The 144,179-nt window shown below is 36.8% G+C and overlaps 6 protein-coding genes and 1 long non-coding RNA gene across 8 annotated transcripts in view; 4 read left to right on the top strand and 3 right to left on the bottom strand.

Annotated features, from left to right (window-relative positions):
- LOC137806778 (peroxisomal fatty acid beta-oxidation multifunctional protein MFP2-like) overlaps positions 1-1,694 on the top strand; it is an 8,358-nt gene extending 6,664 nt beyond the window's left edge. The window contains exon 18 of the mRNA XM_068607052.1: positions 1,502-1,694. Within this exon, the coding sequence (XP_068463153.1) occupies positions 1,502-1,537 (36 nt within the window). The 3' untranslated portion in view covers positions 1,538-1,694. The remainder of the gene's footprint in view (positions 1-1,501) is intronic.
- A 19,498-nt stretch (positions 1,695-21,192) lies between these two features.
- On the top strand, positions 21,193-24,119 carry LOC137839199 (uncharacterized). Its single transcript, XM_068648324.1, has 5 exons — positions 21,193-21,353; positions 21,438-21,771; positions 21,924-22,521; positions 23,213-23,928; positions 24,054-24,119. Exons 1-5 carry the CDS (start codon positions 21,193-21,195, stop codon positions 24,117-24,119), a joined length of 1,875 nt encoding a protein of 624 aa, XP_068504425.1.
- A 19,483-nt stretch (positions 24,120-43,602) lies between these two features.
- LOC137806776 (peroxisomal fatty acid beta-oxidation multifunctional protein MFP2-like) lies at positions 43,603-51,232 on the top strand. The gene is made up of 18 exons (XM_068607051.1): positions 43,603-43,933; positions 44,036-44,107; positions 44,708-44,770; positions 44,849-44,902; positions 44,989-45,056; positions 45,138-45,219; positions 45,623-45,678; positions 45,980-46,282; positions 46,368-46,454; positions 48,901-49,075; positions 49,193-49,314; positions 49,430-49,593; positions 49,661-49,915; positions 49,995-50,116; positions 50,254-50,375; positions 50,494-50,642; positions 50,717-50,855; positions 50,988-51,232. The coding sequence occupies exons 1-18, from the start codon at positions 43,837-43,839 to the stop codon at positions 51,021-51,023; spliced, it is 2,166 nt and encodes a 721-aa protein (XP_068463152.1). The 5' UTR covers positions 43,603-43,836; the 3' UTR covers positions 51,024-51,232.
- Positions 51,233-65,370: 14,138 nt separating this feature from the next.
- On the top strand, positions 65,371-67,267 carry LOC137806775 (uncharacterized). Of its 2 annotated transcripts, none has more exons than XM_068607049.1 (2): positions 65,371-66,806; positions 66,995-67,267. In XM_068607049.1, the coding sequence occupies exon 1, from the start codon at positions 65,503-65,505 to the stop codon at positions 66,784-66,786; it is 1,284 nt and encodes a 427-aa protein (XP_068463150.1). In that variant the 5' UTR covers positions 65,371-65,502; the 3' UTR covers positions 66,787-66,806; positions 66,995-67,267. The 2 variants fall into 2 exon arrangements, with proteins under 2 accessions (XP_068463150.1, XP_068463149.1); XM_068607048.1 differs by having other exon boundaries at positions 66,985-67,267.
- Positions 67,268-86,074: 18,807 nt separating this feature from the next.
- Positions 86,075-87,073, bottom strand: LOC137839198 (uncharacterized). Its single transcript, XM_068648322.1, has one exon. It carries the CDS (start codon positions 87,071-87,073, stop codon positions 86,075-86,077), a length of 999 nt encoding a protein of 332 aa, XP_068504423.1.
- Positions 87,074-95,223: 8,150 nt separating this feature from the next.
- LOC137806777 (uncharacterized) lies at positions 95,224-95,952 on the bottom strand. The gene is made up of 2 exons (XR_011080410.1): positions 95,605-95,952; positions 95,224-95,452 (listed from the first exon to the last, which is right to left on the bottom strand). It is a non-coding gene; the product is annotated as an uncharacterized lncRNA (long non-coding RNA).
- A 3,653-nt stretch (positions 95,953-99,605) lies between these two features.
- Positions 99,606-102,099, bottom strand: LOC137806774 (UDP-glucuronic acid decarboxylase 2-like). The gene is made up of 7 exons (XM_068607047.1): positions 101,387-102,099; positions 101,121-101,268; positions 100,915-100,994; positions 100,737-100,820; positions 100,562-100,636; positions 100,185-100,277; positions 99,606-100,089 (listed from the first exon to the last, which is right to left on the bottom strand). Exons 1-7 carry the CDS (start codon positions 101,966-101,968, stop codon positions 99,871-99,873), a joined length of 1,281 nt encoding a protein of 426 aa, XP_068463148.1. The 5' UTR covers positions 101,969-102,099; the 3' UTR covers positions 99,606-99,870.
- Between the last annotated feature and the right edge of the window lie 42,080 nt (positions 102,100-144,179).

The following is a 144,179-nucleotide window of genomic DNA, read 5'->3' as shown; positions in this document are numbered from 1 at the left end:
TAGCTCATTCATTTCCATTTCATTCCATACAAAACTATTTATGTTATTCTAGGAGGGTTTAGCCAATGTCTATTTGGTCATTGGCAATAGATTGGGATTGTTTGCAAATTGTTCTTTCTCACGGTAGATTTGCAGGCATATTAGATCTGTTTTTAACTCAAGAAAAGATAGAAACTTAAGGTAACTTCACTAGCATATTGCATCAGTAGCCAGAAAATCAAGATCGTCTATTTTATACTATAGTATATCACATTTATTAGACATAGAATAAAGGAAAAAGTAGTTAACTCCTTTGCTTTATTAACTGCTTTAAACTCTTAGCGAAGCAAACAAGCCTCGAGTTGTCGCCTTCTTCGTAGTATTAGATAATGATTAAACCTTTAAATCAGTTTATGCACTTCAGGAAATAACCAACACCTTATACTATTCATTCAGTCCTTTTGCTTTGGTTTACAAATTCCAGAATTCGTTCTGGCCCTTCCTCTTCGTCGGACTGCGTACACTTAATATAGTTCCTTAAAAAAATTGTGTAGAATCACCTGCAAAATTTATTTATTGATCTGGTTAAACATATAATTTAGTCTCTAAACGTATGGCAGATTCTCTATTTGGTCCCTATGGGTAAGAACTTGTTAAATCGAGTCCTATAAGTGTAGACCGATAACCGTTTATGCATTTTTAGTTTGATTCTTGTACATCTAACACATTCTTAATTTGGTTTTTTTTAAGTACAGTGCATCCTTAGTTAGACCAAATTAATGATGTGTTGTACAGAGACCAAATTAAACATGTTTTAAGAGAGTTAACCTTCGATGTACGATGACAGGCTGAAACTTTAATATTTGTATATATGATGATCAATTTAATAAAATTTTACGAATAAAGTCCAAAATAAGAATTTGTAACATGAATAGATACTGAATTATATGTTTATCTTTTTTTTATATATATTTTCTTCTACATATAACGAAGCCTCGTTTTAGCTTGAAATAAATAATTGTTTAGTTTATCCACTCACAAAAAGTTGCACTTTTGACAAACTACAAAAATAAAGATATGCAAAATAGGGGTTGACAGCAAATACTGCCTGCTTATTGAACTCAAAATACCGTCAGTCGTTTTACCCCCAATTACAAGTATATTTGGAGAACATAAGCATTTTTAAGAGACAACGGTAACAGAAAAATAAATGTAGTTTTTCCATAAGCTAAATAGTTTATCCATAATTTAAAAATCAGATTTTGAAAAAATATTACAAAATATGTTTTTATAAATTAATTTATGTATGGGTTAATTTTAATTTATGAAAAATTTGATTTGATTTTGTTATTTAATTTATATATAAGTTACTTTTGATTTAGGAAAGAACTGATTTCATTTTTTTCTAATTTTTCTTTCAGAAAAATGTTTATTGAGAAGTTATCACTTCCCCGATGATAACTCTGACAGTGTTTTGTCATTATTTTTGCTGTCTAATGGATTTTGTACTATTGTATTGCAGAGTGCCCCTGTGGAGCAGGCAAAGTCACGGATGTAAGAAATAAACAGCTCCAAGTGTTTACTCTATTGAATTTTCCTTTTCTCCTTTCAAATGGTGGGAATATTGTGGTGACTTCAGAAATAGCTAAATAATATATGATGAGAAAATATTTGAACAGCATAATTCTTTGGTCAAAATAAAAGTATTTAGTCTAGATAGTTCTGTTTCTTTTGTATCCCTTTACGATGTTTATTTATCACTAAGAATAGACGACGAAGACGAAGAGTTCACTTAAATGGATGGTAAGATAATTCTATAGGTTGCCATGTGATGGATTTGTCTCTTCTTCTTTGCGATTTTTTGAGTGAAATACACCTAATACAATGTCTTTGGACATTTCTTTTCATGTGTGGCCAATAGAATTTTCTTTTTAAAAGATCAAGAGTTTTGTCAACTCTAAAATGGCCCATGAGACCCCTTTCATGTGATTCTTTTACAAGAAGTTTTCTATGTGTACTTGGGGAATACAAAGTTTGCCTTCTTTAAAAAGATACCCCTCGGACACATAGTAACCTTCTTGTGCTCTACGTTCACATTTAGCAAAGATGAATGCAAAGTCTTGGTCTTCTTGATAAAGTTCTTTTATGTTGTCAAATCCAAGAATTTGAGCACTAAGTTTTGAAAAGAGCACATGTCTCCTTGAGAGAGCATATGCCACTATATTTGTGCTTCCCTTCTTGTATTTGATGACATAATTTAAGAAATTCCATCCATTTTGCATGTCGTTTATTGAGCTTGTGTTGGCCTTTTAGATATTTTAAAGACTCATGGTCATTATGTATGACAAATTCTTTAGAAACAAGATAGTGTTCCCAAGTCTTTAAGACCATCACAAGTGCATAGAGTTCTTTGTCATGGGTGGGGTAGTTAAGGGTGACTCTTTGAAGTTTTTCACTAAAATAAGCAATTGGATGCCCCCTTTCTAACAAAACAGCACATATGCCAACCCTCGATGCATCACACTCTAGCTCAAAAAGTTTTAGCAAAATTTGGTAAAGCTAGAATGGGTGCATTAGTAAGTTGAGCTTTTAGCCTCTTGAAGGCTTGTTCATGCTTTTCACCCCAACAAAATGTAGTGTCTTTCTTCACTAACTCATTGAGTGGTGAAGCTAGACTTCAGAAGTTAGGCACAAAGCGTCTATAGAAGTTAGCCAAACCATGATAACTCCTAACATCTCCTACATTTTGTGGAGTTGGCCATTCTTGGATGACTTTGATTTTTTCGGGGTCAACATGTACCCCCTTTTTGTTTACTACAAATCCTAGAAAAACTATGCTATCAACACAAAAAGTACACTTATCACTATTTGAAAACAAACTATTATTTCTAAGCACTAGGAAAACTTCCCTAAGGTGTCTTAGGTGGTCATCTAGGCTTTGACTATAAACTAAGATATCATCAAAATAAACTACTACATATTTACCTATGCAATCTCTCAAGACATGATTCATGAGCCTCATGAAAGTACTAGGTGCGTTAGTGAGACCAAAGGGCATCACCAACCATTCATATAGTCCAAATTTGGTTTTAAAAGCGGTTTTCCACTCATCACCCTCCTTGATTCTAATTTGGTGATATCCACTTTTAAGATCAATTTTGGAAAATATGATTGACCGGCTCTTTTGCACCCAACCCTTCTCCAACAAATCTTGTACTTGAGATTCTATCTCCTTTGTTTCCTCAGGATTAGTTCTATAGGCTGGTCTATTTGGTAGACTAGCCCCTAGAACCAAATCAATTTGATGTTCTATACCTCTAAAAGGAGGAAGTCCTATGGGTCCCTCTTTAGAGAATATATCATCAAATTCGTTTAAAAGATCTTTGACTTAAGGAGGTAGAGTCATAGTCTTAAGATTTGTGGCAGTGCATGTAAGTGTTCCTTTACAAAAGATAAGGCTAGGTTGTTCAACAAGAAGCATATTTTCAAAGGTATTTTCAATTGTTTTGTCTAGTTGAATGACCTTGTGAGAAGGAACACTCTTCTCTCACGCCTTTTGTTCCCTAAGGATTTGCTCTTTTTCTAATTTTGTGTTTTTTTCTCCTCATCCCTCTTTTGTTTCATTTGTATTTGATCTCTTACCACTTGGGAATGTGGTAAAGGATTAAGTACAAACTTCTTTTTCTTGTGGGTGAAGGTAATCTCGTTGGTTAGACCATTTTGCAAGGTTTTCTTGTCAAATTGCCATGGTCTACTCAATAAGATGTGGCAAGCTTCCATAGGAACTACATCACATAAAACATTGTCTTGGTAGTTACCTATACAAAACTCGACTTTCACTTGTTTATCTACAGTTAGTTCCCCATCTTCATTTATCCATTGAAGCTTGTAAGGTTTAGGATGATGAACTACTTATAGATTTAACTTTTCAACCATCCTAGTGCTACAACAATTGCAGCATGAGCCACTATCCACAATGAGAGAACATATGTTTTCTAAAACTTTGCATCTTGTGTGAAAGATGTTCTCTCTTTGTGTTTCCATGGTTGCACTAGTTTGGTTGTTGAGGGTTCTTCTAATCATCAATAATTCCCCATCTAAAGGATACACTCTTTCATCATCTCCCCCTTCTTCTTTCTCACTAGGTTCGTCATCACCACTAGTATACTCATCTATTCCTTTCAAAAACAAAGTTCTTTGGTTTGGACATTGAGCTTGCACATGTCCTCTTCCAAAGCATTTAAACATTTAACATCCCTAGTGCGAATGGGTGGAGTGAGCATATCTTTGCCTATGGGTTTGGGAGTCTCTTTTGGTTTTTCTTTGGATGTACTACCCTCCCTTTTAAAATCTCTTTTATGATAGGAGTTAGAGTATGAACCTTCCTTTCGACTTGAAGTTTTCCTTAAATTTTGTTGTTCAACTGTGATACATAGTTGAACCAAATCATTCAAGTCTTGATAAGGTAGAAGTTCAACTCTATCTCTTATCTCAAGATTTAACCCACTTAAGAATCTAGCTATGGTGGTGGACTCATTCTCCCTAATGGAGGCTCTCATCATATAGAGTTCCATCTTTTGCCTATACTCCTCTACACTCATTGTTCTTTGTTGGAGTCTTTGGAGCTTGTCCATCAACTCCCTATTATAATAGGAGGGAATATGGCGGCGTCTTAAGGCTCCCCTAAGATCATTCCAATACTCTATGGGAGGTTCCTTATGAAGACGCCTATCTCTTTCTAAAGTCGTCCACCAATACATAGCATTCCCTCGGAAACTAAGAGTGGTTAGGGGTACTTTTCTCTCTTCACTTACTCTATGGCAAGCAAATAATTATTCTACCTTCATTTCCCAATCTAAATAGACTTCTACGTTTTCTTTTCCATGGAAATGGGGTAGGTCTACCCTAATCTCTCTTGGGCTCTCTTGTTCTCTTCTATCTCTTCTAGTTCTCCTAGGGAGTGGTTGATAATACTCATTTATCCTAAGACTTTCCTCCCCAAAAGAATCATGATTTTGAGAACTAGATGCACGTGAACATATTTTTTTTTTTTTTTTGAGAACTTTCACCCTTTTCTTTAGTCATTCTCAACTCTTTGATTTGTGCTTCATGCTCTAATTGTCTATATGAGAGTGATTGAAAGTCCTTGGCTAATTGTTTTATAAGAGATTTGATGGACTTTATATCACTTTCATTAGATTTAGAAGAGTGAGTTGACATGACTAAAGCTTTGTGTTTTAAAAGTATTTTACCTCAAGAAAGAAAAGGAAAGTAGTGAAGGTAGCTTTCCAGGAAAGAGAGGTGAGTCACTAGGACTTCTTTAAGTACCAAGTCTTTCCTTGCCAAAACCTATCCCTCAAAAACTTCACACAATTCTTTTTCTAAGTAAATTACTTAGATCACAATGAGGAATGAAAAGTCAATTTTATGCAAATGAAAGCAATGCAAAGCAATTAAACAAACAAAGCAAATAAGCAATGCTAATCAAGTAATTAACGTAAAGCAATTAGCTAAGCACAATTAAAGATTGCTAACTACAAAGCTTTAAGCTAGACGATTCCTAAGGTGAGGCTTCTAGACACTTGGAGCCTTTGAAGACACACTCACCGTCTACATGTGATTAATCCACTAATTAATCAAAGGTTTAATGTAATTACAACTCAAAGAAATACAAAGAAATTGAATTACACCAATTAAAATTCAGATTTCCTAAACTATGCACTCCTTGGCTTGTAATTGCTCTTCTTTGTTGTGTTCTCCAAAGTGTATGTGTTTGTATTTGTATTTGTATTTTGTTGCAGCTCCTTGCCTTAACCTCTTATGATTAGACAATTAAAATCTCCAAAACAGTACCTACTAAGTAGAGATAGACTCACCACAAAGTCAATTCCACTTAACAAGCACCAATTGTATTTTATCCACCAACAATTTAGAGGTCAAGAAATGAAAGCAAGAAACAATTTAAATTTTAAAACAGGACTACAGCAAATGGATTTGAATTATATGACACAACTCAAAGAAATACAAAGAAATTGAATTACACCAATTAAAATTCAGATTTCCTAAACTATGCACTCCTTGGCTTGTAATTGCTCTTCTTTGTTGTGTTCTCCAAAGTGTATGTGTTTGTATTTGTATTTGTATTTTGTTGCAGCTCCTTGCCTTAACCTCTTATGATTAGACAATTAAAATCTCCAAAACAGTACCTACTAAGTAGAGATAGACTCACCACAAAGTCAATTCCACTTAACAAGCACCAATTGTATTTTATCCACCAACAATTTAGAGGTCAAGAAATGAAAGCAAGAAACAATTTAAATTTTAAAACAGGACTACAGCAAATGGATTTGAATTATATGACACAACTTAGAAAGAGTTTTGAATGATATTGGACAAGCAAATATAAGTAGGCACTCAACAAAGGAACGTAAAGAAAGGCACTAGAATTGATTAGAAAAACCAAAACAGCACTACTGGAAAATTCAGGTTCACAAAGCGTAACTTAAAATATTTATGCTGAGCTGGCTATTTTGAAATTTTAACCACAAACGATTCAATGTCTTAGCAAATTTTTGGCGTTGAATCACACCAAAACTATGCACCAAATAATTGTGATAAATTTTTCAAAATTATTGTCCAACTACCGTATATTTTGGCGCCAAGATGCACTCTTTTTTGTTTTATTTATCATTTTTCTCTATTTTGTCTTTTCATCTGATTCTTTTTTTTCTTGATTTTATAACACATCAAACGGTAAAAATCCAGATTTTCATAATTTTTCTCCAACGTATTTAAAATTCATAACAAAAAAAAAGCCATCACAGAATTTGAAAAACAGAATAATCCTAATTCTGGAATTTAAAAACAGAATAAGAAACTTCAAAAACACAATGAAGTAGATGTATATGAATTTGTATGGATCTAGCACACAAATATGAACTCAAACAAAAAGAAAAATGCACCAAAGGATCAACAAACACATAATTATAAATTTGGACTCAAATCAAATCAAGAAACCAAAATTATCAACAAATTCAACACTACATGGAATTGATGACAAATTAGGAGAAACATGACTTAGACAAAACATAATAGGATTCAAAAATTAAAATGACTCAAGACACATATAATGAACCGAATAGAATTGCAAACAAGACTCAAACAACCTAAAAACAAAACAGCAACACAATTCTATATAGATTCCTACACAAGTGAAAATTATAAGCTCAAGAACAATTTGAACACAATGCACCGATTGAATTTCTTCAAATAGCACCTAAATCAAATTAAAAAGCAAAAAACAGCAAGACAACATGAAGAAGTGAAGAACAACATGGAAATAAGAACACAAACATAAAAATGGAAGAAGACACTTAGCTCTTGTAGAACCATAGCTCATGATACCAAATGATGGATTTGTATCTTCTTCTTTGCGGTTTTTGAGTGAATTTGCGGAAGCTCCATGGATTGATGGTGGAACAAGGATCTCACATAGAGAGCTGGACTCCTTGAAGGTGCATGCTAAGTATGAAGAGTGAGTGGTGAGGCCATCTCACTTGGAAGGTGACGGTAGGAAGATTAAGAGCCTAATCCTAGAGGTTTTAGGCAAAGAGTGAGAATGACACAAAATTGGCAGCATTTCACTAATGAATTAATCTTGTCAAAACATGAGGTAGGCTCCTCCGTTTATAGCCAAGGAGGACCGAAAATGGCTAAGAAAAATTGGTGGGAAATTCAAATCCTAATGAGTTGAAAGTTGGCGCTCTCATGGCAAGTGTGACAAGGTGTGCCTCATGTGATGCCATTAGGTCTAAATGACCGGCCTTAGTTAGGTTAGGTGTTTCTAGAAACCCTAATCTAACTTAGGTTGGTTTTTAGAAACCAATATTCAACCTAATTACAAATTAAACAATTTTACAAAAGAATATTCCTATGCTACGTTGACAAGAATTTAAAGACTATGCTACGCTTGATTTTGGACCTCTTGGAACATGTAGAGGTAAGTTTCTCTGCCATCAGTAGCAGTGTTCCAATCCTCATCAAGCCTCTTAGCCATGGCCCTTGTAGTTTGCCCAATATGTCTTGATGTTTGGCTCTCCTTTGGGTTGGTGCTTGGCCCTCTTCCATCACCATGAAATTCACTTTTAGGTTTTTTCTTTCTGATGTGTAGAAACTTTCTGCTTTGTAGAATCCATTTCCCATTCTATGCAAGTAATATTTGATCTTTGCTGATATTAACATAAATATTATGTTCATAATTTTTTATGTTCATGATCTTTTTCAAAAAACAAAATATTATGTTCATAATTTATTATCTTAACATAAATTTTAATTGAAACAACTATTCCTTTATTTTCTCATAGAAAGGAATATAGAAGGTAGGATTTTCTAGTTTGTATGGCAGAATAAAATAAGAACAAAGTTTCAAAAGTATTTAAAAATATTTAAATAAGAGAAAAACTTATAGGAATAAATTTAATAATTCTTTTGGAGGATTAGTTTATCTTGATGTAAAAAATTATTAATTATTACATGCTTTTGATGTAAGAATTTATCAATTCTTTCGGAGTTCGAACATACTTGGTGTTTGATAATGTCAAATATTGTGTAATAAAATCCAATTTGGCAACGGTTGATTTCAAAGGCAAGCGGTGGCTTCTCCTATTTTTGGTGGATTTTGTGCTTCCCTTGGATGTTGGAAGGCAGCTCCGTAGAAACAGAGGGGGTCCTACCTGTTGATTGCACTCTGACGATCAAGTCAGTTCAGGGCTTATAGAAACAATAAGTAAGTAAACACTTTCAGTCTTAGAAACAGTGTACCTTTATCAGGGATCTCAACTCCCTTTTATAGACTGTTTTTAGGTTACCTCATTGTAACAACCCCCTCTCACTAGAGCCTTATCTCTAGTGAAATTAGGTTTACTGGGAGGACATTTTTTTACGTTGTTACACAATCTAAGCACAACAATCGCACTGAATCTTCCTCTTTGGAGTACATAATCTTAACAACATGGCCGTCAGGGTACCAACTCATGTACCAGCGCTACGGGGCCAATATGTTCTGTAGGTGCCCTAGTTCTTCATGTATCATGCATGCAACTTTCCCTGAAAACCCTAGTGCTATTGGGCCTTGGCGTCTTCAGGGAATATGTACTTGTGCTAGACCTGAATGTACTATACACACCACATGCATGCACTTTCTTGCTGACTAGGCCTTTCGTATATACGGGCTTCAACACACGCATCTCTTGGGGCCCACTAATGCGACCCGACCTACTCCACAGGTGCCGATGTCCGATGCCGTTGTCGATGTCCGATGTTGATCAAGAGTGATCAAGTGCTTTGAAGAATCCAAATCCAAGGTGTTTGATGAAAGGCTAGTGTTGCTGCTGTGTTTGGGTGGGATCTGGGTAAAATAAAGTGTAATCCACTCCTTTGTTGAATCTAAAACTTATGTGATTAAAAACCTTTTTGAAATCAAGTATTTTTCCAACTAAGTGAAAAACAACTTGTTGTTTTGTCGAATCAACCGGTTGTTTTATTCTTGGGAGTTTTCAAAAAGGTTGAAAACTGTTTTAGTTTGGTTGACTTAACTGTCAAGACAAACAATCGGTTGTTTCGTGGTTCAACCGATTGTTTCTTTGAAAATCCTAACAGAATTCAGTTTTGAATGGTGAATCTGCTTTAAATGTTTTTCAACTGAATACGCTCCTTCATTAATTGCTTAGACCAATCTTTGGAAAATATAAATGGTTTGTTTATGTTTTCAAACAATACAGAAATAGTTTTGAGAAATTCAGTTTGAGAGAATTGATTCTAAAATTTCAAGATTCACATCAAGCTTTGGGTTTTCAAGAGAGAGTGGAATAGGATTGCAATTGTATTAAATTCAGTTTGTACTGTGATAAGGTGTAATCCTTTCTAAACCTATTATTTTTCTGGTGTTGTGTTGCCAAGGAGTATTGTGTGCTCTTGAGGTGTTCAAGATCAATACTTTTGGTGTGGTTTGCCAAAGATAGTGTGTTTCTTGAAGGGTTCAAGGTCACTACTTTGATGGTTTGTGTTTTGTAATCTGGTTTGATTGCTTAGTGGATTACCCAGTGGTATACTAAGGACTAGATGTTGCACTTGACTTAAGAGTGAACCAGTATAAACTGTTGGTGTATTTCTCTCTTACCCTGAACTCATTTAATTTATGTTTTAAGCTTTGCTAATATAAACAACCGATTGTTTCAAAGAAACAACCGATTGTTTTTCTGTTGCTTTGCTGTATAATTGCTTAAATTCTTGGCTAACTTAATTCCTGTTCTGGATTTACACAAAGATGTTTGTTAAACCTGAAAAAGTTTTCAAAAACCCCTCTTAAACAATTCACCCCCCCCCCCTCTCGTTTAAGGCCATATATTCTAACAATTGGCATCAAGAGCTTGGTACTTGAAAAATATTCAAGTTTGATCCTAAAATCTTTTTTCTATGGCTGAAAAACTACCTTTTGGAAAGTTAGAATGAAAATCTTTGTTGAATCTCTTTGTTTTATGGTTTGAATTATCAATTAACATGCAACCTTTGTTTTATGGTTTGAATTATCAGTTTTGGAAAGTTAGAATGAAAATCTTTGTTGAATCTCTTGATAAAGGAATTTGGGATGCAATTGAAAATAGCCCTTTTATTCCTAAATTTGAAAAAGATGGATCTTCTATTGAAAAACTGTGGTCCCAATGGACTGATGCTGAAAATAAAAAGGTCAAGTTTGATTGCATTGCCAAGAATATCGTAACCTCTGCTTTGAACTAGGATGAATTTTTCAGGATCTCACAATGTGCATCTGCTAAGGAAATGTGAGATACTTTAGAGGTCACCCATGAAGGAACAAATGATGTGAAAAGAGAAAGGAAACATACTATAATACAAGAGTATGAAATGTTAAGAATGCTCAAGGGAGAATCAATTGTTGAAGTACAAAAAAGACTCACTCACATTATCAACCATGTAATGAGTCTTGGAAAAACCTTTGACAAAGAGGAGTTGAACATCAAGATTCTCAAGTGTCTTGATAGATCTTGGCAACCTAAATTCACGGCTATCTCAGAATCAAAGGACTTGACATCTTTGACTACAGCCTCCTTGTTTGGAAAGCTTAGAGAACATGAGTTGGAGATTAAATGTTCAAGAAAGTGAAGACAAGCATGTAAGTAACATTTCTTTGAAAGTTTCCAAGCACAAGAATAAGCAAGACTCAAGTGATGAAAGTGAGGAAGAAAATCTTATCTTGCTGTCTAAAAAGTTCAGGAAATTCTTAAAGAGAAACCGCAACAAGGAATCCAACAAAGAAAGGTATGGAAACAAGACAATTGGTGATTTCAATTCTAACAATTACACTTGCTTTGGTTGTGGAGAACAAGGGCATATAAAAGTTGATTGCTCAAATAAAGAAGGCAAGGGAAAGAAGTCAAGCAATAAGGAAAAGAAAGTGATGTGAATGTAACTACAAGAACACATGATTCTTGACATTCTTAGGAACAACTTGAGCTGGATTTGAAAGGCACTTTACTTTAGAATTGGATCAATGTTCTAAATTCAAGAACTCACCAAACTAAGCACCAACCAAGACTCATATGGAAGTCCATGTATTGTCAAATTGAATCAAAACAAAAGGAAAGAAGAACAAGAATTAAAACTGGACAAAATTTAAAAGATAGCTACTGAACCAAACAAAATTAAAGGAAACAATGCTGGAAACACAAAATTAAACGGTAGAAAAAGAAGTAAAACTCTAGGAATCAAAACTACCGAATGGAAAATTGAAGAAAAGGAAGAAGAACACTTATAGGAAGATGTTTGCTGGATTTTGAGAATTGGAAGAAGCCATTCACGCCACTTGGAACCTTGAACCAAGATAAGTGATGGAGTGCCACCACTTGAAGCTCACCATAGCTCACAAGATAAGGCAAAGAAGAGGAAGACTCAAAACTCACAAATTCTCTCCAAAATTGAGTATAGTCTCTCTACTATAAAATTCCAATCTGAATTGTGAAGGACCTAAGCCCTCCTTTTATAGGAGTAAGGGCTGGTCATTTACATAGCTTATTCCCTAAGCTACCCAAAAAATTCCTAAGATCACACCCCCCTTACTAAGCTCACTCCCCAAGCTTCTAGAATTTGCTAAACTAAAGCCTAAAGATGCTTTTACAAAAGAGGTGTCTCATGTTTCCCTCTAAGCACCTTTCTAAACATTATTCTATATTATTTACAATTTAAAAGAAACTATAAAGAGAGATATTTAATATGAAGCCTATTATTTGAGAGTTTGTAGACTTCTTTATCTGTAGGCTTGATCTTCTCTTTGACTTCTTTTAATTTGTGAGAAGACTAGAAGGAAGAACTTCAAATGTGTAGGTGAAAATCCTCTTCCTTCATTAATAAAATCCTCTCCTAGTGGATATCCATCAGAAAGGGAAGTCAAAAAGAGCCTATATTGCTTGGGATGAAAATGAAGTTTCTTCATCAAACTCCTCATCAAGTGAAGATGAAAAATCCAATCTGTGTTTTTCAACTGAATACACTCCTTCATTAATTGCTTTGACCAATCTTTGGAAAATATAAATGGTTTGTTTATGTTTTCAAACAAGACATAAACAGTTTTGAGAAATTCAATTTGAGAGAATTGATTCTAAGATTTCAAGATTCACATCAAGCTTTGGGTTTTCAATAGAGAGTGGAATAGGATTGCAATTGTATTCAATACAGTTTGTATTGTGATAAGGTGTAATCCTTTCTAAACCTACTATTTTTCTGGTGTTGTGTTGCCAAGGAGTATTGTGTGCTCTTGAGGTGTTCAAGATCAATACTTTTGGTGTGGTTTGCCAAAGATAGTGTGTTTCTTGAAGGGTTCAAGGTCACTACTTTGGTGGTTTGTGTTTTGTAATCTGATTTGATTGCTTAGTGGATTACCCAGTGGTATTCTGGGGACTGAATGTAGCTCTTGGCTTAAGAGTGAACCAGTATAAACTATTGGTGTATTTCTCTCTTACCCTGAACTCATTTAATTTTTGTTTTAAGCTTTGCTGATATAAACAACTGATTGTTTTTCTGTTGCTTTGCTGTATAATTGCTTAAATTCTTGGTTAACTTGATTCCTGTTCTGGATTTACACAAAAAATTTTGTTAAACCTGAAAATTTTTTCAAAAACCCCTCTTAAACAATTCACCCTCCATCTCGTTTAAGGCCATATATTCTAACAGATACTTTGGAGATGGAAGAACTAGAGTATGCAAGAGTCTTAATTAAATTGCATGTAGCAAGGGAGGTTCGTTGGACAATTTGTATGAAGGTTAATGAGACTCTGTGTCAAATAGCTATTGAAGAAGAACCTGTCAATAAAGTTAAAAGATGTCATTTTGGTGAATGGGAAAGCAATTCTGATGACGGTGAACTCGGAAGTTTCGTAGGGAGGGAGTGTGGTGCATCGGAAGAGTTAGAGTTTGGAAGTAATTTAAATTTTCAAGGAGGTGTTGGGGAGGACATGACGGTGGAGGAGGCGGAAGGGCTTCTCCGCAAGGAGGCATGGAAGCCATATGCAGTTACAGAAGACAGGAGTGATGTTGTGGAAGGTCAGCAAATTAGTGGGATACAAAACGTTAGGCGTCTTGATGATTTAGTTGGCCAAGACGGGTGCATTAATGAGGCAGTTGACGAATTAGAGGGGCTGACTAGAAAGTATAGCGTTGCACTTAATGAGGTCGGTGGTCAGTGGCAAACCCTAAAAGAGATAAAAAAAACTTATTTGTTGATATTGGGTCTCTTGAGTGTGATTGGGCCAAATTCCAAATGTTAAGGGGGGGAGGGGTGTTTAGCTGGTACAGACCCAATTCTCAGTGAAATTGAATTCTCTGGAGTTGGAAGTAGGGCTGACGTGGCCCTAGGTCATTCTAACAGCGGCCACCATACACCGCCATTAGCGGTCGCCGGTGACGAGGGGGCTTTTGCGGCAATTGTGGCTGCGCGGAGAGGCACAATTGCACGATCAAAGGTCTCCTACGCCTGCCGGAGATGGCGACTTGGTGGTGGCAGAAACCTCATCGGAATCTGGAAGCAACCTTGTGTATTCTCTGGTGGTCCGTAGGCCGTTGTGCATTGCTGCAACAAATTCTGGGGGCCTATCCGTGAGCCTTGTGGGGAACGTGCGTATTCACTGTCAAGTTGCAGCGATACCCGGTGTTGGACAAAGGTTGATGGAAGTTGGGGAGTGTAGCAAAAGCAAATCACAAGAGGTGGGGTTTACACGTCTTGACGGACTCAAAGAACTATTTCACAAAATGGATGTAAGATTAGTATCTAGTTCTACTGCTTTTACTAATAACGGTACTAAAAACTATTTTGTCTGGTTAAACAATGAGAATTTGGAAGCATATAGAATATGGAATTCAGGAAAGTGATATGATTTCATTTGAACCTTTGATTATTTTGGGATGAGTTGACATTGGTTTCATAGTATTCAAGATACTTTCAAGAATAGGATCAAGTTCTAAAAGGCAATTGAAAGAGTTTTTAAAACAACAAAACAAAGGTTCGTACTCAAAATGCAAGATTTATGACTTGTAGTGCAAGAAATGATTATAGAATGAATGGATAACTCTAAAACAGCAAGTAAACCCCAAGAACTACTCAAGAACAATTCAGGAATCACAAGAACAGTGCCAAGAACAGCAAGTTAACGCAGCATACAAAGGATCTACCGAATGAAATGAGCTAAACAACAAAACCCATGGAAAGGAATTTGAAAACAACAAGATTATCACATGTAATTGGATATCAAAATGGAACGAACCAAGAACAGCAAAGAAGCAACCAAACTGCACTAATTAAAGGAGAAATAAAGTGCAGGAAATGAAAGGGAAAATAGCAAAGAACAGATTGCACCGAATGGAATAGAAAACACAAACAAGAAACACAAAAATGGAAGAAAATGGAAGATGGAAAAAGTGACTTATGTGGTTGTAGACCAAGGGAAGATCTTCACGCCACTTGGAGGGTGGTTGCTCCAAGATGAGTGGTGGTGCCGCCACTTGAGAGTCCCAAGAGCTCACAAGATGAGACTAAAGAGAGAAGAAGAGTCAAGACTCACAACTTTCTCTAAAATTCACTAGCATTTCATTACTCTCAATTTTCAACTTGTTTTACAATGAGGCAAGGCTCTCCTTTTATAAGGTGGGAGATGACCGGCCCTCTAGGTAAGGAAGGAAGGAAAGACTCCTTCTAGTTCCTTCTATGAACAAAAGGCGCCTAACTAGGCCAAAAGGTGACCTTCCTAGCCATTTCTAAGTAACTAGTGACTAAAAGTTCCTTTACATGCATAGTTTCTTTTGTTTCCTTTTTTGGGCACTTACCTAGGGCTATCCTATCCTATTTACAATTTAATACAAGAGATATTACAAAGAGAGATTTCATTTGGCAATATCTTCCCAATGATCTAGCCATGCTCCTAGTGATTCTTTGATTGGAGTGGGCTTGGGCTTGGGCTTTTCCATGATTTTGGTCTTCTCCATGAGTTTGGTCTTCTTGTTCTTGAATGTTGGCCTCCTTTTCATCTTGATTTGCATCATACTCTCCGGGTTGGAGAGAATTCGTCCACGAATTTTGAAAGCTCATAGGCATTATCAGTGATCTTATTTAATTTTTGAGAAGACTAGAAGGAAGAACTTTAAATGTTTGGGTGGACGGCCTCTTCCTCCATTAGTAAAATCCTCTCTAACTTGATATCTATCATGCTCCCCGAGTTGGAGAGAATTCGTGCACGAATTCTGAATCCCTGCATATAACAAAGTCAGTTTACTATCAAGATTAACAGTGGAAAAGAGAAAGGCAAACATGACTTAGGATGTGTAAGCAGTGGGAGTTCAGAAAAGGAGGTCCTATAGACAGACCAAGTTGGAAAAAATTGTTTGGGAATGATGATATTTTTTGGAAAAAGTCCTCTTAAATGGTGAAAACCATTAGGAGGTATGAAAAAATCATCCCTAACATTTTTTAACCAAGTTGGTGTTGAAATAGGAACCTTGGGTAATGAAAAAGATAAAGAAGAAGAATACCTTTGAGGTTCAACTTGAGGCATAGCACGAGTCAACATAATTGATTTAGTGGATAAAGTGGTGTGACTCGGTTTAGTACTTACTTCTTTTGCTTTCTCATTTTCTCTTTTAGTTTTCATTTTTATTTGGTCCTCATGAACCTCTTTGGGAGGGAGGGGTTTTAAGATAACCTTGCGCCCTTTGAAGGAAAAAGACATTGTATTGGATAGGCCATCATGTAAAACATGTCTATCATATTGCCAAGGCCTTCCTAAAAGAAGATGAGTTGCTTCCATGGGTACAACATCACATAAAACCTCATCTTTATACTTTCCTATTGCAAAGTTAATGAGGACTTGTTTGTTAACCATGATTTCACCTTCGGTACTTAACCATTGCAATTTATAAGACTTGGTATGAGAGATAGTGGGTAAGGCTAACTTCTCCACAACTATTGTACTAGCCACATTAGTGCAACTACCCCCATCAATAATCAAGGAACATAACTTGTTAGTGATAAGACAGCGGGTGTGAAAAATATTTTTTCTTTGGGTATCATCCAAAGATTTTGGAATTGTGCCCAACATTCGCCTTATCATCAATAAGTCACCTTCACAAGGACTTTCGCTCTCGATCTCACTTGGAGACCTGGGAGGTGTGGATGATCTAGAGTTTGCGGATTCATGTTCACTCACCACTTCCCCATTAACACTTATCATCATATTTCTTTTAGAAGGACAATTAGCCGCAATGTGACCATATCCTAAACATTTAAAACACTTTTTACTTGAGGATTTGGTTGGTGATTTATGATTAGAAGTGGAAGGCTTAGAATCCTTAGCTTTAGAAGATGAATCTTTAGAAGGAAACTTTGAAAAAGATTTGTTTTTATTTTTCCAAGAGTTGTTGTAGTAACCATCATGAGTAGAATTTTTGAAAGTCATTTTCCTTGCAATTTGATTTTCAACCTTGATGGCAAGGTGAACTAAGGTTTGTAAAGATGAATACTCTTGAAGTTCTACAACATCTTGTATATCCCTTCTAAGACCACTTATAAATCTAGCAATCTTTGCTTCCTCACTTTCATCCAAATTTATTTTAAGCATAAGTGTCTCTAATTCCTTGAAATAACTATCCACACTTAGCGTGCCTTGGTGAAGCCGTTGGAGCTTCAACATTAGGTCTTTCCTAAAGAGTGATGGTACGAACCTATCACGCATACATTTTTTTAAAGCATCCCAGGAGTCCACGTGAGGCCTTCTTCTAAGTCCAATGTCCATGAGTGTCTTATGCCACCATTGTAAAGCATAGTCTAAAAATTCTATAGTGGCTAGATGTACCCTTTGGTCTTCTTTGACCTTATACACATCAAAAATTTGCTCACATTTTTTTTCCCACCCCAAGTACACATTAGGATCTCCTTCACCATTAAAGGTAGGTAATTTTACATAGGGTAAGTGAAGTTTTTCTTCATGGTGCCTTCTTTCTCTATGATGATGACGGTGGTGTTGGTGGGTTTGGTGGTACTGTCCTCCATCTGATTCTTCTTCACGACCGAGATGATTAGAAGCACTTCTTGAAGGACTTCTATGTGAATGGCGCCTTCCATGTGCAGAATTGTTGGATGTTGCATGATTTTCTTCAAGCCTTTGCAACCTTGCTTCTAAATTGTCTTATGGCTTCATCTTTTTGTGCAATGGTCTTTTTGGCATCCTTCAATTCACCTTTAATGTATGCTTTTGGTGGAGAGTTAGACTCTGATGAACCACTACTTGAATAATGCTCCATTTTAATAACAAAACAGTACACAAATGAACAAACAATTAAGAGAAAACAAAGTTAGTAAAACAAGTGAAAAATGGCAAAGATGCTTTCAGTTTTGTGACAAAATTTGCACTCAATTCACTCCAAAAAGAATTCAATTCTCTTCAAAGCTAATCTTGTGGTTTGGTGATTCTCAAGTGAAATATGTCAAAGCACTCACCCACTTTATCCAAGAGCATCCACCACAAAACTTAAAGAACAATAAAAGACAAGCAAGAAAAAGGTGTAAACAAGAAAGGCTATAGCAAAAGGAATACAAGATATATGACAAACTCAAAGGATAGTGAAGAAAAGACAAGCGAGAAAAATAAGGTACTCAATTAAAGGATGACACACAAAAGAAACCTACAGAAAAGCACTAAAGTAGATGAAGAAAACAAAAACAATGCTACTGGAATTTTTTTGTTAAAACTGTGCGTGACTTAAAATATTTAACTGTAACTGTAGAAAAACGAACTGGAATGTGAAATTTTAACCACTGGAAATTCAAGATGTTATCTAAAAATTGGCACTCGAATCACTCAAAAACAGAAATTAATTGTGATAAATTTCCGAAAATTACTGCCTAATCACCGTTTTCCAGCGCAGAATTTTACACACTGTACGTATTTCATTTATCATTTCTTTTGTACTTGGAATTTTGATGTACTTCTTTTTTTCATTATTTTGTAACACTTCAAACTACTTAAATCCAGAATTTCAGAATTTTCCAGTAAGCACAGAAATTTTAATAAACCAAACAGTCAACACGTTTTCAAGAAAACAGAGGAAACCTAACTGGAATGTAAAACAGAATTAAGAACTTCCAAAGACATAATAGAAGTGATGTTTAAGAACTTGTATAGGTCTATTACACAAGTATGAACTCAAAACTAAAAATAAAAAGCACCAAAGGATCAAGAAAACAAACACATCAATCTGTACTCAACACAAAATCAAGAAACCAAAATTATCAACAAAAGGACTCATAGAATTGATAACATTTTTGGAGAAACATGACTTTGACAAAACTAATAAGGATTCAAAAATCAAAATGACACAAACACAATGTAATAAGAACAAGAAAACAGCAAGAAATACTCAAACTAAACCTAAAACAGAAAGGTAAAGACAAGAATGTAAAACAGATTACACGAATTACAGGTGCTGTAGAAAAAAAAATTGACCTTACAAAAGTATCTATTCAACTCACAATCAACAATTTCATGCCCATGGCTCTAGATACCACATGATATGATTTAATTTGAACCTTTGATTATTTTGGGATGAGTTGACATTGGTTTCTAATACAAAATAGAACAGAGATGAACAAAAGATAACAGAGATGAACAAAAGAGTAAACTGAAGACAAAGGATATGAGAATGAATATCTCTTCTTTCTTGTTATTCAAATCAAAACAAATGGTCTGAATATATACAAGTAGTACACTCATTCTAGGTTTAACTAAAGAGGAAAAGAATCAATAATTAAATACTAGAATCATAACACACAAGACAAAATAAAGGTTATTCACCTCTATAAAGAGAAACAACTGATAATTAGAAAAGACACCCAATTAATATTAGGATCCTTCTATAACTCTGGTATCCGTATCCTTTAATAGTTTCATAGTATTCAAGATACTTTCAAGAATAGGATCAAGTTCTAAAAGGCAATTGAAAGAGTTTTTAAAACAACAAAACAAAGGTTCATACTCAAAATGCAAGATTTATGACTTGTAGTGCAAGAAATGATTATAGAATGAATGGATAACTCTAAAACAGCAAGTAAACCCCAAGAACAATTTAGGAATCACAATAACAGTGCCAAGAACAGCAAGTTAACGCAGCATACAAAGGATCTACCGAATGAAATGAGCTAAACAACATGGAAAGGAATTTGAAAACAACAATATTATCACATGTAATTGGATACCAAAATGGAACGAACCAAGAACAGCAAGGAAGCAACCAAACTGCACTAATTAAAGGAGAAATAAAGTGCAGGAAATGAAAGGGAAAACAGCAAAGAACAGATTGCACCGAATGGAATAGAAAACACAAACAAGAAACACAAAAATGGAAGAAAATGGAAGATGGAAAAAGTGACTTATGTGGTTGTAGACCAAGGGAAGATCTTCACGCCACTTGGAGGGTGGTTGCTCCAAGATGAGTGGTGGTGCCGCCACTTGAGAGTCCCAAGAGCTCACAAGATGAGACTAAAGAGAGAAGAAGAGTCAAGACTCACAACTTTCTCTAAAATTCACTAGCATTTCATTACTCTCAATTTTCAACTTGTTTTACTATGAGGTCAGGCTCTCCTTTTATAAGGTGGGAGATGACCGACCCTCTAGGTAAGGAAGGAAGGAAAGACTCCTTCTAGTTCCTTCTAGGAACAAAAGGCGCCTAACTAGGCCAAAAGGTGACCTTCCCAGCCATTTCTAAGTAACTAGTGACTAAAAGTTCCTTTACATGCATAGTTTCTTTTATTTCCTTCTTTAGGCACTTCCCTAAGGCTATCCTATCCTATTTACAATTTAATACAAGAGATATTACAAAGAGAGATTTCATTTGGCAATCTCTTCCCAATGATCTAGCCATGCTCCTAGTAATTCTTTGATTGTAGTGGGTTTGGGCTTGGGCTTTTCCATGATTTTGGTCTTCTCCATGAGTTTGGTCTTCTTGTTCTTGAATGTTGGCTTCTTTTTCATCTTGATTTGCATCAGAAAGGAAGTAGGATACTCTCGTTTTGGAAACGAGGATGATATATTAAACAAGTTAAAAAGTCTGGAAGAAAGGGACAATGGGAAGGAGGGATTAAGTAGGGGTGGGCAAAATGTCGTTAATGATGAAACTAATTAGTATGAATATTAGGGGTTTGGGAGGAAGGATAAAAAGGAAGTATATTAGTGATCTCATTAAAAAACAACAAGTTGGATTTATCTGTCTGCAGGAAACAAAATGTGGACATAATAGTAAGGAGAGGTGTTATCAAATTTGGGGTGAAATGAAATCGTCTGGATTGAGATTGGAGCAGTTAATAATGGTGGAGGGATAATCACAATGTGGAAGAAAGATTGTTTTGAAATGAAAAGGTATAAAAATGGGAACAACTTTTCAATTATTGAAGGAGTATGGAAGGTAGGAATGCCAATAGAAATAACAATAGCTAATGTTTACTGTGGCGGTACTTTAAGAGAAAAGAGAATTATTTAGGACGAAATAAGTGAGATAAGGAAAAGTCACCCAATAAAATTGTGGTGTGTAGCTGGAGATTTTAATTCTATTATAAGGGTTGGGGAGAGAAGAGGTCAAAATTATAATGTCAATTATAGTAGTGAAATGCGAAGTTTTAATAAGTTTATTGAAGATTCTAGTCTGGTTGATATTCCATTGGTGGGTAGAAAGTTTACTTGGTATAAACCTAATAGGACAGTGAAGAGCATAATAGATAGAATTTTAGTCTCCCTCGAATGGTTAGAGAAGTGGTCGGGAAGCAAACTGTATGCGGAAGGGAGATCGGTTTGGGACCACTGTGCTTTAATTTTAAAGGAGATGAACATCGACTGAGGTCCAAAACCGTTTAGATGTCTCGATGTATGGCAAAAAGATGTCCGGTTTAAGGAGCTCGTAAGGAATAAGTGGGAAAGGTATGATATTAGGGGAAACAGTTTGTACGTTTTAAAGGAGAAATTGAAAAGGTTAAAGTTCGACATAAGGAATTGGAACAAATCTGCCTTTGGAGATGTTAATAAACAAAGAGTGGATCTGGAAAAGAGAGTCCAAGATCTTAATGGAAAAGATGATGAGAGGGTGTTGAGTGTGGAAGACAGAGAGGAAATAAGACAACTGTTAGCTGATTTGGGGCAAGTCAGAGCTAAACAAGAGGCGATCTTACAGCAAAAAGCAAGGTTGAGTTGGGTAAGTTAGGGTGATTTGAATACAAAGTTTTATCATTCAAGTATTAAGTGGAGGAGGATGCAAAACAGGATTAATGGTCTTAAGGTCGGAGATCAGTGGTGTGAAGATCCAGTTGAAGTAAAAGCTAGAGTGGAGGAATTTTTTTAGGGCAGATTCAGTGGGGGGGGAGTCAACTGGTTAGATTGGATAATGTTCGGTTTAAGGGCATATCTAGGGAGGATAATGAAATGTTGGTTGGAATTATATTTAAAGACGAAGTTAAGGAGGCAATTTGGAATTGTGACAGCTCCAAAAGTCCCGTACCGGATGGATTTAATTTTGGCTTTATAAAGTTTTGTTTGGACATTTTAAAAGGAGATGTTGTGAGTGCGATACAAAGGTTTGCAGAGGGTGGAAGTTGGCTGAAACGTATTAATGCTTCCTTTATTACCCTTGTCCCAAAGGTTGCAAATCCACAACAACTAAATGATTTTACACCGATTTCTTTGGTGGGCTGTGTGTATAAAATTATTTCTAAAATCCTATCTTCAAGGTTGAAAAGGGTGCTAAACAAAGTTATTGACCCCAGGCAGTCTGCTTTCTTGGAAGGAAGGGGTTTGTTGGATAGCGTGTTAGTGGCTAATGAGACCCTTGAGGAGGTAAAAAGGAAAAAGAAAGAATGTGTGGTGTTTAAGGTGGATTATGAAAAGACATATGATTCAGTAAGTTGGGAGTTTATTTACTACATGCTAGGAAGATTGGGTTTTTGTGGTAAGTGGATTGAATGGATAAAAAATCTACTTAGAATCATCCTCAATATCTGTGCTGGTAAATGGAAGTCCAACAACTGAGTTTAAACCTTTGAAGGGCCTAAGAAAAGGGGATCCTTTAGCACCTTTCCTTTTCCTAATTGCGGTTGAAGGACTTGCAGGGGTAGTAAGACAGGCGAAAGAAAATATGTTAGTAGAAAGTATTGAGGTCGAGGAAAAGCGAGTAAAGGTGAGTATGCTGCAATATGCAGACGACACTCTATTTTTCTGTAAAGCCTTAATCCAAAGTGTTCTAACTTTAAAGGTTATCCTAAAGTGCTTTGAACTTGCCTTTGTTCTTAAGGTTAATTATTCCAAGAGTAAGGTTTGTGGAATGGGTGTGAATATGAATTAGACGATGATTTTCGCCTCTATTCTTAATTGTGATATTATAAAAGCACCTTTCAGTTACTTGGGGGTGATGGTAGGCGGGAATCATAAGAGATGTGTCTTTTGTGAAGGTATGCTCATTAAGTTACAAAGTAGGTTGAGCGCGTGGAAAGAGAAATCCCTCTCTTTGGCAGGCAGATTATGTGTTGTCAAATCGGTGCTTACGTCCGTACCGCTCTTCTATGTTTCCCTATTTTGTATGCCGGCAACTATGGTGAGGGAAGTGAAAAGGATATAAAAAAAATTGTGGGATTGAGGGTCAGAGAATAGGGAAATTGCTTGGGTGGCGTGGGATAAGATTTGTCAATCGAAAGATAAAGGCGGATTAGAGGTCATTGACATAGGAAAGTTTAACTTGGTTCTTCTAGGGAAATGGATTTGGAGACTTATGTCTGAAGAGAGAAGTTTATGGAAAGATATCCTAGATTATAAGTATGGTGGGTGGAGGGGATTAAGATCTCAAGGTCAGATGTGTAAGGAGTCGCTGTGGTGGAGGGACCTTAGGAAGGTGTGGAATTTAGAGGAGTGGGGTAATGATTTTGAAGATAGAGGTCGGTGGGAAGTAGGAGACGGGAAAGAAATCAGGTTATGGGAGGATAAATGGTTGGACAACGATTCTCTATTGCATAAGTTCCCTAGGCTTTTTTCGATTTCCTTAGATACTAGTCGTACTCTCTCACAGGTTGGGGTTTGGAATAATAATAATTGGTCGTGGAAGTTGGGGTGGAGAGGGAATCTTTTTGTGTGGGAATCCAGTCTGGCTGATCTTTTGATGCAAATGTTGGATAACAAGAGGTTAACAAAAGAGGATGGATTTAAGCCCGATAAATGGCTCTGGAGGGATGTTGATTCTACGGACTTCTTTGTGAAGGCAGCCTATAATATTCTCATGGGGGAGGAGTCTGTAGTGGTTGAAGAACTATTCGCAAAATTTTGGACTTTAAAGACTTTACCTTCGGCACAATTTACGGCTTGGAGGGTGCTATGTAATGTCATTCCCACTAAGGACAATCTTTCGAGACGTGGTATACCTTTGATGAGTGATCGGTGCCCCCTGTGTAGTGTGGAAGAAGATTCGATAAGACATTTATTTTTTGAATGTAGGGTCTCTTGGAGAATTTAGGGTATGTGTCTCGAGTGGCTGGGGTACTCTTCGGTTCTACATCTTGATGCACAAATGCATTTAGGATGTTTAAACCTATTGGCTTGAAACATGCTATTATCAGGTGTAGGGGGGCACTTGGGTAGGTATTGTAAGTGAAATTTGGAATCACAGGAATAGGGTTGTGTTTGAGAATGGGCGGGTATATCTAGTGGAGGTTTTTACTGTGATACAAAGGAAGACTTGGTTTTGGGTCACAGTAAAAGAAAAATTGGTTGTTATCTCCTACTCAGACTAGTGTTTGGAACCTCATTGTTGTATGAGGTATTTGAAAGACTGATTTTTTGGGTTATTTAACTAACGCTTTTGCCCAGACTTGGTAGTAGTGGTGTGTTTTGTGCAGGTTTCATCGGATCCTCTTACCTGGCAAGGTTGGATTGAGGTTTGGAAGGTATAGTGTGTTGGTGCAGGTTGTTTTTGGTCTTTTCTAATTGGCAGAGTCGAGTTGATGATTTTGATCTTGGACTGCGGTAAAGGAAGTGTTTTTTATGTATGCTTATTGGTCTGATGTTGGAATCTTATGGTGTTTGAGCCTTGGGAGATTGATATGTGGTGCTTTTGGTTACTGATTTGTCTAGTTTGGGAAGTTGTTGTGTGCTTTTTGCAAGATATCTCTGGTTTATGTATGGGTTTGTTGGTGTTGACACTTGGGTATTTGGCGTACTTCAGCCTGCTGCAAATATATTGTTTAGTTGTTGGATGTTGTGTCCTGTACTAAGGGTGTGATTTCTTTGGTGGACTATTTTTGGTTTACATTTCCTTCTTGTAGGATCGGTTTGTCGAGTTTGGCACTTGGCTATGGCACCTCTGCCTGCTGGCAAAGATGTTGTTTAGTTGTTGGATGTATGTTTCTATATTGAGAGTGTGATCTCTTGGTGGGTTGATGTAACTGTATTTGTTGGGTTTCAATATCTTGAACTGGTTTATTATTTTTGGTTTGTAGTGTAATGTTTATTGGATCCTTAGTTGGTAGGGTGCTAGGAATCCTGTTTTGGGTGTTTTGTATAAGGGTTGGGACACGCCTGAAGTGTCTCATTTTATTTTATTTATTCTTTGTTGATAAAAAAATAAAAAAATAAGATTTTGAAGTTTTATAAGTTTTATGTGGTAAAAAGACATTGCTTTTTTTTTTCATTTTGATTTCTAACTATATGTTATTATTATCACTTGAATCCTCGTATTATGGATTGATATAAAAATAAATAAATATAAGAACTTAAATTAAGTATTAAAATATTTCAGAAATTTATTTTGATTTTTTCTTAGTTTTAAAGACTAATAAAACAATGAAAATTAAATTAATGGTTTTCAACTAAATAGTAATTAGTTTCATCAATAATATCATATGTTAATGTTAAAATAGGGTGTAACACGTGATTATATTATCTAAAAGTTATATATATATATATATATAATTAAAACAAAACATCAAAAGTAAAAGGAAAAAATTCTATCTATTTAATGTAAACTCTTGCCATCTGAATATTTTATGTTTGTGTTTAACACATTATTATCATAAATTTTAAAAATAAATACAAATACGAAAGTATAGTAAGAAAAAAAAATTAAAACTTTCAATATAATTTTATATTTAAATAATACAATCAAAAATATATGAATTGTCACATTTAATGTATTAATTAATCAAGTGTTTACAACTAACTCATTCAATATCACTCATGTCGAAAATTCGTTGAGATAATTCATTATCACTCGTGTCAGAATCTACTAGCATCATATACAGACAATTGACTATATTTCTAAAAAACTCGTGCATTAAATTTAAACTGAGATTAACACATGTCATATTACCTTCCTTGTGCTATCTCCCCACAGAATTACATGAACATATGAATTTAGTCAACTCGTATGATGAAGTAAATCAATATGACCTTCCGTACCAATTACATTTCAAATCGCGAATTTGGTCATGTGAACCTCCTTCAACTCTCACCAGTTGATAATTTTTTATCTATATGATTCCAATATACCAGTATAGTTAGAATATCTCCTTCTAGACGAATCCCTAATTCAATCCACATCTTATCAATCTAACACTGTATTTTCTTTTTCAAAAATATTATGTCTCAATCACATATCTACGTGATTCATAGTTCATAGTTCATATCACCCATCAATATATCATTCAAAACAATTTTAGATTTTTAAAACAATACAAAAATATTAAAAAAAAATCACACAAACACATAAAATCAATGTTTCAAATACATATATAACTAAAATTTACATATAACTTAATTAAAGCAATAAAAAAACCATCAAGCAACCTTTTAAAACTAATTTTAATTTTTAATTTATTTTTTTTTAGCTTTGATTTGATAGTTGTCGTTTTGTTGTCAAATTAAGATGATTCCAACGTAGACTTGTATAATGCTGGAGAGATGATAGTATAATTGTGGTCAGATGAGTCCATGTTGTCTCTTAACGAATTCAATAGTGAAATCAGTACATCATTATTTAGAATCTATTTACAAGCAATAAAAGTTAACAATAATGATAAAAGGGGTTGACATAGTTGTGCAGAAAATATAAAAGAGATTAAAATAGCAAATAAAAAGCAGTTGATCCCAAGTTCTTCCGGCATTGAATTCTTTACAGGTTCTCTAAAGATTATTCTTTTCCCAATCCTCAAACAGAGCTAAACCATATTGAACACGCGTCAATTTGATGCAACTTACCCGTAAAGCATGTGTCTACTAGTTTAATCAGTATCCACTTTGTTCCCATGCTTATAATCCATGAGAATGTTTATCTTCTCTCTCTTGAATCATGCGCCAAAAAAATTAATTAGAACAATGTGAACTAACTAAGAAACCGAAGTTTAAGATAAGGAAGAATCTCAATTTTGTGTTCAAGTGTAGATTAGAATATTAAAACAAAATAATTAAAAAACGAAAAAAAAAAATTATTCTTTAAGACCAGAAAAGGAATCAACCCAAAAGGTTTAACCTTCCATGAAGAGACAAAACAAAAGAATTACAAAGAAGAAAAGAAATTAAGAAAACCCTAAGAAGTTTTTCCTCCTTCTCCTTGAAGCTTGTATCTTTTTATAGGTTTTTCTACTCCAAGGATTTTGGGAAAATATTTTGGATTATATTTATTTAATAGTTTCTTAGTTTCCAACTTTCTATAATTCTTGTATTTCGCAAAAGACTTGCTTCCAATTTTGTTTGAGATATTGTAGATTTTAGTTTCTCCTTCTTATCCTCAAATTTTGTTTTATCTTTTAATTCAAAGAAGCAACTTGAACTTTTGCATATATGGCCCATTCATAGAGGTAGACTGATGGAGGAGGGCCAAGCACATCCCACCATGAAAGCCAAGACCCAAAGCTAGACCATGATGAGCGTCTAGACTCAAGGAAGGAGCGTCTAGGACGTGAAGAGGGGAGGCTACACATGGAGCGTCTAGGGGGAGGCCTAGACCGTCTAGGCCCAATTACAAGATCAATGGCTAAGCACATTCACACCCAATTGAATGAAGCCACGGATGGAAGAGAGAAAGCCTTGTACATGTTACATGGAGGCCCATTAGGGGTGCTTAGTAATTAAAGTAGTGTAGAAAGCATATTTGAGTGAACATTCTAGAATATCTTTTGTTTTGGCCGGTCATGAGCACATGGCACATGTGCTTGGTGATTTTCATTTCATTTGACTTTCATTTCATTAGATATTAGCTTAGTTTACAAGGCCATTTAGCTTATAAATAGGAAGGCCTACACCTTGTATTTCCAAGTTTATTGTGAGTAAAGTTATGCTGCCATTTTGTGCCAAGCTTTGCTTCTCCCTAGAACTCTAGGCTCTAAACTTCACATCCTTCACCTTTCCTTGGGCTGGCCGAACCTCCCTATGTTCATACCTATCATGCACCTTCAAGATCAACATCACTCTTAGGAGGATCTTGCACACACACCTTCATAGCTTCCGCACCATTTTCTTACATGATTCAAGAAGACCTTCATGAAAATGCCATCATTTGGTATCATGAGCTTGGGTTCTTCGAGATGAGTTGCTTTTGGTCTTTTCATTTCTAGTTCTTCTTTATTTCATTTTGTTCATCTTATTTCCATAATTGTCTTGCTGTTTTTTGCATTTTAATTTGTTTTGGTGTTCTATTTTGGAAGATCCAACCGAAGCACTTTTGTCCAATTGATCTTGAACAATTTCTTGTGCAATTTGTGATAGGATTCCATACACCTTTGAGTTGCTGTTTTCTTTTAGGCTTTTGAGTCTTTATTGCACTTTTAATTTGGTTCATATTATGCTTTTGAGTCTTTAATTTCTGAATCCATATATGTTTTGTCAAGTCATGTTCATCCACATTGTCAACAATTCTTAGTAGTCCTTTATTTGGCTTGATTGTTTCTTGATTTTGGGTATCTTTAATTGCTTTGAATCTGCTGTTCTTTGATCTTTTGGTGCCTTTTTAATTTTAGTTTGAGTTCCTATTTGTGTTTAGATCCTACACAAATTCTATTTCACAAATTCCATTGTGTTTAAATTTTGGTATCTTGCTGTTTTTGTTTCCAGTTTCCAGAATCCCCTGTTTCAATTTTTCTGTGCTGGCTGTTCTGTTCCAGAAAAATATTTTCACTCATAGGAAAATTTTGATTCTCTGGAATTTGCAAGTTTGAAGTGTTATAGAAAGGACAGAAAAAGAATTAGTCCAAAAGAATCAACAGAAAAAAAATGATAAATCTTTTAAAATCAGTGTGCAAATCTGAGGCCCTACAGCTGGCATAACTGAACACCAAAATTGCAAAATTTATTAAAAAAAATTGGTGCATGCGTTTTGAGTGATTCCAAAGCCATATTTTATCTAAGATCTTGAATATCTTTCATATCAAATTTCAGAATCATATCTTTGAAAAAACATCTCAGCATAAATTGGGGAAAAACACGTTTCTGGCCCACAACATTTTCCAGTGGTGCTGTTTTTTTATTTGGTCATCTAATTCTAGTGCCATTCTTAGGATTCTTTTGTGTGCCTACCTTTATTTTGGTACCTTTTATTTGCTTGCTTAATATTTCTTGGACCTCTTTCTAGTTGTCATAATCTAAATCCTTTTGGTGGTACTGTTTTATTCAATTAAATTGTTTCTTGCTTTTGTTCTTTGACCTCTAATTGGTGCTGGAATTTATTTCTCCTTTGGTGCTTAATTGAATGGAAACTTGACTTGGGTAAGGTCTAGTCTTTTGATAGGTGCTGGAATTGGAGAATTAAAACCTTCATTCTAAGGGGAAACAAAGCCAAGGCCGAAACAAGCTTTCTTGAAAAACACTACAAACACTTGGAGGGCCAACAAGCAAAGACAACAAGGAAGTGCATTTAGCAAAAAGAGGATCAACAAAGGGAGTTTTTCTTAATTTCCTTGCAACTTGATTTGTGTTAATTACCTCTTAATTACGCATTAGACGGTGGGTGTGTCTTCAAGGGCTCCAAGTGTCCAAGAAGCCTCACCTAGGGCCGACTAGTATAGAACTCTTTAATTAGCAATTGTTAATTGTCTTTAGTTGTTTCTATATTGCTTAATTAGTAACGCTTTGTATGTGTGGTTGTTTTAAGCTTTGTTAAAACCGTCTAGCTTTGTTAATTAGTTACCATACATTGTTTTCTTGCATTTGTTTTCTCAACTTACTTGTGTTCTAAGTGCTTTACTAAGAGAAAGTTTTGTGTAAAGACATTGGGGGATAGTTTTTGGCAAGGAAAAGGCTTGGTACTTAAGTAGTCCTTTGTGACTCACCTCCCTTACCTGGAAAACTACCTTCTTTAACTTTCCTAAACTTTCTCAAGGTAAAACACCTATATACACAAAGTTTTAGCCATGTCTTCTTCTCCTCACTCTCCAAAGTCTATTGAAAGTGAAGTAAAATCTTTGAAAACTCTTTTGAAAGAAGTATCACAAGCGGTGCAATTAATTTCTTTTAGACAATTGGAGAATGAGAACAAAATCAATGAGTTGGCTAAAGCACAAGAAGAGAAATCACAAAAATCACAAAAAAAAAAAAACTCATACTCATGCATCTAGGAGTGATGAGTCTCTAGGGGAGGGGAGCCTTAGAATTAATGACTATTACCAACCACCCCCTAGAAGAAATAGGCAAAGGGAGCAAGAGGTGCTAAGGGAAACTAGAGTAGACTTACCTCACTTTCATGGTAAGGAAAACGTAGAAATCTACCTAGATTGGGAGATGAAGGTAGAACAACTCTTTGCTTGCCATAGGGTGAGTGAAGAACGTAAGGTACCCCTAGCCACCCTTAGCTTCCAAGGGAACGCCATGTATTGGTGGACCTCTCTCGAAAGAGAAAGGCGTCTTCATAGGGAACCTCCCATTACATATTGGAATGACCTTAGGGGAGCCCTAAGACGCCGACACATACCTTCCTACTACCATAGGGAGTTGATGGACAAGCTCCAAAGACTCCAACAAAAAAACATGAGTGTGGAAGAGTATAGACAAAAAATGGAGCTCTACATGATGAGAGCATCCATTAGAGAAGAGGAGGAAACCACAATAGCTAGGTTCCTTAGTAGCCTATCACTTGAGATAAGAGATAGAGTGGAACTCTTACCTTACCAAGACTTGAATGACTTGGTCCAACTTTGCATTAAAATTGAGCAACAAATCTTACGCAAAACGTCAAGTCAAAAGGTGAGCCCTTACTCTAACTTTTATCCCAAGAAAGAGTTTAGAAGGGAGGGTAGTACATCCAAAGAAAAACCAAAAGAACCTACCAAACCTTTCACCAAAGAAACCTCCACCCCACCCATCCGAGCTAGAGATGTTAAGTGTTTCAAGTGCTATGGTAGAGGGCATGTGCAAGCACAATGTCCAAACCAAAGGACTTTGTTTCTTAAGGGTGTAGATGAATACACTAGTGGCGAGGATGAGCCTAGTGAAAGAGAGGAAGGGGGAGAGGATGAGAGGGTAGCTCCATTAGAGGGAGAATTGCTTATGATTAGGAGAACCCTCAACAATCACCCTAGCACTTCCATTGAAACACAAAGAGAGAACATATTTCATACAAGATGCAATGTTTTAGAAAACATATGCTCTCTCATTGTGGATAGTGGATCTAGTTGCAATTGTTGTAGTGCTAGGATGGTGGAGAAGCTTAAGTTACAAGTAGTTCCTCACCCAAAACCTTATAAACTTCAATGGCTTAATGAAAATGGGGAACTACATGTAGACAAGCAAGTGGAAATCAAGTTTTCCATAGGGAACTACAAAGACAAAGTTTTATGTGATGTAGTACCTATGGAAGCTTGTCATATCTTATTAGGGAGACCATGGCAATTTGATAAGAAAACCTTGCATGATGGTCTCACTAACGAGATTTCCTTCACCCACAAGTATAAAAAGTTTGTACTTAGTCCTTTACCACATTCTCAAGTGGTGAAAGACAAATACAAATGAAGCAAAAGAGGGATGAGGAAAACAAACAAAAAAAGAGCGCTAGAAAAAGAGAAAATCCTTAGGGATAAAAAGGCGTGGGAGAAGAGTGTTCCTTCCCACAAAGTTGATCAACAAGAAAAGCCTCTTGAAAACGTTTTTGAAAATTTGCTTCTTGTTGAACAACCAAGCCTTATCTTTTGTAAAGGAGCACTTACATGCACTGCCACAAGTAGTGAACTTATGAATTTACCTCCTCAAATAGAAAACCTTTTAAGTGAATTTGAAGATCTATTCTCTAATGAGGGTCCCATTGGACTTCCTCCCCTTAGAGGTATAGAACATCAAATTGACTTCATTCCGGGGGCAAGCCTACCAAATAGGCCTGCTTATAGAACCAACCCCGAGGAAACAAAGGAGATAGAATCACAAGTTCAAGACTTGTTGGAGAAGGGTTGGGTTCAAAAGAGCCTAAGCCCTTGTGTTGTACCTGTCTTGTTGGTGCCCAAAAAGGATGGAAAATGGCGCATGTGTTGTGATTGTCGAGCAATCAACAACATCACCATCAAGTATAGGCATCCAATCCCAAGGCTTGACGATATGCTTGATGAACTGCATGGGTCAACTCTATTCTCCAAAATTGACCTTAAAAGTGGATATCACCAAATTCGAATCAAGGATGGTGATGAGTGGAAAACCGCTTTTAAGACCAAATTTGGATTATATGAGTGGTTGGTGATGCCCTTTGGGCTTACTAATGCCCCAAGTACATTCATGAGGCTTATGAATCACACCTTGAGAGATTGTATAGGTAAATACGTAGTAGTTTATTTTGATGATATCTTAGTGTATAGTAAAACCCTAGAAGACCATCTAAGTCACCTTAGGGAAGTTCTTCTAGTGCTTAGGAAAAATAGCCTTTTTGCAAATAGGGATAAGTGTACCTTTTGTGTAGATAGTGTAGTTTTCTTAGGCTTCATAGTAAACAAAAAGGGGGTGCATGTAGATCCCGAGAAAATCAAAGCCATCCGCGAGTGGCCCACTCCACAAAATGTAAGTGATGTAAGAAGTTTTCATGGGTTAGCTAGCTTCTATAGAAGGTTTGTGCCTAATTTTTCTAGTCTAGCTTCTCCTTTGAATGAGCTTGTTAAAAAAGATGTTGCATTTTGTTGGAATGACAAGCATGAGCAAGCCTTCCAAAGGCTAAAAGCTCAACTCACCAATGCACCAATTCTATCTCTCCCAAATTTTTCCAAAACTTTTGAGATAGAGTGTGATACATCGGGGGTAGGCATAGGTGCGGTTTTGTTGCAAGGTGGACACCCCATTGCTTATTTTAGTGAAAAACTCCATGGTGCCACCCTCAACTACCCCACCTATGACAAAGAGCTCTATGCTCTTGTGCGAGCCCTAAAGACTTGGGAACACTACCTTGTGTCCAAAGAATTTGTCATCCATAGTGATCACGAGTCTTTAAAATATTTGAAGGGCCAACACAAGCTCAACAAGAGACATGCTAAATGGATGGAATTTCTTGAACAATTTCCTTATGTAATCAAATACAAGAAATGAAGCACCAATATAGTGGCCGATTTTGGAGTTGATAAGACTCTAGACCTTTTAAAAGCAAAATTTTGTTGGCCACACATGAGGAAAGATGTCCAAAGACATTGTTCTAGATGCATCTCATGTTTAAAAGCAAAGTCTAGAACAATGCCTCATGGACTCTACACCCCTTTGCCGATTGCAAATGCTCCTTGGGAAGACATTAGCATGGATTTCATTTTAGGACTGCAAGAGGCCATGACTCTATCTTTGTGGTAGTGGACCGTTTTAGCAAAATGTCCCATTTTATTCCATGCCACAAGGTAGATGATGCTCAAAATATTTCTAGACTCTTCTTTAGAGAAGTGGTGAGACTTCATGGTCTCCCTAGGAGTATAGTATCCGATAGAGATCCCAAGTTTATCAGCCACTTTTGGAAAACTCTTTGGGGCAAACTTGGAACAAGACTACAATTTTCAACTTCTTGTCATCCTCAAACGGATGGTCAAACCGAAGTAGTCAATAGATCTCTTGGGACTATGCTTAGGACTATCATGAAGGGCAACCATAAATCTTGGGATGAGTATCTTCCCCACATTGAATTTGCTTACAATCGAGTAGTTCACAAGACTACTAATGCTTCTCCTTTTGAAGTAGTATATGGTTTTAATCCTCTCACACCCATGGATTTGATACCTCTTCCTAATCCACAAGATTTTGTGCATAAGGAAGGAGTGATCAAAGCTGACTTTGTAAAGAAAATGCATGAGAAGATTAAACTCCAAATACAACAACAAAATGAGAAGTACACAAAATACAACAATAAAGGGAAGAAAGAAATAATTTTTGAGGAAGGAGACTTAGTTTGGCTTCACCTTCGCAAAGATAGATTTCCAACTCAAAGGAAGTCCAAACTAAGTCCCCGAGGTGATGGACCCTTTCACGTCCTCAAGCGAGTCAATAACAATGCATATAAATTGGACCTACCTCTTGAATATGGAGTTCATGACACTTTTAATGTAATTGATCTTTCTCCATTTGTAGGTACCAATGACGATGACGAGCTGGATTTGAGGACAAATCCTTTCCAAGGGGGAGGGGATGATGGAGGAGGGCCAAGCACATCCCACCATGAAAGCCAAGACCCAAAGCTAGACCATGATGAGCGTCTAGACTCAAGGAAGGAGCGTCTAGGATGTGAAGAGGGGAGGCTACACATGGAGCGTCTAGGGGGAGGCCTAGACCGTCTAGGCCCAATTACAAGATCAATGGCTAAGCACATTCCCGCCCAATTGAATGAAGCCACGGATGGAAGAGAGAAAGCCTTGTACATGTTACATGGAGGCCCATTAGGGGTGCTTAGTAATTAGAGTAGTGTAGAAAGCATATTTGAGTGAACATTCTAGAATATCTTTTGTTTTGGCCGGTCATGAGCACATGGCACATGTGCTTGGTGATTTTCATTTCATTTGGCTTTCATTTCATTAGATATTAGCTTAGTTTACACGGCCATTTAGCTTATAAATAGGAAGGCCTACACCTTGTATTTCCAAGTTTATTGTGAGTAAAGTTATGCTGCCATTTTGTGCCAAGCTTTGCTTCTCCCTAGAACTCTAGGCTCTAAACTTCACATCCTTCACCTTTCCTTGGGCTGGCCAAACCTCCCTATGTTCATACCTATCATGCACCTTCAAGATCAACATCACTCTTAGGAGGATCTTGCACACACCTTCGTAGCTTCCGCACCATTTTCTTACATGATTCAAGAAGACCTTCATGAAAATGTCGTCATAGACACTTCCTTCATACCATTTACTCTAAAAACAAAAAATTAGCAAAAATAATAGTTAAGGTCCAAATAAACTCAATTATATGCATACTAATTAAAATAATAAATTTATTTATTATTATAGTCCAATAATCTATGAGTAAAACTATTAAGTGTGAATAAAATTATGTCCATCAAGCTTGAGTGGAAATAATTTTGCTTGAGTGAAAATGACTTGTGCTTGAGCAAACACAAGGTCGATATTAGGTTCAATTGTAGTAAAAAAAATTCTTAAGCAAAAATTGGGTTGAGATTAGGCTTAGTTGTAATGTTATTTTCACTTGAGCATAAACTTCTCCATTTAAGTGAAAATAGGATCGAGACTAGGCTTCTGATTTTTGTTCTATGTTCGCTTGAGTGAAAATCTTCTACTTGAACGAAAATATCATAATTTTGTCTTTTTAGCATACCCAACATAATCCTAAAACCAATTTCAAGGTATTTACTAAATATCAATACAAAATTTTGTAACTTTTATATAATCAAAAGAATTCTATAATTTTAAAGAGCTCAAATATATAATTTGTATTCTCATAGGAATCAGGATTCAACATATAATTCTATGACTTTAAAACTTTAACATTCAAACTCAAACAATCAAATTTATCAATTACTTTCGAAATTGATAAACTTCAAAAAGTTTTCATCAATTAACATCACACAAAAAACAACCATGCAAAGGAAATTTAGAACTTGTGACCATGTCACATTCACATACAGATCCTCTAACCTAGAGTTTTATTGAAAAATAAAACTAGTTCTCCTTACTTGATTGAATGAATGAGTACCCCAAAAGAAGCTTTAACTCCCAAAAGATGTAGAGATAACCTAATTTGCATAAAAAGTCTTAATTAATGATGTGAATGTAACTACAAGAACACATGATTCTTGACATTCTTAGGAACAACTTGAGCTGGATTTGAAAGGCACTTTACTTTAGAATTGGATCAATGTTCTAAATTCAAGAACTCACCAAATCTTAGCACCAACCAAGACTCATATGGAAGTCCATGTATTGTCAAATTGAATCAAAACACAAGGAAAGAAGAACAAGAATTAAAACTGGACAGAATTTAAAAGCTAGCTACTGAACCAAACAGAATTAAGAACACAATGCTGGAAACACAAAATTAAACGGTAGAAAAAGAAGTAAACTCTAGGAATCAAAACTACCGAATGGAAAATTGAAGAAAAGGGAAGAAGAACACTTATAGGAAGATGCTTGCTGGATTTTGAGGATTGGAAGAAGCCATTCACGCCACTTGGAACCTTGAACCAATATAAGTGATGGAGTGCCACCACTTGAAGCTCACCATAGCTCACAAGATAAGGCAAAGAAGAGGAAGACTCAAAACTCACAAATTCTCTCCAAAATTGAGTATAGTCTCTCTACTATATAATTCCAATCTGAATTGTGAAGGACCTAAGCCCTCCTTTTATAGGAGTAAGGGCTGGTCATTTACATAGCTTATTCCCTAAGCTACCCAAAAAGCTCCTAAGATCACACCCCCCTTATTAAGCTCACTCCCCAAGCTTCTAGAATTTGCTAAACTAAAGCCTAAAGATGCTTTTACAAAAGAGGTGTCTAATGTTTCCCTCTAAGCACCTTTCTAAACATTATTCTATATTATTTACAATTTAAAAGAAACTATAAAGAGAGATATTTAATATGAAGCCTATTATTTGAGAGTTTGTAAACTTCTTTATCTTTAGGCTTGATCTTCTCTTTGACTTCTTTTAATTTGTGAGAAGACTAGAAGGAAGAACTTCAAATGTGTAGGTGAAAATCCTCTTCCTTCATTAATAAAATCCTCTCCTAGTGGATATCCATCATACTCCCCGAGTTGGAGAGAATTCGTGCACGAATTCAATACTCCTGCATAAAACAAAGTCAGTTTGCTATTATATAAGAGAATACAAGAAGAAATGGGCAAACATGACTTATAACTTTGAAATGTTGGGAGTTCAGAAAAAGATGGTCTATACATAGACCATGTTGGAAAAGATTGTTTAGGAATGATATTATTTGGTAAAATAGGAGATATGAAAAAATCATCCTTAACATTCTTTATCCAATATGGTGTGGAAGTAGGAACCTTAGGTAATGAAAATGACAAAGAAGAAGAATACCTAGTAGGCGTAGCACGAGTCAACAAAAGTGATTTAGTTGAGAAGGTATTAAGACTCGGTTTATCATGTACTTCAATTTCTTTTGCATTTTCTTTTTTAGTTTCTTTGGGATTATATGCTGGATGATTTGGTAAAGAAACCCCGGACATGAAGTCTATTTGGTGTTCAATCCCTTTTAGAGGTGGTAAGCCTTTAGGAGGATCTTGAAACACATCTTCATATTCCTTTACCAAATTGTCCAAACATGTGGGACTATCCTTAGCCGACTCACATTCAATAGTCCTAGGAATAGCTAAAAAAATAGGCTTTGGAGTAACTATTTCCCTTTTAACTTGTTGTGTGGACATGAGAAGGCTTCTCTTGGAACTTTTTATATCATTTTCTTTCTCTCTCTTTTCTCTCATTTTAACTTGGTCCTCATGTACTTCCTTTGGAGAGAGAGACTTAAGAGTGACTTTGTGTCCATGGAAGTGAAAAGAAATTTTGTTGGTAAAGCCATCATGAAAAACTTTTCTATCAAATTGCCATGGCCTACCTAAAAGAATATGTGTGGCTTCCATTGGGACAACATCACACAAGACCTCATCTTTATATTTACCAATAGAAAATGTAATGAGGACTTGCTTGTTAACAACAATCTCACCTACCTCACTTAACCATTGTAATTTGTAGGGCTTGGCATGAGAGATGGTAGGTAATCCAAGTTTGTTTACCACTCTTGTGCTTGCCACATTAGCACAACTCCCCCCATCCACATTCAAAGAGCAAACTCTATCATTAATAAGACACCTTGAATGAAAAATATTTTCTCTTTGAGTTTCATCAAAAGGTTTTAACACTTGTCCAAGCATGCGTCTTATTACTAATAGGTCACCCTCATGTGGGTTTTCACTTTCACTCTCACTTGGGGATCTAGAAGGTGAGGAATGTCTAGAAGATTCGGACCCATGCTCACTACTATCTACCCCATCATGCATATACATAGTTCGTTTAGTAGGGCAATTAGAAGCAATATGTCCATAGCTTAAACATTTAAAACACTTCTTACTAGACGATTTTTGTGGTGATTTAGGCCTAGCATTAGAAGTGGAAGGCTTAGACTCTCTAGGTTTGAAAGTAGAGTCCTTAGAAGGGATGTTTGAAAAAGAGTTTTTATTTTTCCAAGAAGAGTGGTAGTAGTTATCTTTAGAAGAATTTTTGAAAGCATTTTTCCTTGCAAGTTGATTTTCAATTTTGCTAGCAAGGTGCACCACATTTTCCAAAGAAGAATATTCTTGTAACTCTACCACGTCTTGAATATCCCTTCGAAGTCCACTCACAAACCTAGCTATCTTAGCTTCATCACTTTCATCCATATTAACTCGAATTAAAAGCGTGTCTAGTTGTTTAAAGTAATCATCCACACTTAGCGCGCCTTGATGAAACCGTTGGAGTTTCAACATAAGGTCTTTCCTAAAGTGTGGGGGTACGAATCTAGTGCGTAAACATGCTTTCAAATCGTTCCAAGAGACCACAGGCGGCCTCTTGTGTAGGTCAATGTCCATGAGGTATTGATGCCACCATTGCATGGCATAGTCCAAAAATTCTAAAGAAGCTAACTTAACCCTATGCTCATCCCTAACCCCATTTACATCAAAAATTTGGTCCACCTTAGCCTCCCATCCTAAGTATACATTGGGATCACTTTCACCACTAAAACTAGGAAGTTTTACATTAGGAGAACAAGGGTCAGCCACATGTTGGCGCCTCTCTTCATGGTGATGATGTCTTGGCCTTGGATTATCTTCATAATAACCATGGGAGTGCCTTGAAGAATGCTGACTAGGAGGAGGAGTTCTTCTCTCACGGTTTTGATGCATTTCTTCTCGGTTTAACTCCAAACTTTGGAGCCGTGCTTCCATCTTCCTTATCACCTCAAGATAGTGAGCATTGGATTGCTTGGCATTCTTTAAGTCCTCATAAAGGGCTGCCTTTTGTGGTGAGCATGGTTTGGAGGACTCTCCACTAGAGAAATGAGCCATGAGCAGAAAATACACAAAAACAGAAAACAAAACAGTGAAAGAAACTTGTTAGACAATTAAAAAAAACAGTGAGATATAGGTTGCTGGAAAATGCCCAAGAAAGCACTCAAACCACTCCAAGAAAATATTCTGTCCTCAACCAAACCTTTCTTGTGGAATGGAGTAGCTTCAAGTGAAATATGTCACAGCAAACCAACTTACTTAAGAACAAGTCTCCACACAACTTTTAAGAAGAACAAAAAGACAAGCAAGAAAAGGTGTAAATAAAAAAAAGCTAAACCAAAAACAGAGAGCAATGTATGACAAACTAGAAAGAATATGAATGAAAGACAATCAAGAAAAATAAGGAACTCAATGAATAAAGAAGGCACACAAAAAGAGTCCTAAAGAAAAGTGTTAGAGTAGATGAAAGAAAATAGAAAACAGCTACTGGAATTTTTTTTTTTTTTTTTGAAAAGCAAACTGTGCTATGTTTACAGATTTAACTGTACCGATTGAAAGCGAACTGGAATGTGAAAAAATAACCACAGAAACTTCAATGTCTTAAATCAAAAATGGCACTGGAAAGAGGTAAAAAAAGTAAGCCAATTGAGAGAAATAAATTTTTCAAAATTGCTGCCCAATTACCGTATTCTTTTCGGCAGTATTGTACACTTTTCGTATTTTATTTATCATTTTTTGTGTACTTGGAATTTTTGAGTGATTCTTTTTTCTATGCTTTTGTAACACTTTGAAGTATGTAAAACCAAATTTTCACAAATTTCCTATGAGCCAATTAACTGCAGTAAATTGAAAACAGTAGCACGTTTGTAAGAAAACAGAGGAGCCTATTTAGGAATGAAAAACAATATGATGAACTAGCAAAGACATAATGGAAATTGTGTAAAGGAACTTGTATAGAATGAAAATACAAGCATGAACTCAAAGCTAAAAATGAAAATGCACAAAGGATCAAGCATTAAACTCAAAACAGAAAGTAAACCAAAGCAAGAAACAATTAAAGCAATAAAAGTACTACTAGAAGTAATGACAATTATGGAATAACATGACTAAGACAAAACTTGACATGATTACAAAATTAAAAGACATATAACAAGATATAACCACAAGTGAAAGGAAGCTTAAGGTCAGCCCTAGGAAGGAGAATGCCATTCCAAAAGAGCAGCCATACTCATATGAACAATGAGTGCTAGAATCCTTTTCCCAAACACATGGTGTAACAAAAAAAAAACAACAAGAAAACTCAAAATAAAGCCTAAAACAGAATGGTAAACAACTTGAATTAAAGAGCTCTTGAAAGTAAAGTGCAATACAACTCAAGAATTAAGCAAAAACAAGCCTAGACTCTAGATACCACATGATGTGAATGTAACTACAAGAACACATGATTCTTGACATTCTTAGGAACAACTTGAGCTGGATTTGAAAGGCACTTTACTTTAGAATTGGATCAATGTTCTAAATTCAAGAACTCACCAAAACTTAGCACCAACCAAGACTCATATGGAAGTCCATGTATTGTCAAATTGAATCAAAACACAAGGAAAGAAGAACAAGAATTAAAACTGGACAGAATTTAAAAGCTAGCTACTGAACCAAACAGAATTAAGAACACAATGCTGGAAACACAAAATTAAACGGTAGAAAAAGAAGTAAACTCTAGGAATCAAAACTACCGAATGGAAAATTGAAGAAAAGGGAAGAATAACACTTATAGGAAGATGCTTGCTGGATTTTGAGGATTGGAAGAAGCCATTCACGCCACTTGGAACCTTGAACCAAGATAAGTGATGGAGTGCCACCACTTGAAGCTCACCATAGCTCACAAGATAAGGCAAAGAAGAGGAAGACTCAAAACTCACAAATTCTCTCCAAAATTGAGTATAGTCTCTCTACTATATAATTCCAATCTGAATTGTGAAGGACCTAAGCCCTCCTTTTATAGGAGTAAGGGCTGGTCATTTACATAGCTTATTCCCTAAGCTACCCAAAAAGCTCCTAAGATCACACCCCCCTTACTAAGCTCACTCCCCAAGCTTCTAGAATTTGCTAAACTAAAGCCTAAAGATGCTTTTACAAAAGAGGTGTCTAATGTTTCCCTCTAAGCACCTTTCTAAACATTATTTTATATTATTTACAATTTAAAAGAAACTATAAAGAGAGATATTTAATATGAAGCCTATTATTTGAGAGTTTGTAAACTTCTTTATCTTTAGGCTTGATCTTCTCTTTGACTTCTTTTAATTTGTGAGAAGACTAGAAGGAAGAACTTCAAATGTGTAGGTGAAAATCCTCTTCCTTCATTAATAAAATCCTCTCCTAGTGGATATCCATCAATTAATGACTTGAACACATCATTGTGATCCTTAACTAACAAAGATTAATATTGAAGCCACAAACACCATATGCAAAAACACATTTACCTAGGCAACCTAGAAAACTCACAATTGATGCAAAAGAAAAAGGAAAAAAAAAGAATTTATTCTAAACAAAATTCTAATAGAGCAGTTTTACTCTACTCATTGCCAAGAGTCCAAAATTGACATCTGATCCGATCGGTCATCGGTAGTCGATGACGTCAGCAGTAGAGAACCACGTGGACCACTCGCGGGGTGACACGTGGACCAGGTGACAGATAGATCGGGGTAAACGTGATCGGTTGTCACTAACCAAATGACCACCGACAGATCAGGCGGCAGCGAAGTCAGGGGACAGACCACCCAGAACGATGATCGGTGGTCAGTAACCAAGTGGCCATCAACAGACCAGTTCCCAGATGAACGCCTGGGGGCAGAACGCGAGAAGCAACAGGGACTGAGGTTTCGTGTTACACGAAGTTAAACTGGGACTGAGGTTCCCAGCGAGAGCGTTACGCATGGACCTCGCATGAGCACATCTCAGGGAATCGTGCACGAGAGTGGCCTGAGGGAACTAGTAAACCAGTCAGTGATTGGTGATTCCCTCAACCCATTACGTGCGCGATACCGTGAAGGGTAAGCCGTTACGCAGAGGGCGACGCTTGGTGAGTGTGCCTAGACCAGCCACACCCGGCGTTCTCCTGAGAGTATGCGATTTACCCAGGTAGAAGAAATATCCTAAGTTACTCCGCAAGGGAATAACTTAGGCGCACAAAGAGAAGCGTTAGAGCCCTTCAAGTAGTGACACGTGTATGGTTAGATGTGAGTTGCATACCTCCACATGTCACCATCTGAGAGGGGCGCGACCCAGATAAAGGTGTACTCCGTACCACTAAAGGTACAGACAAGCGCAGCCAAGCGCAGAGACGCGCAAACACGCACAGACACTCACACTCTACTGATTCTGGAGGTACGTTGTCGCAGAAAAGCATAACAGGGTTCTGACACATGCCAGAAAGCATAACAGAATTTTGTTAGGCCCAGATACAGGCAGTGGCATAAAACAGAATCAGGTGAGATATAGAAAAAAGAGAGAACAAGAGTTTTACACACACTACTAGTTTTTCTCATTGGTGGTTCTGTGATCTAACTTGATCGTCGGAGTGCAAACGGCCGCTAGAGGCGCCGTCTGTGTGTTTTGCAGGTCGCGTTTGGAGATCCTAGAGAAGGTTCCGAGGGTCATTTTGCAGATAACACAGTTGCGTAGATGGGGCAGAGAGAGAGCTACGAAGCGATTCCTCCGCGTTCGAGTTGTAGACAGGATCAACATCCAATCATCAATTCATTGAAAAATAGAGTTAAATTTCTAGAGAAAAGATAGACGAGAAAAAAAAATATTTTTTTAAAAAAATGATAGTTATTTTAAAATGAAACTTGAATGATTGGATTTTTTTATTGATATAAGTTTTTCACTTTGATAATAAAACATTCGTACCATTTTAACTGTGAAAATAAATTTTAAGATGTGTATGTACTTCAAGTTAATTACATATATATGATCATCACATTTGAATGAGCTTTTAGAGTTTGTTTTATGATGTTGTAATATTAGGAATGAAAATCTAATCTACATTACAATAAAAAAATGTTATTTTTAAGCATTATATATTTATTTTATTTCTTATTTTTTAATATATAATTTTAATTTTTTTAACGTATTTTTATTCATTTTATAAAAATAGTTAATTATTATGCAATTTTTAGTATATATATTTTTTTTAATTTTTCACGCAATTCAAATTAGAAAATTCAACCTTATAAATGGAAATAACAAATATTTCATTCCATTATAGTATTTAAAATTTATACACAATATCAATTATAAAAAATGAATATAGCAATAATTTAAATTAAAAAGTATAAATTTAAAAAAAATTAAAATTAAATTAAATTAATATTTAAATAAAATAAATTGTTCAAATAAAATATATACAATTTTAAAATTAATAAACATTTAGTTATTTAAATAAATCCAAAATTCTAATTATATAATAATATATTTTTATTTAAAAATATAAATTTTATTTGCATAATAAATTTTTCATAATTATGTTATGTTATTTTATATCTTTCAACTATTTTATTGACTAATTTACGAATAACTTATTGTCTAATAATTCAATTTATGAATTGCTAACCATTAGTATTTTATGAGGTGGTTTTGTGAACCATAGGTGGTTTTAACAAATTTATGGAAAGGTAGATAGAATCATTAATACTTGATGTGGGATCTATGTTGATATGATGTGATGTGAGATGATTGTTTATGTTGCATAGTGATCACCATCTTCAACAAAAATTATCTCTCTTTTTTATTTATTTTCTTCTTCAAGTCTGATTCTTGAGAAGTAAAAAAGAGTGGCAGCACAATGGGAAGCAGAGGACACACTCTCATGGAAGTAGGGCCTGATGGGGTTGCCGTCATCACCATCGTCAACCCTCCCGTTAATTCTCTCTCCTATGATGGTACATTTTGACCCTTTCAATTCTATTTCTATTGCTGAATATCACTCTATGTTGTGTTGCTAATTTTTCCTTCTGTTTCTGTATCTCCTTTTCTCTCTCTAGTGTTACGCAGTCTTAAGCAGAATTTTGATCAGGCTCTAGGCAGAAACGATGTCAAAGCATTTGTTGTTACAGGTATATTTTACTTCAAACCACTGGGAAGGGGCAATTATTAAGCTTGTTTCTTTGGTAGGGTTTGACATTGAAATCAGTACGATGGTTTGGCAGTGGACAATGTAATGTAATATACAAATCAAAATCGAAATTGAACTAAGGAAAGGAGAATGGCACAGATAACTAACCACCACTTGAGTCTATAACATTTTACTCAAATCCTCATTCTCCTGGTACCCTTAGCGATTGCCAAGGGTTAATATAGGATCTTATCTACTGAAATAGTTGTTCTTGACCAAATTGAAAGAGTTAGAAAGCGTTGAAATTCATAGTTGTTAGTTTGTTATGACCAATCCTATTGTACAAACGTTGATGGTCAAACCATTTAGAGTGGACGTCATCTTTACTCACTCCTGGGCTAGATATACTCCTGTGATATGATGGGAGCATTTTGACAAACACCGAAGTTTCAAATTGTGAAGAACTAAGATGCTCTGTTAGTATTGGCAAGAACAAATGGGAAATGAATGCAGGCTGGTTTTGGACTTAACTAAAGATATTTGTTGGCCAACTAGCTTGTGGCTAATCGCATCATAATTGAATCTTATGTTACTTTATCAGGTCCAAAGGGAAAATTTTCTGGAGGCTTTGATATTTCTGCATTTGGTGATGAAGAGCCGAAAGGTACTTCTTTTGGGAGTGTCTTTCTAATGTAGTTACATTCATAGACATTTTCTAACTCTTTCCTCTCTCCTCATATAGAGCGTCCAAAACCTGGTTGGTTATCGGTAGAAATCATCACTGATACTATAGAAGGTACGTCTTCTTTTTATGAAATTTTTTATTGGCTATTTATTTTTCATTCTGTGCTATCTTAAATCTATTTTCTTCTTTTTTTTCAGCGGCTAGGAAGCCATTGGTTGCTGCCATTGATGGCCTTGCCTTGGGTGGGGGCTTGGAATTGGCAATGGTACGTATTGCTAACTAATTACGAAAGAGAAACTTTTGTTTGTAAATTTCTACAAATTATTACTCATTCTTTCTCATATAGGCGTGCAATGCTCGGTTATCAACCCCAACTGCTCAGCTTGGTTTGCCTGAACTTCAGCTTGGAATAATTCCTGGACTTGGAGGTAGTACTAGTAACTGATTCTTCTCTGTTTTCATCAAATTTACTTGTATTTTGTGTATGAATTCAAATTGAATGTATCTCTATACAACTCTTTTTGTTTATTCTCTGTTTTGGAAAGATAAGTTTAACCACTCTTACTGGTCATTGTTGAGTGGGATTAGTTATAGAGGAAGGGGTTTGAAGTTTAAGTTTTAAGTTTTACATGCTTTAATGAATTCATTAATTAAATACAAATTTAGTTTAATACCTCAATTTGCACATTAGTTAGGCCTAGCATAATTTGAAAAAGAAAATGTTAAATAGAAAAGAAATTAGACCATGAGGAACAGTGCATGTCTTATGACTATTTTTCTTATTTCCTTTTTCTTTAGTATCGTCAATATAAAATTTGAATTGTCTTTTAGGAACACAGCGACTTCCTCGTCTTGTTGGTTTAGCAAAGGCACTTGAAATGATGCTGGTATTGTATATTTTTATGCTTATTTTTTGTAACTTTCCATTCTGTTCAATTTGAAGAAAAAAGCTTATGTTTTCAAACTCAAGGTTGGTGATCAGTCAACCAGCACATTCACTGTCCCATCTTTGAAATTTTCTGAACTGAACTTAACTGAACATCAGCAAGCTTTTTGTTCAGCTTTCCACTTTGTGTTGAATTATGTTTTTTTTTACAGGAAAGTATTCAAGAGTTGTGACTACAATGTGCTTGTCCAATGATTTTCAATTAATTTCTTCACCCCTTTTTTTTCTTACTTCAAATTAAGACTTCTAAACCAGTTAAAGGGAAGGAAGCTCTTAGTCTGGGGCTTGTAGATGGATTGATGTCACCTGATGATCTGGTGAAAGCTGCACGACAGTGGGCCTTGGATATTGTAGGCCATCGGCGACCATGGATCGCTAGTCTTTATAAGACTGACAAATTGGAACCCCTCGGGGAAGCATTAGAGATTTTGAAATTTGCTCGAGCTCAGGCTCGAAAATGGGCTCCTAACCTCCAGCATCCTTTGGTTTGCATTGATGTTATTGAAGCAGGAGTAGTTGCTGGTCCCCGTGCAGGACTCTGGAAGGTTGTTATCTATCTCTGGTATACCCTTTGCCCCTTCATATTGTGGCTGCAGAAATGTGTTGTGACATTGTCTTTGATCTTTGTAGGAAGCTGAAGCATCTGAAATACTTGTAAAGTCAGACACTTGCAAAAGCTTAGTTCACATATTTTTTGCTCAAAGAGGAACGTCCAAGGTTTGTTAGGGTTTTCAGTCTTAGTTTTACACTTATTTCTCGCCCTTCGAGTGACAAAACTATTAAGAGATAAAGAGAGTTCATTTTCCTGCTTAAAACTTTGTTATAAACTTATACATTGAAAGCTGACACATTATATAGATTTAATTGTAAATTTTGTATTGAATTTGATGAAAGTTTTGAAAAGAAAGACTATTCTAATCTTTCCTATTTTCATTGAATCCTGACTCATCTTGATACAAAAACTATAACTTTATCCCAATAGATGGGGTTGATTACATGAATTAATCACTATCATTAGCCTTGTTAAAAATAACTTCAGGGATATTATTTACCACGGTATCCCTTTTAATAAATTCTGTTAGTGTCCTTCTTGGCATCCTTTTATCAATTTCACACGGACTAAAAGCCTTGCCAATACCCTCCTCATCTGTGCCTCCAATGACTTTCTTTGAACATATCCCCTCAGAATATTTGGCCATTCATTCAAGCAGATCCCGCAGCTGGAATTGTGACTATCCCCTTAAATATGATTGCTGATTTTGTAATTATTTCCTTAATTAGTTGTAATTACATAATTATGTCGTTATCTACTTAATTAGGATAACACAGATGTAGGTTAGCATTTGTCTTCAGCTACTTTTCAAGGCTGAAATTTTATGCCATTATATTCTCCAGATGAACACGTAGTTTGGACCTACAATTTTTCAGAGTTTAACATAATTTTAGTCTGAGGTGCGATCCTACCTAGGTTTGCCCAGAATTCCTTGCCTCTTGTATTTATTATCTCATATCTGTCCTACTCTAGAATAAGTTCATTTGTCCTCTGTCCCTTTTTCAATGTTCACTCAATTCTTTACGACATCTAGTTGGTTCATCTAGTTGGTACACAACCTGAGCATTTCAGTTCTCGATATTTCTCAAAGGTAAGGAATTGTGATATTGATTATAGCATTTCTTCTCTCGATAAGGATGAACCAAACACTAAATACGCCAAGTGGTAAATCAAAGACAAGTCATCATAGGCTCTGTTGATCCCAATGTTGTCCTCAATCTTTTAGAGCATTCAGCACTACAGCCATGATATTGGTCTATCTAAAGAAAGTGTGTAGAAAGAATAACGCTGCTAGAAAGTTCTGGGTTGAACTTGAAATAAGTCTCCCTTACTCTGATTTTTTGGGCTGAATACATTGACATTGTTTATGAAGATTTGTCAATTAAAGGTCTTACTGTAGTGGAAAATTTTCATGAAACTACTAAACGAGATTAATTTCTTATTGAGTTGAGATTAGATTTTGAAGGTATTCTACTCAATCTTGTGAACAGAGATACTGTATGTTCCTTGGATGCATGCCTAAACGAACTTCACGAAGAACAATATCTCTTCCAGTTGCATACACCATGCAAAGCAAACCTAGAAAACAGGTCTTGAGAACTATTCAATATTTCTGTTGCAAAGGACTTAGACTTTTGCTTCACGCTTTCTAAAAAATTCTGCAATTACTGCAAGAAGGATGGTCAAATCATAAAACAACGTCCAATAAGTCATACCAAAAAAATTGCCACAACCTTTATTGTCTCGGTTGGTGCTTCTTCTGCTTGTGTGCATACAGGAAATGTGCAGCATAATGCTCTTACCCGCCTTCAAACTTGGACCCCTGAATTTGTTTGCGGATGATATTACAGCTTCTCTGCTTTAGGGCTCTTGGGGAAATCTTCTTCTACCCATTCTTATTGGTATTTTAACTCTGGGGCATCCAATCATATGACCAACAATGCTGAAACCCTTACAAATGTCACAAGATAGTTAGGACATCTCCAAATTCATACTGGAGATGAAAACCATTTAACTATCACAGCAATGGTTGATAGATATTTCATCATATTTAACTATGTGTTCGTTTCACTTAGTCTCACTAGTGATCTTATTTTTGTTGGTCAATTAGTTGACAATGATTGTCAAATTGAATTATCAAAATTTTGTTCTCTTGTGCATTATCAACAATCATGTAAGATGTTCACGAAGGGCCTAAATTTGTTCATCGTTTCCCCCTTCATGTCTCAGTCTCTGTGTTCCTTCCAGCCATTTATATCTTATAATTCTACTGTTAATTTCAAAACATGGAATATGTTATCAAAGTGTATGTAGTCTTGATGTAGGGTTACCCACAACTGTTTAATCTTGCAAACATCAGACTATGGAGGTGAGGGGGTGTTAAGATGCCTCACATTAGCTAGTAAGATAGTCACAATACTCTTTTTAAGGTTTGGGCAATCCTTCCTCCCTCATCTAGCTTTTGTGATTGGGTTAGGGTCAGATGTTCAATCCAATTTTTATATGGATAAATATGGCTGTGAAGAAGAATTATCTAGCCTGATTCTGAGTGCTAAATTTTTGTATAAATTCTACAGATATGAATTTTTCAATACCTCTTGACATGAACAGATACCTGGGGTTACGGATCTTGGTCTGGTTCCAAGAAACGTCAAGAAGGTTGCCATCCTTGGTGGAGGACTAATGGGCTCTGGAATAGCAACAGCTTTAATTCTTAGCAGCTATCCTGTCATCTTAAAAGAAGTAAATGAGAAGTTCTTAGATGCTGGTATCAATAGGATTAAAGGTGAGAATAATTCTTATGAGTTGGCTCTCATCAGTCCCTATTCAATCTGCATTTTTAATTAAGAAATAAACGATGCTGTTTACCTGTTTACAAGTAATTTTTTTCCCCCATGAACAGCAAACTTACAGAGCCGTGTTAGGAAAGGTAAATTGACCCAGAAAAAATTTGAAAAGGCAGTCTCTCTTCTAGAAGGTACCCTTGATTATGGAAGCTTCCGAGATGTGGACATGGTGATAGAGGTTGTATTATGAAATGCAAATTAAACTTTGCTTATTTACTGTTATCAGGATTGTGGTTGCATGTTATCCATTGCTTGGGAAATTAACTTCTTTTTGGTGTTTGTTGTCTGGATAGGCTGTTATTGAGAATGTTTCCTTAAAGCAGCAGATCTTTGCTGATCTTGAAAAGTATTGTCCACCTCATTGTATACTTGCAAGTAACACTTCCACAATTGACCTGAACCTGATTGGAGAGAAAACCAAGTCTAAAGATCGAATTGTTGGAGCCCATTTTTTTAGGTGAGATCTTTTATTAGGTTACTATTTTTTTCAGCTGATTTAAATATCTGACCTGTAACTTCCTTAGTCCTGCACATGTTATGCCCCTTCTGGAAATTGTGCGTACCAACAAGACCTCTCCTCAAGTGATAGTTGACTTGTTATATATTTCAAAGAAGATAAGGAAAACTCCGGTGGTGGTTGGAAACTGCACAGGATTTGCTGTTAACCGGATGTTCTTCCCATATACCCAAGCCGGTCTCTTGCTTGTTGAACGTGGTGCAGATGTTTATCAAATTGATGAAGTAATAAGCAAATTTGGAATGCCCATGGGGCCTTTTAGGTATTAGTGATTGGATAAGTTCTTGATATTCTCTATCAATTCTTGAAGTGCATGATTTGACACTTATTTACTATTGCAGATTGGTTGACCTCGTTGGGTTTGGTGTGGCGATTGCTACTGGTATGCAATTTATTGAGAATTTTCCTGAGAGAACTTATAAATCAATGCTCATTCCCCTTCTGCAGGAAGATAAGAGAGCTGGTAGAGATAAACTCCTGCATCAATTGGAATTCTGACAATATTATATCTATGTGGAAAATATTTACATAACAATTATATGCTCCATTTTATTCTATTAAACTAATCGACTTTCTTTGTTTAACACTTGCTTCTAACAGGCGAAACAACTCGAAAAGGGTTTTATTTGTATGATGATAAACGCAAGGCTAGTCCTGATACTGAATTGAAAAACTATATTGAGAAGGCTAGGAGCATTACTGGTGTCTCCGTTGATCCTAAGGTATTTTAAACCCTTCCTAGTTCATAGCATATTTTTGGCTAGTGAGGAAGCACAATTTAAAGTCAAATTTTATTGTAAATTCCTCTGGATATGATGTTGTGAATCTGAACCTGGACAGCTTGTAAAGTTACAAGAAAAGGACATCATTGAGATGATATTCTTTCCTGTGGTGAACGAAGCTTGTCGGGTCCTTGGCGAAGGCATTGCAGTCAAAGCTGCTGATCTCGATATTTCCTCTGTCATGGGCATGGGTTTTCCACCTTACAGGTTTGTCTTGTTGTTATTTACTTGCCACTTATCAAAACTTTGTACTTGTTCTAATTTTGGGATTGATTTCACAGGGGAGGTATCCTATTCTGGGCTGACAGTCTTGGATCCAAGTACATATATTCAAAATTGGAGAAATGGTCACAGTTGTATGGAGAATTCTTCAAACCTTGTGCCAACTTGGCTGCAAGAGCTGCCAAAGGAATTCCTCTGGTGAGTAACCTAAGCTCAAATATAATGTTGTTGCCTGATTATTGAATTCAACTAGCTGTCTTCGAAGATAATTCTGAGTTTCCTTTGCCATTTGTGTTGCCCCCTGATGGATTTTGTACTATTATATTGCAGAGTGCCCCTGTGGAGCAGGCAAATTCACGGTTGTAAGAAACAAATAGCTCAATAAGTGGTTGCTTGATTGGATGTTCCTTTTTCCGATGTCTCCTTTCAAACGGTAGGAATATGGTGGTGACTTGAGAAACAGCTTAATGTAAGATGAGAAAATATATGAACAGCGTAATTGTTTGGTGAAAGACAAGAATGTGTTTGTTTGAGAAAGCCGAAATTAATAAATTTTATTTCTTTTTTTAGAAAAATTATTTAGTTATTTCCGTGGTTTTCAGACACAAACTGATAATCTTTTGAAAATAAGTTTTCATACATCAGAAAGTGAAATTTATGATTATTTGCACTTTATCATCAAATTGTTCAACAGTTTTTTTTTTAACTTCATGCATTTTTTGTAATTTACCAAGTAAATCAATGTTTTGTTTGTAATTATGAATAGAAAAAGTTATTTTCTTTAATAATAAAATAATTAACAGAAGATCTTTAGCAGAAAGCTTATTCAACATTCAGATTTTTAAATTACAAAGTGAACCCTTTTTACTTTTTTAACCTGAGATTGACGAATGTTTCCCATCACCGTCTCGTCTCTCCAAACCAGCCATTATCATGAAATCTTAGAACACAACTCAGTGATGACAAGGAGGTAGGTGAAGTGCTCATGAAACTTTCGGAGGAAAAGAGATTAATTGGGACTATTTTGCAAATTTCAAAAAAATTAAAGAATGGTAGTTAAGCTTAGTATATCACCCTCAAATTATCTATTAAAATGTATCATTTTATATTGGAATTTATAAGATGAGTGAACATTCATACTTGATTTCAGTTGCCATTTTCTGTGAAAAAAAAAATGCTACGAAGTTATTTATCTCATTAGAAATTGGGTATTATTTAGTATGTAATCTGTAATTTGATTAGAGTCACTTTCATTAAGTTTTTAAAGCTAACCACAAAAGACCAATTATTTGTCTGAATGAAATTTTTCGTTAAACGATTTTAGAAAAAAAAAAAAAAAAAAAAAAAAAAAAAGCGAAATAAGATTTTCCACAAGTTAAAATTAGGGAAATTTAAAGAAATGATGTAATTTTCGTTTGTTTTTTATCAAAATGAAAAATTATACGAGTAAGTAGTGTTTGCTTTTCAAATTTCTTCTAATCATATATATTTTTTCAAATTAGAAGTCATACTTCCATATTTTTATTTTTTTTACAATTACACTAAAGTCGCGTGTTTTTTGAAGATTTTTTTTATTACGTTAACTTTTTTTTCAGTTGTGTATTGAACTTCTGCTTCAAAAGACGAGTTTTGATTTTTTATTTTTTTTTATGAATTTGTGCTTGCATATATGTTTTCAAATCTTTTATGTTTTTTATGTTTTAAACTATGCAATTAATTGATTTTTTTTTGTTTTATCATATAGAGAAGAAAAAGGAAACATGCAATTAATTATTTAGAGTTTAGGGTAATTAATTCATTATTTTGAAATTGGTATTTTGGAGAATTTATCAATTTAATATAAACAAAGAATTTAAAATAATTACTTAAAATTTAGTTAATTTAATTAATTAATGAAATTACATATAATTAGATGCAATTTGAGAAAATTTAAAGATGTCACCTAAATCATAGATGATGTAATTAATTATTTCTTTGTTTTGTAATTGGTATTTTGGAGAATTTATCATTTTAATGTAGTGAAATATTTAGTTGAGTTAATTAATTAATGAAATTGGTTATGTGAATATAATGTAATTGTGTAAATTTAAATGAGTGTTACTAATTACATATTACTATTAAAGGAGAAAAATTATGGAGCAAATTATTCATCATTGTCTATATGGACAACTTCCTCAATTGTAGTGTGATAACAAAAATATTTTTTTGAATTATTATTGTTTACAGTGCATGTTTGGGTCAAAAATGAAGTTTAGACCCATATATATTGATTAGTAATCTTCATTTCAAACTAGATGAAATAGAATTTCATAAACCTTGTCAATGTTGTGTAGAATGTAATTGAACATATATTAACATTGTAAATGACAAGTGGATAAAAACATTTACATGAAAATTGCATATTTCAAAATCATTTATGAAAATTATCATTTCAAAATAGTTTTTGTAAGTAGGACTTATATACTTTTTATAAAAAAAATTCTCAATTCGATAAAAATAATGAAAACTGCACCATTTATGTAAATATCCCTTAAAATTAATTTACTTATAATTTATAAAGGTTTAATTGTAGAAGAATCAATATGTTTTAACAAATTAATTTATGAATAAAGTAATTTGAATTAAAAGAAAAAAGGATTTTATATCTTTTGTTATTTTGTTAACCTAGAAAAAATCTAGGGAGGGGGAGAGGGGGGGCTGGATTGAAGGGAAGTACAATGATGATAATTGAGGTAGACAAGTTAATAAATGAGCTGGTTGTTGGCTAACCTACTAACAAATGATAATGAAAAATTTATGAATCAACACTGTGCACAACAATGGATTCTTCTCCATCACTTCAACTTCTTCACCTGCAATAAGAATAACACACTCTCTGTCTAAGCCAACTCATTCTGCAATATCTCATCAGCAATAATAATAATGCACCCAAAAACTCCATTACCATACTTTCAAGCAAAACATTTCTTTTTCTTCCACCTTCAGCTTTTGGAATTGAAATTTGATCTTCATGTCTAACAAGTTTACAAGAGGAAAATATCACTCCTACTTTAGACTTTCATCTCATTTATCTGGTTCAACCAAATTAAGTAAAGTGTCACTTCAATTAAAGTTAATATTCAAAAAATCATTATTTAAATTTAATATTAAATTAACTTCCATTTTTCTTATCACCTGTATATTATGTATAATCAGAACGTTATTTATTAGTTATTTTTAAAGAAAATTAATTAACATATTCCATTACACTATACCCATTATTGATATCAGCTGTCAAATATAAATTTAAAATTAAAATATTACAAGTTTAAATTTTGCAAAAGATTAGTATGTTTTACTGATTTTTTCCATGAGGATAAATATATATATATATATGTTAGATTTTCTTCTAAATTTAAAACAATTTTAATTTCAATCTGGCTCTTTTATTTTATTATTTTATTATTTTATTATTTTATTATTTTAAATTTTAAATATTTTTAAAAATATTAAAATTAAACATGTTACGAGAGTGATCGAAGTAAGCAAAATCGAGTCGATTACGAAAAGATAAATTTCGTGTTAAGATAATCAATTAAACATAACAAATATATTAAACTCTCCCTTTATCAAAAGATTAACTCATGAAGTCATAATAAACACTAACTCACCTGATATTCTTATAAACACACATCATTTATTTGAGACAAATGTACTTATTTAACAACAATCAATATTCGAATCACTGAGTTCTAACTTGATTATCAGTGTGTCTTTTGTATATATTTTCACCTTTACAACCGAATATCTAAATCATCAAGAATTATTTATTTGAAAAAACAATTCTTTTCGACTTTATTTATTAAAATTTAATACTTATTTACAATATTATTGAAAATCTGATTCTTACAAATATAGTATTATTACACTTTTTGTAACGAGTGAATATTTAATTTGATCCTAAAATATTAGAAGCTTAACTGATACGTCTTAGAATAATGTTTTCATATAAATAAATCCTTGAATAATTTATCTTTTGACATATAAGTTTTTGTGTTACTTTTGAAGTTTTGTTCAACAATCACACATAAACTCAAAACCGTTGTCACATTTATTAACTCTCTTCTTCGGGCTCAACAAAAATAGTATCTACAATAACATTATTGTTCACTCTAATAAGCTCTTTATGTCGTTTCCACCATTATGAATTTTATGAACTTTTGATATTGAAAGATCCAAAATATCTTCACAGGATTAACAATATGTTCATTGATATAATTTCATCCTCTAGCTCTCTTCCTTTTTCAAAATTTCATCACAAAACTTTGGAATAAACATATCATTAATTAGTTGTCCTATATTAAATATGTCTTCATTTTCTGATACAAAAACATGATTTACGTTTGAATTCTAAAAAATACCAATTAAATTATAATAAAACTTAAGATTTGACAAAAAGTAATGCTTACAAACTTATTTACATAAAAAGAAATTATTAAGACCTATCAGTCACCATTTTAATCTTTCATGGACTAAATTACATATTTATTTACTTTATAAATAACATGATGTTATAAACTTACAATTTTTTATTTTTTTATTTAAATTGTGAATAAACACTACAAGAAAATTATTAAATAAAAACTAATTTTAGAGACAAAAAATAATTAATTGCTATATTGACTAAATTAAATATTATTTTATAGACTAAAAAAATTTTGATTTCTAAATTAGTTTCTATTATTGATAAATAGTTTCTAAATTGGTATTTAATTAGTTACCAATGGAAGAAAATCATTAAATAGAAACCAATTTTAGAAACAAAAAATAAGTAGTTGTTATAGTGACTAAATTAGATACCACTTTAGAGACTAAAAAAATTATTAGTTTTTAAATTAGTTTCTATTATTGATAAATAGTTTCTAAATTGGTATTTAATTAGCTACCAAGGTTTTAACTATCAATTATTTCTATTTAATGATTTTCTTGTAGTGTACCAAAGTTTTTACTACCAAATTTAGAATTTAGATAATTGATAATTAGTAGTTAAAACCTTCCTAGTTAATTAGATACCAATTTAGAAACTATTTATTAATAATAAAAACTAATTTAAAAACCAAAATTTTGTTTAGTCTCTTAAATAATATCCAATTTAGTCAATATAGCAATAAATTATTTCTGTTTCTAAAACTACTTTCTATTTAATGATTTTTTTGTAGTGAAAATTTATTTTTTATTTTTTATGAATATTATTTTAATTTCTTTTAGTTACTACAAGTTTAGATGATAGAATCAAGAAAAATGAAAAAATAGTACATACTAAAATAGATTAGATACTGAATTAGAAAATTTTAAAATGTAAATCTAATTAATAATTTAACCCTTTTTTTATTTGCATGAGAATAAAGACAATGGAAGTGAGTTAACAAAGAAAAACATGACTTGAGAAGATTGGATACATGAGAAAGTACAAGATAAAAGAGAATAAAGTTGGTAGACATCACAAACAAATACATCTTCCAAAAAAAATACAAATTCAACAAGTTGGGATAAGAAGGGAGCACAAAAAGATGTTTTTTTTCATCAATCAAAATTATCCTTTACCATATTTTATTTATCCCTTAGAGTATTATTTTATTAAAATGAAGATTTATTTATTATTTATATTTTCATTTATGCCATTGAAAAAAAAAATCCCTCTCAAACTAAATAATTATAATTTAATGAAATTAAGTTATTTTGTTAATCTATATTTTCCCTCTTAAAACTAAATAAATTATAAATTATTTAGTTTGAGAGGGAAAATTGTTAAAATTGAATGAAATAAGTTATTTTATTAATCTATATTGTAAAAATGAAAAGGGAAATAGTTGTGAAAAGTAGGAGAAGGTGCAAGAAATAAGAGTGAAATAGAAGAAATAGGCTTAACTTATATAGATCCGCAGGTGAAATGTATTTTTGTTGTTGAGTTCATGGTAAGCTTTTAATAGCATTTACAAATATACCCTTTTCTTCTGCTTTTAGCTTCCCCACACTTCTCTTTCACACTCACTTTCATAACTTACTTACATTTATGCTTTATGCTATGTTTTTTTAATTTACTCCTAAGCCTTTTCTGTTTTTGCAATCATAGTGCAATTAATTCTTCTCTAACTTACTCTAAATATAATTTCATAACATACTCACTTTTCATTAAATTCATTAATTAAATCATAAAATAGGGCACCTTTACAAGCATATCCATATAATATTAAAGAAATTAAATAATAAAAATTAATTATTTTTAAAATTAGTATTTGTAATAATTTTAATCCATCATGAAAAATATTAAAAAGAGTACAAACAACATTTTGTGAACGGGAATTAGTTTAAGCACCATTTCATGTAAACCTACTTATGAGATCTAACATTAATTAAATCATTAAAATATTGTCTTTGTTGCTCCTCTACTTCATCACATTTAAGACTTTGTCACGTATCTTAAGAAATGCAATTGATATTTTCAAGTTTATAGAAAATGTCATGCAAGTTTGTAATATATTTTTGACTTAAAAAAACCTCTTTATATCTAAGAAAGAAAGTTTAAAAAACAATGTAGAAATTGTGTAATTAAGTAATAGGGAGCAATAATGGTTATGGAGGAGTACTAAATAAGCAATGACATAAACAATTTGGTGGTTCCAATCATGTGATCTGATGCATATATGTTCCCCTAATGTGTTGTTTTGCAGTTGTTTATTGTACTGAACAAATGTCAAAATCACTATACAACAACAGTGTACTTCTTCCTTTGGAATAACATATAATGCTGGGTTTCACAGTACCTTAATAATTCTTTGCATTATAAAGGAAAGAAAAAATTTGCTCTCTTCTTTCTCTTATGGTAGACAAGGTTTGTGTGACATGTCCGCTCAACCAACATGTTGAGCCATATTAGTAAAATCCGCGACCTGCAAAGACCCAACATCAATGTGAAAAATTATCAATCATTTTTTGTCCTCATGGATCATCATTATCTTAAACTTTCAGGACTATCCTATGTTTGAGGGAAAGTAATGTTTAGTGGAAATGTACAAGAATTTGGGATCGGGATAAAATTAAATGTATGAGATGGGTTTTGGTTTTGGTTTTGTAAACATGGTAGGATGAATGAAGTGGTCCAATGAGCTTATTTTCTAAGCATCTGAAAGTGGAATCAGAAGAGAATGGTAGGGACTGCAAAGAAAGATTGAATATAAGAGAGAAAAATCCAGAGATGGGGACACACAGTGACATGAGTGAGAGTAACTTTTCAATGAAATATCATGTGGATTTGGGAAGACAACATCAGAATCAAATAAAGGGAAAGGAAGAGACTCCAACACTTCCCCACTTCCATTTGCTTAATTGCCACATCTAACCACATTTTCCACTTGGCTTCACGGGGTTTTCTCACAACACACAATTAACTGCGTCCATCTTTATGATAAACTTTTTTTTTTATCTTATTACTTAATCAATTCAACCTTATTCAACTTATAAAGTTTTTTACTTATATATATTATAAAATATTTTTATTATTAATTGATATGAAATCTCTATTTTATCATATTTGACATTTTGTATGTAAGATTATGTATTTATAGATAATTTGGTAAAATATGATTTTATAAATTTAATAATTTTTTATTATAATAGATTTTAAATAATTTTGATATAATATTAAAAATAAATTTTAAATTTAATTTAATATTATAAAATAAGATTTAGATCTATTTATATAAATATTTATATAGTATAAATTATTTTTATTAATATTTGATGTAAAATTTCTAACATAGATTAATATATTTATAAGAGTCCATAATAATATCGGAAATATATTTTTGGATATTTTCTCTTATTGTGAAAATTTCTATATTTTTTTAAAATAAATCATCTTTTAACTTTTAATTTAGTTAATATTATCCTTTCATCAACTTACACTAAAATCTTTAGATTTTATATTCTGTGGTGGTTATCATGCATACTTCTTAATGATTTAAATTGTCACCGAGTTATAGATTAAAATGAACTTTTTATAAGAATAAGGATTTAAATAAAAAATTATCAAAAATATGTTTTAGTCTATTCTTATTTAAAATCACAGTGTGCGGTGGGCAATGATGACAATTTATGGTTGTGTACGCAAAAATCGATAAAAGAAATAAAAAGGAATTGTTTACTGTTTTTAGAAGAAGAAGAAAGAGAGAATAAGTATACTTGAGAATGGAGAGAGATTTGTTCGGAAAATTGGGATTTTTCTTTTAGACTCTGTTTGGATTGAGGAGGGGATGTGTGAGGATTTGAGGTAGTGGATGTGTGAGGAAAGTATGAGTGTTTGGATTGGAATATGTTAGGATGGATGTGTGAGGAAAGTTGATGAGAGTTTGTGAGTGATGTGATGATTATGAGAGAATTTTAATTTTATTTAAATGTGTGAAATGTTACTTTACAGATTAATCCTTGTCTACTAAAAAAAATTAATAATAAATTAAGTTATTTTTATTTAAAAATGAAAAACTTTAATATATTTCGTAAATTTAAAAATTATAATTAAATAATATATGTTAAAATGTAAATATGTATAATATAAAAACTACAATTAGAAAAAAAAATATGTATTCAACAAATTAAATAAAAACAGAACTTTAAGTAATAAAATTGAAAAATAAATCAAATCTTATATAAATAAAAAAGTATTATTTTTTAATATTAAAAATCCTCTAGAAATGAAAAATAAAAAATACTACAACAATAAAAATATAATATAATTAATAATAGAAAAAAAATTCATAAAAAATTATAATAAAATAAATTATAACTCATAAACATAATAACTATATATAGAAATATATTAATATAAACATAACAAAATAAATAAATAAAAACATAATTTGAAATAATTTCTTTAAATATTAAACATATATTATAAAAGCAATCTAAAAAATACAACATAACAAAAATATAACTTAATTAACCATAGAAAAGGATTTCATAAAAAATTATAATAAAAAATAAGGATAAAAACGTATTAGTAGTATAATCCGATATAGTTTAATAATTAATTATTATTATTTTGTTTTATTAAATATTTGTGTTAGTTAAATTTATTTAATAACTAATATTTATAATAAAGTGTAGTTTTTATTAATAAATTATGTAAAAATACGTGAAAATATATTAATTATATTTTCAGTTTCTAATGAATAATTTAAGTTAGAATAAAATTATTTTAAGTGATGGATTGTTTTTAGGGATTTTTTGTATTAAATAAATTAAATATTTAGTATAAAATAAAATGAAAAATGTTTAGTATAACTTTTTGGTGATGACCATGATCCAACCCAGGTAATATTTTCAATTTTAATTAGATATAGTATATTTTTTTCTTTAAAAAAAACTAAATTCAATCACATTTAAGAAAAAATATCTGATTAGAACTTGAAAAATAGGTATCACCTGATCTACTCTAATAACTAATATATAAATGGAATCTTTTATTTAACTATATTTTTTTTACATTGATTTATAATATTTTATAAAATAATAAACAAACTTAAAACTTCCTTAAAATTTATTATGATTTGTTTCTTCATTTTAAATTATATATATATATATATATATATATATATATATATTAAACATTGTACAATAAATTTTTTAAAATACTAATACATTCAAATGAATCATTATGATACATTCAAATGAGGGTAAATTTGGAAATAAGGGATGCTGATATGACTTTCCCTTTACATCTCTTCATTTTGAGGGGAGACGATATTTACTGTTCACAGGTATATCCTCTCCTTCGCTTCCCTGCACATCCCTTTATCCAAACCATGGATATCCACTCACATCCTTCCTCTTGAACCGTACATCCATGGAAGCAAACAGGGGGTTAGTGTAGATATAAGATCGATACTTCTCCGAGAACAATAACTAAATAATAGAAAATAGAGCAACTCATCATCAATTTTCATATCTATATTTCTCAATTGATTGACAAGACCCTTGAATGAATTCAAGTGCTCTGTCATACTTTGACCATTGTATAGTTAAGTTTCACCAGTCTTTTAACAATAGATGCTTTATTTCTTAGAGTTTTCTTTTGAATCATAGATTCAAGCTTTGACCACAACTCATGAGCATTTGTGTATGTGGACACATGCTCAAACAAAATTCTATCAATATACTTTCGAATCATTGCAAAAGTTTTTCGATTCAAAAGTTCTCAATCTTTATTACTCTTACCTTCTGGCTTGGTTATGCAAGTAATGGGTTCATGCATATCCTTACACTATAAGTGATCCTCCATTATGGGCTTCCAATAAGAATAGTTGTCCACAGTCAACTTGAACATGTCTCCATCATAAATGGCTTCATCATACTACTGTTGGGAAAATTCAGAATTAATTTTCCCTCTTTAGTGTAGATACAAGATGGACACTTGCGGAAGTAATAAATAAATAATAGAAAATATAGCAAAAATAGAATAATGAGACAAAAAATTTGTAACGTAGGAACCTTTTCAACTTGAGAAATAAATAAAAACCCACGGGACCTAGTCCAGACAATGTCTTCAATATGAAAGTAGGATTACAATATTTGTCTCTCTCACTATGTAAGAATAACACTCAATCTCACCCAACAGCCTCACCCAACAGCGTTGCTCTTCTTACTTGTTTCTTGCTTCTAAACAGATTAATGCTCATTACATTTCCAAAAGAGGGTTACAATTTTCAAAAAAACTTTTTAATGACCATCATTGAATATATTCAATGGATTGATTACTAGTATTAATTGGTCATAATCTCCCATTAAATTAAAGACCGATTCCCAATAATTCTCCTTCTTAATTTACTTAATTGAGGATATCAATAATTCAACTCCCCCCACAATAGTGTTACCAATATTCATTGGTCATAATCTTGCATAAAATTAAGGAGGGATCCCCAACAAGAACAAATGCTATAAAAAAAGAGTGAAGAAAAATGGAAAGAAAAAGTAAATAAAAAGATATTGTTATCTAAATTTAATAGTTAAAATACCGGTTTTTAGTTAGTTATTTTAGTATAAAAATATGTCTGAATCCTTTAAAGATTTATTTAGTGTTTTTAACATATAAAAATTAAAATTTCACTTCAAATATGAAATAGATATTCGAAATTTAACCCATTCGAAAACCGATAAAAATAATTAAAATTGAATCTTTTAAAATAGTTTATCTACTTTTTTCTTAACGAATAATTTGATTCATATTTTAGATTAAAAATAAAGAACCAAATCAATATATTTAAATATAATATTGTATATTTAAAGTTATGAAGATTATTTTACGGTTTTATTATATTTTAATAACAATACTTGCTTTTAAATCGGTATAAGAACAACATTGATTTTAAATTCAAAACTTAAAAGATTAAAAATATTTTTTTATTACAAGATTATAACTAAAACATATTTAACCTAATTACAATTAAAAGGAAAAGAAAAATTGAAGTTTACGGAAAAAGAAAAGAAAAAGACAAATGTAGTAATCTAGCGGTGGCCACTTGCTCATCAGGAGATTCAATATAATAATCTTACGGCTGCCACTCGCCCTTCAGAAGATTCGCTCTTTCAGGACTCTGCTTCAAAGACATGTGGCCATTTTGACCAATAATCATAACCATAATATGTATTATTCATGTCTAAAAGTGGAAATAAGTTCACCCGAAATTTTAATTAAAAATTAAATTAAGTGACTACTACAAATCTTAATTTTATATTAAGTGAGTTTTCTAAAGTGTAGTGGTTGACCAGTTAAAATACATTAACGTACTTTTGAAATAATATTTTACAGTTATGAAAACTCCTTACTAAACAGGGGTTATATCTTACCTTGGTGGGTTATATCTTATCTTGGTCACACTAAAAAAAATTAACTAAACACTAATTTAATGAAGATCTTTTTCAAATATACTTCTATATAAATTAGGAAATTTTTCTAAAAATCAGTTAACATTATATTTATAAATTCGGTTCATCACGATAAATAGTCATGACTAAACATCATAAATAAACTCTTTACAAATGAGGAAGATACATTTTTATCAGTTTCCCTATACACTCTTAACACATGATACTTACTTGATTGTTAGAAAACCTTTTGCTGAATAACTCCCAACCGAGTAGTGAAGAATTAAGAATAATGAGTCTTGAAATCTGAAGAAACGAAGTACTAAAGAGTAAGGAAGCAACAAAACAACCGATAACTACAATAATTGTTCCAGTCAATATCAGATACTATCTAGATCTACTTTATACATAAATTAAATTTTAAAAAATATCAAATACTATCTAGATCCACTTTATACATAAATTAAATTTAAACTTTTAAATCTAGTTTTTAACATAGGATTTTGGGACCAATTACATTAAGCTACTAACTCAAATAATAGTTTGGCAGAAGAGATAATATTTGGTAAATAATTCGTAACCATAGTGGCATTACATTGGATAAAGGAGAGAGGTAGACTACTTGCACATTCCCTTTGCAATTCACCTTCGAAAGTTATCTCCAACTTCCTTTTTTCAATCCTTTTGATTCAAATACTGTGTCATAAAAAGGGTATTTGATAATATACATTGAAAATAGTGATTTGTGAAAGACATGAATGTAGTTGGTGCAGCAAAGGAATACTCCAAATAATCCCGAAATACTGCAGACAGACATGAATGTACAGAAGCATAAAAATTTGGGTAAGAGGAAGGTGAAAAGGAGCATATATGTATGTAACTTTAGAAATATATTTTACCAAAAAATATTTGATTTTTTATAAGAAATAGTAAAGAGATGGTAAGTTGAGAAAGGTGTGAGTCAACCAATATTTCATTGAAATGATAGCATGCAATAGTTTTTTGAAGTATGAGGTAGTTTAATATGATTAGCTAGCACAATCCTTTTTTTGTGTCCCCTTGTGCCTATGATGAATTGAAATGCCGCATCTATATGCAACCTATGTACCTTTTACACAAAATTTTGTGGTCCTCCTTTTTCACTTCCTCAGATGGATTTTTCTACTTTATCAACCTAACTTTTCCAACATTGCTCCATCACGTAGAATACTTGTCCTTCCTCAAACAATTATTGACACATTAGATACCGTTTTTCTGTCTAAACTTTTACAACCCATTTCATCATTTTCTTCCCAATAACACTCGCAGGAATATCGAGTTTTAGAACATGGATGATCATAATCTATTATTCAAAGGTTCAGTACATACTACCAAATATAATAAGAATATTCTCCCACAAGTTCAGTGTTATTTTAATATACACATAAAAGAGAAAATGGACAAATTTACACTACACAGAACCCACTAGCTCAAACTCATCGAGATCAACTATATATATATACATAACGTGTTTGGAAGATATGTATTAACAAGAAATTTGGTAGAAAACAATTGAATAAGAAAATACACAGTGATGATTGAAACTGTATAAGAAAAGGGTTAATAATTATAACTAAAGTGAGTGGTGTACGTTTTGGATCCGTTATGTTAGGAACAGTATTGATGAGGATGAAACTAGTAGCAGTTGGATATAGATGTGGTATGATAGAAGAAAGTGTAAAGAAAATTATGGAAGTCGAAAGTCCACAGGATTTGATCTTCATGCAATTAAGGATTTCCTATTGTCCTTACTTTTCCGTCAGGCTTAATAATGCGAAATTTATCACCCAACATAACTTCAAAGTAGGGTCGATATTTATCTTCTCATAATTATCATCATTCTCATACACACCACCAATAAAGGCAAAAACTCCTTATTTTATCACTATCACCATTTGTCTTTTGTCTTTTGGATCTTTCCTCAAATTTCAAACAAATCAACAATTACTATGGAAACCAATTCACTTCTAGTTTCCTTCCCCAAAATCGATCTTTAATCTCAAACTCTACTGTCATTACCCAACAACTCTGTCTATCATTACCGCAAAATTTTTCTTAACATTCTTTTGCGATCTTTCATTAAACTCTTTTTTCCCTCAAAGTACCACCAATCTAGAATTTCTTTACCAAAGGAAAAAGATATTATGCGTTGGAATGATGATAGTAGGACGTTAACTGGGTAGTTTATTAAGTCTGGATGATTGTTTTGTCCTTTGAATGAACACAGTACATATTGAAAAAGTTGGGGAATAATTTCTCTATTTATTTTAATAAAAATGTACTTTTCCTTAAGTAAAGCGTCAAATTTAAGTTTTGTTCTTGATAAAAGATTTTGAAAAAAGAATAAAGAAGCAAGCTGAATTTTTTTATAGGAAATAGTGTGATAAAAATGATAAGCAATGATGCGTAGCTGTTAAAAAAACATAGAGTGTGTTTGATAGAGAAAAAAAGTTGAATAAAAATTAAAAGAAAAAGGTGAAAATGAATAGAGAAATATGTGGGAAAAAGAAAAATTGAAAAAATGGTTGATTTGTTTGATAAATGAGAAGGGTTTAGAGATTGTTGTGTTTGGGATGGATGATGGATGAGATGGCAGTTGGAATAATAATAATAATAAAAAAAAAATTGAATAATTATATTATTGATTCATAGGGGCTGGGTTTGGCTTCGTTTGTCTCTTTCAGACTTTTTGAACAGATGAGGAAGTCAGTATTCCACGTGCTCCTGGGGAGTCTCCCCTGTTCCACTACCCTACGCTACACTCTCTCTCTCTCTCTCTATCTCTCTATCTTTCTTGGCCTATGCTACAATACTACTTTTTATTTCTTCACATCCCTCTCACCATCTGTTCCCCCACACTTGTTTGCTTCTTCAACCCCATCTCACACTCACTCTCACTCTCACTCTCATGATCCAGATGGAAGCCATGAAAGGAGGCGGAGGAGGAAGAGTTGGCGTCGGGGAGGACCACGACATCGCTGACGGAATGCAATGCACTGACCACCCTTTCCGAAACAACCCAGGTGCCATCTGCGCCTTCTGCCTTCAGGAGAAGCTCGGCAAGCTCGTTTCCTCTTCCTTCCCTCTCCCCATCCACGCTCCTTCATCTTCTTCCTCTTCTCCTTCTTTCAGATCCGACCGACCACCCTCTTCCTCCACCACCCGCCCTTCCCTCCCCCCCACCGCCACCTCACCACCCGCCCCTTCCTCTTCCTCCTCCTCCCTCCCCCACTCCCACTACCACCACTATTACGCCCGCAGAACCCGCCTCCCTTTTCTCCTCTCCAAGAACAAGAAGAAGAAGCCCTCGCCCAATGCATCCTCCCACCTCGTCCTCAAGCGCAGCAAGTCCACCGCCACGCCCCGCAGGAACCACTCCTTCGTCGACGCCGACCACGACGTAGCCATTCAGGACTTCAGTCCCAGGAAAAGACACGGCTTTTGGTCCTTTCTCTACCTCTCTTCCAAATCATCCAAGAAACTCAACTCCAAGAGCTTCAGAGACACCAACACCAACATCAACAACACGCCCAGGATCTCTACCATTAACTCCGCACCGGGAGCTGCCTCTGTCAAGCCCAAGGATAACTCTTGCTCTGCATCTTCTCTCAGGACTGACATTGTTGTCCAACAGGACACCAATAACAGCCCCACTACTCACGCCACTTCTTTGGAGCGTAAGGTTTCGAGATCCAGATCTGTTGGCTGTGGTAGCAGAAGCTTCTCTGGGGACTTCTTCGAGCGGATTTCCACTGGATTCGGAGATTGCACTCTCCGGAGGGTGGAGTCTCAGCGTGAAGGCAAGCCCAAGGTGGCGGGTGGTGGCGCTGCCTCCGTGAGCCGCGGCGGCGATCACCACCACCACCACCATTGCATGAAGGAGAGAGTGCGGTGCGGAGGATTGTTTAGTGGGTTCATGATGACTTCGTCTTCTTCCTCGTCTTCCTCGTCGTCTTATTGGATTTCTTCTTCTGCTGACGATGCCGCGAATGGGAAGTCAGCGACTGTGGCTCTATCTCATAACAGGGGTAGGAGTTGGGGTTGGGCTTTTGCGAGTCCCATGAGAGCTTTCAGCGGCAAACCCTCTTCTAAAGAAAGTAATAGAAGAGATATTATTAGAGATGCCAATGATAATAAGAATGCTGCGCCAAACTTATCAGCCATACCTTCCTTGCTCGCCGTCAGAAGCTGAGAGAACAGAGGGGGCAAAGAGTATAAATTTGGGAGCTTTTAACTTGGTTTATTATACAATTTAGTACGATGTTAATGTTAATTACTGTCTATTATTACTATTACTACTTTGTTTGTCTTGTGGATGAGTGTTAATTTTGTTTCATTACTATTAATCTAATACTATTAAAGTTCCTTCTTCTTCCATCTCTTGAATAAGCTATGGGCAGTTTCCGCAGATGAGAAGGCAGGGAATGGAGTGTGGTCGAGAAGAGGGGAACTCGGGAAGAAAATCTCGATGCATTTAATTCTCTGTCATCACGTGGCTGGTTTGAACTGCGACACCACGTTGTAATTTTTGAGGCGTCCTTCTTGTAATTCCACACTTGTGTTACGCCAAAGACGTGTAATTTTTATTTGCTAAAATCACTATTCACATGCATACACATGTTTGAAGGTGGTGTAGGCACAATACCGGGATATGCATAGATTCAGTTTGAGTATATGTTATATGTTTTGTGCAATTTAATAAGGTGTTAACTAATAATTTATGATTATTAATAATGTGTGTGTAGCTTCCAAAAATATGTGCACAAGAGTTCCTTATGTAGTGAAATGCAAGATGGTTGGAAGAGAAGTGGTCCAGGGTGGGGGCTTGTAGTTATAGAGCGTGGTGGCATTTATTGGAAAGTTGTAGTGTGCACCTAATTGGCAGTGCTAGTAATTGTTTAACTCTGGAGTATTCCATTTGCATAGCTGTGTAGAAAGCCACTGGTTTATGATGGAGTGCATGAAGCAGCCTTCATTTCTGGGAGAATCCATCACAAATGGACACGAAGCCCAATAATTTTTTGGTCAAAGGAGTTTTACTCCGTTCTAGGTAAATAACCTTAATAAATAAACGCCACGTATACCCACTATTATCTGTTTTTAAGACTAAAATATCATATAATGTAATATAAATTGTAAAATTTTGTTTTGTTATTAAAATACACTCTTCCTTTTCTTCATCCTTCGGGTTTCAATATTCCTTCTTTTTTTGTTTTTTCATGATTATGTTTAATAGTCGTCCTGTTTTTAAGTGAATGATTGACTTATGTTTCGACATGACATGCGTGTTTCTCTCTTTCGTATACTGTTTTGTCCATCCTATTTATGCAAATTGCTTCGTCATCTCTTTCAAAAACATTTTATGAAATATTTAGATTATAAAGTACAACGTTCAAACAAACTTTCTAGTGGATGAGTTACAAAACATTTTAACGATCATACTAATAATTCATTGAATTCTAATCAATTTTGAAAATGTAATTTAAACGTAAAACAGTGTCTAAACCCATTTTTCTGCCTTTGGATTTAGATAAAATAAGGGATAAAATTGGTGTTATATTCATTTAAAATATTAAATATATTTTTTCAGAATCATCTGTATTATCTTTATTTTTTTTTTCAAATTTTGGATATTTTTAAATTATTGTTAGCATCAAGCATAGATAAAAAAAACTGATATACATACTAGTTTTAACACTTGAAATTTATAATGCACTTAAAGAGATTTTTTTTATATATGCATAAATATTTTAACTTCTTATACATTATTATTGACTTAAAAAATGTGTTTAGATTTTAGAAAAGCATAAAAGATATGTTTAAATTTATACGGAAAAGATTTATTTAATTAAAGAGCATACTTAATATTTTAGAATTTTAAAAACACGCGAAATATATTTTACTCTAAAGTTGTACCTGCCAGTATTGTCTCAATCTGTCCTGCCGAAAATTCTAGATCAACATTAAATTATAGTATAATTATAGTATATAAATGTGGATGTAAATCTTAATTTATAAATTGATTTAAAGTTTATTTTCTAATGTAATATGATAGTCCATTTTAATGGATTTATTCGACATATTGTATCATTTATTATTGGGTCATTGTCACTCTAGCCACAAATATTCAATCTCACTCTCAAAATATTCAATCCATAACATGAGAAAAAATATTCAATCCATAACATGAGAGATTGTGTTGGATAACTCCCAAATACTATATAAGTTTATACAAACATCATCTTACAAGTCGATTTTGTAATATTGAATTAGACTTAAACTTATTTTCTTTTATCCTTTATTTGGTTTCATCCGAAGAATATTCTTTTGTTACGCAAATTTTCATTTTCTCTTAATTGTTTGACTCATTTGATATTCACCAAATTCACTAGTATTCATGTTCTAGCCGGTTGACTCAGTCGTCGTTGACTTCAAAGACAAATGGTGACTCCTCCTATCTCCTGGTGGTTTACGCTCTCTCCTTGGATAGCTGAGAGTGGCTACGTTGAAATAGAGGGGACCCTACCTATTCATTGCACTCCGACGATCAAGTCAGTACTGGACTAAAAAATAGTAAAGTATGTAAAGCAATTTCAGTCTTAGAAACGACGTACATTTTCTAGGGTTCTTACCACCCTTTATATAGGTTGTATCTAGGTCAACTCCCTATCCCACGAGGATCTTTCCTTTAGTGGAATTAGGGTTACTGGTGAGGCATCATGTGACTAGGGATGGCAAAGCGGGGCGGGCCGTGCGGGCTGGCCCGCGGCCCGCTAGTAAAAAACGCGGTACGGACTGACCTTTTCAACCCACTAACCCACATTAGCCCGCCCCACATTAGCCCGCGGCCCGTGCGGGCCAGCAGCGGGGCGGGGCGGGCTGGCCCGCTAACCCGCAAGAAAAAAAAATGGATGAAAATTTTTCTAAGGCGACATCCAATGTTATTGAAATGGAAGAATGTCAATAATGTTTATGTTTAATGTTTTTGAATTAATGTTTATGTTTATGTTTAATGTTTTGGAATTAGGTATTTTTAATGTTTTGGAAGTAGAAGAATAGTGATATTTGATATTTATCTTAATGTTTAATGTTTTGATGTTTGACTATGTTTGAAAAGGAAGAAAAAAAAATTTAGGTTTGATAGTAACAATTATATAGATTTAATTTGACAATTTTTTAAGAACAAAATGTAAAAAAAAAAAAAGAACGCGGGCTGCCCCGCAAACCCAGGCCAGCTCTTATGCGGGGCGGGTCGGGAATTCTAGCCCGCAATAACTTTGCGGGACGGGCCAAACGCGGGACGGGCCAATGCGGGGCGGGCTAGCCCGCTTTGCCACCCCTACATGTGACACGTTGCACAAGCTTAGCGTAGTCGCGACACAAGACTTGCCTCTTCTGGAGTGCAATATCTCTAACAGTATGGCCGTCAGGGTACCAACTCATGTACCAGCGCTGCGGGGCCATCTGTTCTATGGGTGCCCTAATTATTCACGTGCCATGCATGCAGTCTTTCCCTGGAAATCCTAACCCTTACGGGCCTTAGCGCCTCCAGGGAATACTTGCTTGTGTCGTACCCGAATGTACTATACACACCCCATGCATGATCCTCTCGTGATTTAGGTCTTTCTAGTATATGGGTGTTAACTCTTGTTAACTCATACTATTTGTGGGGGCCCAGCTTACGTGGCCCATTATTACTGTCGGACCACCGATGTCCAATGTCGACGTCTGATGTCGACTTCTTCAGTCGATGTCCGGGGTCTGACTAGTACAATTCTTAAAGTACTTTCTTTCTCATAACCTTGATTACACTTTTTTTATCATGTTTTAATTGTTGTTCTCTTTTATTTTATTAACTTTTGTAAAAAAATATTTAATTAATATTTGGGATAATGTGAGTGGGTATTGTATAGTATGACCGTCGGGTACCAACTCATGTACCAGCACTGCGGGGCCATCTGTTCTATGAGTGTCCTAATTATTCACGTGCCATGCATGCAGTCTTTCCCTAGAAACTCTAACCCTTACGGGCATTAGCGCCTCCAGGGAACACTTACTTGTGTCGTACCCGAATGTACTATACATACACATCCCATGCATGATCCTCTCGTGATTTAGGTCTTTCTGGTATTTGGGTGTTAATTCATACTATTTGTGGGACTCAACTTACGTGGCCTATTATTACTGTCGGACCACCAAGATCCGATGTCGACGTTTGATGTCGACCTCTTCAGTCGATGTCTGGAGTCTGGCCAGTACAATTCTTAAAGTACTTTCTTTCTCATAACCTTGATTACACTTTTTATCATGTTTTCTTTGTTGTTCTCTTTTATTTTATTGACTTTTGTAAAAAAATATTTAATTAATATTTAAGATAATGTGAGTAGGTATTGTAAAAATACAATTATAATGTTGAGGACAAGACTAATGATTTTTTCACTCATCCCAATTCTCATCCATAATTTTAGGTTATTAACTTATTTATAATAAAAGGTCTTTATCTATGGATTTAATAATTTTGCTTCATCCATTAATAATAAGTTATTGCATGAGTTTCTTTATTATTAACTTCATCAATTATATAACTTAAATATATTAAGAATTTTTAAAATACTAAAATAGATGGAGAAATAATAACTATATAAAGTATTTATAAAGTATCATGAAATATAACATCTAACTCTAACTTGGTCCATAAAATAATATTGAACATGTATCCATAATACAAATATCTAAATGCATAAATAAATTGTATATTTGTATCTCACCAAGCAACAATATTAATCAACATCATACCAAAAATCACATCATCTTTTAAAATTTTATTATCACAGAGGCATCACAAAAATACGTTCAAACAAATAAAACCATAATTCACTTACTTTTGAACAACAAATATTTATTGAGTCTACCTAAAACTAACATCTTAATCATGATCAAAGTCTTAGAACACACCATATTTTATATTTAGTTATTTTTTAACGCTTAATCAACTACTTGTTGTTATACAATTAACATATCAAAATAAAATCATCCAAATAATCACACATTATAATATAATCAAATAATAATCATTTAATAAGGATGTTTATAGTGTGATTCGGTTTTAGTTAAAAATATATATGAACCAAATATATATAAAAAAATATGTGATTTGATTTTGTTTCGCTTTAAATATTAAAAACAATCCAAACTAATTTAAGTAAATTTTTGCACTTTGGTTTTGATTGATCTATCAATTTTATGGTATAATTTTTTATTGATAGATGTATTAGGTGTTATCACTCCACCCTATGTTATACCATAATGAATAATTTAATTATCTATTTAATTATGATTAAATATTTGTTATTTTCAACCTTGTGTGTAACATTAAATAATTTTTTTACATGTATTAACAATTTTCTTTCCTTTTTATTAACAAATGAAATAGAATAAAATGTAGCATCACAAGGATATCTACACTTTTAAAGCAATGGAAAAATAAAGAAATTTTAAAACAATGGAAAAATAAAGAACAAAGTGGTTGTATTATATTTATACATAGTCCATTAATACTAAATAGTAACTAGGATCTATCTCTCATATGCTTAACAAATATTTTGTACACATGTACAAATTTACATAGAAATTCAAAATACAAACATAAAAACCAATTATTACTCCAAGACTTATATTTATATCTTATTTTACTTTAACAAACTTATCTTCCATAACTAATAATGTATTAGGATAGTTATTCTTCCACCTCATTCATATGGTAAACATATTGTATCACTCTTGTGTGACAAATTTATAGACATGAACTAAGTTAGACACTTTAGATTTTTCTCTCTCATACACATCTCTCATATATGACTTTGAATTATTTTTTTGGATTAGTTCGATTGTGAACACTCATTTAATTTAAGAATGACCTAAATTAATTAAAACATATTTTAATACTAAGAAATATTATTTAAAAAAGTATTATCGCTTAAAGACGTTCTTTTATAAAATAAAAGTTGCATTTGTATAGAAAAGATTGTTGCTTGAGAGAAAAGCTCTAAAGTTTGAAAGTTTAATGTAGCTTTCTAACTATTTTAGGCTTAAAATTCAGTAAAAATTAGGATCTATAGTATTAATTTCTTATAAGAAAAAAATAAATCTAAAAACTTAATCAAAGGAGTTTTCTTTCAAAAGTTAACAAAGTTTATTTTGATAGACTATTTAAAACAATATAATAAATGAATTTAGAATCTTAATATTGACTCATATGCTCATAACAAACTTTAGTTAGTGAAACATGGTATAAGAATACAAAAATCTCAAATAAAATCCATTTACAAAATTTTTATAAAGTTGACTTTTGTTCACTTGTTTAATTATTTGAATAGAATTAAACAAATTAAGATCCATAATTAAATTTATTAACAAATTAGAGTAGTTTTTTTAACATTTGATTTAATTAAAAGAGATTATTTAATACTATAAGAGGTTAATCAAGTTAAGTAAAATTATACATATTTTTCTTAAAGTTTTGATCACATAGACAAAACCTGACCCTCTCTACCCTAACTTGGACATCTAATCTAAGGTGGAAGGTTAAAAAAAATATCCTTAATGAAAATTGCTCTCTCTCTCTCTCTCCATTAAAGTAAACATCTTGGAACTTGTATCTTCAACTTCGGGGACCAAGACTAAATCTTTTTAATCATCTTTGTGCCAGCAACTAAGATATTGGAGTCTCTTTCTCATAAACCCTCTCCTTCTCTCATGTCCCATCTCCTCCGTTTTATGATGGATTTTTAGTTTGCTCGTATATTAATTAATAATGTTGTTTTTAGGATGTTTTGTTGATGTAGCTTTGATCATGTTATCAAAACGACGGAAGTTGCTTGTGAACACTCTCTATTTTGGTACCTAGGCAACTCCACTTTAGAAGATATTATGTTGTTTGTCTACTTTTAAGGTTTTACTCTCGTGTTTGGTTTGTTTCTATAGCACTTTTCAATATATAAAAATCTAATGGAATTTAGGATATGATCATAACTAATTACTGGAAGGATTGCTCCAAGAATTAGGGTTCAAGTTTCTGTTTCTTTTTTTAGAAATTTATATTTTTCCTTAAAATTTCGTTGTGTTGTGATTATATAGAAACTATAATCAATAAAAAAAATTGTTTTTTTTTTAAATTAGTTATTTTTTTTAAGGTTGTTGGTCGTTGTCCCCTCTTTTATTTTCAAAATTTAATGCATAGTTTTAAATTTGTGAACCTATTTGTGTTGTCACTATATTTGAAAATGTAATTTTCCTTTTATACAGTATAAGAATTAAATAAGAAGATGAGTGATTAAAAAATATATATTTATAGATTTAATTATGTACTTTTTACTTTATGAGTATTTTATGTCTTTACTAAAAGATTGTAGATTATAACTAGTATAATATTTGTAACATCCTAATTTTTATCAATATATAATAAAATAAAAGTAAAAAAATAATATTTAATTAACATTTTGAAGATATACAACTATCTCATAATTATATTTTAAAAAAATATTTTTATTTATAGGAATTTTAATATGTACATCAAAAGTTTTAAAAATAAAACAAAACATTCAAATTAAAGTTATTTTATTATCCAACTGCTCAGTGAGAAACTCTATTGTCTGCAATGTCATCTGTTTCCGTGTACAACACGATAATCACAAATAAAGAAACAAACACAAACAAATAACAGAGTAAATTAGCTATATAAAAATTTCTATATATTTTCAATTTCAAACTAATAAACACAATTCATCAAGTCTCATACAATTTCTCAAACCATCAAGTGTCTATTAAAATTCATAATTCATCTTTCACATGTCAGACTTCTACTGACTCACGACACATAGACACTTGACTCTACTTCCGGAAGACTCGTGCATTGACTTAGACTCAGATATCTGCACCTATCATACTATATCACTTTGAAATCCACACAGTTATGCACATAAATAATCTCAATATCATCTCTCTCCTAGTATGACAGGATTAACTCATATAACATGTCAAATTAGTTTTCTTTTATTCTTGCAAGGGCCTAGAAACAATCTTCTTTCTTTTGAGGTTGTTGACTTTTTGGTCTTCCTTCTTGGTGCGAGCTCTCGGTCTGAGCTTTCGACTTGGACTTGGATATGACTTGTAGACTCTCACTTCTTTGGGCTAGGTCAACCAAATCTATCGGTTCATGATAAAACTACATATCATAGAGTTATTGGAAGACTACTATACTTAGTTAACACCATACCGGACATAAGCTTTCCTGTACAGTTCCTTAGCCAATTTGTTGAAGCACCGAAAAAACTGCACCATTAAGTTATCCAAAGAATCCTCAGATACATTAAAGGGTCACCCGCACAAGATATGTTCTACTTCAGAAACACTGATATTCAAATCAAAGCATTTTCTGACTTAGATTGGGCTTCATGTGTTTCAACACGTTGCTCAACCACCGGGTAATGCATCTTCCTTGGAGACTCTATAATTTCATGAAAAACAAAGAAGCAAAATACTGTGTCAAGATCTTTGTCTGAAGCGGAGTATAAAGCGCTCACAACTACATGATGTAAAGTCAAAATGACTCACATTCTTACTTAAAGATCTTGATATACCCATCAGCAAGACCGTAAGTCTCTACTGTGACAGCCAGTTAGCTCACCATATTGCCCAAAATCATAGCTTCCATGCAAGAACCAAACATCTTGATATTGACTGTCATGTCGTAAGAGAAAAGATCCAGCAGGGCCTCTTCCACTTGCTGCCTATCAGCATAGAGAATCAACTAGTTGATCTCCTCACAAAGGCTCTTGACAAAGAAAATTTTCATGGTTTTATTTCTAAGCTTGGTGTTCTGTGTATCCATCCACATGCTTAGGGGAGGTTATGTTTGAATTTGGGCCTTTGCTCTCTTTTCTCTTATAGGCCCATGGGATTCTATCCATATATATATATATATATATATATATATATATATCTTGTGTACGTAACATGCATGCATACAAAATAATAATAATCTTTTCAAGCTTCTTTCCACAATTACTCTCTCCTCTCATCTCTGTTAGCACAGTCACCATGCAAAAAATCGATAAACCTACCAAAAGCTTCAAGAGTAGCTTAACCTGAACAACAAAGTCCTGATAAAAAAATGTAACTATACCACTAAACTCTGAGCTAACACTAATCCTAAAGACTAATTATGTTTAATCACGAGTTTTGCTATTTTGAAGGTTTCTATTGCAAAATAAAATTTTCAATCATTTAAAAGGAAGAAGTTTTATTTTTTCTGGATTTTCCCATGACTAAAATATTAATTTTATATTTAATTAGTTAAGAATAAAAAAGTAAATTCATTTAAAATATTTTAGAAGGTTTTAATTATTGTGGGAATTAAGAATTGCAATCAAAAAGAGAAATTTTAATCGAACTTATAGAATTAAATAAGATGTTATTTTTCAACACAATTTCAATACGTTGAGGTAAAAGTACGAACTAAAATAAAGTTAAAACAATTTCTATTGAGTTAATAATGAAATGTCTAAACATCAAGGTGGAACTAGAAAAGCCAATTTTTTGGAGGGTTACTAGGTCTGATTTTTGTAGGGATACGAGATTCAAAGGCTAATTTTTTTAGTGTTATGGAGATTTTGTATGACTTTTTTTTTTCTTTTATAATAAGATTGTAATATTCTTAAAATATTCTCACTTATTCATTTTTCTTTTACATTACTCATAAAAAAATTTAAACTAGAAAGACTAACTTTTAAATTTAAATTACTATTACAAAATCAGCTATACATGACGGGTGTTTTTTGCGTAGGTCAAGCGTGGACTTAGCCTACAAAGAGTTTAGAAATTTATAAAAAATTGTGAGTTTGACCCACGCTAAGCCCACACAAAATTATATTAACGTGGGCCAAGCCTTCAAAATGTCCAAGTAGTTATAAAAAATTGTGAGTTTGACCTACGCTAAGCCCACACAAAATTATATTAGCGTGGGTCAAGCCTTCAAAATGTCCAAGTAGAATGAATTTAGCTACGAGGGCCACATAATAAGCGTAAACTAAGCCTTCATGTTGGTCACAAATTAGCGTGGGCTTAGCCTTCAAAATATTTTTTATATTATTTATTTGAAAAAGTGTAGGCTTAACCTACAAGTTTGGCACACAAAGAATTTCACGCAACTACAGTTTCTAGTTTTCAGTTTGAAATATATTTTTATTGAAATAAATCAATTTTAAAAAGAAAACTATTTTTTTATTAAAATAAATCAATTTTAAAATTACATTAACTAATGTGAAATCAATTTTAAATTACTCTAATTCTCTTTTTCTTATTCCATTTATCCTATTTTTTACCTATTTCATTTTTTTCAATATAATTATTCAAGATAAAATTATTTTAGGGAGCAATCTAATATGAAGAAATGTTTTTCTTACTATTTTTTTTTTATTTATAACTTTTTCTTTATACTTTTTACTTGTCTTGAAAATTGAATATTGGTTTAAAATGAGCAAGAAAAAAATATTTTTTTAATAGGAATAAGGAAAAGAACAAGAAAAATTATTTTCTAATACAAGGCCCACGATAATAATTCATCAAAAGCACTTTAACTGCAGCAAAAACAGCATCAAAACAGCACCAAACCAGCACCAAAACTGCAACATAAACTAGCATTTATACAGCATAAAACCAGCTAAAAACAGTACCAAAACTGCACTAGAAAACCAACATTTGTACATCATAAAACCAGCACCAAAACTGCAGCAGAAAACCAACATTTATACAGCATAAAACCAGCAAAAAACAGTACCAAAACTGTAGTAGGAAACTAGTATTTGTACAACATAAAAACCAGCACTAAAACTGCAGCAGAAAACCATCATATATACAACAAAAAACCAGCATATCTTCTTTGGCCCAAAAAGAATCAAACAACAAAGAATTGCATCATCCAAAACCAGCATAGGGCCTCTCCCTTGTGTTTTTCCTTCAAGAAAAACAGGTTCCAACAACATAAACCAACTCTTCCCTGCATTTAGTTTAATAAATAATGAACATCAAAACACAACATTAGTGTAAATAACTATGGAAGGGTATCTTGTAAGCATCATCAAGGCTTCTGAATTTTGTCAGTTCTATGCAACTAATGGTTTTTATTCTGTTTTATTTAATCATCAATTTTAACTTCAATTTGAAGTGTTTTATATAAATATAAAAAAGAGAAATTATCAAACACTAGTAACATATATACCCTAAAAGGAAAGTAAAAACTGTAGTAGGAACACATCTATCTTGTACTTACCAGACGCCTTCAGGAAGAAGAACTTGAGATACTCATTACTATTTTTATGACTGATGGATTACCTGAATATATGAGAGAAAGTGAGTTGATAGGAAAAACTATATATCAAAGATTCAGGTGGACTATAAGCTAAAAGATTTTATAAAGAAAAAACTTAGGCTTAAGAAATGTTGAAACTTAACCTCAAAATGTGAATACATGTACAATTATAAACAACTTTCTTTCTCATTCAATCATATATATTCAGAAATGTACATTACTATCCCCATAAATTTCTTGAGTTGGGAAGCAATTAGACTATGGGTTTTAAAATGCAAACCACACCAACGACAAGTGATTAAGAAGCATCTCTCACCAAGTGAATGAAGTTTTCATTTGAAGAAGAGTGAATAGGTGGGGGTAAAAGGTATGGGTTTGTTAGGTTCTATGAAGTTAGGAAGCGAAGGAAAATGGAGAGAGAAGAGACAACATATCCTACATTGTCCAAGGATACCTACAAGGAATGGTCTAGACCGGTGATTGATACCAACACAGTACAAATGGCATGGCTAACAAAAAGTTTAGTTGGAAGGATACACAATCATCAACCCTTGAAAACATAGAAGAAAAAGTTTAGTCTTGACATATTTTTTACTAAACATTCAAGATTAAGCCATATACACAAAAGAAGAGAAGGTATATGTCTTTCACCCAAAAAAGTTGCTGCCCTGTTCAAACATAGACTATATTAATTCCAAAAAGCTTTTCAAAATCATCCTACTACCAAACTGCTTCATCAAATTAGCTTCTACATAAGCGCATTACTATGTATAAAAAAAACATTCCATATCTGCACAATTATAGGTGCCTATATAATTGACTTCTTAGACAATTATGCAACTCAAACAAAATATGTGGTAATATTGTCTATTATAGGATCCAAGCTACACTAACTAAATACCAGTAATTGAGGTAGGCAATGTGGAACTTTGCTACACTAACTAAATAGATGTTACAACTATCAAATGCTATTGTGTCTCAGTTGTATACTTCCTGTTTTGTTTTATACTACTGTAAAAGGGTATGAATGCATTTGATATATACTATGGTACCCTGTAAATTGGACAATGTCAAGGTCAACTCCCACTGTTGTTGGGGATTTATTGATTGTTGGATTCTATGGCCCTGCCGTTCTTATTGGTCTCAAAAGAACAAGTGGTGAACTTGTGTGGAATAACCACTTTGGATCATCATCCTGCAGCACTCATCACTATGTCTGGGACATTTTACAACGGGTCAGCCTAGCCTTCTTTCCTTAGAAGCTTTACTAATATTTCTCTATTCAAACTCTCACTTCTTCTATTCAATATCATGACAAGCTTGATTAAGGAGTGTTTGGTTCTCCACTTTTCTGGTCATTTACAATACTCTAATTCAAAATTCTTATTCAGGGATAATACACTTAAATTAACTGTTGGTATAAAATCTATACAATTTAACTCCTGCTTCGTGCTTAAACCAAATATACAAGCCTGTTCCATCCTTGAACAGCCTATTACATATAATACTACAATTAATCTCCATAACAATCATATAAGAACTCAAGATATAGTGAGAGATAGAAGCTGCTAAACACATTAAAATGATAGTAAGTGAATAAGGCTCAAGCATAGCAGAATTAGTTCCTATCAAAGATATTAAAACACAGAAATTGCCACAACACGAATAGGACCATGAACAAGATAAGGCCACAAGGTTCGACCAGTTGCAGAGCAAAGCACACTAAACAAGTGAGACACCCAACAAGCCCTAACTAGTTCCCCATACCATGAATAATAGAAGTAGGTAATTTATTAATTAGATAGACAACACTTTCAAAGGCTTGCTACTATTTCAGCAACATTTTGGCTTGAGCTAGAAGGATTAAACCCATTTCTACTATGTGCCTATGTCTTCTTTCTGCTCTACCATTTTGAACCGAGGTATATGGTCATGTGTGTTTTAAGATAATTCCTGAGTTTTCAACTATTTTCAAGAATGACAAGTACTCAGTTCCAATATCTGAATAAATTTGTTTTATTTTTGTTTCAAACTAATTTTCAACAAGAGTTTTGAAATGATTGAAGGCATGAACAACATAACTTTTGACTTTAAGAGGGTAAATTCAGGTAAAGCGACTAAAGTCATTGATAGTTGTCGTTTTGATGTCAAATTAATATGATTCTAGCGTAGACTTGTCTAACACTAGAGAGATGATAATATAGTTGTGGTCAGATGACCCCAAGTCGTCTCCCAACGAATCCAATAGTAATTTCAGTGAATAGAATTCAAAACCTATCTGCAAACAATGAAAATTAGCAATAATGGTAAAGAAACAATAATGGTAAAGAAACAGGGGTTGTGATCGTTTAGCAAGAAAATATAAATGATGATTTGAATCAGTAAAGAATGCAGATTGACTCCCAAGTTCTTCCACCAATGAATTCTTCACAGGCTCTCTAAAGATTATTCTTTTCTCAATCCTCAGCAGAGCTAAACTAGATTGAACATGCGCCAAACCTAATTCAACTGAAGCTCACCAGTAAAGCATGCGTCTACCGGTTTAATCAATACCCACTTTGTTCCATGCGTATACTCCATGGGAATGCTTATCTCCTCTCTCTTGAATCATGCGCCCAAGAAATTAATTAGAACAATACGAACTAACTAAGAAACCAAAGTTTAAGATAAGGAAGACTCTCAATCATGCGTTCAAGTACAACCTCTCACAAAAACTAGTTTTCCAGGAGATTAGACAATAAAAACAACTGCTATAGAGAATTAAAAATAGAAACTTTTATTGATCAAAACCTCAAAACTCAATGGGGAATCACAAAGGAATCAACCAAAAGGTTTAGCTTCCCATGCGGAGGCAAAAGAATTACAAATAAGAAAAGAAACTAAGAAAACCCTATGAAGCTCTCCTTTCTCCTTGATGCTTGTGTCCTTTTATAGGCTTTTCTGCTCCAAGGATCTTGGGAAAATATTGTAGTTTAGATTTTGTAAACAGTTTCCACTTTCCATAATTCTTTTTATTTTGCAGAAGATTTGCTTCCAATTCTGTTTCTGGAATCTTGTAGCTTTTATTTTCTCTTTCTTCTCCTCAGAATTTGTTTTTTGTTTTGATTCAAAGAAGCAACTTGGACTTTTGCATATTTGGCTCATTCACAAGGATAGATGCTTCAGATCATTTACCCTAAAAACACAAAATTAACAATAATAATATATAAGGCCCAAATAAACCCAATTATAAGAATATTAATTAAAACAATGGATTTATTTATTATTATAGTCCAATAATCTATGATTAAGGCTATTGAGTGTGAATAAATATATGCTCATCAAATACCCCCACACTTATCCTTTTTGCACTCCTGGGCAAAACACTCTACAAATATTTAGAAAGCTAAAAGGAAAAATAATGAAAACTAAAATGCAGCAAACCAGAACAACTATATCAGCATGATACATTTTCAAGACAATCAAGGAATCAAAACCAGCGTGAATGGAATCCTATGAATTGAACTACAAGTAGGTAATCGAATTCAAAGGTGAATCAAAATTTGATAAACTTCTCACCAAATGCTCTCTAACTCTCAAGTGTTTAGGTTTGTATTTACACTCAGCACCCATGCAGACAAACACTACCATATGCTTAGCAGGACTCTAATATTCATAACCATTGAAAAATATGCAATCAAAGATCAAGAGGACTTTATAAGGGATGTAATGGGGCTAAGGTAAAGGTAGGTAAAAGTGGGAAAATAGGCTTAAAAACCATAGAAAAACAAAGGAGCAATGAAGGATAAGTCTAAAAACAAGTGTAAGTATTATCACAATTCAACTCCTCATTTTATTTCAAGATATAATTTTTTTTCATATAGTAGATAGTCAATCCAATGTATTAGAAGATCTACTCTTATTTTGTTTATTTTGCTTTGCTTTTCTTTTTCTTGTTGTATTCTTTTTTTTCCTATCCCTTTTTTTTTTTTTAAACTGAAGAGGTAAACTATGAAAATGACATACACCCCCACACTTATTCAAAAACCTATTCCCAAATGATTTCAAAGCTCCTTTATCTTCTAAGGTAGGGACAAACATGATTTTTCTTGTTTTGAGGCTTGTAATGAGGGTTAAAAATAAGAAAAAGGTTATAGGCTCAAGGGGCTAACAAATGGATTATCATAAAGGTAGGCTAATATGGCTAATGGGTTAATTTAAACAAAGAATGCCTCTATCATATCAGTTCATGCACGTAAATCACAGTTGTAAAACAAAGAATCAAGCTAAGTTCTAGAGTATAAGCAGACACAAGTGAAAACACACTAAAAAGAATATTAGACAATCTGTCAATGAAGCTCAAAATCTCACCTGGGACAGTTTATCACAAAAGATTCAACTCTAAATTTCTCATAACCAACTTATTTTTCAAAACTTTTCTAAGAAATCCACACAACAAAGATCAAGAAACTCAAAATTTATCTAGAAACATGCATAATGCTTGTATTAAATGCTCTAAATGTTTGCTAGAAGAAAACAAAAAATATTAAGGAATTTTTATTTGAAAGCAAACCAAGTAAACTCCCAGGAAAGAGAGGTGAGTCACAAATGGACTAACTTAAATACCAAGTCTTTCCTAGCCAGAGTCTTCCTTGGATCACTTTTCAAAATATTTTTTTTTTAAATAAAAAAAAACATAAATAATGAGTAAAAGAAAATGTTAAAAAATAAAAATAAAAATAAAAGAGTAAAACAAATCCTAACTACAATTCTCCCCCCACACTTAAATCATACATTGTCCTCAATGTAAAAACAATTAATATATGTGTATGATAAAAGTAAGGGAAGAAATACTCCCTCCTCAAGCTTGAGGGTAATTGGGGTGCTGCAAGGTAATCTCTTCCACCGTCTCGTCTTGAGGAATCTCATGAAAGAGCTTTAGACGGTGTCCATTCACCTTAAATGTATTGGTAGACGTTAGACTATGCAATTCTACAACACCATGAGGGTGGACATGGGTGACCAAAAATGGTCCAATCCATCTTGAACGCAACTTTCCAGGCATGAGCTTTAATCTGGAGTTGAACATTAACACACGCTGGCCGACAACAAACTCCTTTCCAGTGATGAAGTGGTCATGTAGATGCTTGGTCCTTTCCTTGTAGAATTTGAAGTTCTCATATGCCTCCAAACGGATCTCGTCCAACTCTTGCAGCTGAAGTTTTCTCTGCTCTCCTGCCTTGTCATAATCCATGTTGCATGTCCTTATTGCCCAGTAAGCTCTGTGCTCGATCTCCACAGGTAGATGACAAGCTTTTCCAAAGACAACCCTAAAGGGAGACATCCCAATAGGTGCTTTATAGGCTGTACGATGGGCCCAAAGAGCATCGTCTAAACGTTTACTCCAGTCCTTCCTTGTTGGCTTAACCATCTTCTCCAAAATGCGTTTTATTTCTCTATTAGAGACCTCAGCTTGACCATTTGTTTGTGGATGATATGGTGTGGACGCTCTATGGATCACCCCATATTTCCGAAATAGGACATCGAGTATCCTGTTGCAAAAATGTGTGCCTTGGTCACTGATGATGGCTTTAGGAATCCCAAATCTGCAGAAGATGTTAGATAAAAAAAAACCTGCAACAACATGGGAATCATTAGTTCTTGTGGCTATTGCCTCCACCCATTTGGAGACATAGTCCACAGCAAGAAGGATATAAGTGAATCCAAAAGAAATAGGGAAGGGACCCATGAAATCAATACCCCACACATCAAAGACTTCACAAAATAGCATGGGTTGCTGGGGCATCTGTTGTCTTTGGGAGATGGCAGTGCTTTCTCTTTGACACCTCTCGCATGTGGATGAGACGGTCCATGCATCTTTAAAAATGGTTGGCCAAAAGAACCCACAATCCAGTACCTTTCTTGCAGTACGTTGTGCAGCCAAGTGTCCTCCAACAGATGAAGCATGACAAAAATTTAGCACAGATGGGATCTCTTGGTCAGGAATGCATCTGCGTATGATCTGATCACTGCAGAAACGCCATAAGTATGGGTCATCCCAGACATAGTATTTGGCATCGCTCTTGAGTTTGTCTCTCTGTGCCTTAGTTGCCAATAGTGGAAAAACAGAAGCAACAAGGTAGTTCACTATGTCAGCGTACCAAGGTATATGTTCAGATGTGCTAGATAATCTAGAATATGCATTAGATGCTCTGGTTGGACCGTTTACTGATTCCGTTATAAGAAAAAGATGCTCATCTGGGAAATCATCATGGATGGGCTCTGCATCTTGTTCCTTCTCAATTCGACTAAGGTGATCTGCAACATGATTACATGCCCCACTCCTATCTTTAATCTCCAAGTCAAATTCTTGGAGCAGCAACATCCACCTAATCAACCTTGGTTTTGAGTCAGTCTTCTTTAAGAGATATTTCAGTGCAGCATGATCAGTAAAAACAACCACCTTGGATCCTAGGAGATACGATCTGAACTTATCTAAGGAAAAGACAATAGCCAACAACTCCTTTTCCGTGGTGGTGTAGTTAGACTAAGCGGCGTCTAACGTTCTAGAGGCATAATAGATCACATGTGACAAACCATCTACTCGTTGTGCAAGGACAACTCCAAGTGCATAATTTGAGGCATCACACGTGATCTCAAAAGGGAGTGTCCAATTAGGAGTTTTTATAATTGGAGGTGTCACAAGTGCTGTTTTAAGGGCATCAAATGCCTCTCTGCATCTTTCTCCAAAATCAAACAATACATCCTTCTGTAGCAAGTTAGATAAAAGTAATGCTATTTTGCTAAAATTCTTGATGAATCGTCTATAGAATCCTGCATGACCAAGAAAAGACCTAACCTCCCTCACAGAAGAGGGATAAGGTAGTTGTGAGATAACATTCAGTTTAGCAGGATCTACCTGAATACCTTTCTCAGAGATAATGTGACCCAAAACTGTACCATGTGTAACCATAAAATGACACTTCTCATAACTTAATACTAAGTCATTCTCAATGCATTTGTCAAGTACTTTGACCAGGTTAGCCAAACAATCATCAAAAGAAGAACCATACAGGCTAAAATCATCCATAAAAATTTCTATGCAATGCTCAATTAAATCAGAAAATATGCTCATCATGCATCGTTGAAACATTCCTGGAGCATTACATAGGCCAAATGGCATCCTTCTATATGCAAAGGTTCCAAATGGGCAAGTAAAAGTGGTCTTGTGTTGGTCCTCTGGTGCTATACATATCTGAAAATATCCAGAGAAACCATCCAAGAAACAATAATGCGTTTTACCTGCTAGACGTTCCAACATTTGATCAATGAAAGGAAGAGGAAAGTGGTCCTTCCGGGTGGCTTGATTCAAGCGTCTGTAGTCAATACAAACTCTCCAACTGTTCTGCACTCTAGTAGGAATAAGTTCATCATGCTCGTTCTTTATCACTGTTATCCCAGATTTCTAGGGAACAACCTGAATCGGACTCACCCAAGTGCTGTCAGAGATAGGGTATATGATACCAGCTTGTAGCAGCTTAGTGACCTCCTTCTTCACCACATCAAGAATCTGGGGATTAAGCCTGCGTTGAGGTTGTCTCACAGGTTTTTGTCCCTTCTTCTAGTAGAATTCTATGCATACAAATAGAAGGGTTGATACCTGGAATGTCTGCCAGCGTCCTACTAATGGATTTCTTGTGCTCTATAATCACCTGCAACAGTTTCTGCTCTTGTTCATCATTTAGAGAAGTAGAAATAATCACTGGAAGTTGCTCCCCTTTTTCCGAATAGGCATACTTAAGATGATCCGGAAGTGGCTTCAGTTCAAGTGATGGCGGTTGGATGATGGATGGTACTGGTCTAGTGCCGAGAGAAACTTTCGCAACCTGCAATTCATCATGGTTGATATCATCTGATGTTGCTAAGTGTGAATCAACAACATCTACATCAGTTACAAAACCGAGAAAATCAAACACATTATCATCCACAATATCATCTAAAATGTCAATATGATACACAGAGTGATCTTCAATTGGGTGTTTCATAGCGTCTAGGATATTGAACTGGACTAAATTGTCTCTAAACTCCATAGTCAGTGTGCCTGCATGAACATCAATCTTGGTGCGGGCTGTCTTCAAGAAAGGTCTGCCCAAGATGATGGTTGTTGAAACAGAATTTGAATCTTCTCCACCCATGTCCAAATGTAGAAATCTGTAGGAAAAACAAGTTTATTTACTTGAATAAGGACGTCTTCAATAAGCCCTGCAGGTTGGACTGTGCTTCTATTAGCGAGCTGAATGACTATGCCTGTGGGTTTAAGAGGACCAATAGACAAAGAAGTAAACACAGATAAAGGCATAACATTTATAGATGCTCCCAAGTCAAGCATCGCATTTTCAAATAGGTTATTGCCTATTACGCAAGGAATGGTGAAAGTGCCTGGGTCTTTGCATTTTTCAGGAATTGTTACCGCAGGCTTTTCAATGAGAGCAGAAACATTCCTTCCCATGTTTACCTTTTCGTTCCCTTTAAGACGTCTTTTATGTGTGCATAGATCCTTGAAAAACTTTGCATATTTAGGAATCTGTTTAATAGCGTCTAGTAGAGGAATGTTCACCTCAACCTTTCTGAATGTCTCGAGAATCTCCTTGTCAGTTTTTTCCATTTTTCTGCTTGTCTGAACAACTCTTTGTGGAAAAGGAAGAGGAATAGATGGTCTATCGAGACTAACATTTTCTCCTTGTATATTAACTTCATGAGACGGTCTAGGAGGAGCATCCATGTCATTATTCCTTGTGTTGACCCTTCTTTGATCATCATTTTCTGAAGGAGTAGTAATGTTGGAGGTGTTAGACGATCTCAGTTGATCGTCTACTTTGGTGGATTTTTGCACAGGTGCTTGCAACTGTGTACCACTTCTCAGAGTGATGGCACTAACATTATGTGGATTGATGGCTGTCTGGGAGGGAAGCTTATCAGACCCTTTGGAATTCATCTCATTCATACGAGTGGCTAACTGACCAATCTGATTTTCCAAGTTATGAATGCTTACCTCTGTTCTCTGTACTCTTTCATCTGTTCTTTGTACTATTTCACTTGTTCTCTGTTGGAATTGCGTATTAACTTTAGCCATATGCTTTATTACATTCTCTAGAGAAGATCCACCTTTTTCTGATACAAAAGTTGGTGGTGGGGATGGTTGTTGTTGCTGTGAGTTACCCCATCTAAGATTCGGATGATTCCTCCAACCTGGATTATACTTATTGGTGGACAAATCATGGTTGAATGGTTGCTGAGGTGGGTTAGATAGTCAACTAATGAAGGGAAAACTAGTAGACTGTCTACCACTATTAAAGATGTTTACAGCATAAGCTTGAGGACATTCAACATTGTTTCCTCCTTCAACTTCTTGAAGAGTGGGGCAAGCATCAGTGGCATGGTTAGCGGTGCAAATTCCACATACCCTTGCAACCATCTGAGGCATAGTTAGTTGCTTCATCATGGATGTGAGATCGTCTAGTTGTTCCTTCATCTGAGCATGATCAGCTGCATAATTGGTTGTCATCTCATGAACTCCACGAACAGGTGCTGCAGAGTTGCTATGTGTTTGGAATTGTTGATTGTTAGAAGCCATGATCTCAATCAATTGTCTTGCAGCGGCTGGCGTCTTGTCAACTAGAGCTCCTCCACTTGCAACATCTATCATTTGTCTATCAATAGCTATCAGACCCTCGTAAAAATATTGTATTAGAAGTTGTTCGTGAATCTGATGGTATGGACAACTTGTACATAGCCTCTTGAATCTCTCCCAGTATTCATATAGACTTTCTATATCTTGTTGCCTGATCCCGCACATTTCCTTCCTTATTGATGTGACTCTGGATGCTGGAAAGAATTTTTCAAGGAACACTCTTTTCAACCCTTCCCAATTAGTCACTGATCATGCCGACAAATAATATAGCCAATCTTTAGCTGCATCTTGGAGTGAAAAAGGGAATGCTTTAAGCTTGATGTGCTCCTCTGTGACCTCAGCTGGCCTCATGGTGGTGCACACTGTGTGAAACTCCTTAAGATGTTTATGCGGGTCTTCACCTGCAAGGCCATGAAATTTAGGCAGCAAGTGTATCAAACCAGATTTAAGCTCACATTGCTCATCTGGGTATTGGATACACATAGTTTGGAAGGAAACATCTGGAGCAGCAAGTTCTCTAAGGGTCCGTTCGTCCATAATTCCAGAGTTAGGGCTTCCGACAGTAGTTGGTGATGAATCAGAAGACGAGGTTGTACTAGACATGTATTTCAATTGAATATTCTATTAGACCTCTCAGAGCAAAATCTTTGTTTTTTTTTTTTAAAAAAAAGGAAACAACCCAAGTCAACTCCCAGGAAAGAGAGGTGAGTCACAAATGGACAAACTTAAATACCAAGTCTTTCCTAGCCAGAGTCTTCCCTGAATTGCTTTCAATTTTTTTTTAAAAAAAAAAAACAAAGAGTAGCAACTGAAGTGTCTACCCTAAATGCAAGATTCTAAAAAAAACTAATGTAATTGCTACACTTAATGCTTAAAAAAAATGACAAGGAAAAAAATGTAAAAATGAATAAATAGGGAAAATAAAAAGATCAATAATAAAAATAAAACAGAAACAGAAATAAATAAAGAATGACAAAAAAAAAACTAAAAACAGAATATATATAGATAAAGAAAATAAAAACAAACAAAATAAGGATAAAAGATATAGGAGACAAAATCAAATCAAATAAAAACAAAACAAAATAAAGATAAAAGATATAAGGAAATAAAATTAAAACAAATCAAAACAAAATAAAGATACAATATATAAGAGATAAAAAAAAATGTTCTGAATATTATATTTTTTTAATTTTTAATTTTTAATTTTTCATTTTTTATTTTATTTTTTTTTCGTTTATAAAGAAAATAAGAAAAAAAAATTTGAATATTAGATTTTTTAGTTTTAATTTTTTTGTGTGTTTTAGGGTATACTAAATAAATAAAAACTAATAAGAAGAAAACAAAATTTAAATATGCAAAAAAAATAAAATTAGGAAGGAAAAAAAAATAAAAAAAAATTATACAGATAAGAAGAAAAACCTGATAACCAAAATCAAATTGGAATCCCCGGCAACGGCGCCAAATTTGATAGTTGTCGTTTTGCTGTCAAATTAATATGATTCTAGCGTAGACTTGTCTAACACTAGAGAGATGATAATATAGTTGTGGTCAGATGACCCCAAGTCGTCTCCCAACGAATCCAATAGTAATTTCAGTGAATAGAATTCAAAACCTATCTGCAAACAATGAAAATTAGCAATAATGGTAAAGAAACAGGGGTTGTGATCGTTTAGCAAGAAAATATAAATGATGATTTGAATCAGTAAAGAATGCAGATTGACTCCCAAGTTCTTCCACCAATGAATTCTTCACAGGCTCTCTAAAGATTATTCTTTTCTCAATCCTCAGCAGAGCTAAACTAGATTGAACATGCGCCAAACCTAATTCAACTGAAGCTCACCAGTAAAGCATGCGTCTACCGGTTTAATCAATACCCACTTTGTTCCATGCGTATACTCCATGGGAATGCTTATCTCCTCTCTCTTGAATCATGCGCCCAAGAAATTAATTAGAACAATACGAACTAACTAAGAAACCAAAGTTTAAGATAAGGAAGACTCTCAATCATGCGTTCAAGTACAACCTCTCACAAAAACTAGTTTTCCAGGAGATTAGACAATAAAAACAACTGCTATAGATAATTAAAAATAGAAACTTTTATTGATCAAAACCTCAAAACTCAATGGGGAATCACAAAGGAATCAACCAAAAGGTTTAGCTTTCCATGCGGAGGCAAAAGAATTACAAATAAGAAAAGAAACTAAGAAAACCCTATGAAGCTCTCATTTCTCCTTGATGCTTGTGTCCTTTTATAGGCTTTTCTGCTCCAAGGATCTTGGGAAAATATTGCAGTTTAGATTTTGTAAACAGTTTCCACTTTCCATAATTCTTTTTATTTTGCAGAAGATTTGCTTCCAATTCTGTTTCTGGAATCTTGTAGCTTTTATTTTCTCTTTCTTCTCCTCAGAATTTGTTTTCTGTTTTGATTCAAAGAAGCAACTTGGACTTTTGCATATTTGGCCCATTCACAAGGATAGATGCTTCAGATCATTTACCCTAAAAACACAAAATTAACAATAATAATATATAAGGCCCAAATAAACCCAATTATAAGAATATTAATTAAAACAATGGATTTATTTATTATTATAGTCCAATAATCTATGATTAAGGCTATTGAGTGTGAATAAATATATGCTCATCTGTCATCAACAAAATGAATATAGAAACGGATGAATATAGAAACGGTATCCGGATGTTGAGAGTGTTGGTGTAGGTCCCCAAAGATCAGTGTGGACCAAATCTAAAACATGTTTTGCTAGAGTGAGACTCTTTAAAAGGTAAGGCATGTGATTTTCCAAACTGAAAAGCATCACAGAAACTAATGTTATTAACAACAAAACTAATTTAAAACTTGGGACAAGACTCTTTGAGACGGATGGCCTAATCTCCTATGTCATGCATCTGCTTTTGAAGGGCTTGACAAATTTGAAGAAAAGAAACAATTCTAAAATTTTGAGAATTATTTGAGGGAGGTGCAGCTTCAATCTTGTACAAACCATCTTCAAGCTTCCCTTCCCTTTGAACATCACCAAACTTGTCCACTTGTTCTTCCCAAAACAGTCAAAAGAGTTAAAAATAATATTTACTTTGTTATCAGTCACCAACTGAGACACACTTACCAAATTCTTAGTAATTTTAGGCACATACAACACATTATTAAGAGACAGATCTTGTAACTTTGCATTACCTATATGACTATTGCCAAGTTTGCTTCCATTTGCTACAATAAGAGACTTCTTATCATTATAACCTTTCTTATGTGATAGATTTTGTATGTTTCAATTGAAGTTATCATCTCATATTTGTATCATTGAAATAATATAATAAAAAGTTAATTTTTTAATTTATTTTTTATTCAAAATTTTAATTTTTTAAAAAGTCAATGAGTTAATATGTTATGATGTTTTTGCCATGTCGTAACAAGCGATACAACGGGTTAAAACGACTAATACAATCCACTAAATTGTGATAAACTAATGACTCTTATTTCACTTTTGTTATCCCTAAATATCTAGAATTTGAAATCACATATTTAAATATGGGATATCTAATTTAAAATGTTGGTAGTAAAAATATTTACGACTTTACAAATTTAATTTGTGCTTCAAGTTGATTTATGAAGTCACTGTGTTATTTTTCATTGAAAATATAATCTTTTAATAAAAAGAAGAAATCAAAATAGAGAGAAAATTATGTTTATAATTTTAAGTGTAATTTTTACTATTAAATAGAGAATAAATATTAAAGCACACCATTTTCATTAATTGGATACCTGATATGTACTTGCACCTTAATGGTGTGTTTGGATTGGAGAAGAGATTTGAGGGAGTAGATTTGAAAGAAAAGTGAGGTTGTTTGGATTGGGGTATGTTAGAGTAGATTTGTGAGAAAAATTTATTCAAGTTAGTATGTAATGTGATGATTGTAAAAGATTTTTTAATTTTTTTAAAATGTAAAATATATAAAATATAAGTTTTTACTAATTTGATAAATATAATAAATTTTAAAAATATTATAAAATAATTTAGAAATATATATTAAAATAAAAATAAATTCAAATAAAAAAAATAATATTAAATATTATTAAAATTACGTATTAATAATTAAAATTTAAATTAATCTTTTATTTATTATTTATTTTATTATAATATGAAAATTAATATTAATAATTAATAAAGAAATTATAAATGTTATATATATATTAAAATATAATTTATATGTATAATTAATATAATTTTTATTAAATTTTATAAAAAAAGTAATATATAATCAACTTTCTCTTCAAATTCCTTTATGAAGACAAAGAAAGGTTTGACAAAAAACTTTTTATCGTTTTTCATATTTTAATCTCAATTTTTGCTTCGTTTTTTCAACTTTATTTGGTTTCTCCCTTTCCTCACCAATCCTCGTATTTATTCGCCTGCCCCAAAATAATTTCAATGAAACCTGGATGTGTTAAAGATAATTAGAGTAGATAGAAATATTTTTTATGAAATTTATTAGGTAATTTAGAAAATCAGAAGTTATATTTACATAGATAAAATTGTTGTCAACTTTATTAAATTTTTTATAATTAAATATGTACCATTGAAAATATAAGGAAGATAATTTCGTGAATGAACAATATTCTTAAAAATTTATATGCGGTATATTGTGCAAGCTTTTATGAATAGTAGAAATTTATAAGATGGTATGGAAGATCACAATACTAACAAACACTCACAAGAGGAAAAAAACTAAAAAATAAGAGAAAATAATGAGTAAAGACATTTTGGAGAAAAATAGAAACACATATTTATAGAGAGTGAAGCTTGACTTACATAATCACATATTCTCACCACAATTTGATTAGGTTATGAATGATAGGCTGAACATTGAAAAAAAAAATGGAACATGCTCTGGAGATAATTGCAGCAACATCCAAGAAACTTAGAGGTCAATGATCTAGTAAACAAAGACTCCAAAGTTCACAAAGATAGAAAATAGAGAAATTTGGATAAGTTCAAAGATTTATATTAACCAAAGACAAAAAAAAAAGAATAAACAAACAAAGTAGTAAAAAAAAACTAAACCTTCTTATTGCATGCAAAACAGGGAAAATTGATAGAATTAGAACTAAAGTATGCAAAAAAAATATTCAAATGAACCGCAATTTCATGTGCACAAGGCCCGCTTCATTTGCTAGGTACTCATTTCAAGAGTATAGTATACGAAGTGTGTTGATATGTAAATTCTTTGAGAATGTATATCATATGAGATTCTTTTACCTTTCTGATACCTACTTATTCACAAAATATTTCCCCCTTAAATTTTGACATTAATAATTAAAATTTAAAAGAATTAAAAAACTATTTGTATATAATTAGTTATTAAATTAGAGAAAATGAAATGGTGCTATTAAATATTTGCATTATTGACTTTTTTTTAATTATCTATAATTATTGATGAATATTTAAACTTGGTTGATACTTCTTTTCCTTTAAGTTTGAGAAGTAAGAAATAAGTAGGACTAAAAAAATTCTTAGAAATAATTTGAAGATTTAGTGATGATTGTGTTAATTTTGAACAGTGTTTGGTGAAAAATAATGTGAGACATAGTTGACATATAATTTGTTTGGCATTTGGTAAGTTTTAATTTATCCTAAAATAATTAGTTTGACATAAGATAGATGAATATTTAATTGTAAAGATATAGCGAAGGAATAGTGTGAAAATGTGATTGTATTAAAAAGAGAAAAAGAAAAGAATCTAAAAAGAGAAAGAAGGAAGGTGAAAGATAATAGTAAATTTGGGGAAGGTAAGAAGAGGAGAATGATATCATGATGGGGACACGAGCCGCTGATGGGAAAGTACAGAAGCGGAAGGAGACAGAGCAAAGGTGAGTGAGTGACTGAGAAACACAACACACTGCTAATTTCAGATTTCAGAATGCAGATTTCAGAATTTTTCAGACGGATATTTAAATGACACCGGAGATGGACCACCACCTGATATCTCACACCCTTTTACATTCTTACCCACCCATCATTTTTTCGCCCTTCTCAATATCAGTATGCTTCAGTTCGAGACTTCCTTGCATCTCTCATGAAAATTAAAATATATATTTTTTTTTATGTTATAAATCAATAAAGAACGTAAGAATCTAACTGATTAGTCATCTCAACCCACTTCATTACACTAATTTTATGGAACTTTTCTACCATGAAATGAATTTCTATTGGAAAAAGAAATATCGTAAACTAATTTTATAGAATTCTTGTACCATGAAATGAATTTCTATTGGAAAAAGAAATATCGTAAGAATTAAGTGATTAGTCATCTCAATCCACTTAATTACACTAACTTTTATAATTTTTATGCCATGGAATTCTTGTGCCATGAAATGAGTTTCTATTGAAAAAAATATATATTTAATGGCTCATGGGTACACAATTATTTTGTGTTTTCTGAAATTTGGGCTCGACAGTCCAACGACATGACTTACAGATTCAGTGCTTGCTAATGCTGCTATTTTTCTTTCTTTTTTAACTTTCCTATATATTTAAGCAATGCAATCAGTTGTTTTTTTTTTTAAATTTAATTTTTAAGAAATTTTAGTTTCAAAGGAAATTTAAATCACTATTAGAATTATTATTTTTTGAAATAATTTACAAATAAATTATGGTAACGGTATTAAATTAAGATAATTTTGTAATGATAAAAAAATAAAAAATAAAAAATGGCACAACTAACGATAAATTGGGCAAAATTAAAAAGTTTGAGATATTGAGAATGTAGGTCCAATCATTGAAGAGGCAATAGTTGTTTGATTTTGTACAAAATGACGTGTGCAGATTTGAAAACTGAATCATGATTCAACCCCTACCAAATTGACAAGTGCCCCCACTAATGCAATTCCACTTTATTTATATAACATTAAATTTAAAAATATAGTCCATTTAAGGACTATGTTTCTTAGATTCATAATTTAAAACGATTACTACAAAATTAATGTATTGTTAGAGGTAGTGAAAACTTTATAAAAACAAGGGCTACTAATTTACTTTTCAATTATCAATGCTAACATATTTTTTTTTTATATCTTGTGATCATTAAATATGTAAAACTAATAGAGTGTTGTGAATTTTAATAATTTTTTATTAATAGCGAAAAACGTGTTCCAAATATTATGTTAAAAGAATATATTATTAACATTTTTTAGCAATAGAAAAATACTTTATACCGATCTATCCAGAAGGGATTTTCTAAATTAGTAAAAAAACGTTTTATATTAATTTTATCCCACAAAAGAAGAAAAAAACTGAACCGACTTTAACCTAGATAGATGGGCAGAAACTAAACATAGTCACAGAAATACTAAAAAACATAATAAGAACCATATCCTAGTCTTCATGGTTTGGAGTCTGTAGGACATAATTTAACTTGTGAAGTGTTTAACATAGTTGAACAAAACTCCTTTATTTATCACTTTTTGGAACAACAAGAACACAAGGTTACCCTACCAAGCCAAATCCTAGGTGAAATTTGGGCATATTATGGTATCCCCTATCAAGCAAGCTCCTTTCTAAACTCTACGGTGGTGATTTGAACTTGTGGTTAAGCAACATCTGTCGGAGCTCCACCGGATCAATTCCAGGGGTATGATTCATGGGCCTGTAGTCACCTGTTACTGGGTCTGGGGCCCAATCAGAATAGGCTTTTGCACCATCTCTTGTCACAGCCTTTTCTTCTGCACCTCCCACAATTCCACTCCTACGCCCAATATTATTACCCAGGCCAAGTCTCACCGAAACATCGGAGGCAACTGCATAACCTCGCCTATGATTGTACCATCATAATGTAGAGGTCACAAACAAAGGTCATATTGGCAATTCAAAATTCAAGTAGAAAAAATAATGATAATAAGATAGTGAAAATCCTATGATGAATATTTATTAGGATGAAAATATTCTTAAAAAAATGGAACTAACCGATGAACAGGAATTAGTGAGATAGATTCGGCTACAAGGACACAGAGTTGCGAGAGAGAACGAGACATAACACGACCTATTTTTTTATTTATTTATTAGTTTGCTGCTGCGAAAACTCTAATGTTTTTAGAACAAATAAAGGTTTCGTAGCAGCCACCACCCCTTTCTATGGGTCTTCTTCTCACTCTGTCTCTGTGTTTAGGGTTTGTGTGGCCTTTTATAGGGATATAGAAGAGAGATTACAATGATGGTGCATATCGGGGGTGGCGTCAATGGTTTGGGGAAAGAACCAACTGTCGCCATTTGGTAGAAACACCTAATCCAAGCTCGTCAACCTCATCACACGTCTTGCTTCCTATATGCAAATATTAAATATAAATCAATTTTAAATCATTCACTTTTATTTCCGTAAAATCGTAAAATTCTTCGGATTTCTTCTTTTCCTTATATTTGGGATCTGGTCTTCCAATTTTTGGTTTCCAGGTCTTCACTTTTCGACATAGTTATTTATAATTATAATTTCATCAAGTTAATTTTCGGTTGAGTGGATACGTAGTAAATTTAATTTTTTTATTTATTTTTAGTGTTCACATATTTAAGATTAGTCTTTTATATTATATGGATAATTAAGATAGTCTAAATTACTCTTATTTATAATTTGTTGTCCGGTTTGTTGGAGATTCCACATCGACTAGAGATAAGGACATTTCATAATATATAAATGGGTGCAAACCTCACCTTATCGAGCCGGTTTTATGGGGTTGAGTTAGGCTTAAAGTCCACTCTTTCGTAATATGGTATCAGAGCCATTTCGAGCCTATCCTAGCGAGTGTTTGTGTTGGGTCTATCGTGCCACCCGCTATCGGGCCGCTATCGGACCACCCAAAATATATAGTCCCAAGTCCACTCTTTCGTAATATGGTTATTGTGAAGGGTATCTTGTCGAGATGTTTATTTGTTAAATTGAACTTAATATTTTAGACACTCAAGTAATACATTAAAAGACCTCATCATCTTGCTAAGTAGCACACTACGCGACGTTTTCATCTTGATATTCGGTAATACACTACGAGATCTTGTTAACTTAGTACTTAACAATACACTATGAGACCTTGTTATCTTAGTATTCAACAGTACACTACGAAATCTCGTGATCTCGGTACTCAACATTACACTGATTCCCCAAACTCAAGCGAGACGAAGAGTCTTAAAAAAGAAAAATTCATGTGACATGTTGTCGGTCCCATTGGGTATACTGACCCCTGGCCTGAGTAGAAGAACATCGTTTTCTGGATGCCGCTCTTTGGAAGGGATTCATGGGGTGAATATTTGGAAATGATTCATGGGGTGAATTCGACCTTAGTCGAGAACACTGTAACACTTTTCAGATGTTGTTTTCGATAGGAATTTGCTTAGGTGAATTCAACCTTGAATAAACGCGGTTACATTTTTTAGATGTTCTCGACAAGAATTCAATTGAGTGAATTCGACCTTGATTCTAGAAGATTTTTACATGAACATTTTTGACACATATATTGTCAAGATGTTGAGATACCGAGTTGGACCTCAAAATCTCAGACACTCAGATAGTACACTACATGACCTCATCATCTTAGCACTCGGTAGTACACTATGAAACCTCATTATCCTAATACTTGACACCACACTGTAAGACCTCTTCATCTCGACACTCATTAGTACACTACGAGATTTCGTTATCTCAATACTTGACAATACACTATGAGATCTTGTAAACTCAATCCTCTACCATACACTTTGACATTACATTGCAGAACCTCATAATAATTTTGGTACTCGACAGAACAACTGACCCCAAATTCAAGCAAAGGAAGAGTCTTAAAAAAAAATTGTTTTTTTTTTATCATACCTACGTTGTTCGCGTTGGATATAACTTTTATAATAATTTTAAACAAAATATATTTAAAGTGATTTTTAGTTGATTAACAGTTTTAATTTTTATTAGTAGTTCTTCCAGTAAGAGATATGATATCTCTAGTTAGCATTGAGTAAGTTTCTATCTTGTATTAGTTTATCCGTTTTCTTTATTGTTAAGTACTTTTATGGATTTCTAATTTTTTTTCTCAACATTAAGATCTGTATTTCTGATGTGTGTACTATTTTATTGATTTTTTTTTTAATTTAAAAGTTATTATTTGATCGTGATTATATTTATTAATTGTTTTTTAGATTTGTTTTAAATTATATATTTATTCAAACTTCATGATAATACAAGAAAATCATGAAATAGAAACCAATTTGTAGAAACTAAAATAATTAGTTGTAATAGTAACTAAATTAGAGATATTTTAAAAACTAAAAAGAAATTTGGTTTCTAAATTAGTTTCTATTATTGTTAAATAGTTTCTAAATTGGTATTTAATTGTTTTTGGTACCAAATTTAGAAGCTAAATAATTGGTAGTTAAAACCTTAGTTGCTAATTAAATACCAATTTAAAAATTATTTAACAATAGAAAATAATAGAAACTAATTTAGAAACCAATTTTTTTTAGCTTTTAAAATGGTCTTTATTTTAGTTACTATTGTAACTAATTATTTTGATATCTAAAAATGATTTTTATTTCATGATTTTCTTGTAATGATAAAAATATACTCCTATTTATTTATTGATATTTATTTTGGATTGTGTGCTTATTCTCGTTTTATTGTGATAAAATCTTCTTATATTTATATGTTGATATTTGTATTTTATTATTGTTAATTAATTTTAAGTGATAAGACTTATTAGGTCAGTGATACATCCTACCAGAATGGGTAGGTCACAATCCTAGCTATCATTCAAACATATATCAAGATAAAATCAAGCACAACGAAGCATACAAAATTAATGTTTAAGTTTATTTTTGAATATATAGGCTTAAGTCCCTCTAAATATAAATATAAAAGTTTCATATTAAATAAAAATAAAAAATTTAAGTAAAATCCACAAATACACAATTTAAAATTAAATATGAAATCATAATTTCTGGTTAACCTATGTCTCTCCATTCTATCATCCTAGAGTAATCTTAGTAGTAGTATCAATCCCTTATGTAATATCTATTTACTTTTACTCGATGTTAAATCTTTCTGATTTATTAACTTAAAAATTCCCAACACTAAAAAAGTGCAATCATGGATGAATTTTCTAAACTGGAGTAGTGGTGCAGTTTTTATGTGACAAAACTAAACAATAAACTTATATACAATATCTTATTATTGAACTGAATATTTAAACAATATTAAGAATAACTACAAAAATATTTACATGTAAAAATTGTTATAGTAACAAAGTTATAGATAATTTACACCAATGTTATGAAGATAAAAAAAAAATAGAATCGAGTAAAAGGATTGATTTCTATTTTTTTATAAATATCAAACAGGTTTATTTCTAAATAATGAATATAGTAAAAAATATATCAAACAGGTTAATTTCTAAATAAAAAAAAACTTCATCACCAAGTCATGTGAGTATTTTATTCATTCCTTTCAACGGACCCACTTGCTTCGGACAAAAGTGGGCTTATCATATAATTTATTTTGCATTACTTCTCAAATTCAACGTAACCATGATATGGATGATAATTATTTAAAATAAACTCATGCCACCTTCACCATTTTCACATATTTCTTATCCAAACTTGTTTTGGTACACGTTTTGAATCCAATCTAATCTACTCCTAGCTATTATTTTAAAGTGAGGGATCTATATTTTGAGCTATTAAGTTTATTCATAAATTCAAATTATAATACAATGATCCCAAATCCCTATTCAATTTACCATAAAAATATAAACCATATATGCATAATTTAAAAAAAAAATGCAAAAAGTGTAACAATTTTAATTAAGGAAATACGTAAAAATAAAATAAATTAACTAGTTGATAGGTATTAGTTTTAGCCATAATTAATTCAACAGCGATTTGGTTTGTTTCAAAGTTTGATAAGAGTAAAATAAATAAAAATCGTAGAAGACCGGTTTACACGAAAAAGAAAGAAAGAACATATACTGAGCAATATGACTCTGAAACACATACAAATACAACAAAAAAAAATGTACCTTCTTCCCTTGGCAGGGGTGCTGTTTATTTTGCTGCCAGAGGTACATAAGTCTCATTCATTAAACAGATATGTAATTCGAAATAAGGCACTGAAGCCAAATTTTGTTATATGTATATATGTTTATTTTCACCAATGTTTTGTTTTAATTACCTTTTGTAGGTGATGATAAGTTTTAAATTAATCTATGCTACAGATTTGCCTCCACTGAGTTTTGAGTCAGCGAACAATCTTTGCCGGAAATCAGATACCATTAGGGGAAGTCCCTCTCGGAGGGACACAGAGGGTTGCCACCCAAGAAGCTCCTTAGCTCTGGAGATGTCTGGCTTCCTCTTATGTGGGTCATCTTCTGTATTTGGTCTAAACTCTATCTTTGCATTTGGGTCTATGGTCTCTTGTACCACCTGCACAAACCAAACACTCCAACAACTATTATCATCATCTATATATTTTTATTATTATTATTATTATTATGCTAACCACACACAAAATATAATACCTGAGCCAGTTCAAGCATGGTGAATTCACCAGGGTTCCCTAGATTGAATGGACCAACGTGCTCACCTTCCATCAGCCGCATTAAACCTTCTACCTGCCATAGATTGCATCATGAAACTTGGTTCATGTTTGAGATCAAGCAAATGTTCATATGCGTCATGATTGGAAGCCACATTTCCAAATAACGTATTCCAACAACATTTGAATATGATTTTATATATATTTAACTTTTTTGCTCCCTATTTTTTTTTTTTACATATACATGTTTTAAAAATAGGACAATGATACCTTGAATAATATTAGCCAAGTAATGAATATTCCCATTATTTTTGTGAATAGTGAGAAAAGATGGATGTATAAGGCATGAAAAAGATTTACCAAGTCTGATACATATTGAAAGCTTCTTGTCTGCTTTCCGTCGCCATAAACAGTCAATGGCTCCTTCCTCAACGCCTGTTCAGATTCAGAAGTTGTTGGCGTGATAAGTTAAAAGTAAGAAAGAAAAGAGTGAATATAAATAAATAAAGAATCTCCCAAAAAGGAAAAGCAATACCTGAGCAACAAAGTTACTAACTACACGCCCATCATCAATGCACATTCTGGGTCCATAAGTGTTGAAGATTCGAGCAATCCTCACCTACACTTAACCCAACAACTACGTTCAAGCTCTTTATTTCATTCAACACCTCGCATGCACGAAAAACGAAAATGCGAGATTACGAAGAACCAACCTCGATACCTGCGCCTCTGTGATAGTCCATTGCCAATGTCTCTGCCGTGCGCTTTCCTTCGTCGTAACAGCTCCTTACACCTACCAGTAGCATGCAGTGCAATTCAACCATAAATTAAGATATAAAAAGTAACTGATGGGATTAAAGAAGGTGCAAGATTTGAAAGAATAATTAAAACAGTAGTGTTAATTAATTATTGAGATTACCGATGGGATTAACGTTGCCCCAATAGGTCTCAACCTGAGGGTGCTGAAGAGGATCACCGTACACCTCACTGGTGCTGGTGAGCAAAAACCGTGCACCCACTCTCTTTGCCAAACCCAACATGTTGAGCGTTCCCACCACATTGGTCTTGTGCTCCACAACCACATAAGAATCAAGGATTCCAATTTCAAGCAATCCAACATAAAAATGAATAAAGTGTTACGTGAATGGAAAATAAAGGGAAGAAAATATTGAGGAAGAAGGATATGATGGTCTTGACAGGGTTGAACTTGTAATGAACGGGGGAAGCGGGGCAAGCCAAGTGGTAGATCTGGTCAACCTCGAGGAGGATGGGTTCAACGACGTCGTGGCGAATGAGTTCGAAGTTGGGGTTCCCCATGTGATGCAGCACGTTCTCTTTTCTTCCGGTGAAGAAGTTGTCAACCACGATCACGTTGTCGCCTCTTTCCATCAGACGGTCCACCAGGTGGCTTCCAACGAAACCGGCTCCGCCGGTGACCACGATCCGCTTCTGCTTCCTGCCCTTAATTCCCAGAGGCACCCTTCCCTTCTTGTCAGTTTGGTCTTCCAACAGGACGCGGCGACTTGGCAGAGCCAACTCGGTCTCCAGGAGCGAGTCGTGAGGAGGTGGTAGGGTGGATAGAGAAGGGAGAAGATGGAAGAAGAGAGTGGCGATTGCCACGCCCACGAGGAGGAACGGGACACGCTCCCGCAACATGTAACCGATCCGGGTGGTGGATTTTGGTGGGGAATTGGACGCAGGCAGTGAATCTGAGTTGCGATGGCTGAATTCTGGTGTCTGTGTTCTACGAATCAGCTCAGAGCTCATTTTTTTTTATTTTCTTCTCTGGTATCTGTGAATTGAATGTATATAGTTGGATGCAGATGAAAGTGAATTGTGAGGCATGGAATATGGCTTTTTAATCGCTCCAACATGCAACTTCTCTGCCTTGATTTACAAATTTGAGGTTTCCAACTTTCGGTTTCCCTTCTTTTTTGCTTTCCTTTTTTCAAAATCAGCATGGCCACAACACTGCTACACGTTATAATTAACTAAAATACAATACATATATTCATTTTTATCTTCTCTTCTCTTATCCCAATTAATACATAACATACTGCTTATACTTTGTTTTCAAGTATTGTCACATGCTATGGTGTATATTAAAGGGTTATTTTTAATTAAGTTATTAATAAGTTCTGGATAATTTTTACGGTCCAAAATAATGGAGAATTAGTTACAATAGCAATGAGATTTTTTTTTTTAAACTACTTAATTTTTTTTTATAAAATTTTTCATGTTAGGCATTATTATGCAACTTAAACATCTTAGCTACCTCAAGTGACAACAATCATCTGCCATCACATAAAAAAATATTATTAAAAATAAAAAAAGAAAAAAAATACAAAAAAATATGGGGATGGCTAGACCAAAACATATGTTAACAAAAATGATATATAGGTAGATTGTACCTATTTATAAAGAATCCTAAGAACAGACTAAATGAAAGCCTATTATACCAATGAAATGATTCTTTATGAATAAATCCTAAATTAGTCAACTTATCAACACATGCATTTCCTTCATGAAAAATACGAGTAACCCTAAACATGATTTTCCCATAGTAATTAAGATAAGTAATCCATCGATTATAAAGCATCCACGGAACAATAGTTCAAGCAGTAAATGCAGCACAAACCAAGGAAGAATCACATTCAAGCCATACATTAGTAAGCCCCATTTTTTTTTTGATCAGCAAAGAATTAATAAATTAAAGAGGGACACTTCAGGGATGTCCCAACCCGTATACATAAAACCAAACACCAGTGAGCACATATAAGGCTCACACAAACCTGCTTAAACTAGATACTCTTCCTATAAATTTTAGAAGCTAAACCCACTTCCAGCTGAGAACCATTCTGCTAGAAGACCAAACAACTAATGGCTTCAAAGATTGATGGAGCAGAGGGCCAATTTCTCCCATTCCAAATACCAGGAAACACCACTAATGCCAATGAGCAGAGTGAAAAATGTAGCTAACCAAGCCAAGATGTGTTGGTCAACAACACTCTTTACACTCCACTGATGAAAATATACGCACCAAAACCAACTGCGGGTCAACTGCAGGTCGCACTCCAGGTCAACTACCTCAATGCTCAAGGCTGTCCAGTAGGCTACTGCATACTAGGAGTCATTACTGATGTGCCTCGCTCAATTCACACTTTGCTTCACAACACTAGCAGCGCATACTCCCAATGCCATTATACACTAGACCAACTGAACCACAGTACCAGACCTGGCAGCAACATAAAAAGTTCCACTATCAACCCTTACCACACCAACCTACAACAGTACCACTCAAGGCCAAACAACACCTTCACGGTTCAGACGAGCAGGCAGATTCAGGATTGGAGACTATGGCCTTCCCCCTGGAAACTAGAACCATAGTGGCTGCCCTCCAACTGCCTCCCCTCTAAAGAGAATTCAGGTGCACTGCACACTACAGGTGGAGAGAAAACCAACAACATCAAAAATCCCCCCTTCACCTTTCACCCCATTCTGGACAGATTAACACCTCCTTGCCACTAGCTGGACCAACTTATTGGAAAACCAGTCCATACAGGGCCTCTCTACTGCTGGTTCAAATGCCTACCAGACTCCCTCAACACCATCAAGAGCCAGGTCAGCCACTTCACCATAACACCTTCCATTACCTGCAGCACCTGCTCCTTTAGCACACCTACAACCTGCTTTCTCTCTAGCCCCAACACCGGGGATCCTCTTGCACCAAACAGCCCCTTTGAAGGCTTTCTGCCAAGCCGCTCTTCTGCTCTTGATGACAACTCCTCTATTTACCTCTGTTCCTGTAGCACCTAATGCCTCTCCTTAAGAAAAACCTTTCCAGCAACCCGTCACTTGAAGCTTTTGATACAGATAAGTGGATTTAGGACCCAATCAACCAGAGAATAGCTACAGCGGTGACCTTTATGCTTTAACCATTGCCATGATTTGAGTTGAGCCAACAAGAAAGTCTCTTCCGCATCAACAACACCTTGTTTGAACACAACAGAATTCCTATGCTCCCAAATACTCCTCACTACACATGCCCAAACTCCTTTCCACAAGAGATTTTGCTTACTACTCACTTGGGGCAAGCAGAAATTTTCAAAGTGCATCAAAGGAACATTGTGCTGCACAAACGAGATGCCAATCCATTTAAAACACTGAGTCCAAACTTTCAGGGTGAAGGGACATTCTAAGAAGATATGATGGCACGATTCCTCCTTTGCTTGACATAGCTCACATAAGATTGTGTTTAACAACACTCCTCTCCTCCTCAAACCAACTCTAGTTGGGATTCTACCTAGGAGGACTCTCCAAGCTGTGGTTATTGTATTAGGGAAAGCTTTGATTCTCCACAGACACTCAAACACTTCCTGGTGCGGACTTCTGACCTGTTTAGCTAGGCATTCATATGCTGAATGCACAGAGAAGGACCCCGATCCATCACACCCCCACGTCAGGACATCCTTTTGATCCCTTAGCAGGCTAACTCGGGATAAAAGTTGGACAAGGTTAGTTTCCAATGGGATTTCCCACTCAAACCTATCCCTTCTCCAGCTTAAATTCCACCTCCATGCGGCACCTACCCATTCCCCAACCTCACTCACCATTAGACCCTGGTCTAAGGATAATGAGAACAGTCTAGGGAAGAGGGATTTGAGATTCATACTGCCAATCCACACATCCTCCTAGAAGTTCACTTTCTCACCTCCTCCTACCTTCCATACTAACTGATTTTGGACCCACCCTCCTCCTTCTCCCTCTGTACATACTTTCTGCAAATCTCTCCACCACCATGATTGGGATTTGACTGGACCAAGCGAACAATCGAAATTCATCCCATACTTTGAGACCAATAAATCTTTCCACCTCCCATTTTCTTCGGACACAATCCGCCATCTCCACTTGGCTAGGAGGGCATAGTTGAACTTCCGAATATCTCTGATCCTTAACCCACCCTCCTCCTTCGGTTTGCACGCATCTTCCCAGCTGACCCAAGATATCGGCTTCTTCTCCTTCCCCCATCCCCACAAAAACCTCCGTTGAATGCTGATTATGCTTTTATATATAGATTCTGGTGCTTTGAAGATGGATAGATAGAATAGCGGGATCGCTGAGATAACCGATTTGATTAGACACATTCTTTCTGCCATTGACAAGAAACGACCTTTCCAAACATTGAGTCTAGCTTTGAGTTTGGTTAACACAGGTTCCCAAAACTTCACCTTCCTTGGGTTCCCCCCCACTTCTAATCCCAAGTATTTAAACGGGACTCCCATCTGGGCACAACTCAGAGTCTTTGCATAACTTATCAGAGCGAAGCTATCCACATTTACACCTGCAATCTTTGACTTATGAAAATTTATCTTTAAACCTGATGCTAGTTCAAACCCCCTTAGAATCGCCTTCACAGCAACCACGTTGCTATGAGTCGCTTCACATAGAAAGAGGGTACATCTGCAAATTGCAAGATACTGAGCTCCCCCTCTCCTCTACCAAACTTAACACCTGATAGTAGATTGGCCTTATTCGCTTGCCTGACTAACCCAGCGAGGCCTTCTGCAACCACAATGAAGAGGAACAGAGCAAGCGGGTCACCCTGCCTCAAACCTCTTGAAGGTTTGAATTCCTCCGTTGGGCTCCCATTGACTAATACAAACACTGTGGCCGATTCCATACAACCTCGCATCCACTTGTTGTGAAAACCCATCTTATAGAGCATATCATACAGGAACTCCCACCTCACCGAGTCGTACGCTTTTTCGAAGTCCACCTTCAAGCATAGCCCACTCCTCCCACTCCTTCTAAGATCCTCTACCACCTCATTGGCCATGAGCACACTGTCCAAAATCCCTCTTCCCTTTAAGAAAGCAGATTGATTTTCATCAACAATAGAGTTCAGCACTTTCGTTATTCTATCAGCCAACACCTTGGCAATAACTTTGTATATAACCCCCATTAGGGAGATGGGTCGGTATTGCTCCAACGAAGAGGGATCCTTCACTTTTGGTACCAGTGCTATGAAGGACGCATTACATCCCTTAGGTATAGATCCTGTTTCATGGAAAGAGGCCAAGGCCTTAACAAACTCATCTTTTATAAACTCCCAACTTTTCCTGATAAAGTTAAAGTTGAACCCATCGGGTCCAGGGCTCTTTGATCCTTCACATTGCCACACCGCTTCCTTGACTTCATCCTCCTTAAAATCAGAGATAAGAAACAAGTTGTCTTCTGGGGAGAGTGTTTTAAACTCAACTGCGTCAAGCCTTACCCCAAAATCCCTCGTTGCTTTGAACCTAGTCTCAAACAATTTCTTTGCTTCTGCTCGAACCGTACATGGCTTCTCACACCACTGACCCCCAACCTCTACTCCTTTCACTTCATTTCTAAGCCTTCTCCATCGTAAGGAGGAATGTAAAATTTGGTGCACGAATCTCCATGCTTGAGCCAACTAACTCTTGCTTTTTGACTAATGAGAGAATCAATCTTTTTGTCTACCTCCCCTAGCTGGTTCAGTAATTCCAATCTTGCCATCCTCCCACTTTCCACCGAACCTCCATCCAAATCTTGGTTGTCAAAAGCCTCAATTTGGCGCAAAATACCTTCCTTAATGGTATACAAGTTACCGAACACGTCTCTATTCCAAACTTTTAAATCCCCTTTGAGTAACTTCAGCTTATCCTTGATGTTCAAGATAGCATTCCTTTGGGTTGAGTAGGATTGCCACTTATCCTTCACCATCCCATTAAAACCTTTCTCCATATGCCAGGCATCAATGGTTCGAAAAGGTTTAGGACCCCAGTCCTTATCCATGGTCTTCACCACCAAAGCACAGTGATCAGATACTTCCCTCTGTTGGACATATTGTTTGCATTTTGGCCATATATTCAACCACTCCTCAGAGACAAGGATTCTATCAATTCTGCTCTTAGCCGACCCATTTGCTTTAAACCACGTGTAAGTTTTCCCTACAATAGGAAGATCTAAGAGCATATTAGATTCAATAAACCTATTGAATCCATTAATCTCACTAGTATGGCCACTTGAAGTAACACCCCAACTACTAACACCTTTCCTTTCTCGTCTGCTTCTTACAGCATTAAAATCCCCACAGAGACACCAAACTAATTCCTGTGACGCCCCTTTAATTTCCGTAATCTCCTCCCAGAGCATCTTCTTTTCTCTTAGGCTGCAAGCTGAGTATATGTTTACAATAACACACATTCGTGAGGACCTTAGGTGCTGACCATAGATAACTATGAACCCCTTCCCCATCACATGACTATCGTAGCGGAACATATCTTTGTGCCACATGGACAACAAGCTTCCACCTCCATTGTCACCGTCATAGTGAATCCACCCGATTCTATTGTTCCCCCACAAAGCAAAACACCTAGCATCAGTGAACCCCTTCAGCTTCGTTTCTTGAATGCATACAAACTCTGCTCCTTCTCTTGAAATCAGATTTTTCAAATATCTGGTCTTTGTTCCTCCCTCCAATCCTCGTATATTCAAGCTAACGATCAGCATAAGAGACCTTTTATAGCACCCTCTTCAATCTTCTGTGCAAATTCTACATCTCTCACTTCCATACTCTGATATTCCTGCACAACCTCTTCTTCAATCCTTCGACATACAATTCCCATATGTTTACCCAGCTCCCATAGCTTTACTGGTTCCTCTGTAACATCTGGATCCCGGAGCCTTGAGTTACAATTAATTATATCCCCATCAGAAATTGTTGCAGATAACGTTCCTGCTTTAGAGGAGGCAGATTTCCTAACCTGAGAGGACCTTGCTCTTATTCTTACTAACCTCCGTGGATGGGTACTTGGTTCACCCACTTCCCACATCCCCTTCGTTCTCAGCTTACGCCTAGTAGATGGGTTCCTGTTTCCACGACCCCCTTTTCCAGCCTCAGCGCCACGTATTTCCATGCCATTACTTTTTTCCAACTCTCGCACCTCCATAGCTTCCTCTTGGTTATTCTGGTATGCGCGGGATTTTCCCTCTTCATGTTTCGACCTATCTCCCATACTTAGGGGTTCTCCAATACTTTCTTCCTCACGGACCAGCGAAAGAGACAGCCCTTTGCCATATTGGGCCGTCAGGTTTACTTCTTGACTCGGAGAGGAAATGGGCTCGAGTTGGGGCTCTCCAATACCTTCTTCCTCATGGGCCAACAACTGGGACTGTCCTTTGCCAATTTGGGCCATCGGGTTTCCTTTTTGACCCATAGAGAATATGGGCTCAAGCTGGGTAGAACTTAATTCCTCGTCCACCACTAACTTGGCCAAGTCAGCTTGATAAAAGGGATTACTGTAAAAAGCTGCAGATCCGTGATTTATGGAGTTCAGAAACACAGCTTCTTCAGTGACCTTCTGGTACACTCTTTCCACATCGGTGAAACTTTTAGCACTGATCCTCTGACAATCAGATCCCTTAAAACTAGCTTCCTCAAATACCAACCCTTTTGTCGTTTTCTCTTTGCACTCACCGTTGCCCTCCACCTCCCTTCCGATTAAGTCATCTACTCCGTTCTCTTCGCCACCGAGCACCTCCCCTCTAGGCCACTCTCCTCCCCAACCCCGATCATTTCCTTCCTCTTCGCAACTATTAACTGAAGCTGTGTCCTCTACATAGGTTTCCAACGAGGAGACGCTATCCGAGGAACCAAAACCGCCATAGTTGCACCTGCATGAACCTCTATTCCCACATGTTACTTCTTCTTCTATACAAATGCTATAGATTTTATTATTGATCTTCATATCAGCCACCATCCTTACGTTCTGGTTCTTTAGCATCCTGACTTGGAGACTAGCGTACTCCAAATTCTCCCACAGAAGAGTAGATTTGCCAATGGACTCTATCGTTGCCTTATCTCCCACCACTTTAGAAAAGCATTCCTTGTTCCAGAGAGTAAGGGGTAGACCATAACACCTTACCCACACAATTTTATGGCTCGCTACACGATTTTCCGACCATGGTTCGATGTTGGTGAAGACGCTCTCGAACCACTCCTTATTAAGCTTTATAAGGGCCTGCATACTCTCCCCTTCCCTTGGCATTAGCAAAGCTAGATTGTCTCCTAACGAGCGCAAATAAACCATGCTCAATCCACCTTTCAGGAACTCTTAACGTAACTGGTCAAAATCCAGTTCTGCACAAAACTGGCCGATAACGCTTGACTCCATCCACGGTAATACCTGCTTTTGTACTGAAAACATTGGTCCCTTCCACACCTTTTGGGGTCCTCCTTTTACTACATCAGCATATGACTCCTCCCCTTTCTTTCTCACCCAGACCTCCTTCCTCCTCTCCCTCCCTCCTTCCAGCAGTCCTTCCCCTCCCCTCCTCCTAGACCCAGAATGAGGCACCATCGAAGGAGTCTTGAAGACCCTAAGCGACACTCTGCTAGTGATAGTGTCAAGCCTCCGGTATCTCGGAATATTGACAAAGAGCTTCACGTTCCCTATATATATTTGGTCTAACTCCTTCTCCAATCTTGCCGCGTTTCCCACTTCGAAGAACCAGACAAAACCAAATCTCCTTCCCCTCTTGTTCAGCTTTCGAGCAATGAAAACTTCTTTCACTCTTGCCCATTAGTAAGCCCCATCTTTTGAGCTTCTTTCATAGCATCTATAACTCCATAAAACTCAACAACCATAGTAGTTTGAACTTCATGAAACGCAGAGAAAACACCAATTAACTCTCCTATACTCCCATGAAAATACCTCCACAAGTAGCAAGACCAAGATCCCTAGCAGTCCCATCGATGTTAATTTTAACCCAACCTGGTGAAGGGAACTTCCATCTAACAAGAAGAGGACGAAGAACTTTACCAGTACGAGTATTAATACCAAATTACTTAATCACATTGAAATCCAACATATCATTCTTCATTGAAGCTTAAAACTTAAATTACCTGCGTGTATATATATAATTTTGTAATTATTAAATTTTAATTCAAAGGAAAATTAAGGATAAAAGTGATCATTTTCTTTTGTAGAATTATCCCAAAAAAACTCTTTAACATTTAACTTCAAGTTTTTTTTATAGGTGAGAATTGAACCCGAGTTAGAGAATTTATAGTGACAATAATTATATTGTGGAGGGATCTTAGTCTCCTCATAAGTCCTTGGTGTATTTTGGGTGATTTTAATGTTGTTCTCTCGGCTGATGATTGCAAATGGGGGGTTGCTCCTAATCAGGTTTCTTGTACTGAATTTCTTTATTGGATTAATAATAATGATGTGTATGCCTTTCTCTGGACCTTGTTATACTTGGTGTAATGGGAGGAGAGGGTTACACATAATTGATAGAAAATTGGATAAGACTTTATGTAATGGAGCATGTCTGGATGAATGAGATTCTTGTAATTACCATGTTTTTGTTAAAAATTGTTCTGACCATTCCCTTATTCTTGTTAGTCTTGCTAGTAATTGTTTACGGAAAGTTAGCAATTTCGTTTCTTTTCTATGTGGCTTCAGGATAATTTGTGTGTGAAGCTTATTCGTGATTCTTGGGCTAATACGATTGTTGGTTGTCCTATGTTTATTTTGCAACATAAGTTAAAAAGGTTGAAAATTGAGCTCCGAAGTTGGAATAAAAATTCTTTTGGTAATGTTCATAACGTAGGCTACATGTAGTAAGGAAGAGTTTATTGGTACTTATATTCCTAAAATGGTTTCCTCTGAGGAGAATACTATGTTAATTAAATGCTCGGATTATTTGAAGATTAAAAATGTTGTTTTTAATCTTAATGGTAATAGTGCTCTTGGTCCAGACGGTTTTGGTGGTGTTTTCATTCATTCTTGTTGGGACATTATTGGGTCGGATGTTTGTAAAGTTGTTCAACAATTTTTTAAGCAAAACTGGGTTCTTCCTAGAATGAACAAAAATGTGGTCTCTCTTATTCCTAAGATTCAAGGTACTGATTCCATTAAAGATTACAGGCCAATTGTTGTCACTAATTTCAAATTTAAGATTATTTCCAAAATATTGGCGGATAGGCTTGTAATTGTGGCTGCTAGAATCATTTCTCCTAGTCAGTATGGGTTTGTGCAGGGTAGACAAATTTAGGATTGTATTGGTGTTGCTTCTGAAGCTATTAACATGTTTTTTAAAAAGGTTAGGGCAGGTAATGTGGCTTACAAAGTTGATATTCATAAAGTTTTTGACACTCTGAGTTGGAAGTTTTTATTGTTAGTTTTGAAACACTTTGATTGTCATCCATCATTTGTCGGATGGATTAGTACAATTCTTCATTCAGGATAAATGGTAGTTTGGTGGGTTTTTCCCCTTGTAGTAGAGGTGTGAGGCAACGTGATCCCTTATTCCCTTTACTTTTCTACCTTGAAGAGGAGGTTCTAAGTGGAGGTATTTCTAAGCTTGTGAATGATAAGAAGATTCTACATATTGCTAGTCCGCCAGGTTAAATCACTCCCTCTCATATTTTATATGTTGATGACATTTTTGTTTTTTGTACGACAAAGAATAAGTCTCATTGAAATTTGAGTACTTTCCTTGAAACATATGGTGATTTTTCGGGTCAATATGTTAATAATTCTAAGAGTAACTTTTTCACCTTGGATAGTTCTGCAAGATTTGTTGCCAAAATTCAATGTCTTCTTTCTTGTAGTCCTGATTGTTTACCTTTTAATTATTTAAGGGTGTCTATCTTTGTTGGTGCTCCAAAGTGTTGATTTCTGCAACCTTTGGCTGATAAAGTTAAATTGAAACTAGCATCTTGGAAAGGAAAATATCTTAGCATGATGGGTAAGATTTGTTGAAGATAGATGAAGAATCTTCTCAATTTGGACAAAGAATGTGTTTGATGAAGAAAATCTTTTTGAAGAATGGTGTATATACATGGTCTTTATTAGGTTAGAGGTTGTTTATATATGCCTTTTGCACTATGATCTACCTCATATCTCATAAACAAGGTGATGAGCTCAAGCACAAGGGTTTCTTACAAAGTTTTCTCAAAATCTGTTTTAAAGTTTTTTTTAAAACTAGTTTAGTGCACAAAAATAAATTTGTTCTTTTATAAAACAATAAATTTTTCTTGTACTGATGCAAATCTGATAAGCCTTTTCAAAATTCTGTTTTGGGACCAAAATCAATTTAGTTCATGTTACCATTATAAACTGATCTGAAATTGGTCATGTAACCACTAGTTGTATTTTAAAAAAATAAATTTGTTCATTTAAACTCCAATATGTTTCTTTTATAACAACTTTTAACTGTCTTTTTGAAAAACTATTTTGATCTGAAAGCTATAAAAGGAGAAGTGTATTTCATATCAGAAAAAACTTAGAAATCACATTTTTGAATACAAATGAAAGAGCTTTCAGTGAGAAGTTTCAAATTCTTTTTTGATTTTTGAGAGTTTCTCTAAAAAACTTCAAGTGTTCTTGTACTGGTGACTCTTGGTTAGAGGTACTAGGTTCTGTCACAGTGGTGCTGCAGAATATCACTTGTTCAACTTTTCTAGCAAGTTTGTTGTTGAGGAAATTAGAGTGTTTTGATTGATATTGAATGTAAAATTAAATATATGGTAGACTTTATTGATTTTGTAAACTATAAGTTGATTGTGATGTGAACAATATTCTTGAATGTGTTTGAATTGTATTATGCATCATTTGAGATGTAAAATTGATGAATATTTATTGTTTTGAATCTGAATGTTGAATTTGAGTGAATTTGGTTAGAAATCAAGAATGTATAGATTTATAAGTTGGCATAAGAGTTTAAGAGGAATAATTGTCCAACTTTGAGAAATGTGGTATCATTTTGGTCTGATATATTTGAGAAAATAAATATTTGGTATTAAATTTTGAGAGAGAGCTTGAAAGATATAAAATTTGTGAGATTTATTTATGCTAATTTCGCTCAAGCAAGAGATCTTCTCTTAAACTAAAGATCCTCACTTAAGCTAGATTAGGACAAAAAAATCTCTTTGCTCTCGGGTCCATTTTCACTCAAGCGAGAAAATTCTCGCTCAAGCAAAAATGGGATGAATATTTGAGTTTTTCTTGGGTTTATCTTTGCTCAAGTGAGGAGATTATCGCTCGGGTCTATTTTCGCTCAAGTGATGAGATTCTCACTCGGGTCTATTTTTGGTAAAGGGAAAATAGTATTAAAGTTGAACTTGCTCTCGACCTCATTTTTGCTCAAGCGATGAGATTTTCGCTCAAGTGAGGCCAATTTTCACTCAAGTTAAAAAAAACTTAAAAACTTAAATTTTGAAATTTACTTTTGAAACACTATTTTATAATTTTTTTATTGTTTTAATTAAATTTTATGTAAATTGTTATTTATATATGCAATTAAAAACAATTAGTTATGTGTTTATGTGATTTTCTTTGATATTTTTGGATTGTTTAAAATTATAAACTTTGGTGTGATTGAATGGTGTACTTATGTTTTTTATAAAATGTGAATTATATGTGATGGAAAAGGCCCAAGCTCAGGCCCTAGTTCAGGCTCATCAACTAGGTCCATGGCAAAGAGGATTCAAGAAGATTGGAATTCTGCTATTGATGGAAGAGAAACTTTTCTTTATATGTTAAAAAAGGACCACAATAAGTAAAGCCCAAGCCATGGGAGCTAGTTTCTTTATTTGTAATTTCAGTAGAATAGGGTTCCTTTTGCATAATAGGGGAGGTGTGCTTATCATTGTAGCTTGAGTATAGCCTTTTAGGGTAGGAAGTTAATCTAGCTTCTAGAACTTTGCTCCTAGGGTGCGGCATTGACTTTAGTCAATACCCTAGAATCCCTTTTTTTGTGTATTTCCCATCCTACCCTTGCTCTTTGCCCTGCAAGGCACCATCTCCTATAAATAGGGTGTTTTGGCTCATGTTTTGTAAGATTAATTTTATGAGTAAAATGCTGTCAAATTGCAAGTTTCTACTCCCTTGTCTTGTCTCTCTAGGTTAGACACTTTGATCTTCACCTCCACCTTTCTCCAAGTGATATGGCCCAACCAATCACTCTCCATTACCTTTCATGCACCTACAAGGAATCCATAGCTCTATATGAGCCCTCCTTGATCCATCACATCTGTACCGCCCTGGTGGTCGGGTATGATGACGTGGCACCCTGCTACAGTGTAGGCGTGTTGACAAGGCGCCAGGTTGGCGGTTAGGAAGGAAGTCGGGAGGCACGTGTAGTCGCTGATTGTTAAGTTGGCGTGTTCCGATCTCCAGCTTACCAGAATAGGCGATCGCCAGGTTGAGGATGAAGTCGCCAGATGCAGACTCAGGCGTCCAAGCAGTCGGAGATCGCCAGAACAAGCACATCGCCGAAGATGAAGGAGAAGCAGATTATGAAGGCGGCCGGCGAGACCACAGGGAAGGTGTATGAAGGCCCTAACTCGCCAGTTTCAGTAGAGATCGCACTCCTAAGTTTGCTATGCACTGGGCAGTACCATGCATACGTAACTTAGCCAAAATGAGAGTAGAAGCAGCGCCAAGTCAGGGAGCCTCCAGATGATGGCACGTGTACAGTTGGATGCGTGCCACGTGTCCAAGTCTGTAACTGCCAGGAGAGAGAAAACCACAAGGTATATAAGAGTTCTTAACAGATTTTCTGAGGTACGCACGTTCAGTTCATACACTTTACGTTTGCGAGTGACAGAGCTGTTTGTGAGAGAGAGTTTGCACGGTTCCAGTTCTTAGTATTTGGTGATACCGTCATTGACTTGAGCGTCGGAGTGCGATCGGCCGCAGCGGCGCCGTGTCGTTTCTTTGCAGGTTTTTGAAGTAGATCCAGGGAGGAACGAAGGTGATAAGCGGTGCGCACGTCGATCCTTTGACGAGGCATTCTCCAGCGCTCCGGTCAACAGGCAGGATCATCAGGCGCCCACCGTGGGGCCGTGTAAAACGTGTTCCCATCCACAGCGTGAGTTCGTGGAAGTTTTCGAGGTTTTCTGCGCGGTTGTGTGCTGGTGCAACCGTCGTTTGCCATTTCTTTGAGTTTCGTTCGGTGAGTTTGTGTTTTGTACCGTTTGTTTGGCTTTCAATCGGTGGAGTGAGGTCTTTTGTTGCTTGCGCGCAATCTGTCTGGTGGAAGTTCGAGTTCTTTTGTGGTTTTCTGCGAAGGTTTGCGGTGTTCTTGGGTTCTTGCGCAGTTTCTTGAGTTTTCTCCGATTGATCGCTGTCTCGATCGTGGTTGAAGTGTTGTTTGCTGTATTCCTGTGGTTCGCTGAAGTTAATGAGAAAGATGAGAAGCAATCGTTCCAGTCCCGTGGCTCCCGTCGCTGCTGAAGGCGACGCCGCCATGACCATGGCGCAAATGGCAGAAATGATGCGCTCGTTGCAGGCGACTGTGGAAGCCTCGCGCGTAGAGCAGGCAAGGATACATGAGGACCTGGTCGCCTCTCGCGCCAGGAATGAGGAGCTCAGCAAGGTAGCTGAGGAGCTGCGTCGAGCTCTTCAGGAGCAGCAGGGTCGTTCTTCTGCTGAAGAGGTGGCACCGTCGACGCCGCCTCGTGTTTTCCCAATGCCTTTTATTCAGGCGATTACCGACACGCCAATTCCCACGAGCGTGGTTCCGGTTAAAGCTGTTTTTACCGGTGTGGAGGATCCAGAGGCTCATCTGACCACGTTCCACACACAGATGATGCTGTCGGGAGGGTCGGACGCCGTCTACTGTAAGATGTTCGTGAGCACGCTCCAGGGAACGGCGATGGAGTGGTTTGTGAGCCTGCCTAATGGCCACATAACCAATTTTCAACAGTTCTCGAAAATCTTTGTCGAGCAGTACATTGTGAATAAGGCACCGCCCAGGGTGTCCTATGATCTGTTTGATATAAGGCAGTACCATGGGGAGTCCCTCAGAGACTACCTCAATCGCTTCGGAGCGCAGATGGTCAGGTCGCCGGCCAAGGATGAAGAAATGCTGGTCTATGCCTTCAAGAAGGGTGTGCAGCCAGGGCCATTCTGCGAGGCCTTGATCAGGGCTCATCCAGCGACGTTTGCTGAAGTCAGGCGACTAGCGGTGGCCCACATCGCCGACGAGAGTGAAGTCGCCGAGAAGAGAGGCAGCGTGGCTCCTGCCAGACCACGCGCCCAGACCAGGATCCAGCCGCAGAGGGTGCTGGAAACGGCCGCAGCGGCCAGAAAAGACCAAAGGACTCGCTATCCTTACGATAGGAGAAATAAGGGAAGAAGCCAAGCGCGCCAACCACCAGCACGCCAACAACCAGCACGCCGAGAGTACAATCGCCCGCCTAAGCAGAAATTCGTCATGGGACTAGCGGACCTGATCGCTATCCCTAACATATCTGCTAGGTTGAAGGCGCCCGAGAAGGTGGGCGACAAGGTGCTGGGATCAAAGCCGGACGTTTGGTGTGAGTTCCACCAGTGCTTTGGCCACAACCTGGACTCGTGTTTGTCTTTAGGATACCAGCTCGACGATCTGGTTAAGAGCGGGTTCCTAAACGACTATCTGCTGGACAGAAGGACCGGAGGAGCGTCGAGTTCCCAGCCCACAGGTGGAGAAGCCCAACAACACGAGATGCCTATCCATGGGGAGATCCACACCATTGCAGGGGGTTTCTCAGGTGGTGGATGCACCGCATCGCAGAGGAAAAAGTATGCGCGATCGGTGATGTCAGTAGACATGTTTGAAGATCACTCGCCGGAAGTGGACATTACGTTCACCAAGCAGGATCTTCGGGACGTTGTGCCTCATGACAACGATCCCATTGTTATTTCGTTGATCACGGCGGGAAGGAAGGTCCACAGAGTTCTGGTGGACCAAGGAAGCTCGGCAGACGTGATGTTCTGGCCGACTTTCACGCAGCTGGAATTGCCCCTTGACCAGCTAAGGCCCTATGGAGGATGCTTGTATGGGTTCGCTGGCGACCAGGTGGAGGTCAGGGGGTACATTGAGCTGAGAACCACGTTTACAGATGAGGCTGGGTCGAGGACGGAGAAAATCAAGTACCTCATCGTAAACGCCCCCTCAGCGTATAACATCCTGTTGGGAAGGCCCACTCTTAACAGGATAGGTGCCATTCCGTCGACACGGCACATGAAGGTGAAGTTGCCATCGATGGAAGGGGTGGTGATCACGATAAAGTCTGATCAGAAAGAAGCGAAAAGGTGCTATGAGAATAGCCTGAAAAACAAAAGATCAGTGAGCTATGTAACAACCACCCCGCCTCCCGGTGTGAAGCCCAGACCGCCGGTAACAGAGGAGGCCGCCGGAAGGGATGTAGAGATGGTAGATGCTGAGCTGGGGGAGAGGAATGCTGGCCTGGAGGAAGAAGAGGCGCGGAATCGCCTCGAGGAAGCAAGGGAACAGGGAATCGCCAGGGCGGTGATCGCCAGAGAATCCAGGCCCAAACCCGTCGAGCAGTGGCTCGAGAAGGAGATCGGGGGAAAGGTCTTCAAGCTGGGAAGATCTCTGGAAGTCGATCTCCAGGACCAGATCGCCAAGGTGATCGAGCGACATCTGGACGCGTTTGCATGGTCCGCCTCGGACATGCCCGGGATTGATCCCGACTTTCTGTGCCATCATCTGGCGATGGACAACATGGTGAGACCAGTGCGGCAAAGGAGAAGGAAATTCAACGAGGAGAGGAGGCAGGCGATCAGGGACGAAACCCAGAAACTCCTCGCTGCAGGCCACATCAGGGAAGTCCAGTACCCTGAATGGTTGGCGAATGTCGTACTCGTGAAGAAGAGCAACGGGAAATGGCGCATGTGCGTCGATTTCACCGATCTGAATAAAGCTTGCCCAAAGGATTCGTATCCTTTACCAAGCATTGATGCCCTGGTTGATAGTGCTGCAGGGTGCAAGCTGCTGAGTTTCCTGGATGCCTTCTCGGGCTATAATCAGATCAAGATGCATCCCATGGATGAAGAAAAAACAGCCTTCATGACGGAGAGGTCGTGCTACTGCTATAAGGTGATGCCGTTTGGGCTGAAGAACGCGGGGGCCACGTACCAGAGGTTGATGGATCGAGTACTTGCACCGATGCTGGGAAGGAACGTGCAAGCTTACGTCGATGACATGGTCGTGACCTCGCAGGCGAAAAGCAAGCACGTTGCAGACTTGGAAGAATTGTTCACGACGATCGCCAAGTTCAAGTTGAAGCTCAACCCGGAGAAATGCATTTTCGGCGTGGAGGCTGGAAAATTTTTGGGTTTTCTCTTGACTGAAAGAGGAATAGAAGCTAACCCGGACAAGTGTGCCGCCATCTTGGCGATGAGAAGGCCGGCTACGGTGAAAGAAGTCCAGCAGCTAACAGGTCGGATGGCAGCCCTATCTCGCTTCGTGTTAGCCAGCGGAGAAAAGGGGCATCCCTATTTTCAATGTCTGCGGCGCAATAACAAGTTCGCTTGGACGAAAGAGTGCGAGGAAGCTTTCGTCAAGCTGAAGGAGTATCTGGCGAGCCCGCCGGTTCTGTGCAAACCGCTGGCGGGAATCCCTCTCAGGTTGTATTTCGCTGTGACTGAGAGGGCGGTGAGTGCGGTGCTCGCCCAGGATCAGGATCAGGCTCAGAAGCCCATTTATTTTGTGAGCAAAGTGTTGCAGGGCCCAGAAACGAGATATCAGGCCCTGGAGAAGGCTGCGCTGGCTGTGGTGTTTTCGGCGAGGAGGTTGCGCCACTACTTCCACAGTTTCACAATACTGGTGATGACTGACCTGCCCATCCAGAAGGTCTTGAAGAAACCCGACGTTGCGGGAAGAATGGTGAAGTGGGCAGTGGAGTTGTCAGAGTTTGACATTAAATATGAGCCCCGAGGCCCGATCAAGGGGCAAATCTTTGCAGATTTTGTAGTCGAGCTCTCATCAGAGGCAACGCGGGTTGAAGGAGATGATTTCCGTTGGGTACTCTCGGTGGATGGATCGTCAAACCAGCAGGGTAGCGGTGCTGGAGTCATATTGGAAGGACCCAACGGTGTCCTGATCGAACAATCGTTGAGATTTGCCTTCAAAGCCAGCAACAATCAAGCAGAGTATGAGGCGCTGATCGCCGGGATTCTGCTAGCCAAGGAGATGGGAGCTAGGGTGCTGATGGCTAAGAGTGACTCGCTGCTAGTCACAGGGCAAGTAACAGGCGAGTTCCAGGTTAAAGATCCACAAATGGCGGCTTACTTGGCGTATGTGCAGGAATTGAAGAGCTCCTTTGCCTCTTTTGAAGTAGTACATGTGCCCCGAGAACAGAATGCCCGAGCTGACTTGCTTGCTAAGCTCGCCAGTTCAGGCAAGGGGGGTAGGCAGAGGACGGTGATTCAAGAAACTCTGAAGACGCCGAGGGCATTTGTAGCAGATCACCTGGTCCTTCAGATAAGCAAGTCGACGGAGAAAGCAGCGAGAAGCCATAAGTCTTTGACGCAGGAAACTCTGAGATCGCCGAGAATCAGAGCATGCCGAGGAGAGAAGGTGGACGTGATGCAGGTCTGTGCCACCCATGAGCCAGACACTTGGATAACACAGTACAAGCGGTGCTTGGCGGATGGCCTCCTCCCGCTGGATCCAACAGAAGCTAGGAAGGTAAAGAAAAATTCCAGCAAGTATACATTGATTGATGGCGATCTGTACAGATTTGGGTTCACTCACCCACTCCTGGAGTGTATACACGGCGAGAAGTGCACAAGAATTATGGCAGAGCTCCACGAAGGAATATGTGGAAGTCACGTCGGGGGTCGAGCTCTGGCCGCGAGGACTCTCCGTGCAGGCTACTATTGGCCATCCATGAGAGAAGATTGCAAGAAGTATGCCCAGTGCTGCAAACAATGCCAGCAGTACGCCGATTGGCACAAGGCACCTCCCGAGGAGTTGAAGTCGATCTATAGCCCTTGGCCGTTTCATACTTGGGGAATCGACATCCTGGGACCTTTCCCACTGGCGATCAGGCAGATGAAGTACTTGGTGGTGGCGATTGAGTATTTCACCAAGTGGATCGAAGCAGAACCAGTGGCCCAGATCACCGCACACAAGATCGAAGGCTTTGTATGGAAGAACATCGTGTGCCGGTTTGGAGTGCCTAAGCGCCTGGTGTCAGATAATGGGACGCAGTTTGCAAGCCACCTGTTGAAGAAGCTTTGCGAAGGGGTTGGAATTCAACAAGTGTTTGCATCCGTCGAGCACCCTCAGACGAATGGCCAGGTGGAATCAGCTAATCGGGTGTTGTTGAGAGGTTTGAAGAGAAGGCTTGAGAAAGCCAAGGGAAGTTGGGCTGAGGAGGTGCCCCGTATAGTTTGGGCGTACCACACCACCGAGCAGTCAGGAACCCATGAGACCCCGTTTAGCTTGGTCTATGGGTGTGACGCCATGATTCCGGTGGAGATCCAGGAGAGCTCGCCGAGATTCCAGAACTTTGTAGAGGAAGACTCGAATGAAGAGAGAAGGCTGAACCTGGATCTGCTGGATGAAGTCAGGGAAGAGGAGAGGCTCAAGGCTGAGGCGGTGAAGAGGAGGATCGAGCGAAGGTACAACTCTAAGGTGATGCCAAGGCAGTTCAGAGAAGGTGATCTGGTGATGAGGAAGGCCCACCAGTATGAGATGGAGAATAAACTATCACCCAAGTGGACTGGACCGTTCAGAATAACCGAGGCGCTCGGGAACGGGGCCTACCGCTTAGAGACGCTGGAAGGAGGAGCGATCCCTCGTACCTGGAACGCCACACACCTGAAGTTGTACTATAGTTAAGAGCTTTGTAAGTAAAGACAAACACAAACGTTATATTACAATGTCTCTGTTAAAACAGTTTCAAGGGGGCACTCTTTTTTCCCTAAGGAGGGTTTTTAATGAGGCCACCCAATAAAAGAAGAGTTTTCGAAGTATAAGGTGTTTTCAGATTGCATGTGTGCTATTTCGAAAGTTTTGAAGGAAGACCTTGTCATTTGTACATGATTTAAGGCAAGAAAAGATATATCGCGTGCTTTCTAAAAGGTTTTAAGTCCTCATCGTTTTTTGGCGATTGGAGGCACCAATTAAGTTTTAAAGTCCTCATCGTCTTTCGGCGATTGGAGGCACCAGTTAAGTTTTAAAGTCCTCATCGTCTTTCGGCGATCGGAGGCATCAGACGAAGGACCTCAACGCCCTCGCGCGTTTTGAGGCAAGTTAAAGACCTCCTCGCCGTTGAGCGAGCGCAGGCGAGAAAGAGAAAAGGTCCTCAGTGCATCCAGGGGGGAGGAGATGTACACCCTGGGCAAGTTGAGGCACCATATAAAGTCCTTATCGCCGTTGTGCGAGCTAAGGCCAGTTAAAGACCTCCTCACCGTCGAGCGAGTGCAGGCGAGAGAAAGAAAAGGTCCTCAGTACATCCAGGGGGGAGGAGATGTACACCCTGGGCAAGTTGAGGCACCAGACAAAGTCCTTCTCGCCGTCGAGCGAGTTAAGGCCATTTAAAGTCCTTCTCGCCGATGAGCGAGTTCAGGCGAGTAAAAGTCCTTCTCGCCGATGAGCGAGTTCAGGCGAGTTAAAAGACCTTCTCGCTTACGTGCGAGCGTAGGCAAGATAAAATCCTTCTCGTCTCGAACGAGTTCAGGTATGGCGAAGAGGGTGGAAGAAGCTTGAAAGGTGGCTAAGGTAGGTTCGAAGAGAACGCCTAGCCAGCCGGTCTTTTGCTTTGAAGTTCAGGAAGGCAAGGGAAGATTCCAAAGGGCGTTTCTACCCCAGATAAAGAAACGATTGCCAAAGCATGAGGCTAGAAAAACTGATGTTACCAAGGGGTCTTGGCGATCGGGAAAGGTTCAAACGACGGCGAGAAGGTTGAAAGACTTGTTTGATAAAGCAGGTCGAGTGGGACGTTGATCGAGCCAATGATTAAGTTACAGTTCGTGGCTTGAAGGGTATTCTTGCAATAAGGTTAGTTGCCTTAAAGAGTACAAGTTGTTTAAGGTGATTTTTGCTTAAGTTTGAGTTGGCTCGAGGCGGTTACGTCAAAGGTCGCGTTTGCAAAATCACTAAGTTAAATCCGACAAAGTTAAACATGCAAAGAAGGCTAAAGCGCTTAAAGGGAGTCAGGGGAGAAAATATCCAAGTTTTGTGATTAAAATAAGCATTTGTTCAAAACACATATGCAAGAGTTTTTACAGGTAAATACAAGTGAGTTTATAAAGAAGCAGATGGGGTGGAGTTGGTTGAGCCTTCGGCGGGAACGACCTTTCCATCTACTACTTCGTTGTTTAACGACACCATGCTGAGGTCGAGATCAGGGAATAGGCATGCGAATTGCTCCCGAGCGGCTTCGAATCCAGCAGTCAGAATCTGAGCAGAATTTAGCTTAAGTTCTTCAAATTGCCCTTGAAGTTCTTCAACCTGTTTCTTGAGCTCTTTGTTCTGCTGTTCCTGCTCTTCAACCTGTTTTCGGAGTTGTTCGTTGGTTTCTTGAGCATGGAGAAGGTCGTCAGTAACCTTCTTGGATTCTGTTTGAGCTTGGGCCAACTCAGCAGCCATCTTCCCTTTCTCCTTGTTTGCCTCGGCGAGATCAGCCATGGCGTCGTCCCTCGCTTTTTCTACTTGCCCAAGTAGCTTCTCGCGGTCAATCGACCTCTGCTCCAGTTTTTGCACCCTGGCGGCGTCAGCTTGAATGTGAGCCTCCAGGTCGCTCGCCTTGGTGCGCAGAGGCACGATTTTGCTTTCTAGCTCAACTTTCTCTTGGGCAAGTTCATGGACTTTGCGGCGAAGGTCGGCAGCTTCCTTGCGCGCCAGCCTAAGCTCGGTACTCAGGGCATCCTCTACTCGGGAGTGTTCCATTTCCGCGAGCGTCAGGCTGAATGACACCTTCTCCACCTCAACCTTCATAGTGCTATTTTCGGTCTTGAGGTGGTAGAGATCGTCTTGAAGCCGCCTGGTGGAGCTCTCCACAGCCCTCGTTATAATCGATGGGATATCCTCTGCTATGGTTTTGAGTTTGGCAGTCAGAGGTTCCCACATCCTTGTGACTTCAAGGGAAAGGTTTGATGCTTGGAGAGGCGCCAGGGGGGCTTGTTGAGGGTTCTCGCCGCCACCTTCCTTGGCAGGATTTTCAGTGTTTGCTTCCTGGCGTGGCGACGCAACCGGGGATTCGGTAATTAGAATTGGAGAGGTGTGAGCAACCTCATCCCCGATTGGAACGTTCTCTGCAGCTGAAGCGTTTGAAGGGGGGCCCCCTCCAGCTGAGATATGAGGCGTAGAGGCACTTGGGGGGTCCTCCAGAAAATTTGGCTCTTGAGCCTCAGCTGCTGGTGGCGCGGTGGCCAGTGGAATTGCCTGGACTGGTGATGAAGGGGCTTGTGGTGTTGGCGATGAGGGAGGAGGAGCAGGTGTTGATGGTGGTGCTGAAGCTGGAAGAGGGGGTGGGGCAGGTGGTGAAGGTGGTGCCACCCTTTTCCTCTTTGTAACAAGGCCATCCTCTGTGACCTCGTCGTCCTCTTCTTCCTCCTCTTGGACGATTTGGGGGGCTTTCCGTTTTGGCCTCTTAAGGACCAGTTTCTTTCGCTGGGTGGGTTCCTTGGGCGGTGATCGCCCATGAACGATAGCCTTCTCGACCGCCGAGTTGGGAACCGTCTGGGAACCGGTCGCCAACCCGTGGTTTCGGGCGAGCGCCTTTAAGTCGGCGAGCATGTTTTTACCCAACATATTATCTACATGAGACGAAAGTGCATGAGTTAGCTCAGAGAAGAAAAAGATAAGTGCATGAGGTAATGAAACAGCAAAACAGGTATATGCAGAAAAGGTAAAACCAAAGTCTTGTGCGTATCGCACAAGACGCCCAGAAGCAGTATCAGAAGCAATATCATAACAAGAGTGTAGTGTCCAAACCTATTTGGAATTCTAGCTGGTCCTCAAAGAATTCGAAGGAGATCAGGGTGGGGGTCAAGAATGTTATGTTGGCATCTGCCACCCTCTTCCAGAATAGACAGAGGTCTCGGTCCAAAGCTCCCATGCTATCAGGACTTCTGGGCCTCCTGAAGCAGCTCTTGGACTCCTTTTTCCCCTTGTCTACCCAGTACAAGGGGAAGCCGTTGAGAAGGGAAGTGTCTTTATCGTTTGCACGTACCTGGATGAACTTCCCCTTCCAATCTTTGTATGATTGCTGGAAGATGGTAAAAATGGATCTCCCAGCAATTGCATTCAGGCTGACCCACAGGCGGTCTCCTGGGTGCTTGGCCTCAAAAAGAAACAAAAACACGTCCACCGACGCGGGCAGCCCCAGGTGGTCGCACGTTATTTGAAAGGCTCGAACGAACGCCCAGCTGTTGGGGTGGAGCTGGGCGGCAGCAATATTGAGCTCGGTTAAAAGTTCCCTCTCGAATCGGGTGAGGGGAAACCTGAGCTTGACCTTCTTGAAGAAAGTTGTGTAAACAAAGCAAAAGGGCCCGTCGGCGCATACTTTGTCATCAGCGCATACTGGCAGAGCGGCGGGGCAAGGCAGCACCATCATCCTCTCATCGTGCTCCTTGTGAAACGATTGATAGGCCTCGTCCCCCTTTGTCAACCGCAAAACTGCTCCCGCAGTGTTCATCGACGAGGTCTCCTTCAGAAGGGTTGGGGTGGCCCAAGGATATAGTGTTTTGAAGTCTGGCAGAGGCACGGGGGCTCCTCCAGCGTTAGGTGGAGTCGCCTGGGCCAGAGCAGTTTGGGAAGATGCAGGCCTCTCAGCCTGCGAAGAGGAAGCGCCACGAACTTGGGTTGGGTCGTGCGCTTGTGAAGAAGGGTTTCGTGCTGATGGAGGGGGGTTCGGGGTGATCTTTGTGCGAGTCATGATAGCAACTGCAAAGGAAGAAGAAAGAAAAAACGATCAGGGGATTACAGAGGCTGACTCGGTCATGGAAGGAAGGTGAAACGACGAACGAATTTGAGTTCGTTGCGACGATCGACAAAGCCCTAAGTTACGCAGAAGAGAAATGGAAAAACGACCCACAGCGTATGCACCAGGCAGTTACAGGATGATGCAAATCGGTGAAAATGCAAGGAAACCCAGCAAATGAAGGAAAGTAATTACCTTTCAATGATCAGGAAGACGAGGGAGGAAGATGGTGATCTGGAATGATGAAGAACGTCGAGAGTTTCGCAGAGGGAAGTTAGAGCGTTTTGCAAGCACGAAGAAAGTGATGGAACAGTGGAACGTAATGGGTTTAAGGGTTTTCGAAATGGTTTTGGGAAGCGCTAACGGCAGATGAAGATAGCCGTTGATGAAAGCCACGTGTCGAACGATGAGCGAAGGGTTTGGTGGAGCGTCAGAGCAGCAGAGAGTACTATCGCTTGGAATTCTGCGCCAGTGCCACGTAGACCGGTGTTAACGAAGGCTCTTTCAGTCTTTTCGCTATACAAGTCTTCGCTTAAGACTGGGGGGCTTGTGTACCGCCCCGGTGGTCGGGTATGATGACGTGGCACCCTGCTACAGTGTAGGCGTGTTGACAAGGCGCCAGGTTGGCGGTTAGGAAGGAAGTCGGGAGGCACGTGTAGTCGCTGATTATTAAGTTGGCGAGTTCCGATCTCCAGCTTACCAGAATAGGCGATCGCCAGGTTGAGGATGAAGTCGCCAGATGCAGACTCAGGCGTCCAAGCAGTCAGAGATCGCCAGAACAAGCACATCGCCGAAGATGAAGGAGAAGCAGATTATGAAGGCGGCCGGCGAGACCACAGGGAAGGTGTATGAAGGCCCTAACTCGCCAGTTTCAGTAGAGATCGCACTCCTAAGTTTGCTATGCACTGGGCAGTACCATGCATACGTAACTTAGCCAAAATGAGAGTAGAAGCAGCGCCAAGTCAGGGAGCCTCCAGATGATGGCACGTGTACAGTTGGATGCGAGCCACGTGTCCAAGTCTGTAACTGCCAGGAGAGAGAAAACCACCAGGTATATAAGAGTTCTTAACAGATTTTCTGAGGTACGCACGTTCAGTTCATACACTTTACGTTTGCGAGTGACAGAGCTGTTTGTGAGAGAGAGTTTGCACGGTTCCAGTTCTTAGTATTTGGTGATACCGTCACTGACTTGAGCGTCGGAGTGCGATCGGCCGCAGCGGCGCCGTGTCGTTTCTTTGCAGGTTCTTGAAGTAGATCCAGGGAGGAACGAAGGTGATAAGCGGTGCGCACGTCGATCCTTTGACGAGGCATTCTCCAGCGCTCCGGTCAACAGGCAAGATCAACATCCATTGCTTTCGCCACCCTTTTCAAATCTCTAAGAAGAACAACCGGTCATGAAGTGAAACCCATCATTTGGTATCTAGAGCCAAGTTTCTTCAAGAGATAAGTGTTCTCTTCATTTTATTTTTGAGTCTTCATCATTTTTGTGTTGCCATATGTTGTTTGGTTGTCTTGATGTTTTAATCTTGTGTTTAGTTCATATTGTTGTACGGTTTTATTTTGGTTCAAATTATTCTTGAGCTTCCAAACTGTTTTTAGGTTCCATTGAGTATTTTGCGTTGACTATTTTGTTTTTAATTTTATTTGAGTCTTATTGATGTTTTAATCGGTGCAAAGTGTTTGTGGTTGAGTCTTTTTGATTTTTGAATCCATACAAGTTTTGTCAAAGTCATGTTCATCCCACAATGTCATAAATTCCAAGTGGTGCCTTTTATTGTTGATTTGGTTGCTTGATTTTAAATTTGAGTGCAATTTATATTTCTGTTTTTGAAGCTTTGGTGCCTTTTATATTTTCATACTTGTGTGTTAGTTCCATACAAGTTCTTTTCCAATAATTTCCATTGTGTTTTTGAATTTTCCTAGACGTTTTCTAATTCTAAGTTAAAATTTCTCTATTTTCACTGTTACTGTGTTGAATGGAATCTTTCCCAGAAATCAATTCTGTGGGTGAAAAATTATGAAATTTGGGATTTGAGTAGTTTGATGTGTTGAGAAAAAGTGAAAAAAGAAGTACATCACTGGAAAAACAGTGATGCGGCAGTGATCTTGAAAAAAAATATTACAATTATTTGGCTCATTGTTTTAGTGAAATTCCAACGCCTATTTTGAGCTAAAACATTGAAGTGTATGTGGCTTAAATTTCATCTTCAAATTTGAAGTATTATGCCAACATAAATCTTACAAGTCACGCAAATTTGAAACAAAAAAAATAAATTATGTAGTGCGGTTTTTGGTTTTATTCATCTATTATAGTTCCATTCACTAGGATTCCACTTTGTGAGCCACCTTTTCTTGTGTGCCTTAATTTTTTGTTGTCAATTTTATTGAATACTCTTTCAAGTCATGTCAAATATCAACTCCCTTTGATGTAGTCCTATTTTTTTAAATTGAGTTTTGTTGCTTTAAACTCGTTTGACCTCTTTTTAGTGAAAGTGACCAAAAAGTGTTTTGGTGAGTATTGAAGTTTGATTGTTGTCGTTTCGTTGTCAAATTAATATGATTCTAGTGTAAACTTGTCTAAAACTAGAGAGATGATAGTATAATTGTGATCAAATGACCCCAAGTCGTCTTCCAACGAATCCAATAGTAAAATCAGTAAATCAGTGTTTAGAATCTATATGCAAGCAATAACAATAATAAAAAAAAGGGGGTTAAGATAGTTATGCAGAAAATATAAAAGAGATTGAAACAACAAATAAAAAGCGGTTGATCCCCAAGTTCTTCCACCATTGAATTCTTCACAGGTTCTCTAAAGATTAATTCTTTCTCAATCCTCCAATAGAGTTAAATCAAATTGAACATGCACCGATCTGATTCAACTGAAACTCACTAGTAAAGCATGTGTCTACTGATTTAATCAATACCCACTTTGTTCCATGCGTATACTCCATGGGAATGCTTATCTCCTCTCTCTTGAATCATGCGCCCAAGAAATTAATTAGAACAATGCAAACTAATTAAGAAATCAAAGTTTAAGATAAGGAAGACTCTCAATCATGCGTTCAAGTACAACCTCTCACAAAAACCATTTTTCCAAGAGATTAGACTACTAAAACAACTGATATAGAGAATTAAAAATAGAAACTTTTATTGACCAAAACCTCAGAGCTCAATGGGAAATTACAAAGTAATCAACCAAAAAGGTTTAGCCTTCCATGCAGATTCCAAATAAAAGAATTACAAAGAAGAAAAGAAACTAAGAAAACCTGATGAAGCTCTCTCCTTTCTCCTTGATGCCTGTGTCCTTTTATAGGCTTTTATGCTCCAAGGATCTTGGGGAAATATTGTAGTTTATATTTTGTTAACAGTTTCCAAGTTTCCAGAATTCTTGTATTTTGCAGAAGATTTGCTTCCAATTATGTTTCTGAGATATTGTAGATTTTATTTTCTCTTTCTTCTCCTCAGAATTTGTTTTCTGTTTTGGTTCAAGAAACAATTTGGACTTTTGCTTATTTGGCCCATTCACAAAGGTAGATGCATCCTCTAGATAATTTACTTTAAAAACACAAAATTATCAATAATAATAGTCAAGGCCTAAATAAACCCAATTATATGAATCTGAATTAAAACAATGGATTTTTTTATTATTATAGTTCAATAATCCATGATTAAAGCTATTGAGTGTGAATAAATATATACTCATCAAATATCCCCACACTTATCTTTTTGCACTTCTGGGCAAAACACTCTAAGGTTTAGAAAGAAAAGAAAAATAGTGCAAATAACGAATAGCAAATTCTAAGAATTCATAATGACAGACATGATATAATTTCAAGAAATCAAGGAATAAAGAAAAATGTGAATGGAAATTCCTATATTTTAATATACAAGCATGTAAATGAAATCAAAGGTTGAATCAAAATTGAAAAAACTTTAATGGACACCCTCCAACTCTCAAGTGTTTAGGGTTTGTATTTACACTCAGCACCCATGCATACAAACACTAGCATATGCTTAGCAAGACTCTAATATTCACAACAATCGAAAAAATATGCAATCAAAGATCAAAAGGACTTCATAAGGGATGTAATGAGGCTAAGGTAAAGGTAGGTAAAATGGGGAAAAAAGGCTTAAAAACCATAGAAAAACAAAGGAGCAATGAAGGATAGGTCTAAAAATAAGTGTAAGTATTATGACAATTCAACTCCTTTTTTTATTTCAAGATATAATTTTTTTTTCATATAGTAGACAATCAATCCAATGTATTAAAGGATCCACTCTTATTTTCTTTATTTTGCTTTGCTATTCTTTTTCTTGTTGTATTCCTTTATTTTATTTTATTTTATCCCTTTTCTTTTCTTTTTCTTTCTTTAAAAATGAAGATGTAAACTATGAAAATGAGATACACCCCCACACTTATTCAAAAACCTATTCCCAAATAATTTCAAAGCTCTTTTATCTTCTAAGGTAGGGACAAACATGGTTTTTCTCTAGTACCCTGGTAAACTATGTAACAAACCTATTATGATGTAGAAGTCTTGAAATAGTGGATGAAACTGGGGAAGAGGCCCAAGCTCAGGCCCTAGTTCAGGCCCAACAACTAGGTCCATGACAAAGAGGATTCAAGAAGATTGAGATTCTGCTACTGATGACAGAGAAACTTTTCTTTATATGTTCAAAGAGGACCACAAGAAGTAAAGCCCAAGCCATGGGAGCTAGTTTCTTTATTTATAATTTCAGTAGAATAGGGTTCCTTTAGCATAATAGGGGAGGTGTGCTTATCATTGTAGCTTGAGTAGAGCCTTTTAGGGTAGGAAGTTAACCTAGCTTATAGAACTTTGCTTTTATGGTGCAACATTGACTTTAGTCAATCCCTAGCAACCTCTCTTTTGTGTATTTCCCATCCTACCCTTGCTCATTGCTCTCCAAGGCACCATCTCCTATAAATAGGGTGCTTTGACTCATGTTTTGTGTACAGGCCAGACCTTGGTCATTGGACATCGGACATCGATGGACTGATAGTAATAGTGGGTCACGTAAGCTGGGTCCCATAGATTGCATGAGTTAACATGGGTTAACACCCAAATATCAGAAAAGACTTAAGTCACGAGAGGATCATGCATGGGGTGTGTATGGTACATTCGGGTACGACGCAAGCAAGTGTTCCTTGGAGGTCCTAAGGCCCGTTAGGGTTTCCAGGGAAAGATTGCATGCATGGCACGTGAATACTTAGGGCACCTGCATAACAGATGATGCCGCAAGTGCTGGTATGTGAATAGGTACCTTGGTGGCTACGCTATTCGGTCTTTGCACTCCAGAAAAAGGAAAGTCTTATGCGTCAGATTATGCTAAGATTGTGTGATAGTGGCGCAAGGACATTCTCCCAGGAACCCTAAGCCCACTAAGAGACGTGGGAGCATTGCATAAGTAACCCTAGTTACAACCTATAAATAGGGTGGTAAGAACCCTAGCAAGGTACGCCATTTCTAAGACTGAAACTGCTTTACACACATTACTATTTCTTTAGCCCTTACTGACTTGAGCGTCGGAGTGCAAACGGCCGCTAGGGCGCCCTTTGTGTTTGCAGGAAAGTGTTCTTCAACCCAAGGAACTTCGATTCTCAGGTGGAGACAGGCGGGCAAGAGACTGCCGTTCGAGTCAACCGACAATTGAGTCAACCGATGAGAACATTCGGCGCCCACCGTGGGACCCGATAAAACTAGGTCCCATCCACAATCGTGTTGAGAGCCACCAACAACATGAGGAGCACGAGACATGGATCTGCTGAGCCCTCAGGAGAGGACAACGTCTCCATGCAACAACTCATGGAGACCATACACACCCTTTAAGAGGTGGTAGCAGCTTCCAGAGTTGACCAGGATCGTTTCCATGTTGAAGAGCTACGCAAAACCAATGAGGAACTGTACAAGAATTTGTAGAACGTAGGAGAACGTATTGTGGATGAGCGAGCCCTACCGCTGCCAGTTAAGGCTCCCCCCATGCCGTTCTCTCAGGTGATCATGGATACCAGCCACGTCCATGGGCCCGAAGGTCACCTTCACAGGTGTAGAGGACTCAGAGGCGCATATCACAACGTTCTACACCCAAATGATGTTTTCAGGAGGTTCCGATGTCGTGTACTGTAAGCTATTCATGAGTACGCTGGTAGGCGCAACGTTGGACTAGTTCGTCAGTCTCCCTGACGGACACATTACTTCATTCGACCAATTCTCAATGTTGTTCAAAGAACAGTATATTGTCAACAGGGCTCCCTCACCGATCTTATACGATCTCTTTGATGTAAAACAGTACCAAGGAGAGTCCTTGAAAGAGTTTTTAAATAGGTTTGGGGTACAAGTGGTGAGGCTACACACCAAGGACGAAGCCATGACGATGCATGCCTTCACCAAAGGATTGCTACCAGGACCCTTCAGCGACTTGCTGATTAGATGCTGCCCAAAGACATTTTGCAAGATCAGGCGTCGGGCCATGGCACACATCATTGCAGAGCATCGGGTCATAGAAAAACACAGTAGCGTTGCCCTGTCCGACCTCGGGGAACAGGTCATCCTCAGCCCATGAGGGTACTTGAGGCCACGACGGAAACAAAGGCCCCAGGAGCACAACTGCCTTACGAAGCAAGGAAGTCCCAAACTAGGAGCACAACACACGGTCTGAACGTTATAGTGGGCCACGTAAGGTGGACCCTAGAATTATACTAAGTTAACATTTAAGACATCAGATATGAGGGAAGTCTAAGTCACAAGGGATCCATGCGCGTGGTGTGTATAGCGCATACAGGCGCGACATGAGAGAATGATCCTTGGAGGCACTAACGCCCATTAGGGTTAGGGTTTCCAAGGGAAGCTACATGCATGACACGTGAATACTTAGGGCACCCACAGAAATAGATGGCGCCAGAGATTAGGTGCACAAGTTGGTACCCAGGCGGCCACTTTGTTATTCATTGCGCTCTAATTAAGGGAAGTTCTATGTGTCAGATACGCTACGATTATGTAAAGAGCGGCGCAAGGACGTTTCCCAAGGAACCCTAGACAAGGGTAACCGCACAAAGATAAACCCTAGTTTCAACCTATATAAAGGGAGCCAAAAACCCTAGCAAGGTACACAGTTTCTAAGATTGAACTACTTTATACACTTGGTGTTTCTTTGCCCTTATACTGACTTGAGCGTCGGAGTGCAAACGACCGTCAAAGTGCCCTTTGTCTTTCCAGGTGAGATATTCTTTGATCAAGGAAGAACGATTCTTAGACGGAGATAGGAGGGACATTGATTGTCGTTCGAGTCAACCGGCGAAGCGAGTCAACCGGTAGGAACATTTGGCACCCACCATAGGGCACGTTAAAACAAGGTCCCACTTGCAATCGTGTTAAGACTTTTTTGCCAGCGATATGAGCAGTACAAGGCAAGGATCTGTTGTGGCTTCGAGTGTTGTGCTTCCTGGAGAGGACAACACCACCATGCAACAACTCATGGAGACCATGTGCACCCTCCAGGAGTTGGTGGCAACATAGCGCTGAAATATCCGCATCACAGGCTGACAACGAAGAACTGCACAAAACCAACGAAGAACTGCGCAGAGATTTGCAACAAGCGGGAGAATGCGCAGTGGACGAACGTGCCCCACCTGTACCACCTAAGTCATGTCCCATGACATTCTCTCAAGCGATCATGGATACAGCGTTTCCAACCACGTCTTTGGGCCCAAAGGTCACCTTCACAGGTGAAGAGGACCCAGAGGCCCATCTCACAGCGTTCCACACTCAGATGATGCTCACAGGAGGGTCTGACGCTGTGTACTGCAAGTTGCTTATGAGCACGTTGGCAGACGTGGTGTTGTAGTGGTTTGTCAGCTTCCTTGATGGACACATCACTACCTTCGACCAGTTCGTGACGCTGTTCAGGGAATAGTACCTTGTTAACAGGGCCCCCATTCGACTCTCTTATGATGTCTTTGACATTAAGCAGTACTAGGGGGAGTCCTTGATGAAGTACTTGAACAGGTTTGGAGTCCAGGTGGTAAGATTGAAACCCACGGATGAGGCCATGACGATGCACGCCTTCGTCAAAGGAATGCTGCCAGGACCTTTCAGTGAATCGTTGCTAAGGTTCTACCCAAAGATGTTCACCGAGATCAGGCGTCGGGCTTTGGCGCACATCGCTGCAGACGGACGAATCACAGAGAAATGCGATCTCGTCATTCTTGTCCGACCTCGAGCAGCAGGTCGACTGCAGCTCATGAGGGTGCACGAGGCGACCACAGAGAAGAAGGATGTGAGGAAACCCTACGAACAGTCCCAAGCAGGGACACGCACGCAAAGGGACCTGCCCCCGAAACATAATTTTCGTATAAAGCTCAGGGAGCTGATCGCTATTCCAAACATAGTGGCAAGGTTGAAGGTACCCGTGAAGACTGACAGGAAGATGGGGCCCAACAAGAACGCTTGGTGCGAGTTTCACCAAGCACATGGCCACTATATTCGCAATTGCTTGGCCTAGGCACACAATTTGGACGAGCTAGTGAAGAGCGGCTTCTTGGAGGACTACCTCCAGGAGCCGCAGAACGATCAGGTGTTGGTGGTCGCGGGAGCAGATCAAGGGCACGAGGTGCCGATTCATGGTGAGATCAACACCATCTCTGGAGGGTTCTCAGGAGGAGGATGCACTGCCTCCCAGCGGAAGAAGTACACGCGAGAGGTGATGGCAGTAGACGTTCAGGAGGTAGATCAGACTCCCGATGTCAACCTCATCTTCACCGAGGCCGACCACTAGGATGTCATACCCCATGACAATGACCCGGTGGTAATTTTGTTAGTAACAACAAGAAGAAGAGTGCATCGCGTCCTCGTAGACCAAGGAAGTTCGGTCGACGTGATGTTCTGGTCGACCTTCAACAAGTTGCAGTTATATCTAGACCGGTTGAGGCCCTATATTGGGTGCTTGTATGGTTTCGTTGGAGACCAAGTGGAGGTGCGTGGGCATATAGAGTTGAGGACGACCTTCACGGATGGCACAACTTCACGCACTACCAACATCAGGTATCTTGTCATTAACACCCCATCAGTCTACAATATACTGTTAGGTAAACCTGCTTTGAACAGGATTGGAGCGATTGCCTCTATGAGGCATATGAAGATGAAGTTGTCTTCCCTTGAGGGTACGGTGATCACCATCAAGTCTAACCAGAAAGAGGCTAAAAAATGTTACATAAATAACCTCAAGACTAAGAGAGGGGTGTTCGTTGTTACTACCTAGCCTCCAAGGGAAGAAGGGGTCACCCGTGCAGAGGTTGCCCGGGAGAGACGACTCGAACTCGCCAAAGACGTGCTGGAGTGAGAGATCAGAGGAAAAATGTTCAAGCTTGGCAAGTCCTTAGGCCAAGGTTTGTAGGATCAGATTGTTGAGGTCATAACGCGACACCTTGACGTGTTTGTGTGATCTGCCTCTGACATGCCCGGCATAGACCCTGACTTCCCGTGTCATCGTCTCACCATGGACCCCCAGGTCTGACCTGTTCGCCAGAGAAAACGAAAGTTCAACGAGGAGAGGCATCAGGTCATCCGCGAGGAGTCAGAGAAGTTGCTAAAGGCTGGCCACATTAGGGAGATTCAGTACCCTGAATGGCTGGCCAATGTGGTACTAGTGAAGAAGGCTAGCGAGAAGTGGAGAATGTGTGTTGACTTTACAGACCTTAATAAGGCATGTCCAAAGGACTACTACCCGCTACCCAATATTGATGCGTTGGTGGACAGTGCGTCCGGGTGCAAATTGCTCAACTTCTTGGATTCCTTTTCTGGATACAACCAGATCATGATGCACCCTAGGGATGAGTGCAAGACAACATTCATGACAGAGCTGTCTTGTTATTGTTATAAGGTGATGCCCTTTGGGCTGAAGAACGCAGGCGCCACCTACCAGAGGCTGATGGACAGAGTTTTAGCGCCCATGTTAGGGTGGAATGTCCAAGCGTATGTAGATGACATGGTGGTCACCTCCCGGTAGAGGGAGCAGCACGTAACAGACCTGGAAGAGCTATTCACCATAATAGCCAAGTACAGGTTGAAGCTGAACCCAGAGAAGTGTGTGTTCGGGGTAGAGGCAGGCAAGTTCTTCGGGTTCCTACTCACTAAGCGTGGCATAGAGGCGAATCCTGAGAAGTGCTTTGCGATAATAGCCATGAGGAGTTCGATCTCCGTTAAAGAAGTGCAACAGTTGACAGAGCGCATGGCCGCTCTGTCCATATTTGTATCGGCAGGAGGAGATGAGGGGCATCCTTATTTCCAGTGCCTGAAGAGAAACAATAGGTTCGTATGGACCAGAGAATGCGAAGAGGCGTTTGTAAAGCTGAAGGAGTACCTGGGCAGTCCACCAGTGTTGTGCAAGCAAAAACTAGGTACCCCACTCTGCCTATAATTCGCAGTTACAGAGAAGGCGATCAGTTCGGTTTTGCTGCAAGAGCAGGACCAGGTGCAGAAACCGATCTACTTCGTCAGCAAAGTGTTACAAGGGCCAGAGGTGAGATACTAGGCCTTAGAAAAAGCGGCTCTGGCTGTAGTATTCTCAGCGGGAAGACTTCGCCACTACTTCCAGAGCTTCACCGTAATAGTGATGGCAGACCTTCCAATTCGCAAGGTCTTATAGAAGCCAGATGTAGCAGGCAGGATAGTGCGATGGGAGGTGGAGCTAAAAAAGTTCGATGTGCAGTACGAGCCTAGAGGCCTCATTAAAGGCCAGGTTTACACTGACTTCGTAGTATAACTCTCCTCGGTAGCCACGCATCAAGAAGGAGCAGGTTTCAGATGGATACTCTCTGTAGATGGTTCCTCCAACCAACAAGGTAGTGGGGTTGGTGTCATCTGGAAGGACCAGATGGGTTGCTAATTGAGCAGGCCCTACGGTTCGCTTTCAAGGCTAGTAACAACCAGGCAGAGTATGAGGCCCTGATCGCTGGGATGTTGTTAGCAAAGGAGATGGGTGCGAAAGGTCTGCTGGCGAAGAGTGACTCCTTGTTGGTCACTGGTCAGGTCACGGGGGAGTACCAAGCTAAAGACCCTCAGATGGCCGCATGCCTACAGTACGTCCATGTTCTGAAGGAGATGTTTGAGGTGTTCGAGTTAGTCCACGTGCCCAGGGAGTAGAATGCCCGAGCACATTTGCTTGCAAAGCTCGCCAGTTCGGGCAAGGGGGCAGGTAGAGGACAGTAATTCAGGAGACCCTGAGTTCACCTCGAACTACCGCTAACAATATGGCAGAAGTCCAACAGATAAACACATCGGAAGGAGTAAGGGGGAGTCATCGGTCCATAACGCATGAGACGTTTAAAACGCCCAAGATAAGCGTGCACCCGGTTACTGGGGAGATGTCGTCCCAGGTTCACCAAGTCTAAATAGGAGAAACCTGGATGACACCCTACCAACACTATTTGGTTGATGGAATACTCCCGCTAGAGCCTGCAGAGGGCAGAAAAATCAAGAAAAATTCGAGCAAGTACACCTTGATCGATGGAAAGCTGTTCAGGCATGGGTTCACCCACCCTATCCTGGTGTGTGTAAGTGGCGAAAAGTGCACGCGCATTATGGCAGAACTGCACGAGGGGATATGCGGTATCCACGTCGGCGACCGATCTCTCTCTTCGAAGGCCGTTCATGCGAGATATTATTGGCCAACCATGAGGGAAGATTGCACGACGTACGCACAACGGTGCAAGCAATGCCAGCAACACGCCGACTGGCACAAAACGCCCCCAGAGGAGCTGAGGTGGATTTACAACCCATGGCCATTTCATACTTGGGGGATCGACATTCTAGGGCCCTTTCCTTTAGCAATGCGGCAGATGAAGTGCCTCGCCATAGAATACTTCACAAAGTGGATAGAGGTTGAGCCAGTAGCGCAAATCACAACCCACAAAATCCAACACTTTGTGTGGAAAAACGTAGTATGCTGCTTTGGAATCCTAAAGAGGTTGGTGTCTGACAATGGTACCCAGTTTGCGAGTCAGCAATTGGGCAAGTTATGTACAGAGCTGGGAGTAAAGCAGGTGTTCGTGTCATTCGAACATCCCCAGACGAACGGGCAGGCCGAGTCTACGAACCGAGTTCTGCTCAGAGGTCTGAAGAGAATACTAGATAAAGCCAAAGGGACCTGGGCAGAAGAATTCCCGAGAATTGTGTGGGCTTACCACACTACACCCTAGTCCACAACCAGAGAAACACCCTTTAGCTTGGTGTACGGTTTGGACGCGCTGATTCCAGTAGAAATTCAGGAGAACTCGCCACGCTTCCAGAACTTCATTGTCGAAGAGTCCAATGAAGAGAGGAAGGTGAATCTGGACCTACTGGACGAAGTAAGGGAGGAAGCAAGGATGAAGGCTAAAGCCTTAAAGAGGAGTGTGGAGTAGAAGTACAACTCCAAGCTGAGACCTCGACATTTCTAGGTCGCCGACCTGGTGATGCGAAAGGCCCACCCATACCAGCTAGAAAAAAAGTTGTCTCCCAAGTGGACTGGTCCTTTCAGAGTAACAGAGGCCTTTGGGAATGGAGCATACAGGCTTGAGACGTTAGAAGGTGGCACGATCCCTCGTACTTGGAACGCGACTAATCTTAAGTTTTATTTTAGTGAAAGTTTTGCATTGTACACGGTTTAAGGGGACACTCTTTTTTCCTCATAAGGGTTTTTTAACGAGGTCACCCTAATAAAATTTCAGTTATTCAGTTAAGAAATGTGTGTGCAGTGCAGTTAATGAACCTCCCTTGAAGTGATACACCAAGAGCAGAGGTAGTTTGGTTCCCCAATGAGCCCCCTCTTGTGTAAGTTCACCAAGGCGAAGAATAGTATGGTTCGCCAGTTAATGAACCTTTCCCTTGAAGTAATACACCAAGGTCGGGAATAGTATGGTTCCTCGGTGGGCCTCCCTCTTGCGTAAGTTTACCAAGGCTGAGAACAGTATGGTTCAACCGTTAAAGACCCGACCCTTGACTTTTACAGCAAGGTTGCAGTCACTTCAGACTTGTCCCTTGACTTCGTACAGCAAGGATGAGGTTGGTAAGAGCCGTTCACTCGAGTTAGAAACACCAAGATGGGAGCAGTATGGTTCCTCAAGGAGCCTCCCTCTTGTGCAGGAACTCCAGGGTCGAACAACATGGTCCACCGGTTAAATTCACTCTTACCCTCGTTATGCAGGGTCGAGATCGGAATGATGCACCTCTCCCTTGTTTGTAAGCAAAGGTCGAGAGCGGTGTGGTTCACCAGTGCTACCAGCAAGACATTCCCGTCGATCTGAAAGGGGTAGGGATGAGATCAGCAGGAAGCCATACCTTGCAAGAAGAAGATTAAAACAACAAGAGGAGTTTATCCTTGAAACAACAAAGGTTGAGACTGTTAAAGGATCTGAGCACGTATCATGCCTTGAAGAGAACAAAGGGCAAGATATAAAATGTGTGAAGTTAAAACGTCCTACCTAGGAGGCAAACCTTTGTCGAAAGCGTTGTTAGTCGAAGTCAATGAAAGTAAAGGCAACAAAGTGATCGTGACAAAAACGACTCAAGAAAATGCAGAAGCTAAGAAATATTTATATAAATATTTACAAAAGTACGAGTCATCAAGAAGACAAAATTACAAGGTGGCTACTCTCTAAGCACGAGTTGCCCACCAACAACACACTTGGACTCATTGAAAGGGGAAAGATCCACCTCAGGATGCACACAGGCAAACTTAGCTATGGCATCTTGGAACCCTTCGTCATAAGCGTCGACAACATTGTTGTTGAGCTCCTCTTCCGTCTTCTTGAAAAGCTCGATCTTTTCAGGCAGTTCCCCTTCCACCTGTCTTAGCTGGACTTCTCGTTGGGTGGCCCTCTCCTCCAGCCTCACCATCTTGGACTGCATTCTCTCAACCTTCTCCTTCAGGTCGACCACCTTATTGCGAAGAGGCAAGATCTTCGCTTCCAATTGGACAGCCTCTTGGAACTTCTCAAAGAGAAGCTTCTTAACGTCCTTCTCGGATTGACGAAGGCTTGCCAGCTCCTGGTACATGGCGGTTTCACGGTTGGAGAAGGCTTTGGTTTTAAGAGCTAGCTCCTCCCTTAGCTTTGCTACCTCAGCCTGTGCATCTTGTGCCTCTTGTGCCTTACTCAGCGCAAGGTTGGACGCGACGAGGAAGTCTCCAAGACCCTGAGCCACGCGGTCTTGGAGGAGGTTGCCACCCAAGCTTTCCACCATCTCCTTGTCTTGAAAGAGTTTGAGTGTTTGTTGGAGAAGGGCAGGGAGCTCGGGAGGGGGAGGCGTTTGCTTATGTTCAGGGGCGCTCTTCCCCCCACCTTCATGAACAATAAGGTCGTGCGGGGAGGAAACGCTTGGGGGGTTATCCCTGAAGGCTGGGGTGAGCCCGCCAGATGCAGAGTGAGAGGGCGCCACGACTTCGCCCACCCTCGGTCTCTAAAAGACGAGGCTCGTGCAGGTGTCCTCGTCCTCCGAATCAGTGGCCAGCGCCACCACACCTTTCTTCCTGTTGTCGACAGGGGCTGGTTCAGTTGTGTTGGGGGCAGAGGTGACAAAAGGAGGAGGAGTTGTGGGTGTTGAAGTGCCCACACCAGCAACGACCGTGATATAATTCCAATAACATGATAGGGATATGATATGAACATGTTATGGATTCAACAAGAGTTGGAATATGATTAGACACTTTTTAAGAATTGGATCAATGTTCTTAAACATTCAAGAACTCACCAAAACACAAGTAACCTAGTCAAACTCACATAGAAACCCATTTTGAACTACAAACCCATGGATAGAAACTCAAGAACACAACATATAGCATTATACCCATGGAGGACGTGACCAAAACAGCAAGAACAACCAATTTGCACCGATTAAAATTGAATATAAGTGCAACACATGAAAGAGGACATCATAAGGAAGAGATTGCACCGATTGAAAGTGAAAACAAACAAGTAGAACAAAAATGGGTAATTTGGAATGAAGGGAAAATGGACTTATGTGGATGAAGCTCTTGGAATGTGCACGCCACTTGAAGGATGGTTGGCTTCAAGATGAGTGTAGTTGTCGCCACTTGAGAGACCAAGAATTCACTCAAGATAAGACTAGAAGAGAAGAAGACACAAGTCTCTCTCAATTCACTCACCAATTTGGGAGAGGTTCTTTACTCATAAAATCAATCTTATTATTTCAAAGACCTAAGCACCCCTTTTATAATAGAGAGGGTTGGTCACAAAGTACAAGAGAAGCTTACAAGAGAAGCTTTTGAAAGGTCACCTTCCAACTCCTTTTATTCTAGCGCCTAAAGTAGTGTGAAGAGACACCTTTCTAGATTTTTCCTAAAACTAGCGCCTAAAGTGCTATACAATGGAGGTGTCTTTAAGGTTTCCCTCTTCAGCACATCCTAAAGCTATTATATATTATTTACAAATTTATACAAAAGAAACTATAAAGAGAGATATTAATTGGAGCCCATTCTTGAATGGTTGTAGTCTTCTTTTAGGCTTGATTCTCTCTTTATTTAATTTCTTATTTAATTTTGAGAAGACTAGAAGGAAGAACTTTAAATGTTTGGGTGGATGGTCTCTTCCTCCATTAGTAAAATCCTCTTCATTTTGATCTCCATCATGATCCCCGAGTTGGAGAGAATTCGTCGACGAATTCTGAATCCCTGAATATAACAAAGTCAGTTTACTATCAAGATTAACAGTGGAATAAGAGAAAGGCAAACATGACTTAGAATGTGTAAGCAGTGGGAGTTCAGAAAAGGAGGTTCTATAGACAGACCAAGTTGGAAAAAATTGTCTGGGAATGATGATATTTTTTGGAAAAAGTCCTCTTAAATGGTAAAAACCATTAGGATGTATGAAAAAATAATCCCTAACATTCTTTAACCAAGTTGGTGTTGAAATAGGAACCTTGGGTAATGGAAAAGATAAAGAAAAAGAATACCTTTGAGGTTCAACTTGAGGCATAGCACGAGTCAACATGATTGATTTAGTGGATAAAGTGGTGTGACTCGGTTTAGTACTTACTTCTTTTGCTTTCTCATTTTCTCTTTTAGTTTTCATTTTTATTTGGTCCTCATGAACCTCTTTGGGAGAGAGGGGTTTTAAGATAACCTTGCGCCCTTGGAATGAAAAAGACATTGTATTGGATAGGCCATCATGTAAAACATGTCTATCATATTGCCAAGGCCTTCCTAAAAGAAGATGAGTTGCTACCATGGGCACAACATCACATAAAAACCTCATCTTTATACTTTCCTATTGCAAAGTTAATGAGGACTTGTTTGTTAACCATGATTTCACCTTCGGTACTAAGTCATTGCAATTTATAAGGCTTGGTATGAGAGATAGTAGGTAAGGCTAATTTCTCCACAACTCTTGTACTAGCCACATTAGTGCAACTACCCCTATCAATAATCAAGGAACATAACTTGTTGGTGATAAGACAGCGAGTGTGAAAAAGATTTTCTCTTTGGGTATCATCCAAAGATTTTGGAATTGTTCCCAACATTCGCCTTATCATCAATAAGTCACCTTCACAAGGACTTTTGCTCTCAATCTCACTTGGGAATTTAGAAGGTGAGGAATGTCTAGAGGTTTCAGAATCATGCTCACTAACTATTACCCCATCATGTATAAACATATTACGTTTAGAAGGGCAATTAGAAGCTATGTGATCATATCCTAAGCATTTAAAACATTTTTTACTAGACAATTTGATTGGTGATATATGAGTAGAAGTAGAAGGCTTAGACTCCTTAGGTTGGAAAAAAGAATCTTTAGAAGGAAGGTTTGAAAAAGCTTTTTTAAGTTTCCAAGAGTTGTTGTAGTAGCCATCATTCGGAGAGTTTTTGAAAGCATTTTTCTTTGTAAGTTGGGATTCAACCTTCATTGCAAGGTGAACCAAAGATCCCAAAGATGAATACTCTTGAAGTTCAACAACATCTTGAATATCCCTTCTTAGACCACTCACAAACCTAGCTATCTTAGCTTCCTCACTTTCATCCATGTCTACTTTGAGTAAAAGCGTTTCTAACTCCTTAAAGTAAGCATCCACACTTAGTGTGCCTTGTTGAAGCCTTTGGAGCTTCAACAATAGGTCTTTCCTAAAGTGTGGTGGCACAAATCTAAGGCGCATACACTCTTTCAAATCGTTCCAAGAAACCACGAGAGGTCTCTTGCTATATATAATGTCCATTACAATGTTATGCCACCATTTCATGGCATAATCTATGAATTCTAAAGAGGTTATTTTCACCTTTTGGTCATCATTGACCTCATAGGCTAGAAAAAGTTGTTCACATTTAGCCTCCCAATCTAAATACACATTAGGATCACTATCACCACTAAAGCTAGGTACTTTTACAAAAGGAAATTGAGGCTTGGCTTTTTAGTGATGTCTTTGGTCACGGTGATGGTTATCTCCATGAGAATGATGGTGATGTCTCCTTCTATGTTCTTCTCCATGACCGTGAGCATTGGAAGAGCCTTTTGAAAAATGTCTATGAGAATGATGACTTCCATGAATAGAAGGAGAGGACTTCTCTTTCTTCAAATTAACTTGTTTCAATTGGTCTTTCAACTCTTTAATAGCTTCATCTTGGAGGGCAAGGGCACATTTTGCCTCTTTCAATTCGTTAAGAACATAAGCTTGATGAGTAGAATGTGGTTTGGAAGAGTCACCACTTGAATATGTAGCCATTAGAAAAAGAAAACAGCAAACACAAGAACAAACAATATTAACAAAAACAAGGTTAGAAAATGGAACAATTATAGTGCTGGAATGAAAAGTAAAAGACACTTAAATCACTCCAAGAAAGAATACTTCCCTCAACCAATCTGCTCTTGAGGTTTTGGTAACTCTCAAATGAAATATGTCAAAACAAACCACTCTTTCTTAAAGCCAATACACAACAAAACTATAAAGAACAATAAAAGACAAGGAAGAAAAGGTGTAAACAAGAAAGGCTATAGCAAAAGGAATACAAGATATATGAGAAACTCAAAGAATAGTGAAGAAAAGACAAGCAAGAAAAATAAGGTACTCAATTAAAGGATGGCACACAAAAGAAACCTAAAGAAAAGCACTAGAATAGATGAAGAAAACAAAAACAGAACTACTGGAATTTTTTTTATAAACTGTGCGTGACTTTAGAGATTTATCTGGAACTGTATAATGAAAACTGGATTATGAAATTTAAACCACAAAAATTTCAAGATCTTATCTCAACAATGGCACTGGAATTACACAAAAATATTGCACCAATTAATTGGGATAAATTTTGCAAAATGACTGCCAGATTACCGTATTTTTTGTGCCCGAATTACACACTAGACGTATTTCCTTTATCATTTTTTTTTACTTGGAATTTTGATGTACTTCTTTTTTCTAATTTTTTATAACACTTTCAAGAAATCAAATCCAGAATTTCAAAAATTTTCAGTAATCACAGAAATTGCAATAAATCGAAACAGTCAGCACGTTTTCAAGAAAACAAGGAAACCTAACTGGAATGAAAAACAGAATTAAGAACTTCAAAAGACATAACAGAATAGATGTTTCAAGAACTTGTACAGATCTAAAATACAAGTAAGAACTCAAATCTAAAAAGAAAATGCACCAAAGGATCAAGAAAACAAACACATAAAACTGCACTCAAAACAAAATCAAGAAACCAAAATTATCAACAAAAGGACTTGATCCTGCCTGTTGACCGGAACGCTGGAAACTGCCTCGTCAAGGGATCGACGTGCGCACCGCTTCAAACCTTCGTTCCTCTTCGAGATCCACCTCAAGAACCTGCAAAGGAACAGAACGGCGCCGCTGCGGCCGATCGCACTCCAACGCCCAAGTCAGTGACCGAATCACCAAATACTAAGAGAACAGGAACCGTGCAAATTCTCTCTCACAGTGTGCTCTAGAACTCGCAAGCGTAGAGAGTATAATCTGAACGTGCGTACCTCAGAAAGTTCGTTGAGAACTCTTATATACCTGGTTACTTTCTCTCTCCTGGCAGTTACAGACTTGGACACGTGGCTCGCATCTAGTCGTACACGTGCCTTCATCTGGAGCCTCATTGACTTGGGCGCTGCTTCTACTCTCGTTTTGCTAAGTTACTTATGCATGGTACTGCCCAGTGCATAGCTAACTTGGGAGTGCGATCTCTACTGGAACTGGCGAGTTAGGGTGCCTTCGT

Source organism: Phaseolus vulgaris, chromosome 3 (assembly GCF_000499845.2).
Source record: "Phaseolus vulgaris cultivar G19833 chromosome 3, P. vulgaris v2.0, whole genome shotgun sequence".
Classification (NCBI taxonomy): domain Eukaryota; kingdom Viridiplantae; phylum Streptophyta; class Magnoliopsida; order Fabales; family Fabaceae; genus Phaseolus; species Phaseolus vulgaris.
Note: the sequence above shows the minus strand (reverse complement) of the source record. Positions and strands in the feature narration are given on the sequence as shown.

What these genes read in the sequence shown, in the direction of transcription:
- LOC137806776 (XM_068607051.1), top strand. Translation starts at nt 43,837, where the DNA reads ATGGGAAGCAGAGGACACACTCTCATGGAAGTAGGGCCTGATGGGGTT. An exon ending in GGGGCTTGGAATTGGCAATG is followed by an intron (nt 45,057 to 45,137) that starts GTACGTATTGCT and finishes TTTCTCATATAG; the next exon opens with GCGTGCAATGCTCGGTTATC. An exon ending in GTGTCTCCGTTGATCCTAAG is followed by an intron (nt 50,376 to 50,493) that starts GTATTTTAAACC and finishes GAACCTGGACAG; the next exon opens with CTTGTAAAGTTACAAGAAAA.
- LOC137839198 (XM_068648322.1), bottom strand. Translation starts at nt 87,073, where the DNA reads ATGGCTAAAGTTAATACGCAATTCCAACAGAGAACAAGTGAAATAGTA.
- LOC137806775 (XM_068607049.1), top strand. Translation starts at nt 65,503, where the DNA reads ATGATCCAGATGGAAGCCATGAAAGGAGGCGGAGGAGGAAGAGTTGGC.
- LOC137839199 (XM_068648324.1), top strand. Translation starts at nt 21,193, where the DNA reads ATGCGAAGTTTTAATAAGTTTATTGAAGATTCTAGTCTGGTTGATATT. An exon ending in AAGTGGTCGGGAAGCAAACT is followed by an intron (nt 21,354 to 21,437) that starts GTATGCGGAAGG and finishes AAAACCGTTTAG; the next exon opens with ATGTCTCGATGTATGGCAAA. An exon ending in AAAAAGCAAGGTTGAGTTGG is followed by an intron (nt 21,772 to 21,923) that starts GTAAGTTAGGGT and finishes TTTTTAGGGCAG; the next exon opens with ATTCAGTGGGGGGGGAGTCA.
- LOC137806774 (XM_068607047.1), bottom strand. Translation starts at nt 101,968, where the DNA reads ATGAGCTCTGAGCTGATTCGTAGAACACAGACACCAGAATTCAGCCAT. An exon ending in TCAACCCTGTCAAGACCATC is followed by an intron (nt 101,269 to 101,386) that starts ATATCCTTCTTC and finishes GTTGTGGAGCAC; the next exon opens with AAGACCAATGTGGTGGGAAC. An exon ending in GGGCAACGTTAATCCCATCG is followed by an intron (nt 100,995 to 101,120) that starts GTAATCTCAATA and finishes TGCTACTGGTAG; the next exon opens with GTGTAAGGAGCTGTTACGAC.